The sequence below is a fragment of the Eretmochelys imbricata genome, chromosome 3 (assembly GCF_965152235.1).
Source record: "Eretmochelys imbricata isolate rEreImb1 chromosome 3, rEreImb1.hap1, whole genome shotgun sequence".
NCBI classification, from domain to species: Eukaryota; Metazoa; Chordata; order Testudines; family Cheloniidae; genus Eretmochelys; species Eretmochelys imbricata.
In genome coordinates, this window is record NC_135574.1 from 4,304,987 (window position 1) to 4,447,575 (window position 142,589).

The following is a 142,589-nucleotide window of genomic DNA, read 5'->3' on the forward strand; positions in this document are numbered from 1 at the left end:
TGTGTGTGTGTCTCCCCGCCCGGTGTGTGTGTGTGTGTATGTGTGTCTCCCCGCCCCGTGTGTGTCTGTGTGTCTCTCCCGGCTCCGTATGTGTGTCTCCCCGCCCCGTGTGTGTGTGTCTCTCCTGGCTCTGTGTGTGTGTCTCCCCGCCCCGTGTGTGTGTGTGTGTGTCTCCCCGCCCCGTGTGTGTCTGTGTGTGTGTGTGTCTCTCCCGGCTCCGTATGTGTGTCTCCCCGCCCCATGTGTGTGTGTGTGTGTGTCTCTCTCTCTCCCGGCTCCGTGTGTGTATGTGTGTGTGTCTCCCCGCCCCGTGTGTGTCTGTGTGTCTCTCTCCACTCTGTATGTGTCTCCCCTGGCTCCATGTGTGTGTGTGTCTCCCCGCCCCCTGTGTGTCTCTGTGTGTGTGTCTCTCCCCGCTCTATGTGTGTCTCCCCACCCCGTGTGTGTCCGTGTGTGTGTGTCTCTCTCCCGGCTCCGTGTGTGTCTGTGTGTCTCTCCCTGCTCTCTGTGTGTGTCTCTCCCGGCTCCATGTGTGTATGTGTCTCTCCCCACTCTGTGTGTGTCTCTCCCGGCTCTGTGTGTGTCTGTGTGTCTCCCCGCCCCGTGTGTGTCTCTGTGTGTGTGTCTCTCCCCGCTCTATGTGTGTCTCTCCTGGCTCTGTGTGTGTCTCCCCACCCCGTGTGTGTCCGTGTGTGTGTGTCTCTCTCCCGGCTCCGTGTGTGTCTGTGTGTCTCTCCCTGCTCTCTATGTGTGTCTCTCCCGGCTCCGTGTGTGTGTGTGTCTCTCCCCACTCTGTGTGTGTCTCTCCCCACTCTCTGTATGTGTCTGTGTGTCTCCCCGCCCTGTGTGTGTCTGTGTGTCTCCCCGCCCTGTGTGTGTCTGTGTGTCTCTCCCGGCTCCGTGTGTGTGTCTCCCCGCCCCCTGTGTGTCCGTGTGTGTGTGTGTCTCTCTCCCCACTCTCTGTATGTGTCTCTCCCGGCTCTGTGTGTGTGCGTGTCTCTCCCCGCCCCGTGTGTGTGTGTGTCTCCTGGCTCCGTGTGTGTGTGTCTCCCCGCCCCGTGTGTGTATCTCTCCCGGCTCCGTGTGTGTGTGTGCGCGTGTCTCTCCCCGCCCCGTGTGTGTCTCTCCCCGCCCCGTGTGTGTCTCTCCCCGCTCTCTGTGTGTGTCTCTCCCCGCCCCGTGTGTGTGTGTCTCTCCCCGCTCTCTGTGTGTGTCTGTGTGTCTCCCCGCCCTGTGTGTGTCTGTGTGTCTCCCCGCCCTGTGTGTGTCTGTGTGTCTCTCCCGGCTCCGTGTGTGTGTCTCCCCGCCCCCTGTGTGTCCGTGTGTGTGTGTGTCTCTCTCCCCACTCTCTGTATGTGTCTCTCCCGGCTCTGTGTGTGTGCGTGTCTCTCCCCGCCCCGTGTGTGTGTGTGTCTCCTGGCTCCGTGTGTGTGTGTCTCCCCGCCCCGTGTGTGTATCTCTCCCGGCTCCGTGTGTGTGTGTGCGCGTCTCTCCCCGCCCCGTGTGTGTCTCTCCCTGCCCCGTGTGTGTCTCTCCCCGCTCTCTGTGTGTGTCTCTCCCCGCCCCGTGTGTGTGTGTCTCTCCCCGCTCTCTGTGTGTGTCTCTCCCCGCCCCGTGTGTGTGTGTCTCTCCCCGCTCTCTGTGTGTGTCTCTCCCCGCCCCGTGTGTGTGTGTCTCTCCCCGCTCTCTGTGCGTGTCTCTCCCCGCCCCGTGTGTGTCTCTCCCCGCTCCGCGTGTGTGTGTGTGTGTGTGTGTGCGCGTGTCTCTCCCCGCCCCGTGTGTGTGTGTCTCTCCCCGCTCTCTGTGCGTGTCTCTCCCCGCCCCGTGTGTGTCCGTGTGTGTGAGTCTCTCCCCGCTCCGCGTGTCTCCCCGCGTGTGCCCCTGCCCTTATATGGCCGGCCGGGGCGCCGCGGCGGGGCGCGCCGGCTCTCCTGGGGGTGGTGCTGAACGAACAGCTCCCCGCGGCGCCCGCCCACCCCGCGCCAGTCGGCGGCGAGCGCAGCCCGGGCCCCAGCGCCGCTGCTCGCGGGGTGCCTCGGCGCAGCCATGACCCAGGCCAGCCCCGCTCCAGCCGCCGCCGCCGCCGCCGGACCCTCGCCCTCCGCCCGGGCGCCGCCGCCGGCCGCCCGCCGCGCCCCGGCCGCAGCATGAAGCGGCAGAACGTGCGGACCTTGGCCCTCATCATCTGCACCTTCACCTACCTGCTGGTGGGCGCCGCCGTCTTCGACGCCCTGGAGTCGGAGCAGGAGACCTCGGAGCGGCGGCGGCTGGAGGAGAAGCAGCTGGAGCTGAGGGGCAAATACAACCTGAGCAGCGACGGGTACAAGGAGCTGGAGTGGGTGGTGCTCAAGCTCAAGCCCCACAAGGCCGGCGTGCAGTGGAAGTTCGCCGGCTCCTTCTACTTCGCCATCACCGTCATCACCACCATCGGTAAGGCCGGCGCGCCCATCCCCGTGGCGTCCGGGCGGCGGGCGGCTCCCCCCTCCCCAGCGGCTTTTATGGAGGGAGCTGGGGGGGGGGAGGGGGGAGGTTATTGGCCGGAGAAAGGAGGCTGTGACTGCTTCCGCGTGGTGGGGACCCCCCCCCCTGTGACGCCCCCCCCCCCCCGCCCCACACACACACTCTCTCTCCATCCCCTTTTAATCCCCGTCCTTAAAAGCCCGGGTTAGTTCGCTTTGCACCGGGACGGGGGAGGGATAGCTCGGCGGTTTGAGCATTGGCCTGCTCAACCCAGGGCTGTGACTTCAGTCCTTGAGGGGGGCCCGTTAGGGATCTGGGGCGAAAAGTGGGGGATTGGTCCCGCTTGGAGCAGGGGGTGGGACTAGATGACCTCCTGAGGTCCCTTCCAATCCTGATCTTCTATGATTGGACCCCTTCGGAGTCAGCCCCAGTCCTGGGCTACTTCCAGTTCCCGGAGGTCTCCCCCGGCAAAGGGGCCCGGAGCAGGAGTTCGGGCCGTGGTGTAGGGAAGTCGAGTTGATTGCAGGGAAGGCGGCGCGGGGTTTGGTTGATGTGGGTAACGAAGGGGGGTGATTAGCGGGGAAGAATTGGAAAGCGCCCTGCAGCCCGTCAGTCCGCTTGTGGGGTGTGCCGAGGGCATGGGCCAGGCACAGGCGGGAGCGCCCGAGCCAAGGCGCCGGGCCTGACTTGGAGGGTTTGCAAGCTGCTGGCAAGGGACTGTTCCTCCCCGAGAAGCGGTCTGGGACCCCCTGGGAAACTCCAGGCTGTGCTTTGCTCTGGGGCTGGGTTTTCTGCACGGTGACAACACACACACACACGCACGCACTTGTTTTGCAATTTGCAAGCGTGCAAAAAGGGGAGGGGGGGCGGATTGTTTGCAAATTCGCCGCTTGTTTTGCCATTCAGCAAGGCATGAAAACAAAGGCGGGGCGGGGGCGGCTTTCCACTCCCCGGGGCTTGGCTTTTGTTGTTGCTGGGGCTGCGGAGGGTTCCTCCCTCCTGGGTATTTTTAAAAGGTGTCGTGTGGAAGCAGAAGCGATTCCCAAAGTGGGACCTCGCGCCCTCCCCCACCCGGGCATGGCTCTTCTCAGCCGGGGAAGTTAGCAGGCAAGAGCCCCAACTCAGCACTGATTTGGCCCATTTGCTGCCGGACAGGCTTGAATGGGATCTCACGCCTGTTTTAGGCTCTTGTAGCGCCTCTGGGCTCCCGTGCAGTTGCTCCTGATGTACCGCAGCGTCAGTCTGAACAGAATCCGGTGCAAGACCGCTTCTGAACCAGATGCAGATTGGTGCAGTTTGATGCAGCGAGGAAGGGCCAATTCCAGCGTCCGGATTCATTTCTGACCCCCATTTTTACACCGGTGTGACTCCGGTTGAGCCACTCCTGATTTACACCGCTGCAAAATCTGGAGTAGAATCAGGTGCCAGGCGCCTGGGGTGTTAGTGAGCAAACTGGATCCAGAGCCGGGAGCAAGTCCCTTCCGGATTCCAGATGATGTTGCTGCAACCCAGGCCGGGTCTAGTCTCGTCTACTCTAAACTGCTCTTTTTTAAAGACTCCGTTGGCAGCTCTTTGTGAGCTCCTGTGTTGAAGCAAATCTCCCTGTTGTGGGGTTGATTTAGGACATCCCTTTGGCTGAGGACGCGTTGTCTGCCCAGGCCGTCTTGGTTGCAGAACCTCATTAAGCTCCAATTGAAAATGACCTCACATTGTCTGCAATTGCCTTGTTCCACCGAGGGTTATCTCTGCAAACGGCTCCAAGGAGTTCGAAGATGATCATCCCTTAGAATAAAGCCGCCTTGGCCGTCACTCGTGCAAGGGTCTTGTTTTGCTACCAAGCCCCGTAAAAAAACAACCCACTTCTGATGTTTTCCCTCCCACTGTTGTGGTCTTCGATCTTCCTTTGGTCCGAGGAAAGGGAGGGATTCGTGGCAGACGCAGTGGCCCCGTCCGCACTAGGGAAGTTGCCTGAGTGTTCCCCCCTTTGGCTACCCCCTGCCGAACTCCACCAGCGTTAGCAGCCCCGTAAGCCCTGGTGTAGACAGGAGACTGGTGTTTCTAACCCTCTGTCATGGAATCCAGCTCAGAGCAGGATTCTTCGATGTGGTGTTAAAACCCCCGGAGGTGGCGGGTGGCTCCTAGCTCTGCTGACACCGGAGCAGGTGGGCTGGCATGCAGCCATCGTGCAGACAGCGACAGTGAGGTCAGACGTGGGGCAGGCCTCAATCAGGAGCTGGAATAGCACCTGTTCCGGCTCCAAACCAACCTGCCAGGGCACCTCAACCCTTAGCTGCAGCGCCCCCTGCTGGCCCAGTGCCGCCCCGCTGTGCCAACGCCCTGCAGTCCTGACCCGCAGCCCCCCCCCGTTCCAGTCCTGTACCCCTCCACACACATGCCCTGACGATGCCCCTTAGCCCTGCCCCAGCCTGCTGAGCGGGCAGCCAGTTGTCCCAAATCCTGCTAAGCTGTGTCGTGTTTTCCTCTGGAGCAGGAGCACACGGGGATGGACTCACCCCAATTATCAGCCCTACGTCTGGACTCCACGCTGCGGCTGCCTGAGCTCCTCCCTCCTGGCTGGCTTCGTTCTTTCCTTCTCCCACTCCCCTCTTTCCCCCTGCCAGCCCCTTCCCTGCCCTCTGCTTCCCTCTCCTCATTCACCCCGCTCCACTAACACACATGCCCTCTGGGGGGCCTTTCCAGCCTGGCTATGCGGGGGGGTGGGGCAGGTGGAGAGCCAGGCTGGCTGATTTGTGGCTCTGCAAATATACTGGCCCCCCCACACTGAAGTGCAGCAGCCATGGGGCGGCTGGTAGCTTAGGGTGCCAGAGTGGCTCTGTTCCGATCCATGGGGTGGGGACAGGATCCCTCCTGTAGCAAGCCTGGCTATTCAGGGTTGGGTCCCATGTCTACTCTAGACAGTCTTTTCCCTAGCGGTTTCCATCATTACAATATCGAACCCTGGGGCAACCCAAGCCAAGGAGTTCAATGCACAGACCCCGCAGGGCCATGACTTCCATCCAGTACCTCAGGGCTGGGTGGCTCCTTCCTTCCGGAGGGCAACAGAAGCCAGGGCGCCCAGCATCTTGCAGGAAGCAGATGGTAGCTTGCAGCATGGGGCCTCTAATTTGCATTAAACAGAGCAGGTTGCAGCTGGCCTCCTCTTGGGTACAGAGGTGCAGGCCGCAGCATGCACAGTGTTGCCTGGATCCAAGTGGCCAGGCATGTCTCGGCTCCCAGTGGAGCATTGCGTGCTGGTAACCATAGCCCTCACCGGCTGCACATCTGTGTTGTTCATCTGTGTGGTTAACACCCAGGGGCTGTGTTTAGCTGCCCGTTGGCCTCCCCCTCTCCAGCCCATCCTGGAGATCTGGGGTCCTGCCATCCTCTCCCCTCACCCTTGGGACCGTGTCTACAGAGGTTTGACAAATCTGCCCATCTTCTCCCCACGACCGTCCTCCACTGTCTCAGCTGCCTGGTTTTCCGCTTTCCTCCTTGGCCAGCTGGGAATACGCTCCGGCAGCCTTTGACTGTCAGCAGGAGTCATCTGTGCAGCTGGGCGCTGCATGCGTTCCCTCCTCCTCTAATTACCCTTTTAAATTGCTTACATTTATTACCGTTACTGATCTCGCAATCCATTTCTCCCTACCAGGGAGACTTCCCATAAACCCTCCACTGACAGTGTCTGTTCCTTCCTGTGGTAGAGTTCTTTTGCCTGACACACTTCTCTCTGGACCAGCATTTCTTGTCCCTTGGAAATCAGCTTCCTGAAAGAACTGGCAGAAACTTGTGTGGCTTTGATAGGAACCATCGGACAGGAGCAGATCCCAGGTCCCTCGGTTCCATGCCCTGTGCAGCACTCAGTGGCTCAGAGGAAGGTGCAAAGATCTCTGCAATGGGTTGTTAGGGAATAACCACTGGGAAAGTTTCTTCCTGCCACACAGTAGTGAGAGGTCTCGGCTTATGCCCTGAAGCAGGGAGGTTGATAACTAACCCTTCCAAATTCTTGGTTGTGTGTGAATTCTTCTAACTCTAGATGTTCTCAGTACCCACATAAATGCCCAATCCCTTGTTTAACTCCTGCTAAGCATTTGGCCATAGTGCTGTCCTATGGCAGTGGGTTCCACAGGCCCGCTCAGTGTTGTGCAAAAGTGTGTCCTTTGCTCTGTGTTGAACGTGACACATTTTGGTTACTTTGAGAGCCCCTTGTTTTTGTGTTATGAGCCAAGGCAACTGCCAGTACTCATTCACTTCTCCTGTCCCATTCATTACTTGCTATATATCATGTCTCCTCTTGTTCATCTCGGGTAAGATTTATGCTCACCCACCACTGAAAGGCAGCCACCTCTGGGGTGGGGCACAGCAGCTGTTCAACAGTCACCCAGCTGTGCTGCACAGAGACCACTTGCCACCACTGAAACGCAGCCACCTCTGGGGTGAGGCACAGCAGCTGTTCAACAGTCACCCAGCTGTGCTGCACAGAGATCATTTGCCACCACTGAAAGGCAGCCACCTATGGGGTGGGGCACAGCAGCTGTTCAACAGTCACCCAGCTGTGCTGCACAGAGACCATTTGCCACCACTGAAATGCAGCCACCTCTGGGGTGGGGCACAGCAGGTTTTTTAAAGGGCTAAGACCAGCATTCTTCACACACCAAGAGCTCCTGTTGAAGCCAGTGGGAGTTTTGTGTGCACCCAGAATACAGGCTAAGCTCTAAATAATGGTAGCTGCACTATCATTGAGGTTGAGTTGGTTTAAAACTGTTTGTGTGGCCCAGTGGGTCTGACACCAGACTGGGAGTCTGGAGAACCGAGCATTGTTTGTCTCTGCCACTGACTCACTGTGTGTCCTTCAGCAAGTCACTTCCCCCTTTCTGTGCCTCAGTTTCCCCACTTGTGACGTGGGGGTAATGACACTGAATAGAGGTGGTTGGAAGTCAGACGTGCTGCCATTTTGAAATGTGTTTTCTTTCCAAACTGGAAGAAAACCAAAACATTTCAAAATTTCCCACAAAATGGAATTTTCGGAAAAAGAATTCACGTCAGGACAACTGACACGCTTTGTTCTGTGAAGATCAAACAGCTTTGTTCTGATTAGGACATTTAAAAACTGTATTATAATTTATCAACTAAAATCAAGTTTTAAATAACAACCAGAGGCAACGTTCCATTCTGATCAGCTGGAAAGGGCATTGGAACATTCTGTTTCAAATTTTTTTTTATTTAATTTTCAAAATGAAACTGACCCATTCCCCTAGAAAGTTTTGGCTGCCATGAAATGGCATTTCCTGATGGAAAACCAGAAAATTTCCAGCCAGCGCCAACACTTACCCTTCTTTGAAAAACACTTTGAGATCGAGGGATGAAATCTGTGCAGATGCTAAATTCTAGCCCAGTGCCATCCACTTACAGTGTCCTCAAAGAGTTAAGTGTGGCATACTGGGACTTGTAGTCTCAAACCTTTAAGAATAATCATCGTCGCCAATGACCTTTGCAGAGGAAAATTTTCATGAAGTTTGGAAAAAGCCAGCTGGTGCTTTTGAGTTACGTCCTTTTGCAGAATGAGGAGTTTTCAGTTGTTGAGGGTTCTCATTCCCACGTGTTTTGTGCTGTGCTGATTACAGAACAAATTCTGACCTTCTTTAGTACGTGTTCTTTTGGTCCTGCAGGGAAAGAATGTTTGGCCTTGATTAAAAAAATCTAGCTTTCAAAGAACACTGTTTTTTTTTAATACCTCATATGCTGCTCATGCCTAGTCTGTGATGATTTAACATGGCTCTGTGACGCGATGCTTGTACTGGACCACATGGGGTGTCCTAGGCTTCAGGATTGGCTCTGGTTTTTGCCAGTGTAGATATCTGACTGTAACCTCTGGAGATGGATGAAAGGAGTTGAGGACACGGCCGCGTTTCAGACCTAGAGATCTGGATTTGTCTTACCACACGAGTCTAGCCCCTTTAAGGAACCAGTGCCTGTTTGAAGAGACCACTACCCAGCACCCTTTCTCTGGAAGTAATACCTCTCCTGCCTTGTCTTTTGCCTCGTAGCATTGTAAAACTGAAGATCGAGCAAAATCAAGCAGAAGAGCCATCATTCCATCCTGGGGCAGAAAGAATACCCCCTTCCTAGTCGGTTGCAATTGATGAAGCAGTGGGTAGCTAAGTAGCAGTGACTATGAAAAAGATTTGTGGGACATGGTGACTAATCAGCTGAACCTGGGCTTCCAGTGTGATGCTGTGGCCAAAAATGTTAATGTGATCAGGGGATGCCTAAGCAGGGGAGTCTCAAGTAGGAGCGGAGAGGTTATTTGACCTCTCTATTTGGCATTGGTGCGACCCCTGCTGGAATCCTGTGTCCAGTGCTGGTGCCCACAATCAACGTTCCCTCTAATTTTTGACAGGCCGTGTGTGCAAAAAATTTCTTCTGTGCAAATTTTTGTGCACACGGTGTTTTGCCAGGTGCGCGGCCTTTAGGATCTGTGTGGGCGCACACATGCACACAGCTTAGAGGGAACAGTGCCCACAATTCAAGAAGGATGTTGAGAAATTGGAGACAGTTCAGAGGGGGAGGGATAGCTCAGTGGTTTGAGCATTGGCCTGCTAACCCCAGGGTTGTGAGTTCAATCCTTGAGGGGGCCATTTAGGGATCTGGGGCAAAAATTGGGGATTGGTCCTGCTTTGAGCAGGGGGTTGGACTAGGTGACCTCCTGAGGTCCCTTCCCACCCTGATATTCTATGAAGAGCCACAAGAATGATTAAAAGATTAGCAAACATACCTTATAGTGACAGACTCAAGGAGCTCACTGTATTTAGCTTAACAAGGAGAAGGTTAAGGGGTGACCTGATCACAGTTTTTAAGTACCTACATGGAGAACAAATATTTAGTAATGAGCTCTTCGGTCTAGCAGAGAAAGGTCTAACAGGATCCAATCGCTGGAAGCTGAAGCTAGACATGTTCAGGATATAAGGCGTCCACTTTTAACAGTGAGAGCAATTAACCATTGGAACAATTCTCCAAGGGTCGTGGTGGATTCTCCGTCACTGACAACGTTGAACTCAAGACTGGCTGTTTTTCTAAAAGCTCTGCCCTGGGACTTACTGTGGGGCAGGTCTCTGGCCCACGTTATACAGCAGGTCAGACGAGATGATCACAGTGGTCCCTTCCGGCCTTGGAATCTATTAACCTATTGCAAACTACTGCTCTGGTGTCCCATGTCTCTGCTGTTTTAAAAACAACGCCATGCTGAGCCAGGTCAGCTTTTGGTTGGACGACTCCAGTGGTAAAGGAATAATTTAGGATCCGTCTTCTGTGCATCAGGCTCTGAGAGACAAAGCTGGCATCTCCTGGGGGAGGCAAGGGTCAGCTGCTCGTGTTGGACATCAAGGGCGCTCGTTCAATGAATGCTTTGTTGAGATGATGGAATTGGGATCCCCAACACGTTGACGCTTTGGGCTTTGCGGCTGGTATTTCTCTGTGCAATACTCCACTCCTACTAACGGAGGTGGCTGGGACAACACTTGTATTTTCAGTGGGTTACGGTTTGTAACTGTCTCAAACCATTGCTCTCTGGGGTGAGTTTTAGCAGTTTGGTCTACAGAGGTGCCATTTTTCTGGTGGCTTTAATTCAAGAATATGGAGGGGAGGCAAAATTTAAATTAAACACAAGGAGTTATGAAGACTTAGAACATAAAAACATAGGAACGGCCATACTGGGGCAGACCAATGGTCCATCTAACCCAGTATCCTTTCTTCCAATGGTGGCCTATGCCAGGTGCTTCAGAGGAAGTGAACAAAACAGGTCATCTTATCAAGTGATCCAACCCCTGTCCTCCATTCCCAGGTTCTGGCAATAAGAGGTTTAGGGACACCAAGAGGATGAGGTTGCATCCCTGCCCATCATGGATAATAACCATCAATGGACCCATCCTCCATGAACTGATCTAGTTTGTTTTTGAATCCAGTTACACTTTCCCAACATCCCCTGGCAACAAGTTTCACAGGCTGACCGTGCGTTGTGTGAAGAAATAATCCCTTCTGTTTGTTTTCAACCTGCTGCCTATTCATTTCCTTGTGTGACCCCTGGTTCTTGTGTTATGAGAAGGGGCAAATAACACTTCCTTATTCCCTTTCTCCACACCAGTCATGATTGTACAGACCTCTAGCATATCCCCCCTTAATCGTCTCTTTTCCAAGTTGAAAAGTCCCAGTCTTATTAATCTTTCCTCATATGGAAGCCATTCCATCCCCCTACTCATTTGTGTTGCCCTTTTATGAACCTTTTCCAGTTCCAATATCTCTTTTTAGAGACATGGCAGCAATAAGTGCAGGCAGTATTCAAGCTGTGGGCGTCCCATGGATTTACATAGAGGCAATAGGATATTTTCTGTCTTACTATCTCTCCCTTTCTTAATGATTCCCAACTTTCAGTTCGCTTTTTGGACTGCCGCAGCACATCGAGTGGATGTTTTCTGAGAACTGTCCACAATGACTCCTAGATCTCCTTCTTGAGTGATAACAGCTCATTTAGACCCCATCATTTTATATGTCTAGTTGGGATTATGTTTTCCAGTGTTCATTCCTTTGCATTTATCCACATTGAATTTCATCTGCCATTTTGTTGCCCAGTCACCCGGTTTTGTGAGATCCCTTTGTAACTCTTCGCAGTCTGCTTTGGCCCTAACTATCTTAAGTAATTTTTCCCATCTGCAAACCTCGCTTCCTCACTGTTTACCCCTTTTTCCAGATCATTTATGAATATGTTTTACAGTACCGGGCCCAGTACAGACCCCTGGGAGACTCCACTGTGAAAACTGACCATTTATTCCTACCCTTTGTTTCCTGTCTTTTAAACAGTTACTGATCCATGAGAGCACCTTCCCTCTTATCCCAGGATGTGCTGTTGAGAGGGGATCAGGTGGGTAGTATAAATGGGAAGAACCACGGTAAACCCGGATTGGGCTAGCCATTGTAAAAAAAGCTTTCACTTTGTTCTGACAATCTGCACTCTAAAGTCCCTGATCATCCTGCCATTAGCACAGCCAATCCAGGAGACAGAAAAATTGGGAAAGAAGGCTATGTGGGTTAAAAACACATCTTGGCTTAGAGAGGAAGTGAAAGCAGCTATATATATATATATTGCGATACAGCATGGCCAGAGGGCAGCAGGAGGGTGATGGAGGGGAGATATGTAAGCCCCAGGATGATGAGAGCCTTATTCCCTGTAGAGGGAAGAGAGGTTGCTATAGATTCATTAGAGCACCTGAAGCCAGGCACCTGATAAAACCCCCCTCCTTCATTCAGACAGTTGGAGAAGTTGAAGCAGGGTGGTTGGTGTTGGAGCAGAGAGCAGTCTGAAGGAGAGCAGTTTGGAGGGAAGCAGAGGAGAGTTTGGAGAAGTGCTGTGGTGGGCCAGAAGACCAAGACCCGAGGTAAAGGGAAACCCGGCTTGTGCAGAGCAGAGGGACTCCACAGACACAAGGGGTTGGGAGAAACCTGGCCCAAGCAGAGAGAGGGCAGGAAGCCCCACAAGCTGAAGGGCCGGAGAGGGAAGTAGCCCAGGGGAAGGAATCGCTAGTTCAAGTGGTTTGCCGCTGTCCCTAGGGCCCCTGGGCTGGGACCCGGAGCAGAGGGTGGGCCTGGGTCCCTCCCTCTCCACTCCCCTTCTCTGGGATACTAGTGGGACAGCTGATAGCAATTGTCATGGACTCAGAGGACTGGTGCTCTCTCCTGGCTCTGTATGGTCCCTGGGAGGAACCCCCTTCAGTGCGATTGCCCTTCTCTGGGGTTAAGCTGTTGGCCCCTCCACCTCCTGGAACCTCACCTCTCTAAGCCTTTGCAAGCCTGTCTCTCTGCGTGGGCCCCCTCAGGGAGTCCACTCACTCTGGACCCCCGGGCCTCTACACCCAGAGGGAATAATGCCCCCCTGTTCTCTAGCCCGGAGCGACTCTCAGCCAGCGTAACACAGGAGGGCTTATTGAGCGTCTGAACCCAGCACAGCCTCAGGCCTGACATCCCTCAGCACAGTACATCTAGGTCTCCCCAGCCTCCAGGTGGGTTCTGGCTGCTCTCTCCTCCCAGCTCAGAACCCCCTCCTTCCAGCTGGGCATCTGATATTACCGTCCCCCAAGTTCTGCCTCCGTCCTTTGTCTCCTGTTCCAGGTAAACAGGCTGCCTGGGCCTCCTCTCCTCTCAGCCTCTCCTCTGATCCATCCTTTGTTTCCCCTCTGGCTGGAACTGGCTGGTTAGGTCACCAGGGTCCTCTCTCCGCAGCCCATTGTTCTCCCACTGGCCAGAACCGGCTGTGACTCCCGAGCGGGGCCTCCCAGTCACCAGGTCACCAGTCGCTGGGGTACCCATTCTCCAGGCCATTCACTGGCCCTCTGTAACAGCAAACTCCCTCTCCTACCACCTCGTTAAACCAGTAACATACAGGGAAACTGAGTCCCACGCCCTCTGCATGCAAACCATTGAAAACAACAAGAAAGCCCCCTGCTTCATCACAGTAATGAATATAAATTAGAAGCTAGGAACTGCAGAAAATTGATCAGGGAAGCAAAAGGACACAATGAGAAATGAATGGCCACCAGAGTTAAGGACGACATGGAGTTTTTTTAAGTATATTAGGAATAAAAGAAATCCCAACAATGGTATTAGTCCATGACTAGAAGGAAATGGTAGAATTGTCGATAATAATGCAGAAGAGGCAGAAGTGTTCACGAAATATTTCTGTCCTATATTTGGGGAAAAAGTAGGGTAATGTATTCCTAGCATATGATGATGAAATATTTTCCATTACAACAGTAATTCAGGAAGATTCAGATTCAGTAATTCAGCTACTAAAGTTAGACCTTTTTTAATCTGCAGCTCAAGAGTTTTAAAAGAGCTGGAGATCTCTGGGCAGTTCGTGTCGATTTTCAATCCGTCTTTGAGCACCGGGGAAGTTTCCAAAGACGGGAAGAAAGCTAACGTTGTTGCCAATAGTTTAAAAGAGTATAGGGGATGACCCAGGTAATGATAGGCTTGTCGGCTTGATGTCAGTCCTGGGCAAAACACTGGTACAGGACTCAATAAAGAATTACAATCGGGTTCTATAGCTAATGCCAACCAGCATGGGTTTATAGAACATAGATCTTGTCAAACTAACTTGGTATCTTTTCTGGATGAGGTGACAGGTTTGGCTGCTAGAGGTACCAGCGCGGATATAATACGCTTAGACGTCTGTAAGGCATTTGACTCGGTACCACATGGCATTTTGATGAAGAAGCTAGAACAATACACAGTCAACACGGCACATATTAAATGGATTAAAAGGTGGCGAACCGACAGGTCTCAAAACGTAACTGTAAACGGGGAATCCTCGTCGAATGGGTGTGTTTCTAGTGAGGTCCCGCGTGGCTCGGTTCTTGGCTCTACGCTATTTAACATTTTTATCAATGACCTGGAGGAAAATCATCACTGCTAAAGTTTGCAGATGACCCAGAGGGTAGGGGGGATGGTAAATAATGAAGTGGACAGGTCACTGATACAGAGCAATCTGGTAAACTGGGGGCAAGCAAACCCCATGTGTTTGAATATGGCCAAATGTAGAGTCCTGCCTCTCAGACCAGAGCATGTGTCTGTGTTCACAGGATGGGGGACTATGCTGGGAAGCAGTGAGGGCGCTGGGGGTGGATAATCAGCTGAACATGAGCTCCCACTGCAACGCTGCAGTAAAGGAGGTTAAAACCAAAAGCACGTCTCTTCTGAGAGCACCGCCTTCCCGGCATGAGCTGGGGCATTGCCTGGTGCCTGGGGCTGCCTGCATATTGCCAGCTCCATCCCCAGTGTAACTTCAGCGGAGTTGCACCACAAGTTAACTTGGCCCCAGACGCCATCACGTCAACTGCCCCACGCATCTCAAATGCTCTTAGCTCTGAGCCCGAATGGCGAAAGACCTGTTCGAACGTCTTTGCTCTTTCACTGCTGAGCCTTTCAGCAGAAGCTTTTGGCTGCACTGGGATTGCAGCTGGAGCTGGGTAAAATATCACTGCTCCGTCCTTTCCCTGGTCCAGCCGCTGCTCCAAACTCTGCTCAGATGGGTGCTTAAGTTAACTGTATGGGGCCAGATCCCCAAGCGACTTCCCTACAGTGATGTTGATTTAGGTCAGCTGAGGATCTGGCCTGTAAAGTCCAAGAAAGTTTAACGGAGCTGAAGTGATCAAACGCCATCTGCGAAAAGCTTGCTGCTCTGCTGACTCTCTCTCTCCTGCACACACTTGGAGGTGGTATTGTCTTCGCACACTGTTTTATCTGTCTACACGACCTGGGCCTGCTGCTGCTCTCCCGCTGGTTTTAGGCAGGTGGTACTGCACTGACGTGCATTGACGCCCCCACTGAGTCCAACCCACGGGGTGTGGAGCATGGATCTGGGGTATTGTCACTTCTTCATATGCCTCTGAGCCTTTGCCCAGCACCAGTTGCATCTGTGGCCCTGCACGTCAGGGGGCTTGGTGAAGCCACGCTGCGCGAGCAGCTCTTTGTCCGACTGCGCCGTGGGGCGGGGAGGGAAGGTGAGCACAGCATCGGGTGCGTCCGCACAGCCAGGTTCTGAGTCTCTGGTGCGTTGCAGCCCCATAAAGCTTCCGTGCACTGTACAGAATGTACGGCATTCCCGGTATCCCTGCGCCTGGCATTAGCATTGCAGCTCTGCTCACTGCGGGCAATTACCCCGATCAAAGTCCTGGCTTTCCCGCAGGGCCACCCTTATCTCTGTAACCACTTCCTAATCTGCTTCTTCGGTGGCCCTGGAGATCTCTATCATAGCTTCTAATGGCCACCTTATTACCCAGCTTGCGTTCGCTCCGAGCCCTGTCTGAACTGCCAGCGAACACAGAGATGTTTCTTTTCGAAGCAGGAGGCATCGGTCCCGTGACAATGGCTCTGTCCCAAGGGGTTTGTTTCTTGTCCCACCGCCGGGCTCCTGGAAGTTCAGCCATCCGAGTTGGTGGCTTCATGCCCACGCTCAAGTGACAGGTGCTCGGATTTCCTCATTCGGATTGGTGCAGAGCGCAGACTTGCTGGGTGTTTTCCAGCCAACCAGAGGAAGGCTGTTGATCTTAAAGGCAGTGTTACCTAGTGATCAGAGCAGGGGGGCGGGGATTCAGCACTCTTAGGTTCTATTCCTACATTTCCATGCCTCGGTTTCCCTATCTATAAAACAGGGACAATAGAGGAATTATTGACGTCCCTTAGCAGGGCTGGGCGAGCAGGGCTTAGGGAGAGCAAAGGGCTCCACTTGGAAAGCTCTTTGAATGGGGAAAAGGGCTAAAAACAATGGAAGACAAGGCCCTTTGCTAAGTTTTATAAGGCCCCCAAGGGATTATTCGGACAGTCCCAATCTGCGAGTGAATAGCCTCCCAGCTCTGCCTCTCCCCACTGCGAAACCGAGGCTTTCCCACGATCACTGGACGCGCTTCCAAATGAGCGTCCCGTGAAGCTTCTCAGGTGAATCGCTCGTGGGATGAGCCGCAGCGTACCCGCCTTCGATGAATTTTAAAACTGAGATTCAACCTGGTTTCTCCCAAGTCCTGCATCGGAACACGGGTCTGCTGGAATTGCCTTGAATTTGGGCACCACTTTCTCTGCTGGCAACAAGCCCCGGGTGCAAAATGGCTTCGTTTGGGCGGTTCACAGGCAGGCTTATAATGGAAATCAAGGGCCTGAGCCGCTACTGCATCACTGCAACCGAACACCAGTGCAATGGTGCTGAAATCAGTGGAATGACACCGACTGGTCTGATGCAAGAAGGCTGACCAGACAGCTAGCGTGAAAAATCGGGATGCGGGGGGGGGGGTAATAGGAGCCTATAGAAGAAAAAGCCCCAACTATCGGGACTGTCCCTGTAAAATCGGGACATCTGGTCACCCGAGATGCAGGGATGAAGCCAGGCCCAGTTCTTGACCTTCACCCCACAGGTGGGGCTTGTGGAATCTTCGCATGATTGCCAAGCCCGGATGTTTAAAAATCGTGAGGCAGACCCTCCCCCCCGTCCCCTCCCCCCACCCCAAAAAAACCCCTGGTGAGATCAGCTTGAAAAAATCATCCTGTTAAAAATAACACATCACTGGTTCATCGTACTGCTCTTCTGGCCTGGTACAGCCCAGGAGTCAGATCCTCAGGCTTTGTTCCGCAGCCCTGGCTTCCTTACACATGGAAGCTGAGATTTTCACATCCTCCCGCGTCCCAGAGCTGAGCCTTTAAGGAAAACAGCGAAAAGCATGAGATGCGAGAACACCGAGAGAGCTGGCAGTACTGAGCCGCGTCACAACCTGGCCACCACCACCGGTGTCCGGGTAGCTGGCAATCAATAGACTGGGGAGTTTTGCTGGCAGGTTTTGGAAGAGGGAATCTCTTCCTTCAGCTGCTTATTCTTCAAGTGCTTTCGCAACCAGGCTTCTTTCTGTCCAGCTAACGGTTTGTTTTCAATGTATTTATTACACTGAACTTTGCTCCGTTATTAAGGGATGTGTGACTGGCTGCCCTTGCTCCAGCTGGGCCGGAAATCAGACCTGTGCACGGTGTATCCAGCGGAAGGGGATTTAATTCATGGGCTGGCTCATTGAAAGGCGCTTCTGAGCTGCTTGCAGTGGGTTTTCCTGGGCTCTGCAAGGACAGACTTCCAGTTGGAATGGGGAGAGGGGGGTGAATGGGCGGCAGAGTGGGGCGATGGGGCTGACATAAATTGAGTATCCCACCCCCGCTTTGCACGCGCATGGGCGCAGAGATTTGCAAGGTGCGCCTGGGCAGCATTTCGCTGCCTTTGCACCTGGTGAAAGTGGGACTGGGTTACCCGTTCAGGTGTAGTTAACATTGAACCGGATTCTGGTCTCATTTAATCTGGTGTCAGTCCAGAGCAATCTTGTGAACGTCCACAGAGCTGTGCAAGCCACTGGTGGGTGCCGCTGAGCGTCCCTGCACGGAAAAGGAAGACTGGCCAAGTGGTTAGAGCACTAGGCTGGGCGAAGGGAGACCTGGGTCCAACTCCCAGCTCGGCCTCAGACTGATCCTGGGCAAGTCACTTAGCCTCTCCATGCCTCAGTTTCCCCTTCTGTGCAATGCGGATGGCAGCCAGGATGAATATGGTAAAGCCTGCAAGGTGATCAGACACGACAGCGGTGGGGACAGGTAATGCCCTGAGATGCAGAAGGGTCCCCGAGCAGCCTTGGGAGGGAGGGCTGACCACTCTGCAACCCCTCACTCCTAAGTCTAAGATAGAATCTAGGCTAGCCCAGGCTGGTTATTCCCCCGCAACTTGCAGTGGTGGAGAAGGGCTTTGCCTGCCTAATAGCTCTGGGCGCCAGCCCTGAGAGAAGGAGAGTCTTGTCTCTGCCACTTTCCCCCTGCAACCTCCTGTGCACCCCCCCCTCGCCTCCCCAATCTTCTCTGCTGCACAGAGGCAGAATTGACGTAGGTCCCAGCACCTCCCAGCTCTGGTTCTCCACAGGGCCTAGCATGCTGCAGAGCTGGGATCCTCCCCACTGCTGGAACAGATCTGTGGGGGCCACGTCCCCTCCTCCCCTGAATGCACAGAGGCAGGGAGCCACCTGTGGGTGTCTGCCAGGTGCCGGGTGCCCCTGCGGAAGGCACGGGCTGAATCAGAGGGATGGGGCAGGGCTGAGCGCTTTGGGAAAATTGGCTTGGCAGGAGACCATCCCAAGAACCCACAAGCTGGGGGAAATCCTCACCAGCCCCTAGCCAGGAGGGACGAGGGAGACAGCTCCGCCATGTGCGGGTTATTCATGAATTACTGAGCGGCTGTAGCAGCTCGTGCCTCTGAAGCAGCTGACGCTGGTCAGTGTCCAAGACGGGCCACTGGGCTACACGGGCCCCTGGTCCCATCCCGCCTGGCAGCTCCCTGTGAGCTCAGGCTTGGGATCGCAGCGCTGCAAACCGCTCCAAGCGGCTGACAGTCTAGCTGGCGTGCTCTTCTTTGGGGCAGGTGGCGTGTGGCTCCCAGCCTGTGGCAGGAGCAGGCAGTGGATACTAAGGACAGCGTCACCATCTGTTGTGTCCTTCCCCAGCCAGTGGGTTCCTTACTGCCCTAGTCACTGCTTGCAAGGGGCCTGGGCTGCCTCGTCCAGCCACGGGGCTCGTTTTGAGCCAAGGAATTAACTCCCTGTGTTTTGCGCTGGCTTGTCGTTTGATCTGAGTTGTGGCCAAGAGAAGGGGCTTTCTGAGACCTCTGTGGGGCAGACCCCAGTGGGTAACGGCCCTGCTAGGTAGAGCGGCTGCCCCTTTGCTAATTGCAAAGCTCTGCCTCAAGCTCGCGCGTCTCCAGGAGCCGTGTCGGTCCATAGTGCGCGTGCAGGGTGCGGGTCGGCAGGCGCATGAGCGGAGGGCTTGTGGGCACTCGAGGGCACCCTCCCCCTGCGTGAGCATGCATGTGAGTTTACAGGTGCACATGCCAGGGCATCAGTGCACGCCAAGTGTGGGCAAAGCAGCACGTGCCTGGGGCATGACAGCATGGCTGGGCCCGAACCGGGCACTGGCCACATGGCCTCCAGCCGCACGTGAAGGGGGCATGCAGGTGCACCTCCAGGAGAGCGCCCCCGTTTCCTGCTGGGGGCATGCACCCGGGCCACGGCCTCCCTGCGACTGGCTTCCTGGGTGACAAGCCTGTTTTCACTCTGGCTGCGTGGGGCCGGCAGCCCCTCCTGCCGCTGCAGCCGGGGGGTGAGGGGGGAGAGCAGGGAATCAAGCCGCAGACAGAGCAACCGCGGAGCTGCTGCTAAAGGGTGCGAGATCCTCGTCTGTGGGTGGATCCCTCCCAGCCCCCGCAGCGCATATCCCGCCCCGCCCCCCGGCGGCTCCTTCGCACGGGAGATCCCTCTGCCCCTGGGCACTTCGTGTGACGTGCCCCCACCCCTGTCCATACTCTTCCCCCTCTTGCCACCCCCCCAAAAAGGCCCATCTAACCCACCCCAGCTCCCATTGTCCCCCACCCCAGGTGGCTTTCCTACCGCACCCCTACTCCTGCGTAGCTCAATCAGAGACAGGGGGGTCCCCTGGCTCCGTGCACTGTTTGGGAGCGACCAGGTCCCTGCCCCAAGGCGCTTGCAGTTGGACCCGTTGGTGCCCAGGGGGAGGTGCAGAGACTTGGGAATCGGCTGTTGTTTGGGTCGGAGCCCACCCAGGGGTGGTTCTCCACAGACATTCTGGAGCATCATTCCCTGGCCAGGAGGATGCGGGCCCCACACGAAAGGGACCGGGTGCAAATCTGGCTTGTGGGGATCTGGCCCGGAAGAGCCAGGCTGGGCTGAACTCGAGTCCCTGTGAGCTGGCTCCGCCGAATAACCTCTGTGGCGCTGCTGAAGGGGATTTGGGAGCAGCTGTCCTCTCTGCATCCCGCCAGTGTTTATCATTCCAGGCCTGCTATTTGAGCCGGGCCACATGCCTGGATCTCGCTGGTCGAGCGTCATCAGTCCTGAATATCCCTGGCCTTGGGTCATCTCCAGCAACAGCCACATGTTCCTCTTTCCTGATTGCTTCTGAGCCCGGAGAGGCCAGCAGCTCTCTGGTGTCTCCCCCGGGGTCAGACGCCCCCCTCTTCTACCTCTCGGGGCAGATCCTCAGCCGTCAGCCAGCAGAGCTACCCTGGTTTACACCCGCTGGGGATCCGGCCCATTATCCTAGGCACGGATCCGACCTGCGAAGTCTGCAGCGAGATCCTAGCGCTTTGGTGGCTGCAGAGCTGAGGTTTTGGTTCCGGCCTGTCGTTAATGGCTCGCTTGCAAAGCACACGGCACGACACCCATTGCACCTGATGGATAGCGCCCGGTTAGGGTGAGTCCTTTCAGGCCTAGATCTGGCCCCCCTGCACTGACTGAGTCTGTACGGCACGGCCCAGCCTTTGGGGCGGCAGGTCTGATGTTCTTAGACTCCTAGAGATTGGAGATGGAAAGCAGCTATGGTTCATCTCCATGCCTTTGCCCCTCCCCTGGGTATCTGGGCAGCACCATTCCCTACGCTGTATTCTCCAAGGATGTGGCCAATCTGTGGAGTTGTCAGGGAGAGGGCTCAGGTGAGGGCCGCACGGCGCAGGGAGATCGCTGGATGCCGTGTGTATGGAGTATCTTCCCCGGAGCGCGGGCTTAAGGGGGAAGGGTGTGGAGAGGTCTCCGTCTCGTGGCCAGAGCGTCTGTCACTGAGCAGATGCGACACAGTTGCCTGCCAGCTGTGTAGTGCTGGGTAAAGCCAGAGCCCCCGCGGCTCTGAGCGCCGGCTGCCCCCCAGAGGGACTTGCTGGCTCAGGGGAGCCTCCCACACGCAGCCGGCAATCCAAACGCCCCCCTCCTCTGCTTTGCCGAATTTCCCTTTGCCAGGTTTGCTCAGGGCTTGACAGGTTTGTCACTCAGGCCTTCCACCAGCCCCACAGCTCTGCCCCCCGCCAGTCTCATACCCAGCTCCAAGGGGCAAAGTAATGACACCACAAGCAAAGGCTTATCAGCCTAGTGTAATGATGGTTGGTATGCACACATTTGATAGAATCATAGAATCTCAGGGTTGGAAGGGACCTCAGGAGGTCATCTAGTCCCACCCCCTGCTCAAAGCAGGACCAACCCCCAACTAAATCATCCCAGCCAGGGGTTTGTCAAGCCTGATCTTAAAAACTTCCAAGGAAGGAGATTCCACCACCTCCCTAGGGAACCCATTCCAGTGCTTCACCACCCTCCTAGTGAAAAAGATTTTCCTAATATCCAACCTAAACCTCCCCCACTGCAACTTGAGACCATTGCTCCTCGTTCTGTCATCTGCTACCACTGAGACCAGCCGAGCTCCATCCTCTTTGGAACCCCCTTTCAGGTCGTTGAAAGCAGCTATCAAATCCCCCCTCATTCTTCTCTTCTGCAGATTAAATAAGCCCAGTTCCCTCAGCCTCTCCTCATAAATCATGTGTTCCAGTCCCCTAATCATTTTTGTTGCCCTCCACTGGACGTTTTCCAATTTTTCCACATCCTTCTTGTAGTGTGGGGCCCAAAACTGGACACAGTACTCCAGATGAGGCCTCACCAATGTCGAATAGAGGGGAACGATCACGTCCCTCGATCTGCTGGCAATGCCCCTACTTATACATCCCAAAATGCCATTGGACTTCTTGGCAACAGGGGCACCCTGCTGACTCATATCCAGCTTCTCGTCCACTGTAACCCCTAGGTCCTTTTCCGCAGAACTGCTGCCGAGCCATTCGGTCCCTAGTCTGTAGCGGCGCATGGGATTCTTCCGTCCTAAGTGCAGGACTCTGCACTTGTCCTTGTTGAACCTCATCAGATTTGCACTGCACTATTTGTGTTTGTTTCCTGCATGGCTCTGCTGTGTTTCATAGTCACTATACTGAGCAGAGCTGGTGGGGATTCTCCTTTCACCCAACTGGCAGTAGCCTGTGCTGTTTGCAACAGGAGGAGCTAAATTCCATCCCTGCTGCAGTATAAGGGCAGCTGTGAAGTCGTAGGGAGTAATATTGTTTCTGGCACTGTTTATGTGGGACCCATCACGGTGGTGCTGATCATGCTTCATACAGATCAGAGCAGTGCCAAGCAATGTGAGTTGTCACTTCATGTCCCGAAGGGGCAAAGGCCCGAAAAGGGGGGGGGGGTCTAGAGTGGTCTGGGGAAGGAGGTGTTAGCAGTGAGCACTGGGAGCTAGGTCTGCCACTGACTTGCCGTGCGGTTTTGGACAAGTCCCTTCTCTGGATACTTCTCGCACGGGGACACTGGCCGTTGCTGAACAGTAAAGCACTTAGCAAGCCTTCAGCGTGAGGAGCTAGCAGAGGGCAGTGTTTCACCGGGGCATCCAAGGGTCAGGGAATAAAAACGTGCAAAGGGAACTGGAGGTGGACCCTCAGGAGGTGTTTTCTGCCAGTGATCTGTTGCATGGGGAAGAGTCACCGAGGTGTAGGGTGGGAACCCCATCACTTGGGACTGGCCACCCCCCTGGGGAATGCAGTGTAGGCAACAGTGCTGCCCTGATACCCAGGTGAGGGGCTTGGGCAAGGAGATGAACAACAGCTCCTCTCCTGAGGTCTCTTCCAACCCTAATCTTCTACGATTCTATGAATAGCTTCAGTCCATCTCTAGGCGTCTAAGAACACCAGACCCACCTGGCTGCCCTGAGACACACCCCGACCCCCTCCCTCCAGGAGCTCCTGCTTCTTTCACCAGCCTCTCCCAGGAACAAACCTGAGCCTCTTCTCTCTCTCAGTATCCCGGGTCCCAGAGCGAGCGGGAGGATGTTGCAGGGGATAAGGCCAAGGCCTAGAGCCAGCCTCCATCAGTGTGTCTGCAGCTGACTTGCTGTATGACCTCAGGGCATGGCTGTCCCACCTGGGTGCCTCCAGACAGGCCCCTAAATTCACATTTGGACCCTTAAACAAAGGACCTGATGTCCAGAAGTGCTGCCAGCTCCCCCAGTGTGACCTCGGGTGAGTGCCCATGCCTCAGTTTCCCCATCTGGGGGAGGGAACTCACAATGCTCCCTAGGAGCCATGAGGCTGAATTCCTGACTATCTCTAACGTTGCTAATTATGGAGGGCACGGAGATCCAAGAGGGTCCAACTGGGGGCCAGGAGATGAACTGGAGCTGAGAAGTGTGAGGCTCCCGAGGGACCAGGCTAAAACCACATCGCTTGGGACAGTTCAAAGCAGCCTGGGCTAAACCCTGGAGAACAGAGTGTAGGGAACGATCCCGCGCTGGCCCCGGGGGCTGGACGAGATGGGACCCGGCAGAACTTTCTGTTTATTCTGATGCTCCCGGCAGATTGGACCGAGATTCGTGTTCAAGGCTGCATCCCACTCAGGCAGCAGAGATGCTGAGAAACCCAACACAGCCAGAGAGCCCAGCCAAACATAGGCTCCTTTAGCATCTCCTGTGCGTCTCTATCCTGATCCCTGGCTGGTTCACGCTGGGATGCCCTGACGCTCAGTAAATGAGCCTTAGGAAGCAGTCGCGACGCAGCCGAGCTGTGCATGGTGTGATAGAGCATGGCCAGAGGGCAGCAGGAGAGGGTTAGAAGGGAGCCTTATTCCCTGTAGAGGGAAGAAGTTTGCTACAGATTAATCAAAGCACCTGAAGCCAATTAGAGCCCCTGAAGCCAGTCACCTGCTAAAACCCCCCTGCTTCAATCAGACAAGGGAAGGAGTTGAAGCGGAACGGATTGGTGCTGGAGCAGAGAGCGGTTTGGAGGAGTTGAAGCGGAGCGGATTGGCGCTGGAGCAGAGAGCGGTTTGGAGGAGTTGAAGCGGAGCGGATTGGCGCTGGAGCAGAGAGCGGTTTGGAGGAGTTGAAGCGGAGCGGATTGGCGCTGGAGCAGAGAGCGGTTTGGAGGAGTTGAAGCGGAGCGGATTGGCGCTGGAGCAGAGAGCGGTTTGGAGGAGTTGAAGCGGAGCGGATTGGCGCTGGAGCAGAGAGCGGTTTGGAGGAGTTGGAGCGGAGCGGATTGGCGCTGGAGCAGAGAGCGGTTTGGAGGAGTTGAAGCGGAGCGGATTGGCGCTGGAGCAGAGAGCGGTTTGGAGGAGTTGAAGCGGAGCGGATTGGCGCTGGAGCAGAGAGCGGTTTGGAGGAGTTGGAGCGGAGCGGATTGGCGCTGGAGCAGAGAGCGGTTTGGAGGAGTTGAAGCGGAGCGGATTGGCGCTGGAGCAGAGAGCGGTTTGGAGGAGTTGGAGCGGAGCGGATTGGCGCTGGAGCAGAGAGCGGTTTGGAGGAGTTGAAGCGGAGCGGATTGGCGCTGGAGCAGAGAGCGGTTTGGAGGAGTTGAAGCGGAGCGGATTGGCGCTGGAGCAGAGAGCGGTTTGGAGGAGTTGGAGCGGAGCGGATTGGCGCTGGAGCAGAGAGCGGTTTGGAGGAGTTGAAGCGGAGCGGATTGGCGCTGGAGCAGAGAGCGGTTTGGAGGAGTTGAAGCGGAGCGGATTGGCGCCGGAGCAGAGAGCGGTTTGGAGAAGTTGAAGCGGAGCGGATTGGTGCTGGAGCAGAGAGCGGTTTGGAGGAGTTGGAGCGGAGCAGATTGGAATTGGAGCAGAGAGCAGTTTGGAGGGGTTGAAGCGGAGCGGATTGGTGCTGGACCAGAGAGCCGTTTGGAGGGAAGCAGAGGAGAGTTTGGAGAAGTGCGGCGGTGGGCTCAGAAGACCAAGACCCTAGGTAAAGGGACACCTGGTTTGTGCAGAGGGAGGGCGGGAAGCCCCACAAGCTGAAGGGCCGGAGAAGGAAGTAGCCCAGGGGAAGGAACCGCTAGTTCAAGTGGTTTGCCGCTATCCCTAGGGCCCCTGGGCTGGGACCCGGAGTAGAGGGCGGGCCTGGGTCCCTCCCTCTCCACTCCCCTCCTCTAGGACACTAGTGGGGCCGTTAATACCCCAGTTCAGGGGTGAGAAACGGTGCGCTGACCCCCCCCCCCCCCAAGAAGAGAGAGCACGAGACCCATCAAAGTAGTGCGGGCAATTTGCCACAATGGAAAGGCAGCTGTTACGGATTTGGCTTGTCTCCACCAGGCTGGGCAGGAACGGCCTTGCCTTGCGGGGTGAGAGAAGGGGCTGAACCGGCCCCTGGCCCAGCTTGGGTAACAATCCCCCGACCTCAGTGCAGGTTCTAAACCTGGAGTTGTACTTCCCAGCTGGTACCTGCCCCGCTTTGAGAGCTCCCTGAGCAGGGATCATCAGGGCCTTTGAAATCAAGCCCCCGGCATAAACAGGGGCCTTCCTCTTCGCAGCGGGGAGGGTCTGTAAGGGAGGCAGGTTGTACCCCACCCCAAGAGACAGCAATGGCAGAAACAGTGCCGTTCAGATCCGCCTTCTGCCAGCTGCGTGCATACACGCATTCTCACAAATACAGAGACATTCACACGCATCCCACGTGTGTGCACACATTCACCCCGCTGTGCACGCACCCCCATATATACCTGGGGTGCACGTGTCCTGCACCCGTCCCCTTCCCTCCATACCCATGTGCCCTGCGGCAAACGGATCCTAACTCCAGCTACTCCCCAGTGCAGCAGAGCAAGAATTCTGGGACAGACTCAGGTAATTGGAAAAGCTGGAGGGGTTTTTATTAAGTTAAATATGAAAATGAATAATACACTCGGCACAGCTCCCCTTGAGCAATTCATTTTACTCTTCAATTTCATTTATTTTACCCCTGCTCCTGCATTTTTCATCTGCCGCTGACTTTTGTATCGACAGCACAGAGCTGTAGCAGCTGTCAGGGGAGCAGGCCAGTGCGCTCTGGTAGCTTTGGTAAGGGGCAACGGGGCCAAGCAGCCTCAGATGGTGAGATAAAAGTGGAGGCTGGTCAATTCCGCTAAAATATTCAGCAGTGAAGGAGTGAACACTGGTGCCATTTAACAGGACACCATTAGGTTTCAGAGTCAACACCCTCCTGAGATGAACAGGGCCCTTCATACCTTTCTGAGCAACTGTTCCAGTCTGGCTGCAGACTCAACAATTTACATTTGGTGCGTGGCTTTTCGGAGAGTCTTCCCGTCCTCAAGGGCTGAAAACAGCCTTTATATTTGTGAAATGAAAGCCTAATTCTGTGGCCAAGGCCTCAGAAACAGACATGTGGCCTTCACGGCATCCTGGGTGGTTAGGTGTGGGAGCAGCCCTCTGAGCCTGCTATAGGCTAAGCAGGGGCTGCTGTGGGTCAGCCCTTGGATAGGAGACCTCGAGGGGGGGGCTGGTGCTTCAGGAAGTGGTAGAAATGACTCCCTAGGTTGTCCTCTCCTTGGGAAGTCAGGCCTGAACCAATGTCAGAGGAGCTGTTTTCCACTCAGCTGTGAGACCAGGGGTCTGATTTCCTGGCGTCACTGAAATCCTTTTGCATGAAGAGGGTTCAGCCCGGCCTCCTGGGTCACGTCTGACTGGTGGTAAATTGCCTTGTGCCTCCCTACAATTCCCCTTGCCAGAGGGTCCTTCACTTCCAGAACTATCAGGGGGCCGTTGCTATGCACTGTTAAGCAGCTGCCAGGCTCACCCCCGAGGTGGCTGCCTTTCAGAGGCAGGTGAGGCGACCCATACGTTTCCTTGTGTATTTTGGGCTCCTTCGCGACGGAAAAGTATCACGGTGTCCCCAGGCGATGCTCTGAAACTACTCCCTACGAAACTAGCCAGGACTCTGGGGGAGCCTCCTCTCTGTGAGCAGCCTGTCTGCAGGACACACAGCTCACACAGCTTCCACCTTCCTGGGTCTGACCTCGGGGCATTCAGCATCCTCTGCCCCTCCGTGCGCTTCCCCCCAGCGAGTGCGCTCAGGCGGGGTCCTGGGGAAGCCAGAGGGTCCTGCCCCCCAACTCCGCAGTCAGACGGGACTCTCAGCCAGCCAGTCAAACAGAAATTTATTAGACGACAGGAACATGGTCTAAAACAGAGCTTGTAGGTACAGAAAACAGAACCCCTCAGTCAGGTCCATCTTGGGGGGGCAGGGAGGCCAGAGGTCCATCTGGCCCTCCCTCCATTTCCCCAGCCAGCTCCAAACTGACTCACTCTCCAGCCCCTCCTCCTCTGGGCTTTGTCCCTTTCCCAGCCAGGAGGTCACCGGATTCCTTTGTTCTCCAACCCTTTAGCTCTCACCAGGGGGAAGGGCCCAGGCCATCAGCTGCCAGGAGACAGAGTGTCTGCCATTTATGTACACTGGCCCTTTGCTCTGCAACCATTAAACTCCCTTATCCCACCACCTAGAGACTTAAGAAATGCATAGGGGAAACTGAGGCATCCCTATTCAGAGGAAACATTAAGAACAATCCCACTTCATCACAAAATGTACGACATTATTTACACAGCAATGCCCAGTGGCCTTAGCGGCGATCGGGGCCCCATTGCGCTAGGCGCTGCCCAGATGCATTGTCCCTGCAAGCTAAAGAGACCAAGGAAGCCCCATTATGCCCATGTTACAGAGGGGGGTCTGAGGCACCGAGAGATGAGTGTTTTTCCCTGTGGTTACGCTGTGAGTCTGTGACAGGGCAGGGACTAGCGCTCAGTGCTCCTGTGGCCCGGCCCAGCCCACTATCCGCCAGGCCAGGCTCCCGGCTTGGTGCTGCTATGCTGTGAATTAAACAAGAGCTCTTTCGGCCACCGTAAGATCCCAAGCAGTGCAATGCCCCGCTGGCTAGCTCTCTGCCTGCAGCTCTGCGCACACGCACATGGATGCAGACTGGACCTTGCACACACATGTTGGAACGCACACGGATGCAGACTGGACCATGCACACACAGGCCGGAACGCACACGGATGCAGACTGGACCTTGCACACACAGGCCGGAACGCACACGGATGCAGACTGGACCATGCACGCACAGGCCGGAATGCACACGGATGCAGACTGGACCATGCACGCACAGGCCGGAACGCACACGGATGCAGACTGGACCATGCACGCACAGGCCGGAACGCACACGGATGCAGACTGGACCTTGCACGCACATGCCGGAACGCACACGGATGCAGACTGGACCATGCACGCACAGGCCGGAACGCACACGGATGCAGACTGGACCTTGCACGCACAGGCCGGAACGCACACGGATGCAGACTGGACCTTGCACGCACAAGCCGGAACGCACACGGATGCAGACTGGACCTTGCACGCACAGGCCGGAACGCACACGGATGCAGACTGGACCTTGCACGCACAGGCCGGAACGCACACGGATGCAGACTGGACCTTGCACGCACAGGCCGGAACGCACACGGATGCAGACTGGACCATGCACGCACATGCCGGAACGCACACGGATGCAGACTGGACCTTGCACGCACAGGCCGGAAAGCACACGGATGCAGACTGGACCATGCACGCACATGCCGGAACGCACACGGATGCAGACTGGACCATGCACGCACATGCCGGAACGCACACGGATGCAGACTGGACCATGCACGCACATGCCGGAACGCACACGGATGCAGACTGGACCTTGCACACACATGTTGGAACGCACACGATGCAGACTGGACCATGCACACACAGGCCGGAAAGCACACGGATACAGACTAGACCTTGCACACACAGGCCGGAACGCACACGGATGCAGACTGGACCATGCACACACAGGCCGGAACGCACATGGATGCAGACTGGACCATGCACACACAGGCCGGAACGCACACGGATGCAGACTGGACCTTGCACACACATGCCGGAACGCACACGGATGCAGACTGGACCATGCACGCACATGCCGGAACGCACACGGATGCAGACTGGACCTTGCACGCACAGGCCGGAAAGCACACGGATGCAGACTGGACCATGCACGCACATGCCGGAACGCACACGGATGCAGACTGGACCACGCACGCTCATGCCGGAACGCACACGGATGCAGACTGGACCACGCACGCACATGCCGGAACGCACACGGATGCAGACTGGACCTTGCACGCACATGTTGGAACGCACACGATGCAGACTGGACCATGCACACACAGGCCGGAAAGCACACGGATACAGACTAGACCTTGCACACACAGGCCGGAACGCACACGGATGCAGACTGGACCATGCACACACAGGCCGGAACGCACACGGATGCAGACTGGACCATGCACACACAGGCCGGAACGCACACGGATGCAGACTGGACCATGCACGCACAGGCCGGAACGCAGACGGATGCAGACTAGACCTTGCACACACAGGCCGGAACGCACACGGATGCAGACTGGACATTGCACACACAGGCCGGAACGCACACGGATGCAGACTGGACCTTGCACACACATGCCGAACGCACACGGATACAGACTGGACCTTGCACACACAGGCCGGAACGCACACGGATGCAGACTGGACCTTGCACACACAGGCCGGAACGCACACGGATGCAGACTGGACCATGCACACACAGGCCGGAACGCACACGGATGCAGACTGGACCATGCACGCACATGCCGGAACGCACACGGATGCAGACTGGACCATGCACACACAGGCCGGAACGCACACGGATGCAGACTGGACCATGCACACACAGGCCGGAACGCACACGGATGCAGACTGGACCATGCACGCACAGGCCGGAACGCAGACGGATGCAGACTAGACCTTGCACACACAGGCCGGAACGCACACGGATGCAGACTGGACATTGCACACACAGGCCGGAACGCACACGGATGCAGACTGGACCTTGCACACACATGCCGAACGCACACGGATACAGACTGGACCTTGCACACACAGGCCGGAACGCACACGGATGCAGACTGGACCTTGCACACACAGGCCGGAACGCACACGGATGCAGACTGGACCATGCACACACAGGCCGGAATGCACACGGATGCAGACTGGACCATGCACACACAGGCTGGAATGCACACGGATGCAGACTGGACCATGCACACACAGGCTGGAATGCACACGGATGCAGACTGGACCATGCACGCACATGCCGGAACGCACACGGATGCAGACTGGACCTTGCACACACAGGCCGGAACGCACACGGATGCAGACTGGACCTTGCACACACATGCCGGAATGCACACGGATGCAGACTGGACCATGCACACACAGGCCGGAAAGCACACGGATACAGACTAGACCTTGCACACACATGCCGGAACGCACACGGATGCAGACTGGACCTTGCACGCACATGCCGGAACGCACACGGATGCAGACTGGACCTTGCACACACATGCCGGAACGCATACAGATGCTCCCTCACTGCCTCTACCCCCTACTGCAGACAGCTGTCCCGCCCCCCTTAGCTATGCCAGACAGCTTCAGCTCTTAATCCCCCCAGCCCCAAGTGCTGATCTCCCCTCGTGGCAGCATCTTCTGGTGAGTACAGCACCTGGCCTTGCCCCAGCACCATTCCAGGTGCCTAGCAGTAGCCTCTGGTGAGGGGAAGACTCCTGCCCTCCCTCCGCAGGGCTGGTGGTGTGGCAGGTCCCCCTCACGTGCCATCCCCCTGGGGCACATTCCCTGGCCTGTGCCCAGTAAGGAGCTTTCCTCCTCGGGGTACAGCTAATGCACCGTCAGCGGGGCCGTCAGCCAGAACCAGGGCTGGAATCGCAGGGATCGGGTGTCTCGCTCCCCCGCTGTCCAGGCTTGGGACGTTTTCTCTTCGGGCCCTTGAGGCTTTTTTTTCTCCAGCCCGCGTCAAGCCCTTGGCGTGGGGCGTGAAGAGTGGGGGGCTCCCCAGGGCAGTAGAAAGGTGGCCCGCAAATCTGAGGATGGCCCAGGAGAGCTGCAGGGGGAGGGGTGTCATCCCTGTGATATCCCATCACAAGCCTCTTCTGTCAGCCTTTCCAGTGCTGATCGGTCCCTCGGCCAAAGCCGGGCTCTGGGAAACACTCCGAGTGCAGCTTGGCCCTGGTCCACGCCCAAGCCGGGGAGAAACTGGCCTGGCTGGGCCTGTGTTACAGGCCGCTGGAGACGGGACTTCAGGGGAGCGGGTACCAGTGGAGGCTGCAGAGGGAGCGGGCAGGGATATAGAGGAGATGGGCACAGAGGTGCAGGCCTGGATTTCAAACCCCCGAAATGTCAGGGGGGGCAGATTGGGAGCAGGGAGCTCACCTTGACAAAACTTTGCTTTGTTCGGGGCTTAGCTCCCAGCGGCAGGGCTCGCAACCCCTCTGAACGGGGGGGGGCGGGTTTCAGATCTGCCCTTGGCGTGAAGCCAGCACTCCCCTTCCCCCCTCCCGCACCGCCTCAGGCGGTGATCCTGGCTGTTGACGGCCTGCAGGCCGGGGAAGTCATTTCTGTCTCAAGGAGCCGAAGGAGAAATCCTGGCTCTGGCCAGGCTCCCTGCACCAGGCTGGGCCCTGGATCCAAGCCCCACCCCCATACAGCCAGTGTGAACGCAGCCCTGGGGTGCATGTGTGCTGGGGGGGAGAGGGAATGGGGACCGAAGACAGAAAAGGGGAGAGGCAGCAACATGAAGGGAAAGGGAGGAAGTTGGGGAGGAGGACGAAGGAAAATGCCAGAGACGGATGATGAAATCTAGAGAGACTACGGAGGAGGCTGATGGAGAGGAAAGACAGTCCAGTGGTTAGAGACTTCAGAGGCCTGTAGTCAGGTCCCTGCTCTGCTAGAGACGCCGTGTGAATAATTCACACCCGAGAGATGCCGTGAGCCCCACTGTAGACCGTGCTGGGTCTTTTTCATACCCCGGAGTGACGTGGCTGCGTCAAGTTTAGACTGCACCTCAGACAGCCCGCTCGCCCCGCTAGCCTGGTCTAGATCACAGCCCCCTTGGCGACAAGGATGTGAACAGGACCTTCCCCACACCCCAAATGTTCCACTCTTTGGTTCTGGAGCATTTCCCGGGCGAACGGTTTTGCTGGGTGTTCAGTTTTCGCTGCAACCTGCCAAACCCGGCCTGCGTTAAAAGGACCTTTCGGGTGCTGGTGTTTTGTTGCGAAGGTTTCACTAGAAACGAAGATCCTGTTTGTGCAGCCCTGCCAAATTTTACAGATTGGGTCACCAGAGTTGGGCCGGTTTGGCAAAATCAAAACGAAAGGTGCGAAACCCAGCTGGCGAGAGAGTCCCGTGTCCCTGGTCTCCTGCAGTGGGATGTGCAAAACATGGGCCAGGCCCTCCATTAGCACCGCATTGCGGATCACAGGCTGGAAATGGGAAGTGGGAAACAGGAGGCCCTGCTGGAAGCTGAAATAGGAACTGCGCCAGTTAGTGAGAGGCAGCGTGGCCTAATGACTAGAGCACTGGCGTGAGACTCAGGAGAGCTGGTGTCTATTCCTGGATCGGCCACTAACCCGGTGGGTGACTTTGGGCAAGTCAATGCTGTGTGCCTCAGTTCCCCCCCCCCCCCCCCGATTTTGTCTAAACTCTTTGGGACAGGGACTGTGTCTATCAGCACTGAGAGGCCCCCACTGAGCTCAAGGCCCTGCTGTGCAAGGTGCTGTACAAGCTCAGCCCAGCTACTGATGTAATCCAGCCTGTCCAGCCTGCCACCAAATCAGAAATAGACAGTGATGGAGAGACGGGCTGCAACAGAGACCGTTACTCTGGAGAAAGGTGCGTGAAGGCTACCCTGGGTGACACCAGTCTCCCTTGCTGTTCTTCCGAAGTTAGTGAAGCTGCATGTCTGGGGGGCGGGAGGGCACCTCTCGCCACCTCTGCCAACAGCAGTCTCTGCGGGGCAGAGGAGACCCGGAAAGTTTCTGGGGCATGATTCGGGCAGGTTTTGTTTGGCCAAGGGAGGTGTGGATCTGTGAACAGGGCCTCCCTGACCCCAGCCAGTGGGGAGGAATTACCAATGGTAAAAAACTGACAGGATTACAGCGAGCTGCCCCCTGCACTAAGCAATGGGGCCATGATCTATCCTCCAGGAGCTTACCTCATTCTTTTTTTAATCCAGTTATACTTTTTGCATTCACAACATCCCCTGGCAAGGAGTTACACAGGTTGACTGTGCACTGTGTGAAAAAATACTTCCTTATGCTTGTTTGAAACCTGCTGCCTGTTAATATCATTGGGTGAGCCCTAGTTCTTGTGTTATGAGAAGGAGTAAATAACCGTATTCACTTTCTCCACACCAGTCGTGATTTTATGGACCTTTGTCATATCTCCCCTTAGCTGTCTCTTTTCCAAGCTAAACAGTCCCCGTCTTTTTAATCTCTCCTCATACGGAAGCTGTTCCAGACCCCTCATCATTTCTGTTGCCCTTTTCTGTACCTTTGCCAATTGCTATATATCTTTTTTGAGATGGGGCAACCAGATCTGCACGCAGTACTCAAAATGAGGGCGTACCATGGATTTCAATAGAGGCAATATGATATTTTCTGACCTATTATCTATACCTTTCCTAATGGCCCCGTAATATTCTGTTCGGTTTTTCAACTGCGACTGCACATTGAGTGGATGTGTTCAAAGAACTATCCACAAGATCTCTTTCTTGAGTGAGAGCAGCTAATTTAGACCCCATCATTTAGTATGTATAGTTAGATTATGTTTTCCAGTGTGCACCACTTTGCATTTGTCACCATTGAATTTCATCTGCCGTTTCACCTTCCCTTTGTTAAACTAAAAGGATTAAGCTCCTGGCGTCTATCGCTGTAATACATGTTTTCTAATCCTTTAATCATTCTCGTGGCTCTTCTCTGAGCTCCACCTATGTTCCTGGCAGAGCAGATGCCTGCTCATGCCAGGGCCCCTAGGCTTCACTGAACTCTGACAAATGCATAGCTGGAAACCAGTCTGGCTCGCTTGTGTGTTAGCATTGTTAAAACAGCTGTTAAGTTGATCAGAATAAGTTGAGTGCTTAGACTTGCTGAAATGCTTGTATGGTGCTGCATATATTGATCTCACACTTACAGTATTGGTAGCCTGTGGTATAAAGTTACACTGAGTGTTTGGATTGGAAACCTCTGTAATTGTGTTGGAACGGAAAGAAGCAGTAATTAATGTACAGTGCTTGGCCTGCCCCAAGAAGGGCCAGTGAAAGCAAATGAGCCATTGGGAAACATCAAAGGACAAAGACTTTGTTGATTGACACCCCTTCCCCCCCCACCGCCCCAACCATGGAGAGGAGACAGGTGCAGACGCTTGACCCATAAGTTTGAAATGTGGGAGAAGGGAACAAAAATATGTGACCTGAAAGAACTGGGTCCCTGAGCTGCTTGGCTCTGGAGAGGGCAATATTTCTAAGCATAAGCTGCGGTGCAGGTTCACTCTAGAGGACATGGAAAGTTTGCACTTCCTAGCCCCGTTTGGAACCTAAGACTGTCACTCCCTGGTGTATCTCTGTTTACCTGCTTTAACCTTGGGAAGAACTCTCTTTCTTCTTGTCTCAGTGAAGAAACCTTTACTTAGTTTATTAGAGGGTTTGCCACAAGCGTGGTCTTTGGTGGGAGGTCCAAGGTACATTGGACCTGGCGTAAGTGACTGGTCCTTTGGGACTGGGAGTAACCTGAATACTGAACATAAGAACGGCCACACTGGGTCCATCCAGCCCAGTATCCTGCCTGCCGACAGTGGCCAGTGCCAGGTGCCCCAGAGGGAATGAACAGAACAGGGAATCACCAAGTGATCCATCCCGTCGCCATTTCTAGCTTCCAGCAAACAGAGGCTAGGGACACCATCTCTGCCCATCCTGGCTAATAGCCATGGATGGAGCTATCCTCCATGAACTTATCTAGTTCTTTTTTGAACCCTGTTATAGTCTTGGCCTGAGGAGTCTGGCTCGACCACCTGTGGAGCCGACCGAATTGATCTGGACCCCTGTGCTAGGGGCTGGAGCCTGGGAACAGACAAGGACAAAGGCCCTTTGGCTGGATGCAGAGACCCACCTCCAGAGGGGAGGTGTCAGGAGTGAGGACCTCCCGCTGCGCCTGGCCAGTCTCTGGGCAGCCTAGGAGCACAGCAGGGCCGCCCGAGGGACCGCACCGCCTGACTGGGTGGGATCAGCCAGCCTGAGCGGGAGCCCAACTGGCTGCTCACTGTTCACGCCCGCAGCTGGGCTCGCTCCTGGGCCTGCCCTGCTCATACCTTCCTCCAGCCCTGCTCCCCACCCTGCTCCCTACTCTGCTCCTGCCTTCCTCCAGCCCTGCTCCCTACCCTGCTCCCTTCCCTGCTCCTGCCTTTCTCTAGCCCTGCTCGCTACCCTCCCCCAGCCCTGCTCCTGCCTTCCTCCAGCCCTGCTTCCCACCCTGCCCCAGCCCTGCTCTTGCCTTCCTCCAGCCCTGCTCCCCACCCTGCTCCCGCCTTTCTCCAGCCCTGCTTACTACCCTGCTCCCCACCCGGCTCCCTACCCTTCTCCTGCCTTTCTCCAGCCCTGCTCGCTACCCTGCCCCAGCCCTGTTCCTGCCTTCCTCCAGACTGACAGACAGTGACTGTACTCTGCCCCAGTGCAGTATCTTCAGCCCAAGGATCCCAAAGAAGTTTAGAAACTCCTGAGAGGGTCAGGCTACAGATGGGGAAACTGAGGCATGGGGAACACAAAGTGACTTGCCCAAGGTCATCCACCAGGTCAGTGTCAGAGCTGGGAGGTTTTGTGATGCCTCTAACTACTAAGCCATGCTACCGCTGTATCTTTCTGAACAGATGGCTTGTAGATCTCACTGGAGAAAAGGAGGGGGGAGGGGCTACCGGCAGTCCCAAGGAGCAAAGGCAGCCTCCAAAAAACCTTCAGGTTGAAGGCAAAGCTGAGCCTCTAGCCGGGGAGGCAGAAATGCGCTCAAGCCCGGCGGCCGGGCGTGCTTTGGTGTGGGGTTCTGCAACCCATGCTAACGCCGATCAGACTTACCCTTTGGGCTGGCAGTGAGCTGCCAATGCAGCCCTTGCTGTTGCAAAGTCTGGGCACCCGGAGGCTGAGTTCTCCTCTTCCCGGCTTTGTGCCAAGGAGTGGGAGGGGGGTGTTGGCGCAGCTCATGAATAATGGAAAGAGTGTGGCTGTACGGGAGAAAGATCAGGAGCACAGTGTATGCGCGTGTGTCTGGCTCTCCCTGGGGGTCTAGATCTCTGTGTGTACGTAATCCCTCCAGGTACCTGTCTGAGTCTCCCAGTGCTTCTGTGATCCTCCGCCCTGCAATATCGGGGAGCCTGCCTCTCTCCTTCTATCAGATCCCTCTCTACTCTGTATTTCTACTGCACCTCGGGCCCACCTCCCTGGTCTCTGATCTCTCTAGTTTCTGCCTCTAAACTCCCTCTCCGTCTAATCTCTCTAACCCTTGCTGGTTTCTCGCCCTCTCCAGCCTCTCTCCTCTGTGTGGGCCTTTATCCCATTCTCCTCCCACGGTATCCTTGTCCCCTACAGAAATAGGCAGATACCCCCAGGAGCCTCATAGCAGCTGATACATGCTTTTTTGCTCCTCCAATCCTCCTCCTGCAGGTTGCATCACTCCGGGAGCTCGATGGGGGCTTCTGGTCACTTCTGCTCCCGAGGTCCCCTAAACGTCATGCCCCCCCACAGTCAGAGCCCCATCCGGCTGGTGAGCCACACCCACCCCACAGCAGATGTGTTGGGGGTTCGAAGGGTTTGGCACGGTCCCTGGTGGCGACGTCCGGCCGACACTCTGGCTGGTGACTTCCACCAGCGCCCACGCCCCCAGAAAGGATGTGTTGCTGGACCGTGATGGGTCACAGAGCTCACCCGCGGCTACTCCACTCCCTTGCTCCCTCTCAGTGCCCGGCATGCGCCTCGTTAGCGGCTCCTTCAGGGGGTCTGGGTCTGAGCAGGCCCTGGGCTCTTCGCTTTACATCGATGCTAGGGCCCTGAGTTATGCAGGAGATCAGATTAGATTATCACATCGGTCCCTTCCTCTGGAGCATCTTCGCCACATCTCGGTGCCCTCTCTAGCTCCAAACCACCCCTCGTGAGACAGCCCTGGCTGCGCCCCCCCCAGCTGGGATCCACTTTGCAGGGAAACCCTTCCCGAAACAAAAGCCTCTTGAATTTGCTTTAAAACCTGTCAGCGTTCTGGGCTTGTCCTGCCCGGTCTATAAGACTTCTCCTCTGTGTCCCAAAGAGATAACACCCATTAATGACAACAGAGACTCCAGCCTGCCCCCGCCTTGGCTTTTCAGGCCTCTGCCTCTTTAAACTTGCCAGGAAAAGGCTGACTAAGCGCGACGCATAAACAGCATGTGCCCAGGGAACAGAAACGCCAAGGGGGGGGGGGGTGATTTATTTGCTGATGTCAAATTGAAAAAACAAGGGTCACTACAGATTCAGAGGGCTCCGGCGGCCGGGGCTGGCAGTGGAAACCTACGGCGCATTCTGGCGTGGCGATCGCTCCCCGCGCCCTGATTTATGCCGCCAATTAACTATTTATCAAGCGGCTTTCATGCTGAAGTGACGGCAGCTCGCTGGATTTACAGCGGGCGCTGGCTCCTCGAATAAATCCCCACGTGCCTCATGGGGAGTTTAATGTCACAAACGGTAGATGAGAGCGTTCATTCGGTTTCCTGGGTTTGAATAAAATTTGGAGGGGAGGGGAGGAGTCTCTTGTGAAGGAGAAAAAGAAGAACACAGCCCATCGTGCTGACCAATATTGTTTCCTTGTACTCGCCCATCTGTCTGTCACTATCCGTCATCTCTTGTCTTATTCTTCAGTTCTCAGCTCTTTGGTGTCTTTTTGTGCTGTGTTTGTACAGCACCTAGCGCGACAGAGGCCTGATCCAGTGATACTAAAGCACAACAATAATGATCGACAAAGACACAATTGCCACCAAAGTATTCGTTACAACTGCTATCAGAGTGTGTTTGTGGTAGGTCAGGGGTCAGCAACCCATGGCATGCGTGCCAAAGACAGCACGTGAGCTGATTTTCAGTGGTACTCTGCTGCCAGCCTGGGGTCCCGGCCCCTGGCCCGCTCAACCCGCTGCCAGTCTGGGGTCCCAGCCGCTGGCCCTGCTCAACCCGCTGCCTCCCTGGGGACACTGGAAAACTCAGCAAGGAAAAGCAAGGGCAAGGATAAGACCAGCATTTTAATTTAATTTTAAATGAAGCTTCTTAAACATTTTCAAAACCTTGTTTACTTTACATACGACAATAGTTTAGTTATATAATATAGTCTTATAGAGCGAGACCTTCTAAAAAGGTTAAAATGTATCACTGGCATGCGAAACCTTAAATTACAGTGAATAAATGAAGACTTGGCACACCACTTCTGAAAGGTTGCCGACCCTGTGCTAGGTACTGTCCAGAAGGCAAATCCTAACAGACAGTCCCTGCCTTTGAGAACTTAGCATCTGCATAGATAGCACAAGCCCAGGGTGGGAGAAAGAAAGGGTTATTGTTCCCATTTCGGCGATGGGGAAACTGAGGCAAAGTGAGATTTTTTTTTTCTATTTTTTTTTTTTGAAAGGGGCAGTTTCACAAAGGCACCAATGGGAGTGACCCCCTTTGGAAAGCTCTCCGCTGTGTCCCTGGCCCATGGCACAGCCAAGAACTGATTCCCAGTTCTCCTGCGTCCCAGTCCACAGCCTTCCTAAAAGAGAACGACCAAGGCAGAGGTGTGAGCAGGGCTGACAATCATAGTCCTGGGAGATGGAATACCGACATTCGCTCCCTGGCTTTGCCACCAACTTGCTGTGGGACCAGAGGCAGGTCATTTCCTCTCGCTGTGCCTAAGGCTTGTCCGTGCTGGAAACAATGGAGCAGCTAGAGCAGCACTATTGTGCTTAGTGGAGACCGGTCCTCTGATTTGGGGATCGTGATAACCACCGTCTCTACGTCCCAGAAAATCTTCTCCGTTTATTCAGCAGCAGTCACTTTAACAGGTTGGCGAGAGTCACTTTCCCGGCTCTTGGGGAATAAATTAATTAATGAGGGGTGTGAAACAATTGGAAATGCTGCACATTGTTATTTGCTCTTTCCTTCTGTAACAGGAGTGATCGTTTAGACCTGGTTGACCTACGGGTATTGTACAGTGAGCGATTTATAGAGCTCAGTCTGGGGGTTGGGGGGCAATTTGATCTGGGTTTATAAGTACCCATGTGGCGGAGAGGGCTCTTCAGTCTAGCAGACAAAGGCAGAGCAAGAGCCAATGGCTGGAAAATGAAAAGCGACAATTTCAGAATGGAAATAAGGTGCCATTTTTTATCAGGTTAATTAACCGTTGGCACAGCTCAGCATGAAGCCTTTAAATCAAGACTGGCTGCCTTTCAAAAAGGTGCCCGTGAGTTCAGCCAGCTGTTATTGGGATAGATATGGGAATAAATGAAATCTCATGCCCAGTGTTATGCTGGAGGTCAACCTAGATGATTGTAAAGGTCCTTCTCTCTGGCCTTAAACCCTAGGGATAATATATGATAGGGGACGTTTGAAGTTTTTAATCTGAGAGCTGTGGCAGGGTTGTGCTCCTGGGACACAAACAGGAAATTAAAAGGTAACCAATTCAGAAATAGATAAATGAGATACATGTAGTATGTTAACCCATGGAACTCATTGCCACATGATGCAACTTAGCAATATTTTCTTAAAGGCTTGGGTCAGTTGGCTGAATGAGAGCAGACTCTCCAGAGGATCAAACTGCAAAGGCTGGAAATCCTTATTCTTCAGGGCACAAACAGGTCACTAGCTGGGGTCAGGAAGAAAATTGATCTTCTTGGTGCTGCATGGTGGGGTGTCACACTTCCCTCTGATGCAGCTGACATGGGCGACTCTTGGAGATAAGCTTTGAGACTAGTTGGACCACGGGTTTTTTCTGGAACTGGAAGGGTGATTGTCCTGTGTTCAGCTATTATTTGAGTTGCAGTGCACCCAGAACTCCCAACCAGAGCTGTGTGCATAACCCATTGTTCCATTCACTGGCAACGCCAAAAAATTGGGGGGGGGATCATTTCAGGTTGAACCAAAACCAAAATGTTCCCAAATTTTCCGTGAATTGAAAAGTAAAAAAAAAAATTAAAATGTTTTGGGTTGGACGAAACGTTTTGTTTGGCCCAAACTGAAACATTTCCTTTGGATTTTGAGCATTTTTGAGCGGTTTTTAAAAATCGAACTCACATGGAAAGTTGTTCTGCACCCAAAAATCAGAACGTTTTGACTTTTTTTGGAATCCGGGGCTGTGTTGTGGTGGTTTCCACGAACAGTCTGGTGAAATGAACACCCGTCTGCAAAATGTTTCCTCCTCACTGAATCTGCGGGGGTTTTTTTTGGAATCCGGGGCTGTGTGGTGGTTTCCACCAACAGTTTGGTGAAATGAACACCCATCTGCAAAATGTTTCCACCTCACTGAATCTGCGGGGAGTTTTTTTGCCCAAAAAAAGGTTTCAAGCTGAAAAAATTCTCCCATCTCTATGCCCTACCAAGACCAGTGGGCTGGCTGCTGTACGAACGCATCCAGCCAGCCCTGCCCAGAAAACTTACAGTCTAGCTAGACAAGATAGACACAGGGTGGAAGGGGAAACAGAGTCGCAGAGCAAAGAGATGACTTCACTGAACTCATCCATCAGAGCCAGCAATAGACCCCAGGTGTCCTTGGCGCTAGACTACACTGCCTGCCTGGAAAGTCAATGAAATAACCAGCCTGCTGATCGAGTCTGTGTCATTGTATCACCGGGGCCATGGTTTGGACAAACTGCTTGTTGTTAAATATAAAGTTGTTATGGGTGAGGATGGAATGGATGAGTCTGGTGAGATATTTGAGGTGCATTTCCGAGTGTTGTCCATCATCTTACCATGGAATCATAGAAGGGTAAGACTGGAAGGGACCGCGAGAGGTCATCTAGTCCAGTCCCCCACACTCAAGGCAGAACTACGTAATAACTAGACCATCCCCACCAGGTGTTTGTCTGACCTGTTCTTAAAAACCTGGAGATGGAGATTCCACCACCTCCCTAGGCAATTTATTCCAGTTCTTAACCACCTGGCCAGTTAGGAAGTTTTTCCTAATGTCCAACCTAAACCTCCCTTGCTGCAATTTAGGCCCATTGCTTCCTGTCCTATCCTCAGAGGTTAAAAAGAACAATTTTTGTAACAATGTTTTATGTACCTGAAAGCTGTTATCATGTCCTCGGCTCAGTCTCTCATCTCCTGACTGGAAGATATTGGAGGCAGGCAGCAAAGTTGTCATGGTGAGGGATGTTGGTGTATAGGGGAGGTGATATCCATGGCAGTGAGGATGGGGTTCTGAGGGAGGTTGTTAATGTTTTAGAGTTTCTGGAAGAAGTCAGTTGTGTCCTGGAGGAAACTGACCCTTTGTGTGGTGAGTGATTTGAGGATGGATTCTGTGAGTCCTGATATTCCTTCAGTAAGAGTGCTATAGCCTGATAGGATGGGTCTGCCTGGGTTCCCTGGCTTGTGCCTCTTGGGAGCATGTAGAAGGTCCCTGGGGTGGGTTTGTGGGGGATGAGGATGTAGAGTTTCTTGTGGAGTTTTTTGGTGCAATCCTTAAATTCCTTTGTGGATTGTGGCACAGGGTCTTCTTTGCGTTCTGTAGAATAGGTGTTGTCGGAGAGCTGTTAGTTGGCCTAATTAACATAGTCACTACAGTTGAGGACTACGATGGTTCTCCTTTGGTCTGCTGCTTTGATCACTCTCTGGGGGTTGGATTTCAGGGACTGTATGGTTGTCCTCTCGCTGGAGGAAAGATTGAATGGATGTGACATTTGTGAAGGATTTCTGAGACAATTTTTTTCCTGAAGCAATCCATGTGACGGTAAAGTGGGTGGTTCCGGCTGCTGTGGAGTGTCCAGTCAGATGGTTCTCTTTCTTATGACTGTTGGTGGGGATGGGGTAGTTGTGGGTGGTGTCATCTTCGTTGTGAACGAATTCTTTGAGAAAGAGTCGGCAAAAGAATTCTTCTAATTCTCCACCTGTTAGCACGGTACCGGGTTCTGTGGTGGGGCAGAAGCTCCGTCCCTTGGAGAGGACAGATAATTCAGTCCAGTGGGGGGTACTCTTGACAGGTTGATGACGCTGGGGGGTTGTGTAGTGTCCATGTGGTGGGTCTGGGTGCCCTGGTTTCTCCTGGAGGTGGTGCTTTGTGGCATTGTTATAGCTGGTTCCACTTTTTGTCTTTGTGTTGGATGGGTGTCATCAGCAGTGTTGATCCTTGTTTTGGGTCTCTTGCATCGTTTCCAGGTAGGGTGACCAGATAGCAAGTGTGAAAAATCAGGGCTCTTTTTGGGGGTGTTGGGGAGGGGTGGGGGGGGAAATAGTAGAGTATATAAAACAAAGCCCCTAATATCGGGATGATACCGATCGTATTGAGACATCTGGTCACCCTATCTCCAGGTTGGTTTCCTAATCCTTTTTTTCTTACAGTGGGTGGGAGCATATGATGATTTCTTGTTTTGAAGTAATTATTTAATCTAATCTATCTATCGGTCTGTCTGTGTGTCTGTCTATCTCCATACACCCCCTCCATCTATCTATCTGTCTATCTGTCTATCTATCTATCCCCATACACACACACCCCGCTCCCTCTCCCTATCTGTCTATGTCTGTGTGTCTGTCTGTCTGCCTACCCACACTCCTTAGGGAATGGGTACAGCCCTGGGTAGGCTAGAGAATTGACCCAGTCTATCAGCCCCGTATTTCAGGGTGGGATATGCAGGGGGAGCGGGGCAGGGGGCGCAGGTCTCCCGGTGGCCATGGGGAGGGAGTTCCAGCATGGAAGGAGGCGTGAAGACGAGAGCGGGAGGAGACAGGAGGAGCAGCTGCCTGCGGGCGAGGTGTTCATGACCAGGTCACAAGGTACAGCCCTGACTCCTGGCCTGCAGGGTGCCCAGTGCAGCTATGCCTGGGGGTGAGCAGAAAGCTGAGCACCCAGGGGTGAATGCAGCATACGAAAGAGCAGCTACCAGCCCTGCTCAGGCCGCACAGCTCTGCCCACGTCCCGGGCTCAGTAGCTCAGAAACAGGAGGCGATCAGACAGCGGAAGGTAGTTTGTGGGGCTGAGGAGGGTTAGGAGCTCTTGTGTCTTGGGCAGGAGTTTGGATTGCTGGTAGCGTAGCGAGAACAGGCCACACTCTGGGAAGGAGAGTGCCGTGCCTCCAGGGCTGAAATAGGGCAATTTGGGGCCCTCGGCACAACTCTCATCCCCATGCTACGCCTCGCCCCTTTTTGGGGTGGTGGCAAGTTTCAGGATCACTACAAATGGGGCCACTCACACATCTTAGAGCTCTTGTTTCAGGCTCTCTGCTGACTCAGGCAGACATTGGTTACCCTTGTGAAGTTTCCAAGCTTTTCTTTGCATCCATGAAGGCTGGAAACAGAATCTTTTTAAAAGAAAGTTAAGATTCTGACCTTGTCTTGCTCCAGGAGCTGGCACCCAAGGCATGGGGCTAAGATCCCTTTTGTTTTACTCCAGCCCCGTGGGCCACCTATTTGGATCATCTGCATCCAGATTCCAAGATCCAGAGAGCCCATCTCTGGGGTGGGGGCGTGTCTCTGAGAAGTAGGGTGAAGGTCCCTTGCAGCAGATGCTGCTGGATACTGGAAGAGATGGGAGGCAGCCCAGTGTACTGGGAGAGAGACAGAAGGAGGCCTGGGTTCTCTCCGGAGGTTAATCACTGAGCTGCTTTCTCAAGTCAGGTCCCTGCTTGTGCCTCAGTTTCCCCATCTGTAAAAGGGGGGTCATGTCTGGCTGGAAAGGGCACTCTCACTGTTGATGGGAGGCAGGCTGGGCTGACCCAGATGGACAAGCATCGCTGGAGGAGAAGGATTGCTTGGCTTCCCCGTCCCAGGGGGTGTAGAACGTGAGTGTGACACCAGCTGCCTTTCAGCCCTCCTGGAACTGGGCCGCAGAGCAAGTCTGTGTCCCCACCTCTGAACTAGCCTGGCCCGGGGATTAAAAGGGAAACGCCTGGCTCCCAGACCTCAGACACACTCTACTGCCCTGGCTCAGCGGCAAGACACCGGGAACTAACCACGCCCTTCCACGCCTTTGTCAGCGCTCCCCTGGCAGGTGGGCAAAGCCTGGTTAATTAGCAGATAATTAGGTTGCTCACCAATTGCTTGTGTAAATAAGCAGCAGGAGGTCTATGACGAATGGCAGTTTCCTCCAGTCGCTTGTGTGAGACAGCAGCACGTTGGGCCCCGGTTCTTCACTCACCTCCCCAGGGAGAACTCCCCTCCGGGCTAGGGGGAAAGCAGTTGCCAGCGACCAAACCTGGGACTCCCAGAGCTCAGAGCATGAACCACTTGTGCTAAAGGCCGGGTCCTCCTGTGCCAGACCGGGGACGTGACACACACTGAGTAGTGCCACCCGGCTCGTGGCCCAGAGTGTTTTGAATGGGGATGTTGCATGTCAGGTGACCCAGGTCAGTGTCACAAAAGCACTGGGGGCTCCCGGTCCAACGCCATCCCTGTTTCAGCGGGGTAGGCTCTTCTGCTCTCCGTCCTAAACTGTTGTGTGTGTGGGTAAACAGCTGCCTCGTTGCAGCTCAGAGGAGGCTGCATGTCAGTGAGTGGTGAGTTTACACCGGGTGTGGTTTGCTGCTCCCCTCTCGGGATGAGAGGGGCTGTGTGATGTACCGTTGGCTGACGAGGCGCTCACTGCCCCCTGCCTTGCAAAGCTGCTTTCAGTCCCTTGGGGGTTGCCTGGATTTTCCCCATCCCTGGAGCTCTTCTCCAGGGTCAGGACCAGAGACACCGCCCGGCCCCCCTGTCAAGCAGACGGGCTTGCAGAGACCCTCTTTACCGTGAGTTTAGTTGTTCAGCCAAACTCTGCTTCCCTGATCATTCCGCAAGGAATTGTCGCCAGGTGCCCACCCAAACGGCGGGGGGGGGCCGCTCTGGGGGTTTGAAGGGGTGGATAACCAAGGGGCACAGTGGGGATGATGCCAGGAGGACTGGGGTGTGGGGGAACAACTCGGAGGCGATGCAGGGAGCAGGAGAGGCAGCCCGGGGCGTTGATAATTGGGTTTCTGGGGACATGCTACCCACAAAATTTCTGGAATTCAGGGCCGGGCGGGGTGTCTCGTGGCATTATTGGGCCAGGGGCAGGGAGACAGGTCTGGCCCCAGGGTCAGGGGCCTGGAGTGAGGGGGGCCTGTTTTGGGAATTGGGGGGGGGGGTTCAGCCATAGCTGGGGATGTCTTTAAACTGGGGGGGGGCTGCAGGAGGGGCAGCAGGTTCTATCCATCAAAAGGTGGCCACCCCCAGCAGCACAGCACCCCCGCTGGCCGGGCAAGGGGAGAGTGTTCACCCACTTCTGGCAGCACCCGGGGGTGTCATTGGTGGTCTTCCACCCAAGCACTCTCCCGGCTTCGCTCCTTTATGGGTCCCTGGCACCCTCTAGCTCTGTCTCCCCTGCGTGAGCACCCCCTAGCTTTACAGGGCCTCCAGCTCTGGCCCCTTTGGCCGGGCCGTGACGTTGGCTGCTGGCCAGGCGCCCTTTCGGCCAGCGACCACAGGCCAGAGCTGTCCTCAGCCGCTGGGTCAGTCATTATCTCCAGCCGTGGCTTAGCTGAGCCACGCGGGAGATCACCCAATCCCGTCGAAATCCTCCTGGGGGGGTGGGGCAAGGCGGGGGGCAGGTTGTCATGGTTTCTATTATGTAACCCGCCGTCCCTGTCAGCTGGAGTGGGAGGGCTGGTGGCAGGTTCGGGGCAAACGGCTGAGCACCCAGACATGGGCACCCGCACCTATGCAAACGCACATACGTGCAAACATGGACGCACGTGGGGGGGCGGGAGGGCTCAACAGCCTCCAGGATCCCTTCTGAGCGGGCTTAAATTCTTAAAGATTATTTCCTGGAGGTCCCCCCCACCCAATTCAGTGCTCTGGGCTTTAGTTCTGGGGCGGGGGGAGGGGGCTTTGGGCTTTAGCCCCATCGGGGGAAGTAAGGGGGCTTGGGGCTTTAGCCCAGCGGGAGGGGGAGGGGCTTAGGGCATTAGCCCTGCAGTTTGGGGGGAAGGGGACTTGAGGCTTTAGTCCTGCAAGGGGGCTTGGGGCTTTAGTCCTGTCGGGGAGAAGGGGAAGGGGGCTTGGGGCTTTAGCCCCATGGGGAAGAGGAGGAAGGGGCTTGGGGTTTTAGCCCTGCAGGGAGGGAAGGGGGCACTGGGCTCTGAGCTTCAGCCCTGCGACGTGCTGGGACTCGGGACTGACGTCTCATAGCAAGTGCCGGGGCTGAAACCCCAAGTCCCGGCGTCTCCCGAGGGGATGAAGTCCTGAGTCCCAGTGCTTCCCTAGAATCTCATGCCTCAGGGTTTCAGCTAATTACTGGCAAGGGTCAGGAAGGATTCTCCGCCCCGCTCCCCCAGGCGTTGTGTGTGTTTGTTTTTCTCCTTCTGAAGCATCAGGGATGTCCCTGACTGGAGACGGGGACGTTGGCTGGGGTGGGCCAGGGCTGTCACTCAGGTGCTGGCTGGTTTTTGCTCACAGGCTCAGGGCCGAGCTGATCCCCGTACGTGGAGTCGGAAGGAATTTTCCCCCAGCTCAGATGGGCAGTGACCTTGGGATGTTTTCAGCTTCCTCTGCAGCGTGAAGTGCGGGTTGCTGGCTGGGATCAGCTGGCTGGATCTCACGTCATTTCCCTGCTATCATGAGGCCTCGGGCACTGCTGCACCCTCCTCTTCTCCCCCCGGGGCATGTCACGGTCGAGTCTCCGGGGGGCTGTAATAGCGTGGCCCAGTGTCGGTTGGCCTCGGGCAGCAGGGCCAGCTTGAGCACCCCATTCTCTGCCTGTGGCCCTGAAATCCCCTGAGCACTGATGTGCTTTGGTCTCACTGGCGATCTTTGGGCTCCATAGAGGGGCAATTGCCCGTGCTAGCCTGGAGGTCAGGCTTGGGGGGTCTCACAGCATCTTCTGGCCTTAAACTCTGTGGACAGATGTTCTAACCCGGAAGGGGGCGGGATCTGAGCAACTGGGAAAGAGGGAAGAATGGCAGAGCCTCTTGGGAGGCTGCCGGGGGGAGAGGAGTAAAAGCCACCACGGGCCTGGGACACAGAGAGCTGGATGTGGGGGTTCAAGGCCGCTGACTTGCTGCCCTTTTCTCATTTCGTTGGGTGTGTTTCCAATGTGCCCATTCCCATGGTCTCCCGCCGAGCCCATTATTAACCCAGAGCCCCCATGGCACTCTCAACACGGCTCCCCTTTGGGGCTGAAGTCCCCATCCTTGCACTGCCCAAGTCGCCTTCCCAGCCCCTGGCTCCTGGTGGCTGCACAGAGCAAGCTGGCTCGGGGGAGAGTCGTGGTCGCAGTGACCCCATTGCACTAACAAGAGGGGGAGGCACCCGGCGAGCGGGGTGGGGGTGTGATTCGAGGAATGTTTGCCTGGAGCTGGGGAGAAGGGCTTGGAACGAGACCCACACAGGACAGGCCTGGCCAGGCTCCAACACAAAGCGAAAAATTGCCAGTTTCTGTTGGCACAAACACTCCCCTTGGCTGCCGCTGAGATTTTCCATGACACTGGCCGCTCCCGTGTTTGCTTGGCTGGCCCCCAGCTCGTGGAGGGTTCCATCTCCCTAGCAGACGACGGATCTGAGCTGACAGCAGGCGCGGGGCTGCAGGACGGACCCTGGAGGAACAGGGCGGGCGGGAGGACAAGAGAAGAAGGAGGAGGAGGGTGGGAAGGAGCGTCTCTGTGGACATGCATGTGAGCCTGGTGCCAAGGGTGAGGCTGGGCCCGGGGAACCGATCCACCGACCCACACGTGACACAAGGCTCTGCCCGCGCACCTCCCAAGCTGCCTGGTTCGCTGTCCGCAGATCTGACCCAGACTCCCGCCCCGGGCCATCCACGCAGCTCCCAGCCCGGTCTGGCTCTTGCTCACCAGACCCCTGGCTACGCGGGAAGCAGATGATGCTGGACCCTGGCCATCAGGGGCGTTCCAAGCAATTGAAATGGAAAGTGCTAGTCATAGAATCATAGAATCATAGAATATCAGGGTTGGAAGGGACCTCAGGAGGTCATCTAGTCCAGCCCCCTGCTCAAAGCAGGACCAATCCCCAATTAAATCATCGCAGCCAGGGCTTTGTCAAGCCTGACCTTAAAAACTTCTAAGGAAGGAGATTCTACCACCTCCCTAGGTAATGCATTCCAGTGTTTCACCACCCTCCTAGTGAACAAGTTTTTCCTAATATCCAACCTAAACCTCCCCCACTGCAACTTGAGACCATTACTCCTTGTCCTGTCCTCTGCTACCACTGAGAATAGTCTAGAACCATCCTCTTTGGAACCACCTCTCAGGTAGTTGAAAGCAGCTATCAAATCCCTCCTCATTCTTCTCTTCTGCAGACTAAACAATCCCAGTTCCCTCAGCCTCTCCTCATAACTCATGTGTTCCAGACCCCTAATCATTTTTGTTGCCCTTCGCTGGACTCTCTCCAATTTATCCACATCCTTCTTGTAGTGTGGGACCCAAAACTGGACACAGTACTCCAGATGAGGCCTCACCAATGTTGAATAGAGGGGAACAATCACGTCCCTCAATCTGCTGGCAATGCCCCTACTTATACATCCCAAAATGCCATTGGCCTTCTTGGCTACAAGGGCACACTGCTGACTCATATCCAGCTTCTCATCCACTGTCACCACTAGGTCCTTTTCTGCAGAACTGCTGCCGAGCCATTCAGTCCCTAGTCTGTAGCTGTGCATTGGGTTCTTCCGTCCTAAATGCAGGACCCTGCACTTATCCTTACTGAACCTCATCAGATTTCTTTTGGCCCAATCCTCCAATTTGTCTAAGTCCCTCTGTATCCTATCCCTGCCCTCCAGCGTATCTACCACTCCTCCCAGTTTAGTATCATCCGCAAATTTGCTGAGAGTACAATCCACACCATCCTCCAGATCATTTATGAAGATATTGAACAAAACCGGCCCCAGGACCGACCCCCTGGGGCACTCCACTTGACACCGGCTGCCAACTAGACATGGAGCCATTGATCACTACCCGTTGAGCCTGACAATCTAGCCAGCTTTCTACCCACCTTATAGTGCATTCATCCAGCCCATACTTCTTTAACTTGCTGACAAGAATACTGTGGGAGACCGTGTCAAAAGTTTTTCTAAAGTCAAGAAACAATACATCCACTGCTTTCCCTTCATCCACAGAACCAGTAATCTCATCATAGAAGGCGATTAGATTAGTCAGGCATGACCTTCCCTTGGTGAATCCATGCTGACTGTTCCTCTCATGTAAGTGGACCTGCTCCATGATTTTTCCGGGGACTGAGGTGAGGCTGACTGGCCTGTAGTTCCCAGGATCCTCCTTCTTCCCTTTTTTAAAGATGGGCACTACATTAGCCTTTTTCCAGTCATCTGGGACTTCCCCGTTCGCCACGAGTTTTCAAAGATAATGGCCAATGGCTCTGCAATCACAGCCGCCAATTCCTTTAGCACTCTCGGATGCAACTCATCCGGCCCCATGGACTTGTGCACATCCAGCTTTTCTAAATAGTCCCTAACCACCTCTATCTCCACAGAGGGCTGGCCACCTACTCCCCATGTTGTGATGCCCAGCGCAGCAGTCTGGGAGCTGACCTTGTTAGTGAAGACAGAGGCAAAAAAAGCATTGAGTACATTAGCTTTTTCCACATCCTCTGTCACTAGGTTGCCTCCCTCATTCAGTAAGGGGCCCACACTTTCCTTGGCTTTCTTCTTGTTGCCAACATACCTGAAGAAACCCTTCTTGTTACTCTTGTCCACGCCTGCGTTCCCATCATCCCGTCCCAAGGCCATTGAATAACACTGAGTTCCTGTATCTAAAGAGCCTCCTTTTGTGTGGGACAGGCGGGATTTTAGGGCGTCTTCATTTCTGGGGGCTGGGATCTGGGCAGATCTAAGCGAAGCATGGTCAGGCCTAGCAATGTTTGGCTAGGAGAAACGCAGGGTGTTGCAGTGAGTGGGGAGGATCTACAGGGGGTGCTCTCCAGGGCTTAATTTGTAATAAAAGAGGTGCCATTTTTTTTTACATTCATAACTGATGTGGCAATCCCAGAGGTGCTCGGGGCTCTGAACTGCCGGGCCCAGAGGTGCCCAGGGCTCTGAACTGCCGGGCCCAGAGGTGCCCAGGGCTCTGAACTGCCGGGCCCAGAGGTGCCCAGGGCTCTGAACTGCCGGGCCCAGAGGTGCCGGGGCTCTGAACTGCCGGGCCCAGAGGTGCCGGGGCTCTGAACTGCCGGGCCCAGAGGTGCCCAGGGCTCTGAACTGCCGGGCCCAGAGGTGCCGGGGCTCTGAACTGCCGGGCCCAGAGGTGCCGGGGCTCTGAACTGCCGGGCCCAGAGATGCCCGGGGCTCTGAACTGCCGGACCCAGAGGTGCCGGGGCTCTGAACTGCCGGGCCCAGAGGTGCCAGGGCTATGAACTGCCAGGCCCAGAGGTGCCGGGGCTCTGAACTGCCGGGCCCAGAGGTGCCAGGGCTATGAACTGCCAGGCCCAGAGGTGCCGGGGCTCTGAACTGCCGGGCCCAGAGATGCCCGGGGCTCTGAACTGCCGGGCCCAGAGGTGCCAGGGCTCTGAACTGCCGGGCCCAGAGGTGCCGGGGCTCTGAACTGCCGGACCCAGAGGTGCCCGGGGCTCTGAACTGCCGGGCCCAGAGGTGCCGGGGCTCTGAACTGCCGGGCCCAGAGATGCCGGGGCTCTGAACTGCCGGGCCCAGAGGTGCCCGGGGCTCTGAGCTGCCAGGCCCAGAGGTGCCCGGGGCTCTGAGCTGCCGGGCCCAGAGGTGCCCGGGCTCTGAACTGTCGGGCCCAGAGGTGCTGGGGCTACAAACTTCCGGGCCCAGAGGTGCCGGGGCTACAAACTGCCGGGCCCAGAGATGCCGGGGCTCTGAACTGCCGGGCCCAGAGATGCCGGGGCTGTGAACTGCCGGGCCCAGAGGTGCCGGGGCTCTGAACTGCCGGGCCCAGAGGTGCCGGGGCTCTGAACTGCCGGGCCCAGAGGTGCCCGGGGCTCTGAACTGCCGGGCCCAGAGGTGCCGGGGCTCTAAACTGCCGGGCCCAGAGATGCCCGGGGCTCAGCCCTGGCAAGCTGTGGCACAAATGAAGCACTGGCAGTCTCCCCTCACAGTCAGCGCTGCCCCTAATGCAGCACAAATGGGCCCAGTGTTTCAGGGTGTACGGTGGGAGACTCGATAGCATGTGCTCCTCCAGGGGAGTCAGTGTGGACTCGGGTGCCCCGGCACCACGCTAAGGGGTGCTGTGCTGCCGATGCGTCACGCTGCAGGGGGCGCTCTCCCTTCTGAGCCTGATGCCCCCTAGGGGGCGCTGTTCTGCGGCGTGGAATCTGTCCCGCGAGGTGGAAAAATGAGGCCCTGAGCATTCGTGGCCCTCTCCTGAGAGTCAGCACGTTAGACCCCAGTGTCTCGGGCAAATGCCTACAAGGAGAATTACCTTCTGCCTGACAAGGGCTTCTGTCCTATCCCGTTGTGCTAGGTTGCCATCGTGTTCCACCCCAGAGGTGGCTGCCTTTTGTGTGGCCAGTTTGTGGAGCCCCCTGGGGTGGGAGACCTTGTCCAAATGTCAGCTCGTTGTCGTTGCGAGTGGGGCGGCTCCCGGGGTCCTGGGTGGAGGGTGCAGAGGGCAGAATGGGGAAGGGCGGGCTGCTGCTGGGTGCCTCTCCTGGGGCTAGCTGGGAATGTCTCTGCCTCCCAAGCCGCCCCCCGTGCATTATGAATGCAGCCCTCAGGCACGCGCTGAGACCAGCTGCTGGCCACGGCGTTGGCCTGTGTGAAGGAGAGCCTGGAGCACCCCCAAACCCCTCCAATTAGAGCCCTGGCGTCCTGCCGGCGCCTCGCAGGGAAATGGGGGGATTACCAGGGAATCAAGCGTTCCGGGACTGGAGGATTACGAACGTTTCCAATTCCACTCCCAGCGGCCCCAGCCGCCCGTTGGGCCTCGGCAGCCCCCGCCTTCCCTCGCTCTGGTCCAATGCCTCAGCCCCCCCCGGCCCTGCCCCCCCACGTCCCAGGCTTAGCTGCTCCAGCCCTGCGCTGTGGCTTGTGCTGGGGGAAGCTGTCTGCGATATCCTCAATCCCTCAGCCCCCAAGCTGTGTACCAGCCCCTACATCCCCCCCACTACCCTCTCGCAGGAGGGGGAGGAGTCACAGCTGGCTGCCAAACCCATAGCAAGGACCCTCACTCCTGGGCACCTCCAGGGAGCAGAGGGTGAAGTTATGGCAGGAGCGTTCATTCCCAGATGGGGGGTTCCCCATTTTCTGTGGTGGGGAGAGGGTCAGGTCTCATACCCATATGCCGTGATGTAAGGGATGTTATGCCAGGTACCCACAGAAGCTGGCACGGCATTACATTAGGTTCCCACATGCCAGGGACCAAGCAGACCCCTGCACTCCCCCCCTCCTTGCCAGCTTCCCCCCGCCCCCCCCCCCCCGGCATCTGAGCCAGCCGTGCATCCCTCACCAAGTGGTGCCACCAGCCTGGACACAGAGAGGCTGCTGAGCGCTGGTGGTCATGGGCCATGGGACCTTTGTATAAGTCGGCGTGTTAGCCCGGGCATGCCAGCTCCCCTCGCTCGCAGCCCTGGAACACCTGGTGGCTAAAGCCCATCATTATAAGAACACCAATGATACTGCCAAGAATGACCTTGAGGGGGGGTCACTGCAGACTGTGTGGCCTCTCTGAGCCCCATTCCCTCTCCACCCCAAGGCCCAGCTCAGCCAGCTGCAAAAAGCACCTGAGTCACTGGCCATGCTGCAGTGATTACCTGTCTAGTATTAGGTCTATTGCAGCAGCCTCGGCCAAGATTGAGCCTTCGTTGTGCCGGGCACTGTACAAATGCTGAGATGGCCGCTGCCCCAAGAGGCACTTCAGTCGCCTGTGTTTGGCGAAGGGATTGGCCCAAGGCCACCCAGGGAATCGGTGGCGGAGCTGAGGGCAGAACACAGCCCTCCAGGGTGGACTCTCCCTCACCAGCCCAGCACCCATGACGTGCAGTGCATCACAGTGGGCAACCAGCCCTTGCGTCCTCTCTGCCTCGAGCCCTTCCCGGCACATAGGATGCAGAGGAGACAAACTCCCTTGACTGGCGCCTTCTCTCCAGAGGGCAGATAAATCGGAGTTCGATCTTAGTTTCCGCAGATAAATGTCTGCATCTCAGTTCAGAGGGAGCGTCTCCCTTTCATCTCGGGTCCCGCCACGCCTTTCATTGCATTCAGTCTTGTAAAGGACGTTGTTTGTATGAAAGAGACAGAACCCTGGCAGGAGCCGGGCTGGTTCCTCATGAGTTCGTTCCGAAGACGTGTGCCTCGTGACGTTCAGCTCCGAGCGTCTAATCGGGGCTCTGCAGGGAGCCAGCTGGCTACATGGGGCTCAGCGCCGCTAACATAGCTCCCCCTAATCCCTCCTTTCCCCCCAGCTTAGATCCTCACCCCAGACAGACTTCACCTCCCAGCCTCACCCCAGAGCCTGCTTCCACTCCTGAGTCATTCATCTCCCCTTCCAAGCCCGGGCTAGGTCTAGCAAGAGCAGAGTCGGAAGTGGCAGACAGCTTGGTGCTGGCTAGGGTTGGCTTTAGAAATAGGCGGATGCAGGTGATTAAATTAGCTAATTGGCATTTTTAATGCGAGATAAATGATTCTCCTCCCTCCTTTCCTTACATGCCACGTCCCTGGCCAGCAGCTCAGAGCTGTGATTAAAGCGACCCTAGCAATGGCCACCCGTGCTGGATGCTGCGTGTGTCCCAGCACCCTGACTGCAGCCGTGGCTGCTGGGTCCCTCTGCATACAGGGCTGTCCCACAGGTGCGTAGTCTGTGAGGGTGGGAGGCGCTCGACCGTACCGTCCATCAGCAGCGCTCAGAAATGCCAAGCTTGGCACGGCAAACGTGCTGGCACAGAAGGAATCTCAAGGTTACTCTGCAAGGCTTGAGGTTATTTTTGCCTTTGGGTTTTTGCCGGGGCCCAGCTGCAACAGGCCTGCGCTTCACAGCTGGCTGCAGATCCAGAGGCCGTCCTTGCCTCCCCTCAGGGTGCCTCGCTGGGCCAGCACAAGGGGACTTTGTTAGCCCAGTGCACTAGGATGTTGGAGCTGAGTTGGCCCCAGATGGTGATAGCATAAGGGGTGAGATGGGACAGCAGAGTGACTGGACCAAAAGGACCATTATATGAAGTGGCTGGACATGCTCACCTGGCTACTGTGTTCGTTCTGCTTGCTCACCTTGCTTCAAACAGGAGATTGCAGAAATAGGCGTGGTTTAGAGATGGGCAACAAGATGGAGTCAAGACCTGAAGCGCCATCCATCCCATGGAGAGACTGAAAAGCCCAGGTCGGTTCGGTTCAGAGAAGAGGCGAATAACAAGGGACGTGACACACAACAATGAACGGTGGAGAGAAGGCCCAGGGGCCGCTCCTGTTTGCACTCTCATCATCACAAAGCCAGGGGTTGGCCAATGGAACACTGCAAGTGGTAAAAGGAAATGCTTTTTTACTCAGTGCAGAAGGAACCTGTGGAACTCATTGCCACAAGAGAGTGTTGGGACTAAGAGCTTAGCAGGATTCCAAAAAGGACAGGACATTGATAGAGAGAACATCCAGAGTTCTGTTAGAGGAATAGACCTGCATGCTTTTAGCTATGGTCTTTATCTGGCCCCAGCACTGAAGTAGCTTGTGAAACCCTATTGGACAGATGGGGAACTGAAGCACATCAAGTCTAAGTAACTTGCCCAAGGTCACGGAGAACTTCTGTAGCAAAGCAGGAAATTGAGCCTACATCTCCTGAGTCCAAGGCGAGTGCTGTAGCCACTGGATCATTTTGCCGCCACTCCGGGGTATTGACCAACCTCTTCCTGGTAGGGGTTAGAAGGAAAGATTCCCTTGGTGCAGGCTATGCCGTCACTGCAGGGTTTCTTTCGCTTTCCTCTGCAGCAGCCGTCAGAGGCAGGAGGCTTGGCTAGATGGCCCCCGGGCTGGCGATTCCTAGGGTTGCTATTATATTCTTTACTAAAGCAGAGCAGAGTTTGACTTGGGTCACGCTGCCGTTTCTCAAAAGACTCCCCAACCCCCAGCCATTCGTTTTTAGTATCACGCATTCTGACGAGCTGTTTTTCCTCTCTATTTAGTGTCAAGTGACACCAAAACCTGACAACTTAGAGGGGAAAAAATAGCCCATATGCTATTAATAGTCAGCCGAGGAAACGTACCATGTGCTAAAGATACAACTGAACAGAATCTGGTTATGTATTATTCAGCAGAGGCAGAATTTATAACCCAAAGTGGCATTTAATTCTACTTTGCTGGCTGAGACGTTAATGATTCTGCTGGGCTGGTTGGTTGGTTTTAATTTTTGCACTGAAAATCAATGCCGCTAAATGGGCAGCTCACTGAAATAGCCGCTGGGAGGGTCAAAATGCAGCCTGCAGGCCAGATACAGCCCACGCGGCTGGTCTCACCTTCACACAGGCACCTGCAGACACTGCAGAGCCGAGCATGCAATGCACCAGCTTGCCATAAGGAACCAACGCCCCCGCAACTCCTATTCAGAGTGAGAATTCCTGCAGCGGCCCTCACCGCACTGGGCTTTGTCCCAGGTACAGCTCCTACAGCTACCTGGATAGAGACCCCCATGGAGGACAGGACCCCATTGCGCAAGGCACTGATCATAGATGTGGCGAGAGACAGCCCCTGGCCCAACGAGCTCATAATCTAAACAGAAAAGACAGACAGACAAAAGGGGAGAGAAACGATGCAGACAGGAAGGGTAGGCAGTGACTGACTTTCTTGCAGGGGCCGTGTTTCTCTGCTTTCCCTTAGCTCCTCATTCCCAATATCTCATCCCACTCCCTGAAGTCGCTCCTCCCCGGATCTGGCGCTCCCTCTTAGTGCCGCGGGTTTGTTGTGTGTCGTGCATGTCACGTTTCACGAAGAGGCCTGCCATGCTGAAAGGAGCAGCCCATGTGAGAGCGGGGCTGGGACGGATCAGCCCCGGCACGCTGGGGTCCGTCTTTGGTGGCAGGGCTGCCATGCTGCAGCGTCCCCAGAGCCAGCAGCGGCTGCCCTTGGCAGAAGGACACCCCCGCCCATGCTGCTGATGCGGGTTGGATTAGCACCCGTTAGCGCTGCAGCTCTGTCAATTTCAGGCCGAAGGTAACTGGGACGTAATGCCATCGCCAAAGGACATGAAGCCTTTTGGCTACAAGGCTAAACCGGCTCCTAATTCCCCGCTGGCTGCCGAGCTCACTGCACGGACCGTCACTAGCCCGAATCAGCATCTCGCATCGGCCCCCTCTCGCGAAATGTGCCGTGGTAGGAGTCTGGCTGGAGCACAGGGATTTCTACTCACCCTGCCCCTGGGGCTTCTGGGAGAGAGACAGCCTGGTCTCAGCCTGGGCATGGCCTCTACCTCCTCTGGAGCACCCAGCCCACCCCCCAGCTGACCCACTGCCACTGAGAGTCTGTCTTCTCCATCCAGGGCCGGCCCACAACATTTTGGCCCCGGAGGCGGGGAGCTCAAATGCCCCCTCGCTTGGGCCAAACCTTCGAAAGGCTCTCTTCAAAACTTTGAAGGCTCACCGTGGACATTCGTGTCTATGTCTCTCAGGAGAGCTCCTTCCTGCTTAGACAGGAAAGCTTCCTTTGCTTGCTTTCTTTTTCTGAATGCTGCCCCCGAGGGGCGTTTTCTTCTTTCACTCCTGGCTGCTGTTCTGGGCCCGCGATAGTGGCTCTCAACACTCAGTTGAAGGGGACAAATAGGCAGGCTGGTAGCAGGGCCTGAGCGAGGGAAGATGTCAGCGTCTTAAGGGCCTAACTGGCTCCTACTACTTCAGCTGATGGCCTGTTCTCCTCAAGTGGGTCCAGGGAAGCAGCAGGACACAGGAAGCTCCCTGAGAAGCTGGAGTTAACAGTCCAGGCTCCTGCAGGTGCTAGCAAGGTACATAAGAGGCCTCCTCCTCTCTCTCCCTGCAGCTCCTGCTGCTTTCTGTGATTCCCTCTCCCCTTTTCTCCTGCCTGCCTGTTCTGGCTCTTGTGCCCTCCTTCCTCCAGCCCAGCACTCCCCCCTCTCTGTGCATCTCCAGCAGAGAGAATCCAGATGCACCAGCAGCAAACACAATTTTCTACACTCTGGGTCCTAGAGGCGCCGGAAGTTGAGACTGAGCATTGAGGGCCAGGTTTCAGGGCCTGCTGTTTGCAGGCTCCGCATCCGGAGCTGGGTTTGCCAAAGATCGCTCCAGCAGATTTTCAAAGGATCTGCCCCCCAGCGTGCATCCGGCGTGCAGAGCTGCCCTGCAAAGCTGGCCCCACTTGTGAGCCCGGGGGGCCTCTGGCCTTCATACCACACCTGGAGCAGCTGAGGCCTGGGGAGGGAGATGGAGAGGAAGGATGATGGAGCATAGGGGCGCAAACAGCAGCTAGACGCAGTACTTCTCAAGCTATCTGATGTGGGGGACTGGCATTTTTTTTTTTCTAATGTGCGTGCAGACCGGCTGCTGGTGGCTCGCGGACCAGCACCGGTCCACGGACCACCACTTTGAGTAGCACTGAGCTAGAGAACAGGCCGGGGGTAACGCAGGGCATGCTGGGAAGTTAGCTCAGCAGGGCTGAAGTGTAACCGGGCGAAGTAGGCAGAGCGTGGAGAAACGCGTGGGGGTCGGGGTCTCTGGGCAGCGAGCGCATTCCAGGCTCTGCACACAGAACTGGAGAGCCCTGTCGTAACAAGGAAAAATGCCGGCCAAAGAGTCTGACCTGAGGAATGCAGCCTGGCCCAGGGAGCTGTGAATCTATCAGGGGATTCAGCTATAAAGTGTGCGTCTTTTATTTTACCAGGCCGCGGATGAAGCAAAGCCGTCTGTTTGGCTTGGCAGGGGAGGCAGCTTTGTCACATTCCCAATATCTTCCCAGAAGCATGGAGGGGCCCTGCGGGATGCAGCCAGCCTCTCCATCACATCCCCAAAGCCATGTCAACTTTTTGAGAGCGGCCGGCTCTCCCCCTCCTCCAGCCCACAATAACCTCTGGGCCTTGGACGCAATCACACTGTGCCAGGCCCAATAACTCCCGCAGGACTATTCTGAGATGACACCGGACGTCACGCCGGGCCTGCTCCTGGCGCGAGCAACAGTCTCTTGTAGCACCAACACAGACCAACCCCGTGGTTCTCTCGAGCTCCCAAGCTGATTAACATGGCATGAGGGTCCAAAGGTAGAATGTAGCTGGAATCTGACCCACACTGATGCCCCCGTTGTGCAAAAAGTGCCAGGCAATGCACAAGCGGGCAGGATCCAGTAGAAAGGTGGCACCAGGCTAGGGACGACTTGGGGGAACTGCCACTTCCTGCAGGCCCCTGGATTTTCCCCTCCAGGAGCTGACCTGTCCCACCAGTGCTCTGCTCGTGCAATTACAGCAGCTGGTAGCTGTTCCCACAGCAGCACTGGATCTGGCCTGGCATTAAGGAAAGCTGTCAGCTCCCATCTCGCTGCCCAGAGGAGCCCCATGCACAGGAGAGGACAGCGCAGCCATGACGTTCTCCTGGCCAGCTGGGGCCAGGCAGGCAGACTCTGCCTTGGGGATGCGCAATGGGCCACCGAGCAGTGCACTGTTACATCGATCGTTCGCGCAGTAACAGGGGGTCAGTCCAGTTCGGTACCTCTGCACCTAGCCTGCGGGCTTTAGCCTGGTGTTCCACCCCGACCCCATCTCTCCAGGCCGTCAATCAGATAACATCAGTGCTGCTGATGCATTGTACAGTCAGTTGTTTGACCGCTCTTTGGTTCATTATGACGTACGCTCAAGAGACCAAATAGCCAGTAACACCATGGTACAGAAAACCAGTTCTGTACGATACTGTCTGCGGGAAGCCGGCCCACGCAGCGTTGTTAGGTGCAGCATACACTGCAGGTGTGCTCCCAGTGTCACACGTCAGCTAGGAGGAGTTATAGGATGATTTCACAAGCTACAAAACTCTTTGCACATCATTCACATCCGACCCATCAGTTCATCCCGGTTCCTGACCTTATTGTTCTGTGCCTTGTCTGGGGTGCGAGCATTCCAGGGACTGGTCCGGGCAGGCCCCTCTTGAGCTTGTACTAAGACACAGAACGACTGGAACTTGGTTTTGATAAGTTTTCTATCGGCTTGTGCCAGCTGCTGAGTTGTGGAATCGCAGGGTATTGTGGGACGGAGTTTAGCTGGAGTGAACAGCACTCTGGGGAAACCTAAACCAGTTCAGTTCTTATCACAGCCAGGCATTGGTATAGCGTGGTCCGTACTAGCCGAACCTAACTGTTCTCGAACAAAGAGCCCCACTTTACGTCACGTGCTTAGTATATCTCGGAGGAACAGAGCAGGCGACAAAGTCCCGGACTCCAGGGTTCTGTCTGCTCTTACATATGGCAGCGACTTGATGTGTGAGCTTGGCCGAGCCCTTCAGTCCAAGTGTTTCAAACTGAGGTGCCTAAATTTAGTATTTAGGTGCTTGAAGAATCTTATGTAGGTGACTAAATGCATTCCTTGGGGTTAAGCCCCAGAGGGAGCGCTATGCCCAGCCAGTCTGACCTCCCTTAGAGCACAGGGCAGGGACTTCACCCAAGTGATTCCTGCACCCAGTGCAGCACGGCCAGTTGAGCTAGAGTGTCTCTTTACCAAAGAGCCGCCCTACCGTGATTTAAAGCCTCCAGGTGACCGCGAAGCTGCTCCGTGCCACGGGAATCTGTTCCAGGAGTTAACTTTCCAAAAGGGTTTCGTTGCTTTTCTTTCAAGACACTTTTTGGCCTTAGCTGCTCTGCGTCTCAGTTTACCCATCTGCCCAGTGGGGATAATGTTCCTTACTCCCCAGGTGTCTTATCTGTAGAGTCCTCTTAGGTGGCAGAAGAGGTCCCTAAACGAAATGGGAGATGACCCAACAGACGGTCCTGGGGGAGAACAGACTGCAGGCAACAACCCAGCATTGGCTGACTGTCAGACTGATGCCCTAGCGGGACTTTTCCATGTGCCTAGGACCTGCAGGTGGAAGGAGCAGCGAGTCGGGCTGGCTCTAGCTCTGGCCCCAGCACAGAGCGGTGCTGGCCCTTTAATAAGCCCGGCTGAACTCAGCAGTAGTAGTTTCCTGCTCCGCACGTGCCTCTTTCCCATAAATAAGCCGGGCATGTGGGCATCGGGGGCGGGAGTTGGCTGGGGGGAGGGGATTAATTGAGACTCCTCGTCTGTAAGAAATAACTTGCTTGAGGGAGGGGGGAGCTGCTTCTTCTTCCAAGCGTCTCTGCTGGCCTCTGGCTCAGGATTTACGATGCTACGGCGCCCGGGTGCATGAGCCGAGTCTTAAGAGGCTTAAGAATTCGGGAAGGAAAGCAGGCCCTTGGCTGCAGATTAAAGGCCCCGCCGTGGTCCCAGCTGGGGGCTCGGTGCGCTCCAGTAACAGCTGTGTCCCATTCCTGGCGCGTTTTTGCTGTCAAGGTGCTGAGGAGAGCGGGCAGGGTGAGACCAGGAGGCGACTGGCCAGAGTGGCTGCGGAATACTTCAGACCCAGGGGCCTGGTTCCCCCTCTCCGCCCGGCTGCGGGGGACCCAGAGAAATCTGTGCAAACTCTAAGCCGCCGGCTCCTGGCCTGATTGCTGCACCCGGATCCTCTCTGGCCTCCCTGCATGGGGTTAGCATTAAGCCACCGGGCTAGGACTCTGGAGTTGGCTTTGCCCCATGTAACAAGCCTGTGACTTAGATCGCAGCTCCTCAAAGGTACTTAGCCTCCTAACTCCCATTGAGTTCAATGGAGGTGAGGCCCCTAATGACCGTTGAGTCTTTGTACCTCAGTTTCCCCATCTGTAAAAGGGGAGTAATGACCCTTCCTTTCTCCCAGCCATTGTCTGTCCTTCCCCAGCTCCGGCCTTGACACTTGCAAACCTACAGCCCTAGAGAGACAAATGCCCATGAATACTAATGAGCCAGATCCACAGCACTTTGGCTCAGACTTGCAGACTCGATTAGTGATTTTTGGTGCCTCCAGGGCTTTCTGCTGGCTTCAGATCAGGCTGGATGGGCAGAAGGCTGGCTCAGTGGGCAAGGCACTGAACTGGGCCTGGATTCAGGAGAGGATCAGGTGTTCATTGGCACTGTGAGAACACCCAGGATGGCATGAGCAAGGATCAAAATTCAGGAGGGAGGGGCCCCTCAGGCCGGGGCCTACCTCCAAGTGACAGGACGGGGCACTTCCAGTGTCCTCAGCAGAACCAGGACGGGGAGTGGATGATGCTCTGGTCTGACGCCCTCTGGCAATGCCCAGGTTCCTCTGCATAGGGCTGGTTGCAGCTGGGTTAGAGATTCAGGGGTGACATCTGTCCATAGATTCAGGGCTACCTTTGCCAAGAAAAAGTCTGAAAACTTAATTTTAACTGGAAGCTGAGATTTGTCTCCTTGGGGACCTAGTAACAGGAGGCTCGCATGACCCTCCTCTAGCGCCTCAGGGCTTTGGATCAGCCTATATGGATAGCAGTGTGGATTAGTGGTTAGAGCACCAGACAGCCATTTGGCAGATCTGGGCTCTATTCCCAGCTCTGGCCTACTGGGCGAGACCTTGGCAAATCACCTCATTGCTCTGTGCCTCGGTTTCCCCCCACTGTAAACTGGGGATAATGATCCCAAACTCTTTTGTAAAGTACTTTGAAGTCTAGTGATGAGAAGCATTCCTTAAGTGCTAGGTTTCAGGGATCGTGTTTTACTCCGAGCCAGAGAGAACGTCCAAAGCTCAAGTCTGAGGCTGAGTTCAGAGAAGTGCTTGAAACTCCTGAACTACTAAAACTGGCCTCCTATCCCATCAGGAAATCTCAGGAGGGCCCCCGGGTGGCCCGGCAGAGCTGGAGGAATGGGAATCTGGAAGATTTCAACAAAACCTCTTCTGAGTGACGTTCTAGGGCCGTTCTTATTTTACCCTAATTCTGAGACCACCTAAATCTCGGCCACATTAGATATGTCTAGACTGCACACTAACCCTGCGCTCCGGCTCAGGTTTGACCCCCCCAGCCCTCTTTATGTCAACACACACATTGCTCTGACTGGGGTCAGGAAGTGCTCAGGACCCAGGTCCGAAGACCCTGCTAGGGAGGTGGGTCGGAGCCTAAGTCCCGCTGTGACTCAGGTCCAAAGCCTGTCAGTTTGAAGTGTGGACACAGCTCAAGCCGCAGACTCAAGCCAAAAGGTCTACACAGTGCAATGTGGATACGTGAGCATGGCTATAAGACCCGGGGCCAGCAATTGTAAGCCCAGGTTTACAATGCAGTGTGGATGCTCAAACGTGGACTCGGACTGGCTCCCACAGACCCACATTTACAATGCAGTGTAGACGCATCCATTGAGGCTGCTGGATTTACAGAGCAATGATTATTCAAAGTAGAGAAACGAGCATTGTCCCCCGGGTGCTTCCATTGAGGAAGGAAAGCCTATGGGTTAGGATGCTACTCTAGGACTTGAGAGATCTGGGTTCAATTTGCTGCTCTGCAACAGACGTTCTGGGTGACCCTGGGCAAGTCACTTGGCCTCTCTGTGCCTCAGTTTCCCATCTGTACAAGGGGGATAATCGCCCTGCCTTGCCCCACAGGGCTGCTAGGAGGATAAACACACTGCAGATTGGGAGGTGTTCAGATACTGCAGCAAAGGAGGCCATCCAAGTACCTACGATAGACTGGCCAGATGGGAAACGGTACCTCCTCCAGGCTGGTCCCCCATGCTAGCTACTCACAGAGCCACTGGGGAGGAGGATCTGATCCCGAGTCAGAGTCAGTTCCCGGCATTCGGTAAAGACTCCAGTGCACCTCATTCAACCCAAGGCAGGCTGGGCCTTAGGGGGTAGGAAGGGCTGAGGCAGCAAGAAGCTCCCCCCCCAAGAGTGGCCCCTGGGTGGATGTAGCCAGGCAAGCAGGAGATGTGTTTGTGGGAGCCCCATGCAAGGGCTGGGCAGTCACCTCCGCAGAAAGAGGAGCAGGAAGCCCCTCGTGGCCTGCCTCAGTCGCCTGCCTCTCCCTGGGGTCGGGAGCTCGGCCGCCCCCGGGTGCTGGGGTCTGTGATACTGCCTCGATGGCCGGATGGTTCGTAGCCAGGGATTAGGGGCAGGGAGCAGCTGCCGGAGGGCTCTCGCCAGGGTGTTTTCAAAGGCTGCGCGGTTCTCAGGGGTACTCGCGGGGCCGACAGCTGGGAGGGCAGGGACAGGGCTGGTGCAACAGCAGCCAGAGCGACGGGGTGAATGGGGCGGGCACAGCAAGCACTGGGGCCCAAGACTGGGGCAGGCACAAGCCAGAAAACTTGCCCTGGGCAAGTGGAGATGATTGGAGTGGCCGAGGGGAGGTGGTACCCCTAGGTCCATGGCACTAGGCCACCTCCTTGCCTGAGGGGGTCATTCCCATGGCGCGGGACTTGCCAGGCCCCCCTTAGACTCCCAGCAGGAGGGCTGGAAATTCAGTGCCGCCTGGGGAACAATCTGTCCCCCTCCGGCACAGACTGGATGGGACCCTGTGGGAGATCTGCCCTCTCTTTCTCCCCCGAAATGGCTCCTCCCACCCCCAGAGCTGAAAGCACAGCAATCCCCCCAGCCACTGCCTGCCAGCTCAGTGCCAAGCAGCTCTCACCTGGCAGCCTGTCTCTCGTTTCATTAGAGCGAGAGGGATTAAGGGAGGAGAGAAAGTGACCCCAAGGCAGAGGAGCGGGCCGGGGGCTGAGCTGCTCCTGGGAGTGCAGCAGGGCCGCCCAGAGGGGGGCAAGTGGGGCAATTTGCCCCGGGCCCCACAGGGGCCCCCACGAGAGTTTTTGGTGGCAATTCGGCAGCAGGGGGTCCTTCCGCTCCATGTCTTCAGTGAAGTGCCCCGAAGACCTGGAGTGGAAGGACCCCCACCGCCAAAGACCCCAGGTCCCCTGAATCTTCTGGGCGGCCCTGGAGTGCAGCCCCCCGGATGGGGCGGAGGGGAGAACACCACCCTTGGATTTCTGCCTGGGGGCCGGCATGGATGGGAGGGGTGTGCCCCTAAAGCAAGTTGGCACCTCCTGCCCCTTCCCCACCCTGCGTCTCCTCCCACCCCTGGCCTTCAGCACAAAGGCCCAGCAGAGTAGGGCTCACCTCCTAGCATCTGGAGACGGGACAGGTCAGGTCCCATCTATACCAGCTCCCCAGGGCTAGTGCAGCGTGTGTCCCTCTTCTCCAGGGCTCTGGGCAGTCTGGGGAGACATGTCCCTGCATTTCCCCAGTTGAGGAGACTATTCCACAGCCTCAGGGCTCTCGCTGGCAGGCTGCTTTCTGTGACTCTGTCCCATCCCTCAACCCTGCCTGGCAGGCACCGCCTCCGGGGCAAGATTGGTCTCCAGGGACCATCCCACCCTCGGCCTGTCGACTGAGGCCGGCCCGTTAGTGCTGGTCCTGGTTTGCGGGTCACCAGGGGTTAGGTGACGTGGGCAGCAGCCCATTAGGAAATGGACAGAGCCCCCTCCGCCTCCCAACACACACACACACCACCAAACAGTGCCCAGGGCAGTAACAGCTGCTGGGTGCTACTCGCCGGGGCTAGATTTGCATGGGGCCACCACCCGATTGAATCCAGTGGAGCAAAAGGGTGTACAACAGGCAGTCATGGATTGTGTTATACAGGAGGTCAGACCAGATCTACTGGTCCCTTCTGGCCTTGGACTTGAGGAATCTACCTGTGACCTCGATAAGTCAGAGAACTTCAGGTGTCCTGTACCCCACAATTCTTACTGAAGGTAGCAATCCATGCAGTGCTGGCCCCTTTGCTGAATGTCTCAAGGGAAGGTTGGTTTTATGGCTAAAGCAAGAGACCTGTGGGTCCTATTCCTGGCCCTGCCACCAGCGCCCTGTACAACCTTAGACAAGTCACTTATGCCCAGAGTCACCATGATATTTAGGTGCCTAACCCACTGATTTTAGGCACCTTAGGTGATTAAGGTGCCTTAATCACTCCCTGCCTCGGTTTCCCCATATGCAAAATGGGGATTTCAGCTTGTTTGGGTCTGACTCTTTAACCTTTTCAAAGACCTGCAAGAGGTGCAGAGTATTGTCAAAATTGGACAGCCGGGGTTATCTTAGGTTTCCTACCATTTCTTTTATAGTGCCCGAGAGAGAGAAAGAGAGAGAGTTCAGCTCTTTCAGGGTTAAAGAAGATGAAACAATGGGTTAGGGAATATGGAAGCCGGATAGACTGCGGTGGAGGAGTTACCTGTGCAGATTGCAGTTTCAAAAAGAGAGGTTGCTAATTATCTCAGGGCCCTTGTTTGCAAATAATGATGTCACGTCGAAATGGTTTTCACACGTAGGTGAACGTGACTTCATCTTTGATTCCAACATATTTGTCGAGGTATTTAACAATTGAGCAACGCAGCACTATAAATAACGTGGCAGGAAGCGCGCCAGACTGCATTCTCCACTAACAGCTCACACAGGAATTGCCAGAGCCCTGCACAGCTCCAAGCGCTCTGGGGCGGGATGGTTCCCCCGGCCAGGCAGCGGGGGAACTGGCCGAGGTGTCAGGGGGTTGGAGAAGAAAGATGAATTCAGTATTGGGCAGGCTGGGGATTGGGGCTGGCCCGAAGTCAGATTGCTGGTTAGTAGCAGAGGTGGGAATAGAACCCAGGTTGCAGGGAAGCAAATCTGGTGTCTTAGCCACTGGACAATGCTACCCGTTAGTTGCACAGTGTATTATGTATTTTTCCTTGTAGCTCCTAGAGGGCCCAGTGGAGATCACAGTCCCATTGGTGCTAGGTGCTGTCCATACATACAATAGGCGATCGTCCCTGCCCCAAAGAATTTACACTCTAATGATCCCATTGTACAGTTTAGGCACAGAGACATTAAGGGTACATGTACACTTTCCTAGAGTCCAAGGCCAGAAGGAGCCACTGTGATCATGTAGTCTGACCTGTATAGCACAGCCCAGAGACCTGCCCCACAATCCTTCTAGAGCAGATCTTTTAGAAAAAGAGCTGGTCTTGAATTAAAGGTAGCCAGTGATGCAAGTCATGGGCAGTGATGGCACCTCTCTGCTCGGCACTGGGCCGGCCTCAGCTGGAGGACTGTGTCCAGTTTTGGTCACCGATGTAGAGAAAGGATGGAGAGGAACTGGAAAGGCTCCAGAGGCGAGTGACAAAGATGATCAGAGGATTGGAATGAAAGCCATGCGAGCAAAGGCTGAAGGAACTAGGTATGTGTAGTTTGGGAAAGAGGAGATTAAGGAGGGACATGACAGCTGGAAAGCTGCCCTAAAAAAGATGGAGAAAAGCTATTCTCTCTTGCCACAGAGGGCAGGGCGAGAGGCAGGGGGGTCAAGCTCCAGCTGAGCAGATTTAAATTAAATCTCAAGAAAAACTTCCTCACTGTAAGAACAGCAGGACATGGAGCAGACGCCTGGGGAGGTCGTGGAAGCTCCTTCCATGGAGGTTTTCGAAAGGAGGCTGGAGCCATCTGCCTTGGATGGTTTAGACACAACAAATCCTGTGTCTTGGCAGGGGTTAGACTCACGGTCCCTGCTAATCCTATGATAAATTGTTCCAATGATTAATTACCCTCCCCTGTTACAAACCTATCCCTTATTTCCCGTCTGAATTTGTCTAGCTTCAATTTATAGGATCGTGTTAGACCTGTGCTAGATTGAAGAGCCGATTATCAAATATTTGTTCCCCACGTAGGTATTTAGAGACTGATCAAGTCACCCCTTAACTTCCCTTTGTTAAGCTAAATAGATCAAGCTCCTTGAATCTATCGCTATATGGCAGGTTTTCTAATCCTTTAATCGTTCTCACAGCTCTTCTCTGGACCCTCTGCAATTTGTCAACATCCTTCTTGAAAAAGCCAAGGCAGGTTTAGGATTTGAACCCAGAACCCCCCACACCCAAAGCAAAAATCACACCCTTAGATCCTCCCCCAAATCCAGCCGCTGTGTAAGCTAGAAATCAAACCCAGGTCCGCTGGTTGGAAGGCAGCAAGGCTCACCCACTAAGCCATCACCTTTTTGAGCCAGAGGGGTAAGTTCAAACTTGAGGAGACATACCCATGCTAGTTCTGATCAAGCTAATGTGCTAAAACTAGCCCGAAGCCCCAAGCGGCTAGCCACCCCAAGTGCTCCGGACCGATCAGAAATGCCAGGTGCACACTCGGGTGGTGAGTCCCCCCCAGCCACTCGCACCACCATGGCTCCAGGTCTGGTTTTAGCACGCTAGCTCGAGGAATGCCAGTGCAGGAAGTACACCTCCAGCATAGGCCTACCCCACGTGACCTGCCCAGCGTCCCATGGGGAGCCAACAGCCGAGCTGGGAAACGGGCCCAGCTTTCATGAGTGCAGTGTCTTAGCTCTGAGACCATCCTTGTTAGACAGGCTTGTTTCTCCTCTTGAGTGTCCCTCCAACTCAACAGGACAAAGACTGAATTCCTCCTCCCAAAAGCCTCCTGTCCCTCACATTTCTCTGTCCACAGCTCCAGCCTCCTCCCCTTCAAATCCTCTCACCTCCCCACAGATTCGGTCACTAAATCCGGCCCCTCGCTCTCCGGCGCCTCCTCTAGGCCTTGACCACCTTGTGCCTCAGCTCCGGCCACTTCTTCCTTTCCAGTCTGACCTACCCTTAGCTCCCTCCTCTCCACCCAGCGCACCAGCCAGCGCATGTCAGAAAACATCTCTACTTCATCTGATGCTGCAGCCACGTCCAGTCGTGCTCAGACCACCTTTGGTGGCTTCCTACCATCTCTGGAATCACAAAGAGGCACCCGGGCACATCCCTGGCAGTGCACAAGTGAGGAATGGCTCATGGTGGCGGGAGTCCTATCATGCAAAATGTTATAGAAGCAGCATCTGTTGAACACTTGTGGTCCTGGACTGAAATGCCAACGGGAAAGGGAAGCAAGGCCTGCAAATGTCCATAGAGATCCACACTCTGGCTCTGAATTTTCCCCTGGTTAGCGGGTGCCCAGTGCTAAGATGTTGGTTTATCCCATTAGAGAGAGAGGCAAACCAAGCCACAGAGCAGTACTTCCCTGGCGCTCGGGGTGTAGAACTGGCCAATTCTGTGGCACTGGAGTCCTTGGGAGTCTTTGCATCAGCTTCAACAAACCAGGCCCCGTTTGTAGGATGCTAGCACCCAGAAGTCCGGGTCAGGCCCCATTGTGCTGGGTGCTGCACAGACACCTCAATCAAATCATCTTCAGGGCCACTCCGGGAGGGACGGGGGTTGGGGGCAAAAGGGGCAGTTGGACCCTGGCCCCCCTTTTCCAAGTGGCATTGTGACTTGGTCACAGCACCACTCAGGTTTGGCCCAGCTGCCCCTCTGTCATGACGGGGGGTGGCCAGGCCAGATTGGAGTGAGCCGTGCTGGGGCCCCATGCGCCAGAGCACAGCCCCCAGAGCGGGGAGCCAGGCCCAGCCCCGCAAGACAGGAGCCATCCCTGGAGAATGAGCATGGGCCGGGCTCGCTCTCCAAATCATCCCCCTCCCCACAGTGGACATTTTTTTGGAAGGGTGCGGGACGAAGTCTATAAATCAAGACTGGGGGTCTAATTCTAAAAGCTACACTCTGGCTCAGCCAGAACTCCTGGGCCAGGTGCAGGCAGCTCATTCTGCAGGTCAGACTAGATGGGCGTACTGGTCCCTGCTGGCCTGCAGATTTAGGCATAAAAGGCAGCCCCTCCCTCTCTGAGAGCTTCCAGTCTCCCTCGAGACACAAGTCAACTGGTGGGTGCAGAGGAGGGGACAGGGCGACAAGCGGTGCCAGGACAGGGTACCCAGGGCTGGAGAGATTAGCTTTGTGGATACGTTCCAGGCTGTTTTATTTCAGGCCACAAAGAAGTGAAGAATAAATCTTGATGGACCCATAAGGGACCACTCGTGTAGCCGAGTTTGCTGGGGAAGTTAGGAAAGAAGCGAGGCTGTGATTGCCATCTGCTGTAGCAATGGTTTGTTGGAGGTTTGGTGGTGGGGGCAGTTGGATAGATATTTAGGTCAGAAGGGATCATTATGATCATCTAGTCTGACCTCCTGCACAACGCAGGCCACAGAACTTCACCCACCACTCCTACGAAGAAAAACCTCACACCTATATCTGTGCTACTGAAGTCCTCAAATCGTAGTTTAAAGACTTCAAGGAGCAGAGAATCCTCCAGCAAGTGACCCGTGCCCCATGCTGCAGAGGAAGCTGAAAAACCCCCAGGCCTCTTCCAGTCTGCCCTGGAGGAAAATTCCTTCCCGACCACAAATATGGCGATCAGCTGAACCCTGAGCATATGGGCAAGATTCATCAGCCAGATACTACAGAAAATTCTTTCCTGGGTAACTCGGATCTCACCCCACCTAATAGCCCATCACAGGCCATTGGACCTATTTACCATGAATATTTAATTACCAAAACCATGTGATCCCATCATACCATCTGCTCCATAAACTTATCAAGTTTAATCTTAAAGCCAGATAGAGCTTTTGCCCCCACTGCTTCCCTTGGAAGGCTATTCCAAAATTTCACTCCTCTGATGGTTAAAAACCTTCATCTAATTTCTAGTCTAAATTTCCTAGTGGCCAGTTTATATCCATTTGTTCTTGTGTCCACATTGGTACTGAGCTTAAATAATTCCCTCCTCTCCAGTTGGGTCATATCCCAGCTGGGATCCTTGCCGTTCAATTTTCTCGGGGCTTTTTTTCACACAACACACAGTTTTTCACACAACGCACAGTCAACCTGTGGAACTCCTTGCCTGAGGATGTCGTGAAGGCCAAGATTATAACGGGGTTCAAAAAATAACTAGATAAGTTCATGGAGGACAGGTCCATCAATGGCTATTAGCCAGGATGGGCAGGGATGGTGTCCCTAGCCTCTGTTTGCCAGAAGCTGGGGATGGGCAACAGGGAATGGATCACTTGATGATTCCCTGTTCTGTTCATTCCCTCTGGGGCACCTGGCATTGGCCATAGTCGGAAGACCGGATAATGGGCTAGATGGACCTTTGGACTGACCCAGTCTGGCCATTCTTATGTTAAATGTCACTGAGGTGTTCCCCTAACAACTGGGGGGTCCATTGAATGGGTGTTGATCGCTGTGTGAACTCCGATGCTGTTGTATAGATGGCAGGTTACCAGCCTTATGCTCATGGGAAAGCATGGGAGGGGGCCAGGGATGGAAGTGCTGTTAACATCTGCAGGGCCCTGAAGAATTTATTTGGCATCCTATTACAGTCCTGAGGCATAAGTCTGATTTAAGATACTGTTTTGTCCTGGGCCCTGCCTCGTTGCCGCTGTATATGCCCGCTGCCTCGCTTGGTCGGCCACCAAGGAGCAGCCAACCTTGGGCAAAGATCCCGCGGGTGAAGTGTCAAGCTACTCGGGTCCCTTGTGGGGAAGTTAATGAAGGGACTGGAAGAAAACCCAGGAAACTTTGATCCTAACTGGGCTGAGACTAGAGCCGACTGGGAAATTCCCCACGGAAAGGGTTGGCTGAGGGACTAGTGCTTTTCGACAGAGTGGCCATTTTGGCCAATAAAACTCCAAATGTTTTCCTTGAATAATTGTGAGGTCGTGTCGAAAAGCCAAGCTCAAGAATTGTCAAGCTGGGGGGCTTTGGCCCAAATTTGGACAAAAGCAAAAAGACTCACAGGGAAAATCATCCTCCCCCAGCCAATTCTGTGCAGCATCTTCGCCTGCAGGGTCAGGCTGGGCTGAAGGCAGGCAACCAGGCTGCATTTTCAGCAGCTCCCTGCCCCTGAGGTTCCCCTTGCAAAGTGGGCTGCGACCATCGGGGAGTAGGATGCCAGGCAGGCGTGGGGGGCTGCAGAGACCTGACGGGCCGACATGCAAAGCTTGGCTGGTCTTTAACCAGCCGTCTCTGTCGGTGACTTACGCGTTCCCTGCTCCTCTGCAGTGAAGCAAACTGACAGAGCTCCCTGCAGACTGGGGACTCATGAGGACAAGCTGCCTGTGGGAGCGGGAGGCGAGCACTGGCATTCGCATCCCCTCCCTCCCCACAGCTTCCCCGCCTCAGCTCGCAGGGTGATGCATCAGGACATGGCAGCTGGGAAGGGGGATGGGGAGAGGGGGAGTGCTGTGTGCTTCCCAGTAGCTGCCTTTGCAGCATCTCCCTGAGCCACAGGTGTCTTTTGGGGACCCCCGGGCTGCACCGTGGGGATCCTGAGCTGAATCAGGCCTCCTGAGAGCGGTGCCGGAGGGACTGCCTGCAGAGCTCTCCCAGAGCACGCTGGGCCACGTGGCGGAGAGCTGAGATTTCTAGGGATGGGGGACATCCTTGTGTCTTACTCAGGCCACCTGTGGCCTTAGAAGCCACTGCCACGAGATGGGGGTATGCAGCGAGGAGGGCCCCACCCAGCAGCAGCGGGCCAAAGGTCTACTCGCAGAGTGCTGAGGACGGCAGATGCAACATCTGTTCCCCACCCACGCACAAGGCTCCTGCCACCTTCCCGTAGAAGGATGGGGCAGGGTTGTGGCCACCCACCCTCTGGCTGGATCCACCCCAAGGTGGCCCTCACACTCCGCCAAGAGGTGCAAGGAATAGGATTCAATCAAAGGCGATTGAGAGGTGATTTGATCAGTGTAGCAGGGCCTGCATGAGAAGACACTGCTGGTTATTAAACTATTTAGCCTAGCAGAGACAGGCAGAACAAAGGACCAAAGCTGGACATTAAAGCAAGACATTCGAATCAGAAAGAAGCCACAAATCGTTCCCAGTGCAGGCGATTAGCCATGGGAGCAAGGTACCAAGGGAAGTGGTGGATTCTCATCTCTTGATGTCTGCAGATCCAGATGGGATAGCTTTCTGCATGGGTGGCGGATACAATAGGCCAGGGCAGGCTAAGCCTCCCCTAACACAGGCCGTGGCCCCACCCTCACTCCCCTGAGGCTTGTGCCAGCTTGTGCCAGCAGCCTGGAGCTCAGGGCAGCTGGGACAGGAGGGTGGGTGCTCGGGGCGGTTCAGCCAGGGCTCCTCTGGCCATGGGATGGGGCGGGAGGGCTCGGGGCTCCAGCGGGCGAGGGGAGACAGAAGGGGCAGAGCCGCGGGGGGAAGGGGTGGGGGTCCCCGAAGTGGGGGGGTTCACGTGCCGCCCAGTCTTTTCCAGAAGCCGCTTTAGCCAAGCGCAATCTGTTGGGCTCAACGCAGGCGTGCAATTTGGTGAAATTTAATGGCCTGTGCTATGCAGGTGATCAGACTGGATGAGCGGCTGGTCCTTCCCTGCCTAAGAATCCAGGACCCAATAGACAATGGTGGGATCTGGATTTAGAGCAGACCTTTTTTCAGAGTAACTTTCTAGCTCCTTTTGGCTCTAGGGAAACTGTGTGGGGAGCCATGCAGGGCTGGGGCAGAAGCCAGATGCCAGGCTGTCGATTTCAGTCGAGGGCCAACCACTCTGAGGTTGGCTTGGGTTCCACACTGCTGCCGTGGTTGTCCTAAAGCCCTGGCATGAAGGGCTTTCAGGCAGGAGTCTTCAAGGTTCACAAAGCTCAGGAGAAGCAGCTTGTCCATTCGTGTGCCCTTGCGAGCAACGCTCGCCCATCGCGCTAGAGCCAGGCCCAAGTCTAGAACCTCCCACCTGAACGCTGGAGCTTGGGGTATAAAATCAAGCCCAGCTACAAGCAAGCCCTTGCTTTGGTTCCGCACACCCGCATCCCTGTCTGCCCAGATCCGGGGGGAAATACGTCGCCGGATGCCACATTTTGCAACGATACAGCTTTGTAGACGTTACCCAGAACCGGAGAGTCGGCTGCACCCCGCCACACCATCCCGGATCATTTATAATCCTGATCCAGAGCCGGGTTGAGCTGCCCAAGCACCTCATTCAGGGCAACAGGACCTGTGGGTGCTCAGCACCTCTCCAGATCAGGCCCCAAGAGCGACTGAGAGCCCAGCCATGACAAATCTCCTGCTGATTTCAACGACAGTAGGGTCAGAGCCCAGGAGCTGCAGAAGCAGGAGGGGGTTATTTTAGCCCCAGCCTAGAGGTGCTGTAATGGGTACACAGTTCCCTCCCCGCATGTGGTGAGTCGTGGTTCCCACCACGGCAGGACCTAGCCAGGTGGACAGGGTTAGTGCCCTGACACGGCACTGCCCGTCGTGCGTTTGGTGTGCTTCCACCCTTCCCCTCCTGGGCTGCTGCCATAGGGGTAGCCGTTGGGATTCGACGCGAGGCATTGCTGGCGGGTGTTACGAAAGGTTTCCGCACAGAGGTATTTATGGAAGCAAAAGGGAACGGCCTTTTGATCTGGTTAGCAAAGCTTCATCTGCAGTTCCCGGAGCTTCGCAATAAATAAATACAACGTTTTGAAGAGAGAAATCAGGGTCTCGCTGCAAGGCTCATTTAGGCACCAAGAGCTGGATCCTCCGCTGGCGGATCTCTGCATAGCTCTGCTGAAGCCACGGGGGTGACACCCCGGAGACGTCACCTGGGGTTACAGGCCTCAGACCAGACAAACCAGATCAGGCTATCTGGTATCCCACCCCTTGCCACACTGCCTCAGATCATTGGCCCAGCCCGTCCAGTCTTCAGGCATATCGGAGCAGATGATTGGCCCACCTGAGCTGTCACACCAGATCCGATCATGGTCCCATCTAGTCTGGTATGTGGTCTTTGGTAGGGACAGGGCTGCGTGGGAGATACCAGTAATGAGGGCAGCCCTGTCAGATGCCGGAGAAGTTTTTCCTGATCCGAGCTGGTTGCGATCTTATGCCCTGAGGCAGGTGAGCCATAACCCACCACCGTTGGGCTGTTCTGTTAATGACACTTTCAAGGCACCTACGGCCTGATTTTCAAACCGCTTGGAGTCAGGTTCAATGGGAGTTTGGGAGCTCAGCACCGCCGATAACTCGCCCCGTCGAACCTTCCATCTCAGCACCACTCAGGAGCTACATATGCAGCCAACTCTGGAAATGCAGCCAACTCTGGGGTGGGAGACAGGCGCCAGCTCACTGTAAACGAATCCACTCACCGCTAGCCACCCCCTCGTGGCCAGGCATGGCATGGCAGCTCTGTCCTTTCCGTAGGGCCGCCTGGTGGATGGGTGCTCTGGGGCTGTGAATTCTGGTGACTCAGCCCCCCCTCAGTGGGGTCACCATCTCACGTCCACCGCTTCTGGCTCACCCTCTACTCTGGGTCCCTATACTGAACAGCTAACTCCATTCCTCCATCCTTTGCAGATGACACTAAGCTGAGGGGAGAGGTAGATATGCTGGAGGGTAGGGATGAGGTCCAGAGTGACCGAGACAAATTGGAGGATGGGACCAAAAGAAATCTGATGAGGTTCAACAAGGACAAGTGCAAAGTCCTGTGCTTAGGACGGAAGAATCCCATGCACCGCTACAGACTAGGGACCGAATGGCTCGGCAGCAGTTCTGCAGAAAAGGACCTAGGGGTGACAGTGGACGAGCTGGATATGAGTCAGCAGTGTGCCCTTTTTGCCAAGAAGGGCAATGGCATATTGGGCTGCATTAGTAGGAGCATTGCCAGCAGATCGAGGGACATGATCGTTCCCCTCTGTTCGGCACTGGTGAGGCCACTTCTGGAGTATTACATCCAGTTTTGGGCCCCCCCTACAGAAAGGATGTGGACAAATTGGAGAGAGTCCAGCGGAGGGCAATGAAAATGATGAGGGAGCTGGGGCACATGACTTACAAGGAGAGGCTGAGGGAACTGGGCGTATTTCATCTGCAGAAAAGAAGAGTGAGGGGGGATTTGATAGCAGCCTTCAACTACCTGAAGGGGGGTTCCAAAGAGTATGGAGCTCAGCTGTTCTCAGTGGTGGCAGATAACAGAACAAGGAGCAATGGTCTCAAGTTGCAGTGGGGAAGGTCTAGGTTGGATATTAGGAAACACCATTTCACTAGGAGGGTGGTGAAGCACTGGAATGGGTTCCCTAGGGAGGTGCTGGAATCTCCATCCTTAGAGGTTTTTAAGGCCTGGCTTGTCAAAGCCCTGGCTGGGATGATTTAGTCGGGGATCGGTCCTGCTTTGAGCAGGGGGTGGGACTAGATGACCTCCGGAGGTCCCTTCCAACCCTGATCTTCTAGGATTCTATGATTCCTCCACCTGTTCTGCAGTTCACCCAGGTCCCTTTCTACCGAGACTCTCAGCTTCCTCTTCCTTCTCCTCCTTTCTTGGTCAGGGTCTCTCCCAGGGCACTGTGCCTAGAGACCTTATCCTCGCTTGGCTTGGAGTCCCCCCCAGCTTTCATTCTTGTGCTGAGCTTCTGCCTGGATAAGAGCCTCCCTCCTGGGCTTTCTCACCGCTTAGCCTGGCTCTCCCTCGTTAGTGCAGCCACCTGCTTCTCTTAATGGCCAAGTGCCTGATTCCCCTCAGGGTGGCGGGCTCAGGTTGGCCTAGCCCCAGGCTGTCCAGCACATGGGGCAAGCCACCTTGTGGCTCCAAGAGTTCAAACCTGCAGCTCAGACCCCTAAGTCACCCCCTCCAACCTGCCCTTGCTAGCTGTGACGTAATGAGAAAGCTGAAAGACTGACAAGGTATGATATGGGCGCAGGAAACCCCCTGTTAAATTGCAGCTCCCTCTCTGTGTGCATGGTGTCCATACAGCATTATAAACGGGGAGGAGGTGTATCATGGGCTTCTGCAGAGACCAATGGCCAGGATACTCAGTCAGGAAGGAGCAGACTGTTACCAGGTTTCTTTGATCCCTGCCAAATCTCTGAGTCAAGCACATTTCCCACAAAGGCTCTGCCGAGCCCGCAGGCTCCACTGGATACAGATAATTGGGTGGCAGTCATAAGGAATAAGGCCTTTTACCAGAATTTGGCACGTGGTTTGTACCGTGGAGAAAACAGATTAATTGAAATCTGGATGGATTCAGGGGCTTTGCGTGAACATTATATCCCCGGGGGCACTGCACAAGTGCCCCCGACTGCCCCACATTCTCACCGAGGCAGTGTCTAGGAACCCCAGCCCAGGGCAGAGCTCCCATGCATTGGAGGCTGGGTGGGCAAGTAACAAAGATGCCCGTTCCCACTCCAGAGAGCTCACCCTCAGAGGAAATGATGGGCATTTCAAGGGAGCCAGGATACAGGCAGGAGAAGGGGAGATGGAGAGAGAACATGCTGGGCTGTTGGAGTTTTTCCCCACCCTTGTCTTACCCCTTGGCTAAATTCAAGGACTCATAGGCTTTAAGGTCAGAGGGGACCATCGGGATCATCAGAAGGGACCATTGGTTGTCTCTTTGCCTTCATCAGTTTAACCTTCTCTCTGGCTTTTCTGCCTGGCCACCCACCCTGTTGGTGCCTTTCTCACCACTGCTACAACCCTGGACTCTCTTCGTCTCCAGCTCTTCGGCCTCACCTTGAAGACCATCACCCCACCCCAACCCGCGCTCTACGTCACCCATCTCATTTCCTCCTGCTCCTGCCCTTGCTCGGTCTGCACCTCTTCATCCCTTCCTCTCACACACACTTTCATGCCTTCGCTCATGCCTGGGGGAAGTCTACCTTTTCCCTTTGCACTTGCCTTCAAACTCCACCTCCTCCACTAGCCCTCCTCCCACCTCCTCAGAAACAGGCAACTCAGTGGCCCGCTCAGTTCTTGGCTTTGTTCTGCCATAACTTATGTGCGTTGTAAGAATCTGGGGGTGACAGTGGATCATAAACTGAACATGCGGCAACCATGTGATGCAGGTGTGAAAAAGGCTCCATCTTGGGTGTATTAACAGGCGTGTCGTATGTTAGATGAGGGTGGTAAGTGTCCCGCCCTATTCAGCACTGGGGAGGCCTCAGCTGGAGCACTGTGTCCAGTTCTGGGTGCCACACTTTAGGAAAGATGTGGGCAAATTGGAGAGAGTCCAGAGGAGAGCACAAAACTGATCCAAGGTTTAGCAAACCTTACTTATGAGGAAAGGTTAAAAACACTGGACCTGGTTAGTCTTGAGACAAGAGGATTGAGGGGGGACCTGATAACAGTCTTCACATCTGTTCTGGGCTGTTTTAGAGAGGATGGTGATCAATTGTTCGACATGTCCACTGAAGGTAGGACAAGAAGTACATTAGAACGGCCATACTGGGGCAGACCTATGGCCCCTCTAGCCCAGTATCCTGTCTTCTGAAAGTGGCCAATGCCAGGTGCTACAGGGGGAATGAACAGAACAGGGTAATAAGTGAGTGATCCATCCCCAGTCATCTGGATGGGCCCTTCTCCAGAATTTTGAGGGACGTTTAGATCCAGGGGTTCGGTTCAGCATTAGATAAGGGGTGAAATGTCAAGTTCAGACCCAAATTTGGATCCAATCTCCTGCTTGTCTTCACTAGATAATGAGGCCATGACCTTCAAAAGTCACATTACCTAAGAGGTTAAACATGACTTCATTGTCAGTGTAGACGGGCACTGTGATGTTTAACACTGTGTCAGCTGCTCATGGGTAAAGCCTACTAGAACCATAGAGTTAACCTGATCACCACCCACTGGCATGATGTTAAATGCCCCGGCACCCATCCACACTGAGTGCCAGTCGTGTGGGTGAAATCCTGGACTTACTGAAGTCAGTGGGAGTTCTGCCTTTGACTTCAGCCGGGCCAGTGTTTCACCCCAGGTTAGAATCATAGAACCATAGGGCTAGAAGGGACCACAAGGGCCGTCTAGTCTAACCCCCTGCCGAGATGCAAGATTTGTTGTGTCTAAAATTAGTTAACGTGATTCCTCAAGGCTGTGTTCTAAGACAACCTAGTATTCAAACAAAGGTAGGGGATGGTGAGCTTCGAGGGTTTGGTCCTGGCCCATCTCTCGGATCAGAGCAACTGATTACTAGCAAACCTTTTCCTACAAGCCAGAGGCAGCAGTACAGTCCCTAAAGGCCCGTGAATCTCTTGGAACCCAGGTCTTCTGATCCTCTGCTGGCTTTTTGATCATGCCAGGGGCTTTATATGTTCTTTCTTTTTCTTTTCCTTTTTTGTTTGTTTGTTTGTTGAGGTCATGCTATCCTCTTAGTCTGTAAAACCATCTGTAATTATTTCTTGTAACTGCAGGATGAAGATAAAGCTGATCAGCTGCAGGTTTTTATTGCTGTTGGACTCAGTCCAGAAGCAATTCCTAATCATCCCTTGAAGAAGCTGCAAGTACCGCAGCAGCAGATGTCTTAGGCACTGTGCATTTGTCTTTTCTCCCACCCTTTGTCTTGTCTGTGTAGATTGTAATCTCTCTGGGACAGGGACTGCCTCTTTCTGTGTATCTGTGCAGTGCCCAGCACAATGGGGTCCTGATCTTGGTTGAGGTCTCTAGGAGCTACCATAATAAAGATAAATAATAGTAATATCCTGCAGAAAGGATTCGTTGAGTCACAGAGTTTAAGACCAGAACGGACCGTTAGATCCTGTAGTCTGAGCTGTATATCAAAACCAGAGATTTTCACCCAGTTATGTCTTCATTGAGCCCAGTAACTTGTGTTTGTCTTACGGCATCTTCCAGAAAGGCAGCCATGAAGCCATCAAGATATGGAGAATCCACCACTTCCATTGGTAGTTTGTTCCAAAGGGGTATCCATTGGTATGGCCAATCTGGGTACCCCTAAACAATAGCTAAGGAAGGGGAAGATGGGAAGAGAGTAGGGTTTGGAGTGTACTAACCAGGCAATGTGCTTTGTATTTATGGTCCGTAGGGTACGGCCATGCAGCCCCAAGCACAGACGGTGGGAAAGTCTTCTGCATGTTCTACGCCCTGCTGGGGATCCCGCTCACACTCGTCATGTTCCAGAGCCTGGGTGAGAGGATCAACACCTTCGTCAAATACCTTCTGCACCGCATCAAGAAGTGCCTTGGCATGAGACGGACGGAGGTGTCCATGGCCAACATGGTCACTATTGGGTTCTTCTCCTGCATCAGCACCCTGTGCATTGGGGCCGCGGCATTTTCCTACTATGAGCACTGGAGCTTCTTCCATGCTTACTACTATTGCTTCATCACCCTCACCACCATCGGCTTCGGGGACTACGTGGCACTCCAGAAGGACGAGGCACTGCAGACCAAACCCCAGTATGTGGCCTTCAGCTTCGTCTACATCCTGACGGGGCTGACCGTCATCGGGGCCTTCCTCAACCTGGTGGTGCTGCGCTTCATGACCATGAACGCCGAGGACGAGAAGCGGGATGCCGAGCACCGAGCGCTGCTCACCCACAACGGGCAGGCCAGCAGCGTGCACACCACGGACACCACCTCGTCCACCACCGCGGTGGGAGGGGGCGGCGGGGGCGGGGGCGGATTCCGCAACGTCTACGCGGAGGTGCTCCACTTCCAGTCCATGTGCTCATGCCTGTGGTACAAGAGCCGGGAGAAGCTGCAGTACTCCATCCCTATGATCATCCCCAGGGACCTGTCCACCTCGGACACGTGCGTGGAGCAGAGCCACTCCTCGCCTAGCCGCTACCCCGACACCCCCTCCAACAGATGCTTCTGCAACGCCCAGCGCTCGGCCATCAGCTCCGTCTCCACGGGACTGCACAGCCTCTCGGCCTTGCAGGGACTCATGAAGCGCCGCAGCTCTGTGTAACTCCCCCGCCCCTCGCCCCCCGCCCCCACCATGCACACACAACACTGAGGACCCTTCGTTTTTAATATAGAGAGGAAACTTATGGAGACCAGCAGAACCGGGTGAAGGAAAACGGTCAGATTTTATTGAGATTCAACAGACCGATTCCAAAAGGGACAGCCCGAGAGACGGGGAGTATGTTGGCTGCACAAATGTGCGTGCAGACGAGTGTGTCTGTGCGTGAGTATATGGACGTATAGCTACAGAAGTAGACACATGTGGAAGCTGGTAAGCTGTCTCTAATGCTCCTTTCATTGAGAAACTCTTTTGCATCATTTTGCAACACCTCCATGAAATGTGAAACTTGAAGCGAATACACGGATAGCTTTTGAAACAGCCGACGGAGGGGTGCGCATCGGATCGGCTCTGGTACAGGCAGATCCCGTCTACGTTTGCATCTCTCTATTTATACCTCTCTGGACTGACAGGTGGACCTAGTGTCCTCTTAGCACATCTCCCTGCCCACGCCCTGCCCTAGATAAATACCTGGGCTACGCACCCCGCTGCACTTCTAACCTCACCCCACGCTGTCCCGGTGAGCCGGACGCGCCGGTATGTCATACACTTTGGGGGTAGCTTCGCAGCTGCACTGGAGGTTAAGAGAGAGTAGATGTGCGTGTGTGTTCGTGCACACGCCCAACTTTGTACCTGTCATGCAGGTCGGTCAGTTACACACACAAAATATTCCCAGCCAAAGAAGCAAGTAGGGGTCTTGGACAGGGGCTTTCTTCCTGTTTCCATCTCCTCCTCCCCAGGAGCTTCGCTGTGTTTCTCTAAAAGATGCACTGCCAGTTTCCCAGCATCTGCCGCATACCGGCTCACAGAGTGGCCACGCAGTCATGTCTGCCTCTTAACATCACGCCATGGCCTCGGCGCTTGGCTGCATCGTTGTTACATGGTGTGACGTCAATGGCGTTGTGACATGACTCCCAACATAATCCCTTCGGTAATCCCATGGGCTGGTCCCAAATCCCATGGGACGCAGGACTGTGCTGCGACCTGCGGGGAGGTCTGGCACCAGGGACGAGTCTCTGCTCTTAGGCCAGCTGGAAAGGATTGTATGTTTTCTACTGGGGGATCAAAGCCAGAGGTGATATAAACACTGGGATCACTGACACATTGATAAGGCAGAGTGGGTCGTAACTTACACGCCATAGGGGGAGACGTAGTTGATTCTATGTCTCCGACTAGAATGGTGCCACCCTTGCTGACACCCTTTCCACCCTATCCGCGGGTAAGTTACATCAACCACTTCTTGATGGTTCCCACCTTTGACTTTCGGATCTAAGAGCATTACTAGCCACGGCCCATCTGCTCATTCCTCCTCCAATAGTAGTTCCTGTCCCCTCGACATCATTTGCTAACATCGGTTCAGAAAAAAAGGGGGGATTCCAGGGCAGCAAAGCCTCCTGGTTAAAAGTCGTGGCTGCATCACCGAGCAAATCAGGCTAAGAGGGTCTTAGGCAGAAGCTTTGTATATTCCTATGCACGTGATCCTGCCACAACAAGCTGGGTGTCACGTAGCCGGCTCTCTGATTCCGGCAGGACTGGGATGGAAATCAGATCTGGGCCAGGAGGAGTCCTTTTTTATCTGGTTCTTATTCACCAAACCACAGGTTTGTGGCTTCTTATATATCGCAGCTGAGAGGTGGTTGAAAGCTACAACAATCCTTGAAGATGAGGAGATAGGCACCTCCTCTTGCATTTGGGCCAGCACCCCCTAAACCAAACCAGTGTATCCATCCATGTCAGGAAAGCGTAGAGACCCGCCCTAGACAGTGCAAGACGAGCCTGGGAAATAAAAGCGACCGACCCTTTCTGTTTATTATTTAATACAACCCTGTTGTGTTCTGAAGAAGGGTGTGTCTGCTCCATGGCTGATAGTGTCTAGGTCTCTTCCGTGGTGAGCAATAATGAAATGGGAGTGGGTGTTATGGACAAGTTTCTGTATCTAGCCATTTACGCATGGGTGGCTAACAAAACCATCTGTCTTCCCGAGTCTTAGCCACAAAGGGATGGGAATTGCACGTCGCTGGGCTGGGGAGACTTTCCTCCTAAGACGCTTGACGTTGAGTCCGGAGAAGCGGCTGCTGTGGCCTCCCCTTACATTTGGTTCTGCTCCGAAAAGGGACGGTCCAAAAGCGCTCACTTCAGGGCTGCCCTTCCTCGTGGGATCTGGGTTCTTTCCTTCTCCCACATCAACGACCGCAACAGTTCAAGCGTTCGGTTGATGGTGAAAGAACAAATTCCAACCCCCCTCCTCGACAGCTGTATTTGCTCTGCTGGGCTCATGGGAATAAAGCATATATTTCCCACCATCTACCACAGATAGGACTCTGGGCTACCCCGGTGGAGCAAATCTGATGGGTAAGAAGGGGCTGTTTTTACATAGCTATGCTCCTTTTCATGACCACAGCTGCATTTTCATACGAACTCTGAGCAAGGGATCTGCAGGTAAGATCTGCTGCTACTTTGTGGCTGGCGGAGAAGAGTCAGGACTCGAGTGGGTGGGGCTACCGCATTCACACAGAGGGTTGCCACGTCCCCTTTTCTCCTCCCACACCCGCACCTGGGGAGTACCTCCCCGGTGCCTTTTTCGGCACGTCGACTCTCAATATGCAACTTGTGCAGGGAAGCAGCTGCCGCGGGGGTGAGGCTGGGGCAGGCAGGGCTCTGGTAATTGTTTGTGGGCGCCTCATGGCATTGGGTGCCTTTCTTTCCCTTTCACAAGAAGAAGAGTTGATCAGAAATTCTGTACCTAGGTCATTTCTTCAGTTCAGTCGCCGATCTCCTGCTCAGCTTTTGTCCCCGTTGCTCCGACCGGCAGTGGCAACGCGAGATGTCTGGGTAGGGAGGACCGCAATGGACAAACGCAGCACAGGGCAGGTGAGGCGGGAACCATCCCAAACACGACCCCAAGAGCTGATCCCCCCCCAACAGGTGGAAGGCTCCATCCAAGTGCCAAGGAGTGCCATGGGGGGGATGGGCAGGGCGGAGAGGGAGGACTGCTTCGGTTACCGCCAGTCTCCTGTGGCTAAGGGTTAATGAAAGGCACCCTGGCTTTGGGGAGAAGCAGCCTGCCCTCCCCTCAGGCAGGTTCGCCCGCCCTTGCCTCTCCTTTCTGCACTCTGATCTCAATCCCATCATCAGCATAACCCAGGGGAGATCTTAGCCTCAGGGGTAGCCGCTGCTGGGCTGGAGAGGGCTCTGGGCAGGCAGGGGAGAGGGCTCTGGGCAGGCAGGGGAGGGAATCATAATGTCAGTCGTTCCTAGGGACAGAGTCTGGCATGGGATCAAAGGCCCCTGCCGGGACAGGAAGCTGTGAGGATGCCAGGAAGCAGCCCGCAGCCTCGCCCAGGATTTACCACCCCCCTGCACATCTCAAAGCAAGGTGGGGGCTGCGGTGACACCCCGCCCCTCCCAGTGAGCCGAGGGCTTAAAGAGGCAGCAGTAAAGACGGATGGGCCCCAAATTTGACCTGCCTTTCCCCCTTCCCCTGATTTGTTTCTCTCTTTGCACGTTTCTTCCTGCTGAGGATCTCAAAGAGCTTCACAGATGTTAATGGGCTGAGCCTGCCAGCCCCACTCCGGGGCGGGGACGGGTCATTTGCCCCGTCCGACCCAAGGGAAACGCGAGGGGGCAGAGCGAGGTTATGTGGCTTGCCCAAGGCTGAAGGGGAGGTCAAGTAATAATGTGGAAACATACCCCAGCAGGTCTGAACAGCTGGTTCCCTGCCTGACTGGGGCCCAGCACCCGTTCATGGGCCCTCGGCACACGGAGCGCCCATTAACATCTCTGTGTCAGCACTTAGGCTGGCTCAGGGACGGAGGGAAGGTGGCTCACGCTCTCCCAGTCCTGGGGCAGTCGTGGCCCCCAGTGCAAGCTGGGACAGCCCTGAGGGTGTGCTGCCCTGTGCCCCTTCCTCAGTGGCTCCTATCGGTCACAAAATACCCACGACATAAGAATCCCCAGGCCAAACCTCCACTTGCATTTGTCCGCTCCCCACCCCTGACATGCTCCTATCCTGGGGCTCCCATGGAGGTGGTGTAGAGATGGTGGAACCGGCTCTGCATCGGGCACGTGGAGACCACTTGCATGGGGGAATTCCCTGGGAGGCAGTTCACCCCTGGCCTCCAGCCCCTTTGTGCCAAGCCAGCTGTTGGGCAGGTGTGACACCAGCCTCCAGGGTGCTGAGAACATGCAGGTCCCATGGCTCCTTTTGCCAGATCCGGGGAATTCCTTCTTCCATTTCCGTTGCTCAGCTTTTTCCGAACGAAAACTGTGAAATAGACGCGTCAAATGAGAGAATGCCTTGGCTCCAGACAGGCCATTTTTGATACGTCGCACAAATGAGAAACTTCATTTTCCTCAATAAAAAAATGATAAGATTCCGCAATACAAACGATCCACAACCCCTCCCCCCGCCCGAGTTAGGGGAGAGAGATTGCCCACGAGATTCATTTCAAAACGCAGCCAAATAATAAGTCCCCAAAAGTTCCAGGGTGAAATCCTGGCCCTCCCTGACATCAGTGGGCTTTTTGCCGTTGCTTTCAATGGTGCCAGCATTTTACCCCACATTGGGCCAGTCTTCATATCTTCTTCTTTCGACACAGATGCTTCCACTGAGGTTTCATCCCAGAGTGTGTCTGTTTGTCCCACGTACTGCAGCACAGAAGGCCAAAAACAAAACCAATTCCCCAAGTCATAATCAAGGGGAGCAAGGCAACGAGAAATCTGTCTCAGTCCTCTGCCAGGCACTGCCCAAATGCACTGCTGCATCACAGAGACCTCTCTGTCCAGGACATGCATTAAAGAGCTAGCAAGCCACGCTTCAGTGCATTTGCTAAACTAAAATTGACAACAAGCAGTCAAGTCCTATCAACCCTACATCGGCAAACAAGTGTGCACAGCCCAGCACTCCTGTGCAACTCCAGTCTAAACAAGCGTGTATGGCCCAGTGCTCAGGAGCAACCCTGCAATAACAATCCATAAGGAGAGGGAAACGACCCTGAAAGGAAACAAGCTTCTGTTTCGTGTTCCCTGTGCCAATGCATTATCCATGCATCTTGCTGCAGAGAAAAGGCGGGGGGGAGATACCAAGTCCACAGCTGGACCAGAAGTGCCCAGAGTTGAGGGTGGATTTAGACCTGAGGGGCTGGTTCAGCCCATTCTAAACTTAGAGTTCAAGCACAAAGTTCAGACCCAGATCTCAGGGCTATTAGGATCCCAGGTTTTGGTCCAGCAATGGGGGTGGCCTTTCGGGGTATGTCTATACTGCAATGTAAGCCCATGCTTGAGCCCTGGCTCCAGGCTAACCCCCTTTGGGTCTATACTGCAACCGTGCTAACCCAGGGCTCGGACCCAGGGCATGGCAGCTCCCAACAAATGCAGATCAGGTCAGCTTGTAGGTAAGAATGTATGGGCTGGCCCTAGGGTAGACAGAGATCGTCTATCAGAGGGGTCGCCGTGTTAGTCTGGATCTGTAAAAGCGGCAAAGAGTCCTGTGGCACCTTATAGACTAACAGACGTATTGGAGCGTGCGCTTTCATGGGTGAATACCCACTTCGTCGGATGCCTGCAGTGGAAATTTCCAGAGGCAGGTATAAATATGCAGGCAAGAATCAGGCTCGGGATAACGAGGTTAGTTCAATCAGGGAGGATGAGGCCCTCTTCTAGCAGTGGAGGTGTGAACACCAAGGGAGGAGAAACAGCTTGTGTAGTTGGCGAGCCAGTCACAGTCTTTGTTTAATCCTGAGCTGATGGGGTCAAATTTGCAAATGAACTGAAGCTCAGCAGTTTCTCTTTGAAGTCTGGTCCTGAAGTCTTTTTGCTGTAGGATGGCGCCCTTTACATCTTCTAGTGTGGGTCCAGCGAGGTTGAAGTGTTCTCCTACAGGTTTTTGTATATTGCCGTTCCTAATATCTGCTTTGGGTCCATTTATCCTTTTACGTAGGGTGATTTATCAAGTGATCCATCCCCTGTCGTCCGCTCCCAGGTTCTGGCAGTCAGAGGTTTAGGGAAACCCAGAGCATAGGGTTGTGTCCCTGACAATCTTAGCTACAGATTTTCTTATAGACAATAGCTATAGACAATCTTAGCTGTAGCCACTGATGCACTGATCCTCCATGAACTTATCTTGTGTCACTGGAATCTGGTATGCAGCTTGCCCTTAAAAGTAAGATGCAGTCAAACAGGCTGATGTACTGCATAAACCTTGACTATAAGGGTGCGGTCGGAGGGGGGACAGCAGGCAGAGGTGGAAACCCTCATCGGTAAAGGTGCATATTTATGGAAAAGGTAAAGGAGGGGGAGGGAGATCAGTGGCACTTGGCTTCCTGGGGGAAATTGGTTTTTGCCTAAAAAATGGAAGCTACTGCTTTACACACACACACACACGGATGGGGAGAGCACACACAAAGCTCAAACTATGGAGGGGAAAAGGGAAACATTTTGGACACAATTTTTTAACAACAACAAAAAAGAAAAGAAATCTAGACTGGTTTTCACCAAACCACCTGAAAAACTGTCACTGGGGGAGCCCAGGCTCTGCCCGGATAAGAAGCTCCATGGGCAATGAGATAAGGCAGAAGTAGTTTGTGCCCAGGGCTCCAACCCCCAGCTCGGTGCAAGGCAGCTGCAGAGCATTTGGGCGTTCTACGTGGGTGCACGTAGAGAGCCGTCTGGTTTCATTTTCCTGCCAAGTGTTTTGCAAAGCAAAAGCAAAATCTCTCGTCCCTCTCACCTTCCCTGACCCCTTCTTCCCAATCGGTAGTCTCCCGAGTTCCATCCCTCCACAGACACCAAAGCCATGAGCGGAGATCATATTCGGGACCTTCTGCACCCAAAGCACAGCGCTCTGTCTCCTTGGGCAAAAGGCGCCCCTCTGCTAGCTGCGAGTCCATAGCAGGCTCTTATAACTGTTGGCACCTCCAGGGCGGGACACGGTAACACGCACTAAGCAGCGGATTCCCCACACTGGTGATTTTATAACTTGATGTAGCTGGGTTAGCGGTGACAAACAATGTAACACAACTGTTCCCAGAGCAGCATTTTCAAAGCACGAGCCAAACCCATGTCTCACCTTTTAATGAATGAAAAATGTGTTTCTAATACTTGATGACATGTACATACTGTTAGATATGAGAAGATATTTATTATAGATGAAGGTATATTCATCATATCTCTATAAATATATAAATATCGATCGTAAAGGAGCATTTGGGGGGAATTTGGAACAGGGTTTTGATGACTCTGGGACGTTTTCTCTTAGCATCTTTCTCATCTTTAGACATGGAGAGAGTTAAACACCGTCAGACAAAGGTTATCTGTTTCTCATGCCAAAGCATATTTGTACTGCTGTTTTACTTTCATTATAGAGAGAAATAAAGTCTGATTCAAAGCTCAGCGTTGCTTCTGCCTTTTCTTCTCAAGGGACAATCTGGATTATATTCAGATTACTTAGTCTTTGCACTACTGTTGCAGCCCTAATTGAGATCACAGCCTCATTGTGCTAGGTCAGGGTGTGCAAACTTTTTGGCCAAAGGGCCACATCCGGGTATGGAAATTGTATGGCGGGACATGAATGCTCACAGGATGGGGAGGTGGGGAGGGCTCTGGCTGGGGGTGCGGTCTCAGGAGTGGGGCCGGAAATGAGGAGTTCACTATGTGGGAGGGGGCTCCAGGTTGGGGCAGGGGTTGCGGGGGGAGGAGAGGGGAGGGCTCCAGCTGGGGATGTGGGCTCTGGGGTGGGCCTGGGGATGAGGGGTTGGGGGTGCAGGGGGTTGTGCTGGGCTGGGACAGAGGGGTTCAGAGGGCAGAAGGGGGTCAGGGCTTGGGCAGGGGGTTGGAGTGCAGGAGGGGTGCAGGCTCCAGGCGGTGCTTACCTCAAGCAGCTCCCAGAACCAACGGCATGTCCCTCCCCCAGCTCCTATGTGGAAGCACAGTCAGGTGACTCTGCACTCTGCCCTGTCTGCAGGCGCTGCCCCTGCAGCTCCCATTGGCCTCAGTTCCCAGCCAATGGGCGCTTTGGGGGCAGCGCTTGGGGCGGGGGCAGCATGTGGAGCCCCCTGGCTGCCCCTATGTGTAGGAGCCGAAGGCAGGACATGCCACTGCTTCCGGGAGCTACATGGAGCGGGGCAAGCCCCCAACCCCACTCCCCGGCTGGAGCACCGGAGAAGGGCAAGCCCCAGACCCTGCTCACTGCCGGGAGCTTGAGGGCCAGATTAAAATGTCTGGAGGGCTGGATGCAGCCCCTGGGCTGGAGTTTGCCCACCCCTGTGCGAGGTCCTGTAAATGCCCATAGCAAGAGATAACCCTTACCCCAAAGAGCTAAATAGACAAGGAAGAATCATAGAATCATAGAATATCAGGGTTGGAAGGGACCTCAGGAGGTCATCTAGTCCAACCCCTTGCTCAAAGCAGGACCAATCCCCAATTAAATCATCGCAGCCAGGGCTTTGTCAAGCCTGACCTTAAAAACTTCTAGGGAAGGAGATTCCACCACCTCCCTACATAACGCATTCCAGTGTTTCACCACCCTCCTAGTGAACAAGTTTTTCCTAATATCCAACCTAAACCTCCCCCACTGCAACTTGAGACCATTATTCCTTGTTCTGTCATCTGCTACCACTGAGAATAGTCTAGAACCATCCTCTCTGGAACCACCTCTCAGGTAGTTGAAAGCAGCTATCAAATCCCCCCTCATTCTTCTCTTCTGAGACTAAACAATCCCAGTTCCCGCAGCCTCTCCTCATAACTCATGTGTTCCAGACCCCTAATCATTTTTGTTGCCCTTCGCTGGACTCTCTCCAATTTATCCACATCCTTCTTGTAGTGTGGGGCCCCAAACTGGACACAGTACTCCAGATGAGGCCTCACCAATGTCGAATAGAGTGGGACGATCACGTCCCTCGATCTGCTCGCTATGCCCCTACTTATACATCCCAAAATGCCATTGGCCTTCTTGGCAACAAGGGCACACTGCTGACTCATATCCAGCTTCTCGTCCACCGTCACCCCTAGGTCCTTTTCCGCAGAGCTGCTGCCTAGCCATTCAGTCCCTAGTCTGTAGCTGTGCATTGGTTTCTTCCGTCCTAAGTGCAGGACCCTGCACTTATCCTTATTGAACCTCATCAGATTTCTTTTGGCCCAATCCTCCAATTTGTCTAGGTCCTTCTGTATCCTATCCCTGCCCTCCAGCGTATCTACCATTCCTCCCAGTTTAGTATCATCCGCAAATTTGCTGAGAGTGCAATCCACACCATCCTCCAGATCATTTATGAAGATATTGAACAAAACCGGCCCCAGGACCGACCCCTGGGGCACTCCACTTGACACCAGCTGCCAACTAGACATGGAGCCATTGATCACTACTCGTTGAGTCCGACAATCTAGCCAACTTTCTACCCACCTTATAGTGCATTCATCCAGCCCATACTTCTTTAACTTGCTGACAAGAATACTGTGGGAGACCGTGTCAAAAGCTTTGCTAAAGTCAAAAAATAACACATCCACTGCTTTCCCTTCATCCACAGAACCAGTAATCTCATCATACTGAGGGGAAGGGACTTGCCCTAGGTCACTGGCAGACATGGGACTAGAAACTAGGAGTCCTGAGGCCCATGCCCTGCCTACTGGACTACACTGCTTCTCAGGATCAAACTGGAGCTGAATTTTATCTTCACAGTCAGCAGATAAGTTTATGAGAACTATCTGCTACAGGCAACCAAGCTGCAAGATGCTGGCCTGGTCCCTTACCTGAACTCCCCCTTCCAATACCTTCTGCAGTACTGCACCCAGATTTTTAATTAGCTGTTTCCTTCCTGAAATTGTTTCCTTCCCTGGCTTGTTGTTGCAGAGCTGCCTGCAAGGACTGGGCTGCACACGCTGCACGGGAGAAGGAACAAGGACCAGGAGAGATGGGAATTCAGGGAGAGACTAGGAACAGCTGGATAGAGAAACTGGGGTGTCACTCCGCGAGCTGCGAGTCCATAGCGGAGGGGGAGCCAGCAGAGCAAGGGGCCCCTCAGCAGTTAGAGAGAAGTCTGGGAACAGAGAAAGAACCCGAGAAGAGATGGAGAACAAAGGGGATGGGAGCAGAGGGGACTAAGGGTATGGGAACAAAGCAAGCAAGGAGTGTGGGGGCCTGGGAACCTAGATCTCGGAGTCCAGGGATCTAATCCTAAACCAGCTGTCTGCCAGTGGGGTCCAGGCATCTGCCATTTCTTTGCACTTGTATTTATTTTTGCATCTCTGAAATGTGAAGGTTTCTTAATTAGAAGAGCCTGTTCTCCTGCCTCCTGACATTTCCCATGGAAAAAGCTGCAGCCTTGTGTTTTTCCAGGACTTCTGCCTCGTTTGATCAGCCCCTGGATCTTCTCAGAAAGTCCTGGGGCTGCTTGTGAAAGCAGAAGCCTTCAGAGTTATTGCCGTCGGAGCCTGTCACCACAGTAACACTGTGACACAAGGGGACACGTGACGGCAGGGGCAGCGTAGGCCACATCATGCAGGCCTCAGTCCGATCACCTCCCTCTGAGGAGCTGAGATCTAGCTAGCTAACGTCTTCTACTGCTGTCCATCAGTGGAGCAGGTCAGCACTTATGATCTGATGGGAAATACCAGAATTTGCCAGATAAATTTGATTTCATCTTTCCTCCCCACCTCTGCTTTGTTTGCAACAGCACTTTTTTCTTCTTATTATTATTATTTGTCTTACCATAGTGCCTTGGAGTCATGAACCAGGACTCCATTGTGCCAGGTGCTGTACAAACACAGAACAATAAGGCAATCTGGACCGGCTCTTATTCTGTGTTAATAGCACACCCTAGCTATCTATCTTCAGTACCTACACAGCACCTATTATCCTAGTTTCTGAGCACCTCACAGTCTTTATTGTGTTTATCCTGATAACTCTGCTGTGGAGTGGAGCAGTGCTATACTCCCATGGTGAAGATGGGAAACTGAGGCACGGGGTGGATAACTGACTTGCCCAGGGTCATGCAGGAGGCAGAACAGGAAACTGAGCCATCACTCAGCCATCCTTTTCCTCCACCCTGTTCCTGACTCGGGGTTCTGCGTCTGACTGTAACATGGTTATTAATAAAGCACAACAGTATCTGAGGGGCTGATCCAAAGCCCACTGAAGTCAATGGAAAGATACCAAGGACCAGCTAAGTTCTCACTCCTGCTTCCTGGCCAGGGTGCTGCAAGGTGCAATGCTCGTGTCCCTGGACCTTCCAGTGACTGAGCTCCAGCTCAGATCCCGTCATCCCCAAATCTACCAGAGAAAGCTAAAGACGGGCTGGAGCCCACCAAACAGGCGGGCGGATCAACGAAGCTCAGGGCAGTGGCAGGCGTCACTGAGGCAGGGAGAGCCTCTCTTGATGACGTGGTTGGCAAAATGGGTCCAAGTGCCTTTTGGGGAGGAGGGGGAATACCTGGGGACTGGCTGTCCTACAGCACTCCATGTGCTCCTCCACCAGGGCCCCTGTGGGGAGGGTACGGGGGACTCTCCGACAAGCCACCGGGTGAGGAATCCCTGCTCCAGCCCCTTGCAAAACATTTCCTCTTCTGGGCCGTGCGGGGTCCCAGGCATTCTGAGTCAACTTAGAGAGGAAAGCAGGTGTCCCGTTGCAGAGCAAGGCTCTAAGAACTTCCTACCCAGCTTCTTCCTGCGGCCACCCTTCTAACGCAGCTGAGCTGCCCGGTTGTCACCCCACCCTCCATGTCCGATCAATCCAAACAAACTGATGCAGTAAATCCATAACTTCCACAGATCCTTTGATAAAACAGCTTTCCACTCACAGTTCCTCAGCCACCCCCCAACTGCCACGATACCGTCAGAGCCCCAACTTTCCACTGACAGCCCCTCAGCCACCCCCCAACTGCCACGATACCGTCAGATCCCCAACTTTCCACTGACAGCCCCTCAGCCACCCCCCAACGGCCACGATACCGTCAGAGCCCCAACTTTCCACTGACAGCCCCTCAGCCACCTCCCCACTGCCACGATACCGTCAGAGCCCCAACTTTCCACTGACAGCCCCTCAGCCACCCCCCAACTGCTACGATACCGTCAGAGCCCCAACTTTCCACTGACAGCCCCTCAGCCACCCCCCAACTGCCACGATACCGTCAGATCCCCAACTTTCCACTGACAGCCCCTCAGCCACCCCCCAACGGCCACGATACCGTCAGAGCCCCAACTTTCCACTGACAGCCCCTCAGCCACCTCCCCACTGCCACGATACCGTCAGAGCCCCAACTTTCCACTGACAGCCCCTCAGCCACCCCCCAACTGCTACGATACCGTCAGAGCCCCAACTTTCCACTGACAGCCCCTCAGCCACCCCCCAACGGCCACAAAACCTTCAGAGCCCCAACTTTCCACTGACAGCCCCTCAGCCACCCCCCAACGGCCACGATACCGTCAGAGCCCCAACTTTCCACTGACAGCCCCTCAGCCACCCCCCAACGGCCACGATACCATCAGAGCCCCAACTTTCCACTGACAGCCCCTCAGCCACCTCCCCACTGCCACGATACCGTCAGAGCCCCAACTTTCCACTGACAGCCCCTCAGCCACCTCCCCACTGCCACGATACCGTCAGAGCCCCAACTTTCCACTGACAGCCCCTCAGCCACCCCCCAACGGCCACGATACCGTCAGATCCCCTACTTTCCACTGACAGCCCCTCAGCCACCCCCCAACTGCTACGATACCGTCAGAGCCCCAACTTTCCACTGACAGCCCCTCAGCCACCCCCCAACGGCCACGATACCGTCAGAGCCCCAACTTTCCACTGACAGCCCCTCAGCCACCCCCCAATGGCCACGATACCGTCAGAGCCCCAACTTTCCACTGACAGCCCCTCAGCCACCTCCCCACTGCCACGATACCGTCAGAGCCCCAACTTTCCACTGACAGCCCCTCAGCCACCCCCCAACTGCTACGATACCGTCAGATCCCCAACTTTCCACTGACAGCCCCTCAGCCACCCCCCAACGGCCACAAAACCTTCAGAGTCCCAATGTTCCACCCAACGGTCCTAGGCCCCCAACTCTCATGGGTCCTTTGGGGCCCGAGCCTTCCACCAGACAGACCCACAAATAACCTCAGCTGCCAAGAACTTTGTGGGAAGGTCAGGGGACCCCAGGGCCTGTTCAGGGGGCGAGGACATGTGCCCCTGCCCATGCTGTACCTCTTCTGTGGCTGAAGCAGACTGATCTTCTTTCCGAGAAGATTGTGCACAGGCCCTCACCAGGTCCACGCGGGGAGACGTAAGCTCCTTGCTCCGTGCCCTAGTAGGCCCAGCGGCTCGGTTTTTTGAGCCCACTCACCGGAATTCGTTTTCCAACATTAAGTAACATTAGGAGATATTAGGATATTTTTGCTTCAGTTCCCAATCCCTGCTTAGCAGGCACCCAGCTGTCAATTGGGAACGTATGGAGGTTCCACCCTGTTTCCGGCGTGGAGAGGGAGACACACTGGGGCAAGAAATCAAACACATCCTGGCAGTGGGGGTGATTTTAATCTCTGTATTCCAAAGGAGGGGAGGGGAAGGAAAGGAAGGGAATTGCCTGCGATGGGATTTGGCCAAGACCTGGAGGCTAGCACGTCTTCTTGGAGAGCAAACAGCACAAGCTCTGTAATGACCGTGTGTGGTCAGGAGCTCAGTTTTACGTCTCATCCAAACGACAGCACCTCCCGCAGGCCCAGCACAGCACCCTCTGGGTCATGTGCCCTATTGATTGAGCAGCAGCCGCACTTCCCACCGCATCCTGGGAGGTCTCCCACTCCAATACTGACCAAATCCCATCCTGTTTAACTAGTGAGACATGGCGGGTTCCCAGTCCATGGCGCTTGTCCCCTGGCTTGTCCCCTGGCTCCTTGCCTGGGCCAGGTTTCAGAGCCCGCTGAGCCACATACCAACACACCTGGCGATAATCTTTCAAATAATGCCCTTTTCTGCCAGTTTCGCAACCGCTTTTCTTTTTACGTGGATAATACGTGCTCAGTTCACACCAAGTCGATAGCAGCCCTGAGACGCCCTCTAATCTAATAACATTAAGCCCTGAAAGGAAGAAATCTGCCCTGGCTTACCGCGAGAGCTGCTTATCTCATGAGCTGCTCCATCCCCAGTGCACACAGGGTTCAGGCCCGACCAGGCTCGGTTACCAGACGCTCCCTGAAAGGTATATGCCAGCAAAGGATTTTTCTCCCCGGTTGCTCCCCTTGTACCTCTCTGAATTGTAGCAACCCACCATCCACTCTGCCATAAGAGCCTCCCCCAACACATTCAGAGTGGGACGCTCGAGGGCAACATTAGCTATTGACTTCAAGGCAGCAGCTGCTCCTTTTGCCCACCGCAGTAGCTCCCAAAGCAACAGAACATTGGATCCCAAGGTCCCAGCTCACCTCTGAGCTGCCATAGACATAGCACCCCTGTGACGCTGGCAGGCCGGGTGCCAGCTCATGCCCAGGTCCCCAGGTCTTCGTGGGACACTGACAGATACCCAGCTAGACTCACCCCTGTGTGTTAGCCCTGCTGAAATGGGTACCAGAGTGATCAAAAGGTGTTTAGTGTTCAGACTTTGTTGAATACTTTGTGAGTTGCTGCATGTCACTTACTGGCATCCCACCTTGTAAGGTCAGATCTGAACAGTTGTATTGTGAGCCCAGACAGGAGAGAGAGGTAACTAGCAGGAAGAGTGATCTTCGGCAGTAGATGTTACGCCCTTCCCAAACGGAAAGGTCCGTTGATACCAGAGGAGCTACTGTGGGACGTGGCAACTGGAATTGCTTTACCTATCATCAACAAGAGGACAACAGACGTTTTTGTTGTTATTCTGCCTCCTCCCATGATGATGAGTCACGCAGGGAACTGCTCCCATCAGCCAGAAGAGACTAAAACCCCTAAGAAGAAGGAATTGCTGAGCCCGCTGCTGCTTGGACTCTATGGGGCAAAGTTTTCTAGGTATAAATAAGAGATCCCAGCTGCTTAGCCTGGGTTAGCCCTAAAGGACATCTAGAGCTTGCTGATTATAGAAGCGTCTATTACCTTTTAAAACTTAAGAGTATAACTCATTGGTGTATCTATTTTTACCTGCTTTAACCTTGTCAATAACTCTCTGGTTTTCTTTTCAATCAACCTTTATATAGTTTATTATAGGATTGGCTACAAGCATTGTCTTTGGTGTGAGACCAAAGGTGCAATTGACCTGGGATAAGTGACTGGTTCTTTGAGACTGGGAGTAACCTGAATACAGCTAAAAGAACAGGAAGACTTGTGGCACCTTAGAGACTAACAAATTCATTTGAGCATAAGCTTTCGTGAGCTACCGCTCACTATTTGTTAGTCTCTAAGGTGCCACGAGTCCTCCTTTTCTTTTTGTGGATACAGACTAACACGGCTGCTACTCTGAAACCTGAATATAGCTGTGATTCTTGGTATCAGGGACCCTCTATCACAAAGGCAGGCTCACCTGGGTGGCGAGACAGGTCAGTGTACCCAAGGGGACTGTCTGGGACTCCATGTGAGGGCTGTTACAGTGCCTGGGGACTTTACACTTGACCACTGGTTGGTGAGATCTAAGTATAGAACTCACAGCCAATGTGGGGTTTGTGCCCTGGTTCCTACCGGTCTGACCTGAGATAGGCACCCATGCTTTTGAGTCACTGCAGGCAGTGTTACCGGTGTCTCTCTTCTATCTCTGCAGCACCTTTCCATCCTAGATCACTTTATAAACTCAGTACAGGGACCATATCACTCGCTGCTGAAATGTAGCCACAGAGATCAAGTACAGCAGGAGTTTGACAGCACCCAGCAACCTCCTGCCCTGCTTTCCTGTCCAGGGCCTTACGAGACTCTAAGGGTATGTCCACATTGCAATTAAACGTCCATGGCTGGCCCAGGTCAACTGACTCAGACGTGTGACACTCAGGCTGTGGGGCTGTTTGTGATGGAGGTGTTTGGGCTTAGGCTGGGGCCTGGGCTGTAGGGGGGAGGCTCCAGCCCAAGTCCGAACATCTACAATTAAACAGCCCCGTAGCCCAAATCAGTTGACACAGGCCAGCCACCAGGGTTTAACTGCAGTGCAGACGTACCCTAAGACACTGCTGTGGTGAACACAGGTCTCGCCCCTCTCCTGCGCATTTTCTACCAGCTAGCTTAGCTACCAGCTACTACCAGCCCCTCAGCCACCCCCCAACCAGCTAGCTACCAACTCCCCGCTCAGCTTGCTGGCTTCTGTGACGCCCTTTCTCAGGGCCTGTCTGCACTTGGAAAGCTACAGCCGTAGACACTACCTATGCCAACAGGAGGGGTTCTCCCGTAGGCAATCCACCTCCCCAAGACGCGGTAGCTAGGTCGACGGAAGAATTCTTCCACCAACCTAGCCCTGTCTACAGGGGAGGCTAGGTTGGCTTCGCTACACTGCTCAGGGAGGTAAAGTTTTTATATCCCTGAGTGACGTAGCTTTTGAAGGTAGACCAGGCCTCCGGCACCGAGCTCTTCCACACAACGCATGGGGAGCCAAGGCTGAGGATTCTCAGCCAGCCCAGTCCTGGTTTCCGGAGCGAGAGCATTGGCTTCTGATCACCGCAGGAAATCCAGCACAAGTTCTAGGCACCCACTAAGTCCTATTTTAGCCCTGTGGGCTGAAGTGGGACTTTAATGCTGCCTACGCATCACATTCAGTCCCCTGGACAGGGATGAATTTCACCCCGTGAGCGCTCCCATTTCTTTGTACATCCCTGTACAAATATTTACAATCCACTGTAACTATTTAAAATTCTTCCCTGTGATTAGGGAGCACGGCGGCCTTCCTGCAACGCATTAGCTGCCTTGTAGGAGAATTAGTGGTTATTTATGCCACTGGCTTAATTTGGGAACAAGATGCAAATGATCCCAGGAAAATAAGAAAGGAGAAGTCTTGCCATCCCCTCTCCTGCTGGGGTATCTGTCTGGTTCTCGTCACCAGCTCGCGGTGCAAATGAAAATGCTCCTGAGAAACCTGTGCTGCAACGAATCTCATGGTGACTTGCTAACCAGAGACGCACAGGGGCAAGGGACGGGGTGGGAAATATGTGTCCCCTGCAGTGTGGGTCTGTCTACATGAATTGTAACCTAGGCTCCGACTCAGGTTTGAGCCCAGCATCCCCTACCGTCCCCACACAAATCTGCCTGACTCAAGCCAGGAAGCACTAAGACCCAGCCCAAGTCCTGTGGTGAGCCAGAAGTGTGCCGTGGCGTTCTGCAGTGTGGATGCAGCTCAAGACACAGACCCGAGTCAGAAGGGGAGTGCCGTACGGACGTGTTAGCAAGGCTGTGAGGCCCGTGTCCAGCAATTTGTAAACCCAGGCTTACAATGCAGTGTGGACAATCACATGCAAGCCCACGAGCCCATTCAAGTCTCTAAGCCTGGGTCCCACAGACCCAGGTTTACAATGCAACGTAGACATACCCTGTATCGCTAATCTAGTCTAGCTATGGGATTTCCCAAATATTTGCCACTTGGGAATCTAAGCACTGGCCCTCCATTGAGAGAGAAATGGTTGTCTAGTGACTACTGCACTGAACAGGGACACAGGAGATCTGTTTTCGGTTCCTGATTTAGCCACAGGCTCCTTGTCTGCCCTTCGGCCACTCACTTCATTGCGCCCCTGTCTGAAAAGGAGAGAACAACCTAACGATCGCGAGCTTTACAGGTAGAGACCATCTCCCACTATCTCTCCGTTTGTGCAGCGTCCGGGCATTCTGCAGCTTCTGCCTTCGGGCATGGGCTTTAGGCAATGGAACTAGACTGGGTCACTTCCCCCTTTCAGTTTTAGTGGAGCTGCTCAAAAAACGCCAAATAAGGTTTGTGGGAGACTTGGGGGCAGGGGAGGGGGTATTTGTTTGGTTTTTTAATTTTCCAGGGGGGAAAAAGCAGGTTTTTTTAAATGAGAAAACAAAAGTGAAAACCAAACATTCCGGTTTTTCAAAGCAATTTCCAGAATGTTTTGTTTTCACTTTTGTGAAAGGGTTTGGGTTTTAAAAAAAGGCTTTTCATTGAAAATTTTGACCAAAACACTTTTGTTGAAAAGCCACGTTTTTGTTGAAAAAAATGATTGGATGAAAACGTTTCTCCCAGCTCTGGTCAGTTCCATTTTCAGCTTCTCATGCATTGTTACAGTGTGGCGGAAATTCTGATTTCTTAAGACCTACTTTTGTTGGGGGAGTTTTTAAAACCCCTGGAAATCATGGAATCATAGAAATGTCTGGCTGGAGGGGACCTTAAGAGACCATGTAGTCTGACCCTCTGCGCTGAGAGGACCAAGCAAACCTAGACCGTCCCTGACAAGTGTGTTTTTCCAGCCTGCTCTTGAAAAGCTCCAGTGAGGGGGATTCCACAACCTCCCTTCGAAGCCCATTCCAGAGCTGAACTCCCCTCAGAGTTAACAAGCTTTTCCTAATATCTAATCTAACTCTCCATTGCTGCAGAGTAAGCCCATTACTTCTCCTCCTACCTTCAGCGGAGAGGGAGAACAACTGATCCCCATTCTCTTTATGACAGCCCCTGACACATCTGGAGACTGTTATCAGGTCCCTCAGGTGTTTTTTGTCTTTAAACTAAACATGCCCAATGTTTCTCCTGGTCCTGAGGTGTGTGAAAACAAGGTCAAATTGCAACTACCTCAGCAACAAGATTTGAACTTGGAAACTTCGCCACTACACAACAGACTGCTACTAGCTGGGCTAAGGAAGAAGCTGTAACAAGCTGTTGTGTGTTGGCCCCTTAAAGGGCCAACACACAACCCTGCCAAAACCAGTGTCTCTTTCATTAAAACTGTCGAAAATTTGCTTGATTGTGGCATTGTTCCTTTAAGAAACATACCAGAGGTACAGCTAGACATGTTCTGATCTTGTTCCCTAGGCTGTCTTGTAGGTTCATATTTGGTCAGGAAGATAATTAAAATACTCAAATACCTTTAATTAAGGGAGTTAATTGACTCTAAATCCTTCCACATGGCTGCAGAGAAGCCATCCCAGGAGGGGTAATTGATCAAGTTTGTTTTTAACAGGATGTGTCCATAAGGCTTAGCTAATACAGAGAGGGTGACGTGAGGCCTGTGTGTTTTGGATGCCGCAGTCTCTCTGCCTGCAAACATTAATCTTTCATGGAGCCTTTGCTTTGCTGCGCTCGGCACGGCTGCTTATACGTTGTGACATGTCTCGAAGCACGGCTCCGGTGGTGCACTTCCACGGCCTCTGTATAACAGAAATTCCTTTCAGAGCGCCAATTCCTTCACGCTCCTGATCAGCCCTTGTCCACGCTCCCCCCCCCCCCCCCCCACACACACACTGTCTAGGTCGCAGCTGGTGCTTTCAGTACGTTTTCATATTGGTGCACAAACAAGCATGGGATTTTTGCAACTTTAAAAATGGCTGACTATTTAGGGTGCCGTGTACCACAGGAATCCAGAGGCCAAATGAATTTAAATGTTCCTAATAATGTCTACCCTGGACCCTGACCTGACCTCTCACTTTTCAGGATGATCAGACTTTGGGAGCAGAATTTAGAGAGGGTGGAAAATTCAGCTTTCCGCAGCTTCAGATCCATCTCTCGAGAAGGTACCATGTCTCCATAATAAAAGCAATACAGCTCTTAAGATGAGAACCTACTCTCAGAGCTGAGGAATGACGTGATCTGTTCCCATCTCCCTGTCTCTCTTCCTTCAGTCTGTTTATGGCCCTAATTCAGGTCATTTTCCCTTTAGATTATAAACTCTGTATGTCTTGTACTTGTTAGCAATATAGGACTTATGACACACAGTACGGAGGTTCTGATTCCAACCACTAGAGGGCAGTGGTACATAAGAACATAAGAATGGCCATACTGGATCAGACCAAAGGTCCATCCAGCCCAGTATCCCGTCTGCCGACAGTGGCCAATACCAGGTGCCCCAGAGGGAGTAAACCTAACAGGTAATAATCAAGTGATCTTTCTCCTGCCATCCTTCTCCACCCTCTGACAAACAGAGGCTAGGGACTCCATTCCTTATCCATCCTGGCTAATAACCATGAATGGACTTAACCTCCATGAATTTATCTAGTTCTCTTTTAAATCCTGTTATAGTCCTAGCCTTCAAGTCTCCCCCTCCCCCCATGCACACACACACACCAGTTCATTACAATCCCTTGCACTTCTGTAGTGCCTTCCATCCCAGGATCTCAAAGCACTTTACAAGGCCAATTAAATTAGCTTTGCAATAAGCCTGTGCACTAGGGATCATTAGCATCAGTTTATAGATGAGCAAAGCAAGAGGCTAAGTGATTTCCCCAAAGTCAGACAAGATATCAGCTGCAGAGATGGGAAACGAAACCCCATTTCCTGATACCCTCTCCTGCGTCTTAACCACAAAGGCCATAATTTTGCCTGCCTGCTTTTTCTCCTCCGGATGAAGGCTTCAGAGACTGCAGTTTAACAGTTTGTGCCAGTGCAAAGTAATCTAGATGTTAGCATCTGAAGTAGCAGCCTCCCAGTCCCCATTTCCAAGCTGCAGATCTCCCACCTCCTTTTGAAGAGCCCCGAGAGCTGTTTGCAAAGCTCTCTGCATGCAGCCAACCCGCGGTGCATCATGCCAGAAGCATCAGCTACAGAGATGTCACGGTGATGTGGTCTAATTGCTAATTGTGCTCAGGAAACAGCAGCCTGCCTCCATCCACGTTGTCACCCATCCCAGAGAGCATCTATGTCATCGTCCTAGGAGAGAGCCAAGCTCGGACGTCAGACGCGGGGATCTGCGTGCCGTATGGCACCGTTTAAGCAGCAGTGATCCTCTGCCAGGCAGATCGGCCTGGGGACTGAATGCGTTTGCACAAGCTGAGTAGACAAGGTAGCTTAGCTTTCCCAGATATAGAAACCGGAGGGTGGGAGCAGTCAGCAGGTGAGAAGCCAGCTTGGAATGTGACACGGCAGCTAATAAGAAAAGCGAATGCTCCCGACTCATCCATTGAAGTCAATGGAGATGAATTGGGCCCAGTGCGTTTTGGGCTACATAGAGCAGGGGACGTGATAGTCTCTCTAACGCCATCCAGTGGCTGGAGGCTGAAGCTAGACACATTCAGCCTAGAAGCCAGGCATGGGTTTTTTTACCCCAAGGGTAATTAATCATTGGCACAATTTACTTAGGGACAGGATGGATTTTCCATCACTTGGAGTCTTTAAATCAAGACTGGGTGTGTCTTTCTAATCCACCTGCTCTAGGCAAGCACAAGTTCTGGGTTTGATGCAGGAATCACAGGGTGACACCCGCTGGCCTAAGCTCAGCTGGAGATCAGGGGAGGGTAAACACAGGTGTAGTGGGGATGGCTGTCCCACTCCTGCAGAACAGGGGATAAAGGCAGCCCTGGAGAGGGCTGCAGCTGGGAAAAGCAAGGCTGACTGGGGGCCACAGCCGCAGCTACGCCCCAGTCAGGCCACAGCTGGCCCTATGAAAGGGCTGTGAACTCTGGAGGGAGAGGGCCTAGCTGCTGGGGAACATACGGTACCTGAAACTGGAGCAGTGCTGGGGATTAGGGCAAGAGGAGCTGGGGAGCTCCAGCCTGGTAAACCCCCAGGCTGCAGGCCTTGGTGAAGGCCTACAGAGGTATTGGGGCTGCAGAGGGGCAGCCCGGGGATAGGCGAAGGCAGCAGGTCCTACCCCCTTGCTGGTGATGGGTGGCCATTACCCATCTGCCCCAGTGAGCGGGGGCTAGATGAGGACTGGCAGTAGCCACTGAGGCAAGGTGAGTTTAGAGGGGAGACCCAGAGCGTGGGGTTACTGCTGGGGCAGAACCCCGAGGTAAAGGGCATCGGGGTCCGGGAGGGACACAGGGCCAGAGGCATGCGAGACACCAGCCTGCAGAGGGCGCGCCATAGGCTGGAAAAGAGCTAATTCCCAGACGACCAGCAGGAGATGCCGTGCCAGCGAGTCTTCGCTTTGCTACAACGGGTAAACAGTTTACTCATTTGGGGAATATGGCACTTTACCCACCTCTCCTTCACGGAATAAAGCATTTACTCATTCCCACTCTGCTGTGACAAGCAAATCCGAGCTGCACAACCCCCACAGCTGACGTGCGTGTTACGTACTGGCTGGTTACACTCAGCCAGAAATATATTTTAATGGCACGTCTGGTTTTTGCCCCGCTGTCATCCTAGCCTAAACCCAATTCAGCATAAAGGCATTGCTGCACAGCTTTCCTGCCTATCGTGGCACTGCCTAAGGTTAGTTTGCCCTCTTCTTTGTTTACCGCTACGGCCCTGCCCAGCCTGGGTGGGCATGACCGTCCCTTCTGGCCTGAACATCTATGGCTCTGCTGAAGGCTCCAGTCAAACCAGCTCCGCAGTCGTACCTGTGTGGTAGGGGCAGAAACACACGCGGGAGGGAAATCAGAGACGAGCAACAAAAAGGAGGAAGGAGGCGGCAGATAGTTCAGCGAGACATTCATTGGGCAAAGAAGTCACATGGGTTTTTTTTTTCTGTTCACTGATTGGGTAAGCAAAGTATGGTTCCAGGTAATGGTTCTCAGGGTACTCCAGACCATGTTACCCCCGGCCTCACCTTGTTACTCCCGGCCTCCCCCAGGAGAGAATCTGGTTTGGGTTTAGCTAGCTGTCCGCTTCCTAACACCCCCAGCCTGTCAGCCACCCAAGCACTCTCCTCTGGGCTCTGTCAGTCCTTACTCTGCCTTGCAGGTTAAGAATAGGTGCACCCCAAGCCCGAGTACCTTTGAAGTGTTCGATATCCAGCCCCTGACATTGGCTACTCACAAAACTACCAGGTCTGCTTTTCCCACAGGAACAGGACACGTCAGCTTGTAAGAGTCAGGTCAGGACCAGCACTTTGCTGAACACCAGAGCACTGAGGTATATTGATAGTGACATTTGATAGAGTTTAAAACATATTTCCAGTATATATACATAATGTGAAGGACCAGTGAGCCACTGCCTTTCATTTGAGCCCCCATATGACATTCTTTCGTGAACTAGAATGTACATACCAGAATCAGGCTATTCCTGTAACCCCCTGGCCAATTGGCATTAAGAGGTTCTTGGGTCTCATCAAGGTTTGGTGATAGAACCCATGACCTCTCAAGTTAAGAGCATGAGCCTTTCTAGGTTGAGCTAAAAGACAAAATCTCCTAGCTGGGTCCTGTAGCTGACTTGCATCCTCTGTGGAGGAAACAGAGAGAGGGGTATGTGAGAGGGCGCTTGGAAGGCCAGGTGGCCTAGCAATTAGTGCATCTGTCCTCCAGCCCCTTGGCTCTCTGTCAGGGGAAGTAGAGGTGCCTGGTTCCTGCCCCTGGATGGAAGTATTTTGGCCCCAACCTGCATCTGGACCTTTGCTCTTGGGTAGGGTGTAGTAGAGGGACCCAGACCCTCCCTCTTCATCAAGTCCCACTGGTAGAGTCCTTCCTGCTAGGGTGACCAGATGTCCCAATTTTATAGGGACAGTCCCGATATTTGGGGCTTTTTCTTATATAGGCACCCATTACCCCCCAGCCCCTTCTCGATTTTTCACACTTACTATCCAGTCACCCTACTTCCTGCAGAAAGTCTAAGTCTGCTACCCTGGGCTACTTCTTACTTATGTGATCCTTCAGATAAGGTCTAAAACAGCCAACTGTTCTTTTCTTTTCTTTTCTTTTCTTTTCTTTTCTTTTCTTTTCTTTTCTTTTCTTTTCTTTTTTGCTTAAAACTAAGGAGCAGGGCGCTGCAGGACCTGCTGGTTCTCAAAGCAGGTGCTGGTTGGAGAAGGCTCAGCCTGTGGACCTCACCCATTCTGTGTTCCCCTCTTCAAGCTCAACCATCTGTCTGGCTTTCCAAAGGAGTCCTCTCTCCTGCAGCCTGTCCAGCACCTTTACCTGGGCTTCTGAGCTCCCTTTAACCCGCTTCTCCAGCTGGAGCATGAGCATCAGGACCAGAGGGACGGGGCTACCTGAGCCCATTTAACCCCCTTCAGGCCCAGTTCAGGGTCTGTATACCTCTTAACTCAGACTATTAACACTTTGAGGCAGGGACTGTCTTTTTGTTCTTAATTTGTACAGCACCTAGAACAATGTGCCCTGCTCCATGACTGGGGCTCCTAGGTGCAAAGACAACAATATTATAATAATACAAACTGGGCAGATACATATACCTCTCACAATCCGTGTCCCCAGTACAAAGGCAAATTTGAATTTCACTTCCCATGAATATTCCCCACTCTTCGTTCAAAACCCACCGTTTTCCCTGGCTCTCTTGACAACAAACTCATTCAGCAGAAGGTTTATGGGCAATGAACACAAAGGGGGCAGGGACACAGGCAAAGCAAACTCATTTACAAATTCAAACCAAAGTCTGCAAACCACTTTTTTTCTCCAACTGAGCTGGACTCACACTGCAGAGATGGACTGGGTCAAAATGCTAATCTCAATGAGCACACATCAGTCAATGCTATTACCCCATTTCACAGGTGGGGAAACTGAGGCAAAGGGAGAGGAAGTGAATTGTGCAAGGTAGCACAGCATATTAATGACAGATCTTGAAATAAACCCCAGGGCTCCTAACCTCTGGGCCCCTGTTCTCTGGACCACACTGTCTCGGATAACACCCCCCACTAGGAAAGGAGTTCATGAAGTAGCATCTTTATTCCCAGGGTGACCAATACGCTAGACCCCAGCCCTGATTCTGATCTCACATCAATTTTATCTACCAATCAAGGTTCTTATGTGGCTCTGATCGCTGTTAGCACCTCACAAAACACTCCTTTGTGGTAGGGAGGTATTATCAGCCCCATTTCAGTGTAATACGTTGGTCTAATTTTGATTGTTGGGTTCCCTGTGCGGGTGTTGGGTGGTGTTGGTGGCCTTTGATCTACAGGAGGTCAGAGGAGATGTCCTGATGGTTCCTTCTGGCCTTAAACTCTATGACACACAGATGGGGACTATGGGACCCAGGACGATTAAATAACTTGCTTAAGGCCACACAAGAAGTGTGTAGCAGAGCTGGGAATTGCCACCAGCTTTCCCAGTCCCCCTTCAGTCCCATAAGATCAATCCCATCCTCTGCCAATGGAACCATTCTAATTTCAGTGGAGTTAATCCTGAGGCATGTGAGCAGAAAATCAAACCCTGGTGCTTTTATGGTCACCTCCCAGAGTCCTTGCTCTCAGAACCTCCCTCCTGGAGACCTGCAGGGTTGTCCTGCTTGGAGGGGCTCTGTGGGAATGTCCTATTTCGGAGGCAGCTGTGAGAATGGAGGGACCTTGCGATGGACAGGGCAATTTCTTGCAATATCCTTGAAACAACCTTATCAAATTATGTCTAAGTGTGGCCGGAGTCCACTGTATTCAATGCAATGGTCATGTATGATGGTGGGCCTGGATGGTGAAAGGACTGTATTGACCAATGTGGTGGACAAGAACAGTCTTATGGGATAATGTGTGTGAAGTTGATTTCTTGGGAAACATCTAGTGGGAGGTGAATGCAAATCCCACTCCCACCCCCAGTGATTCAAAACCCCAACCTTTTGAAGCTATGCCCTATGGGGGCACCATGGTCTGCTGATTACCTGTTCCTGGACTCTGAAGATCAAAAGCCCAGGCTGTATAAAGGAAACACTGAGTTATTCAAGGGGGCCCTGAGCTAAGGTTGTTATGGGCTTGTGTAAGCAGTGTCAGGATGAGCTCCACCCTGACATCTGGTGGTGAGGTGTGGCAAGTTGTGGAAAAGAACTTCAGGGGCCGATGTCATTTGCATAGGCACACCCACCACGCCTAGAATGAGACCATAGCTGCTCAAATGGTCACTTTGGCTGCTGTGGGATCCCCAGCGTCTCTGTTATTGGGGCAGGAAGAATAAATTGTTATTACCCTGATTATGGGAACTGTGCTTGGAACTGTACGTGGCCTTTTGTTATGATGGAGGGATTCACCATCAACTAAGTAGCACTCGCTAGCCAAGGGTCATGGTTTCCAAAACTGTGTGAATAGAGAAAGGCTGGGGACAAGTATTAATACTTGGTGGCATGGGCCCCTTGGTGAGGGCCTTACATGCTAATTGCACTTCTTCCTCTCTCCACTGTGGAATATCAGAGCTAATTTTGATTCCATTAGAAGTCTAGTTATAGGCTGCTGAGCTCGCTTTGGGCTGACAGTGCACCAGCACTGGGGCTCCCCTACTACAAGCTGAAATCACCTAAGAGCTGAAATCACTGAGTGTTGTGTTAAGTAGTGGGAGCCTGAAGATATATTGTGGAGCAGTTTGCGGGACGGCTGGTGAAGCAATTCGACGCGGAGCAGTGTGTGGATGGCAGGAGCTGCTTGTGGGTCGTGGAGCTGAGCGAAGGAGTTCGTGGGGCGGCTGGCAGAGCGGAGCGCAGCTGAGCGAAGGAGTTCGTGGGGCGGCTGGCGGAGCGGAGCGCGGCTGAGCGAAGGAGTTCGTGGGGCGGCTGGCGGAGCGGAGCGCGGCTGAGCGAAGGAGTTCGTGGGGCGGCTGGCGGAGCGGAGCGCAGCGGAGCGAAGGAGTTCGTGGGGCGGCTGGCGGAGCGCAGCGGAGCGAAGGAGTTCGTGGGGCGGCTGGCGGAGCGGAGCGCAGCTGAGCGAAGGAGTTTGTGGGGCGGCTGGCGGAGCGGAGCGCCGCTATGGAGCTATGGGGCGGTCAGCTTCAGATCATGTAAGGTTCCTCTTACCCCCGTCCCATTTCCACCCAGGTTGGGAGGTAAAGCTCCGCAGATAAACTTTCGAACTCTGGGGCTGCCCTGACCAGGGACAGAGACTTTTGGGGCATTGGACTTTTGGGACTTTGGGTGATTTGGGGTTGCTGGACTCAAGAACCAAAGGGAAAAGGGCATGCCCCAATTTGCCTGGGGTGGGTTTTTTTTATTCATGGGTTGTGTTATGAATCCTGTTGGTGGTGTTTCCCCAGCATAATGCCACATTGTTTCTCTCTGTTATTAAAAGGCTTTTGCTACACTCGGACTATGTGCTTGCGAGAGGGGAAGTATTGCCTCTTGGAGGCGCCCAGCGGGGGTGGTATATATTTGTCCCAGGTCACTGGGTGGGGGCTCGAGCCGGTTTGCATTGTGTTATTGGAATGGATCCCCTAGATATTGAACCCGGCCCTTGTTGCTGCCAACTCTGACGGGCAGAAGGGTTACATTTTTGGGGGCTCGTCCGGGATAGCCTGGGTCAGTACCCCTCGCAAGCACCTGTTGAGTGATCCACTACATTGGGAAACAATTTATATTTTTTTTTGTTTTGTTTGTGCTTATATTTTGAGGAAATTACTGTTTGTATAATGGCTAATATGTCAGGTTTGTTGGGCCCTGGCTCAGCAGCTTCTAGCTCAGGGACTGCAGCCTCGGCTGATGATTGGACAAAAGCTCTGGGGCAAATATTGGAAAAGGTTGTGCTGCCCCATACTGAGTCAGACTCTTGTCGTAAGTTAAGATTATTTGCTGGGGAGGAGGAGTTTGAACCCTGGTTAGAGCATACCACTGAAATGCTGCAAGAGTGGGCCGTACCAGATGCAGAAAAGCGAAGATGCCTTATAGAGAGCCTTGGCGGCCCAGCATTAGATGTGATTCACACCCTGAAGCTCATTGACCCTGGGGTCAGTGTGAAGGACTGCCTAGAGGCCCTTGAACACAACTTTGGGAGCGTAGAGGGCCCTGAAGACAGCTACTGTAAGTTCCTTAATTCCCGACAACAAAAGGGCGAGAAGGCTTCAGCCTACATACAGAGACTGGAGAGACTGCTTCAGAGAGCTGTCATGAGGGGAGCAGTGACTGCTGAGCAGATGGATCAGACCAGACTGGCTCAAGTTGTAAGAGGAACTCAGTATCAGAACCCGATTCTACTTCATCTCCAGCTAAGAGAACGACGGGAACATCCCCCAAGTTACTCCCAGCTGATAAAAGAGGTCCGAGAGGAGGAAGAAAGGCAGGCTGCCAGTGAGTTTTGGGAAGCCCAAACATCGGAGCCAGGCAGCACAACACCACTGCAAACGGCCAGTGTACTGATGGTGAGCACCAGAGAGGAACTTGCCCAACAAATGCAGGTCCTGACGGAACGGATAGCTGAGCTGCAAAGTACCGTTGACCGAGTTAAGACTTCCAGGGAAGCCTCTCCATCCGTCACTCAAGAGGATGTTCCCCCTACCTCGGCAACAGAGATTCTCAATAGACGAGACAGGGTGATAAGACCAGTGAAACGGTTAACTTATGATGCACCTGGGGTGACTAGTGAGGAGCCAATACATTTAGCACACAGGCTTGTGGAAGCTAAAGTGGGCTTCCTGAGGCCCTTTGGAGGAAACCAATGAGTTGGTATAAAGGGAGTGTGATTTGTCGGGACGACAAAGTCTCGGCTGGGGGGAGGATGTAAGCAGTGTCAGGATGAGCTCCACCCTGACATCTGGTGGTGAGGTGTGGCAAGTTGTGGAAAAGAACTTCAGGGGCCGATGTCATTTGCATAGGCACACCCACCACGCCTAGAATGAGACCATAGCTGCTCAAATGGTCACTTTGGCTGCTGTGGGATCCCCAGCGTCTCTGTTATTGGGGCAGGAAGAATAAATTGTTATTACCCTGATTATGGGAACTGTGCTTGGAACTGTACGTGGCCTTTTGTTATGATGGAGGGATTCACCATCAACTAAGTAGCACTCGCTAGCCAAGGGTCATGGTTTCCAAAACTGTGTGAATAGAGAAAGGCTGGGGACAAGTATTAATACTTGGTGGCATGGGCCCCTTGGTGAGGGCCTTACATGCTAATTGCACTTCCTCCTCTCTCCACTGTGGAATATCAGAGCTAATTTTGATTCCATTAGAAGTCTAGTTATAGGCTGCTGAGCTCACTTTGGGCTGACAGTGCACCAGCACTGGGGCTCCCCTACTACAAGCTGAAATCACCTAAGAGCTGAAATCACTGAGTGTTGTGTTAAGTAGTGGGAGCCTGAAGATATATTGTGGAGCAGTTTGCGGGACGGCTGGTGAAGCAATTCGACGCGGAGCAGTGTGTGGATGGCAGGAGCTGCTTGTGGGTCGTGGAGCTGAGCGAAGGAGTTCGTGGGGCGGCTGGCAGAGCGGAGCGCAGCTGAGCGAAGGAGTTCGTGGGGCGGCTGGCGGAGCGGAGCGCAGCGGAGCGAAGGAGTTCGTGGGGCGGCTGGCGGAGCGCAGCGGAGCGAAGGAGTTCGTGGGGCGGCTGGCGGAGCGGAGCGCAGCTGAGCGAAGGAGTTTGTGGGGCGGCTGGCGGAGCGGAGCGCCGCTATGGAGCTATGGGGCGGTCAGCTTCAGATCATGTAAGGTTCCTCTTACCCCCGTCCCATTTCCACCCAGGTTGGGAGGTAAAGCTCCGCAGATAAACTTTCGAACTCTGGGGCTGCCCTGACCAGGGACAGAGACTTTTGGGGCATTGGACTTTTGGGACTTTGGGTGATTTGGGGTTGCTGGACTCAAGAACCAAAGGGAAAAGGGCATGCCCCAATTTGCCTGGGGTGGGTTTTTTTTATTCATGGGTTGTGTTATGAATCCTGTTGGTGGTGTTTCCCCAGCATAATGCCACATTGTTTCTCTCTGTTATTAAAAGGCTTTTGCTACACTCGGACTATGTGCTTGCGAGAGGGGAAGTATTGCCTCTTGGAGGCGCCCAGCGGGGGTGGTATATATTTGTCCCAGGTCACTGGGTGGGGGCTCGAGCCGGTTTGCATTGTGTTATTGGAATGGATCCCCTAGATATTGAACCCGGCCCTTGTTGCTGCCAACTCTGACGGGCAGAAGGGTTACACTTGTAATGACAGGAAAAGCCCCTTGGTGGGATTGGAAGGACCAACTCCTCCTAGAGCCCTTGTTGGAGCTGGGGTGCCATCTGGTTAGCCTGTTAGCAGGCAGTGTCGGTTCTTTTATTGTTTTTAAGATGTTTTCTCTTTCATGCTTTCACCTTAAGAATAAATGTGCTTGCTTAGAAAGGGCTGGGTGGTAACTGACAACTGCTGGCAAGTGCAGCTGTTCACAGCCTTTGGAGAGAGAGCAAAGCACGGACGCTGGCCTGTTTAGGCAGTCTGGCTTGCTGGGGATATCGCAGTGTCAGCCAGGAAGTGGGAAGCCTGGGAAAGCCCCAGTGAGGAAGGAGAGAGATGTGAGTCTCTACCCAAGAGAGGTGGTGGCAGAGGAGCCTGGGGTTTAGGAATCCTGGGCAGATCATGAAGGAGAAATACAGGTGCCATGTAGGGTCTCTGGGATTGCTCAGCCCTGAGGTACCTACAACATGACCGCTGGGACTTGTGTGGATCTTCTGCTCCAAAGGACTCTGTAGGAGTGTTCTGCCTCCGGATGAGCCACTGGAAACTGCAAAAGATGAAGGCCAATACGCATCAGGGAATGTGCCGCATAAGGGACCCCTTGGCCCCACAGGTAGGCTGTGAATTGAGGGGGCCTGGGGCATTACTCCCCACAGAAGGAACCACTGGGAACTGGTGGGATGTTCTGCTGTGAAGGACCCATGGGAACGAAGGAAAGCTCCATACAAGGGCCCCGTAGGAATTGCAAGAACACACTGAAGTGGGAGGTCCCTAGAAACCGCCCAGCACCACGGGAACCTGCAGGAAAGCTTTGCAAGTTTACAGCTGTCTCTGGAGGATAATCAGACAATTTTAAGCAACTGGAATCGAGCCAATTTTGACATCTGCGGAAAAACCTCCCTTGATCTCCTGCCTCGTTTCTCCTCTCGGGCAGGGTGACAGGATGGATTTGAGTCCATTTGTCAGACGAGGATTCTGGCTTGTCTGGAGAGATAAATGTCTGGTTTGACCCACACACTGCATACATGGGGAGGAGCCTGGACTGGACAGGGCCCTGTTATTGCTAAGGCAGCTATCTAACATCTCCAAGTAACAGCTGGAATCTGAGCCCGGTCTCTGTATGGCAAAAAGATCGCTAGGAACTGGCACTATAAAACTCCGGGTGCAAGTAATCCCCATGCAGAGGGCTGGCAGTGCGGCTTAATCAGTGCCTGGGGTGAATTTCACCCCCGAGACCCACTGGAATAACAACACATGCTTCCTCAAATCCAACCGCAAATCTAGTGGGCTTCACGGCTAACACCTTCAAGGCACCTGCATCCGCTCATGTGCTGCCCTCGCCCTCAGCCACCCTTGGGCAATGATTAGCAATTAGGACAAACTGGGCCAGGCCGCACAAAACATGTTGTGTGTGCTGGTTTGTTATTGTAGGATTGCTCATGAGCACTGGGCTAAGCACACCGGTTAGTGATTATAAGGTTGTTCACTTGAGGTGGGTTGCGTACGTTGGTTTGTTATTGTAGGGTTGCTCAGCTGGGACAACCTGCATGCAGGGGATTGTTATTGTAGGGCTGTTCAGTTAAGAAGATCTAAATGGATTTGTTATAGGTTTGCTTATTTAGAGTGGGCTGATTTCTCCAATTTGTTATTATAGGGTTGTTCAATTAAGGTGGGTTGTGTACATTGCTTTGTTATTGTAGGGTTGCTCAGTTGGGGAGACTACATACGTTGGTTTGCTATTGTAGGGCTGCCTGTGAACTCTGGCCTGCATGCACATGAGTTCTGTTGGTTTGCTTTCTTTTTTTTTTCTTTTTTAAGAAATAAGCATTGATGCATTAAAGGAATGGGAATCAAAGAAACTGCACAGACTTTGCAAAATATGGAGGTGATATTCTGAGCCTTCCAACCCTGACTAAGGTCCTGGATCGTTACTTTACTACTTGTTTTGCTGCTTCAGACAAGAACCAGAAAATGCTGGCTTCGTGTCTCTCTGGTTCCCCATCACCCAGCACAAATATCAACTTCCAATTCACGCCCAGTGTCTTGGGGTGAGCCTGTGCAGAGCTGCAAGCTAAGGAAAAGATCCAGCATGCAAATGATCATGGAAACACCAGATTCTGTACCCCACCTCCTCCCTTGTGGGTAGCAATAACAAAACTGCCGTTCATACAATGCCCATTTACAGACAAACAGTTGCACATGCAGCCACCTCTGGGGTGGAACACAGCAGTGTAGCGCAGCATGTAGAACGAGTCTCTCTCCAGTGGACAATGTGAAGGGAATTGTAGATAGGCAGCATTATTACCCAAATGTGACTCTGGCCAGGACACCAGAGTTAACACCCCTCCTCAGGAGATCAGGCGGAGTCAGGACTTTGGTTTTAGTTGCCCTCTGGGCATCGCTCATGAGCACCATCCTAGCATTTGAGTTCATTGCTGACCCAGATTGGTTCATGGCTCAGTCCCTGCAGCAGTCTGCTGCATTACCCGTAGCAGTCTCTTACCCACACACTAATCCAACCTGACCCTGCTTCGCTTGCAGGGTCTAAACCGATCCTCATGACAGACAAGGGCGCTGTCCCCTGATGTGGTCAGAGGCAGACCATTGCACCCCGGTGACCCTGCGGAGGTTAGACCGGCAGCTTCCAGACTCTGCTGCTGCCCCATGCCCCGGCTCAGAGCTGCCCTTCCAGGCGTGAAACCAACATTCCGCTTTCTGGCGGATCAGGTCCAGGGAAGAGCGGCTGTTGGCGTCCTCGAAAGAGATGCTGATAGGCCAACAACCGAAGAGGGCACCTAATGCATTTATGAACAGCATTCTGTGCCTGCAATAGCAGGAGACTGGGTTTGATGACCTAGGAGGTGCTGTCCGGTGCTGTGCTCATGGTCCCTGGCTGATCCCCTTCCCCTTCACAAAGCTGACATGCGTTCCAAGCTGGGAGCTGGATTTTTCAGCCCCATCAATGTATGGGTTTAGATGTTTGTAGGTTGGAGTCTGCCCTGCTGTGACCATGCAGCTCTGCCCCCTTGGCCTGTGTCCATCTCCGGGTCAAATCAGCTGACCCCACGGACCAAAACAAGAGCTCGCTGCCTTCTAGGACTGCTGGCCCTGCACAGCACCGGATTTCACTCTGGCCCTGGCATCAGCAACAGATTCCCAAGCCGAACTGCAAATGCAGAGCCAGATGGTACCCTCGGTTACACGGGAGTGATTGAAACCAAGGGGATTGCCCGGGTATCGTGGAAACCAATGGCTTCCCAGGGCAGCACTGGACCTGAAAAATCTCTGTGACTAGGGTGAGGCCTGAGAAGGAAAAAACCCAGCTTGACTCTTAGCCAGATCCTCAGCTGGGGCTGCAGCGTCTTCATCTCCTCCCCATCCTTTTGCTGGTAAACCGAGCGAACTGGCTGTGGAGTCGCTGACAGAAACCAAACAGCGCTCTTTCTGAGGCCAGAGAGCCGCCCGCCATGGGCTGGGACTGGCTAATCCAGGAGGAAAAGGAAGCTACGTAACCCAGTTCAGTCCTCCTCGTTAAGATAACTGGCGCACTCCACTTAGGAATAAGGCCAAATGGGAGGGGATTCAACCCCCAGCTCTGGCTGGGGATTTGGCCCGTCTCTGGTCGGAAGGAGCACGGTGATCCTTGTGCCTCATCTAGTGTGGCCCTTTCCAAAGCCAATAAGGACCTGTCCAAGAAAGGCAGCTCCTGAAGGCCAGGGCAGCGCAGTGCTGCTCAGCGGAGAAGTGGAGGGGGTTGGGGAAGGGTGGCGGGGTGCCCTGCTTAGCCCACCTTGCCCGTGCAGCCATGGTGGCCCCTCGGCAGAACTAGGGGCGACTGGGAGTCCACGTTGCGGCTGAGTCCATTGAAGAGGACTGCTCTTCTCTGCCAGAGCTCAGCCCCCTCGCACGGTGCTGCCACTCATCGCCAGAGAGGGCCTGAGTCTGAGGAAGGGAAGGGCTCCTGTTATCTGGGGCTCCCGTCCACTGCCCATGCCCCTAGCCCCCAGAACACCCATGGCCAGCATCACACCTTGGCCTGCTGGATGGGCCTCATCTTTGGAGGCCTCTCCTACAGGAGGCTGGGGCTCCCGCCCACTGTCCTGCTTCCGAGCCTCTGCCCCCTTCTTGGGCCCATTTGTCTCCTCTTGGGATCACAGGGTATCTCCATCAGCTGACCAGCTCTTCAGCTCCAAACCTACAGGCAGGGCTTAATTTGTGCCAGGACTTGCCAGGGCTGAGCCCCGGCCCCTCTGGGCCTGGCGGTTCATAGCCCCGGCCCCTCTGGGCCTGGTGGTTCGTAGCCTCGGCACCTCTGGATTTGCCGCATGTAGCCCATAGGATTACTTTGCTAGCTATTATATCCGACTAATCCAGCCAGGTGTATCAAATAATATATTTCTCTTTCTGAATTAATCCATTTCGTATATGATTCTTATATTTTATTAGTATTAATTCCTATGAAATTAGGATGTGTTGAGGCATACAATATGTGTTTCCTAATAATTATACATAGAATAAATTTTGCTGAAATGCAAGAAGCCTCCCGGCCTGTATCCAGTAAAATCAGCTAAATAGCTAAAAGTATGATCAGTTAAGAGTAAGTCAGCATAAAGGCTGGCAACCTTTGACACAGATAAAAATGGTCCCTGAACACAACACTGAATAGGTTTATCCGACATCTGCAACCGGTTGGTAACTGCAGGGTACATCACAAACCTGGAAGTCACCAAGAGAGCCTAGGCTGGCAGTTTTTGGAGTGAGACAATCCTTAATATGTAGAGAGTAAAGTTCAGAATCCACTAACCGTAGGATACGGAAATAAGATTTGGGTATAGTAGATTGGGCCTGAATTACATAGTGTCAGGACCCTATATAATACCATGTAAGGATATCTTAGGGAGCTTTTTCTTCTCTTTGTTCTCCTATATTCTATAGACTTTTTATCGACCCGTCATTCTATCTTCCATCACGCTATCCGCTCAGCTTGGGCAGTACAGTATAACTACTCAACATTCCTAACTACTGGGGAAGCCAGCACCATCGTGTTATCGGGCATGCCAGGGATAAGGCTGGTCCTTCACCGCCTATTACCGGGCCCTCAAGGAAGGGTGTGAGTATTTTCGGTTAAAGTACTTATAATAGGAATGTTACCACTAGGAGTTTTGCAATTCTTTTACTGTTTTGCAGTCATAAGTTTCACAGCATTTATTATTCTTTTGTTAATCTCAATAAAGCTTTTGTCAATTTGGTATTGTCCTCAGTGTAAGTGTTTTTGCCAAGCACCCCAAGAGTCCTCTCCCCATATAGAACTCTCTGAGTTCTTTGTCCTGCATTGGACAAAAACCTATAAATCTTCTGGTTGGATGTGATCAGTAGTGAGCCATAACAACTAACGCATAAAATTCAGGTCAACACACTCAGTTATGAAATTAAATAAAAGTGCTTGGCCCCCAGCAGCTCTTCCATGACAAATCATGGGAAAGGGGGAGCAGGCTCTCAGCAAGGTACTGGCAGCTGCGGTACACCAAGAGGGGGATTTGGGGCAGGTAGAGACAGTTCCCGCTCCTCAGTGCCTTACAAGAGGTGAGGCTGGACCCTGGAAATCAGCAGAGCTGCGGCTTCGAGGAATATGTGATCAAGGTGCCGGAGATCCAGTAGCGGGCACTCTCCCTTCTGAGTCAACACCCCGGCATCATGCTCTCTTTTGAATGAGATGTGAAACAGAAGCCCTGCTCACTTGTGCTGGATGAAGAGTCCACAGTGCTTTACAGGTGAGTAGAGGGGTTACCCTGGGTACTCAAAGCGAAATTTCAACTCTAGCACATCCATTCTGCATCCCTACATGGCCCCTGAAGTGTCAGTGTGACATCTTCTTCTTCCCTTCCTGCCCTGAACTCTTGTGCGGTGTTGCTGTGAGCTGTTAAACGGGTGCTGCATCTCACCCCTGAGGTGGCTGAATTTCAGCCATGGCAAAGTGTTTCCTCTACAGGTGTGGTTTCCAGTCTGCGGAGCCTGGATCACACTAGGGATCTGCAGAAGTGGGGTCCACGGAGAGCTGGCTGGTCACATGGGGCTGGTGCCTGCTTGTATCCAGCTGCCCAATTACATGCAAAGAAGCAGAAAACACTAGCATCACTTTTACCATGGCCAGCAGCCACTGTGGTAACCCCAGGATGTCATGGAATCAGGAACTGATGGGGAAGGTGGGTCCAGGAAAGAATCTCTCCATGGACAGGTCAGCCCTAGGCAAAGGTTTGGGAAGCTCTGCTCTGAAGAGTAGCTTACAACAACATGGAAATACAACAGCATTTCTGAAGTGTTTTTCATCCCTAGATCTCAGAGCGTGTTAGAAAGGGAGAAACAGGATAATTATTCCTTATTCACAGATGGGGAAACTGAGGCACAAGACCGTTATGACCCAAATTTCCAAAAGTGGCCACTGATTTTGGGGTGCCTAACATGAGACACAGCCCATATTTCTACCTACGCACCCCAGAACAGGGGATCACCGGGGCTGATGTGCTGAGCTTCTCTGACTCCAACGGCAGCAGCAGATATGTGGCTTTCTGCAGATCAGACCCTACCAGAGAGAACAGGAGGAGAAAGGCTGGAGAATTGCACCAACACCAAGAATAGGCAGGCCTATGCGACTGAGACCTCCATACTAAGAAGAACAGACGGGCCTGATCCGGAGAACAGAAGGGTGTCCTGTCTGACAGGAGCTAAGATACAGGATGTGGACCTGAGGCTGAAGAGGATCCTAACAGGGAAGGGAAGACTCCACTGATTGTCCTTCATGTGGAAACAAATGATACTGCTAGATTCTCGCTGGAACACATCAAGGGAGACTGTACCAGGCTGGGGAAGATGCTTAAGGAAATGGAGGCTCAGGTGATTGTCAGTGGGATTCTACCTGTCCCTGGAGGGGAAGAATGAAGGCGAGACAATGATGAACAGGAGAACTTTGGGATGTTTGACCACTGGGAGGCATTCACGGACAGAGAACTATTCCCTTGGGATGGACTCCACCTGAGTAGGGAGGGAAATCGACTTCTGGGAGGTTGGCGCAACTGATTAAAAGAGCTTTAAAACGAGGAACTCGGGGGAGATGGCTGGGAGATGCTCACGTAATCTCCACGCCTGATTCTAATAGAGAGCCGGAGGCAAATCAAGTAAGAGAGGGCACAGCAATGGAGAAAGGACCAGCGGAGGGTAGGAGAATGGACAAGAGGAAAGGTAGCGGTGATACCAGTGACACTAACAGTCTGGTGGGTGATACTGGCAGTAGAATGACTGGACCCGATCGGGAGGAGTCTGGGCAAAGCCGAGCAGAAACAACGAAGACGTCTGCGCACCAATGTAAGGAGCCCGGGTAGCAACATGGGGGAGCTCGAATTCCTGGTGCAGGAAGTGAACCCAGATATTTTAGGGATAACAGAAACAAGGTGGAACTGTAGTCACGACTGGCGTGCAGGGATTGAAGGGTACGTGCTGTTCAGGAAAGACAGAACTCCAGGTAAAGATGGCGGAGCAGCAGTGTATATTAATGATGCGGCAGACTGCAAAGAAATGGGACGTGATGGAATGGGTAAAACAGAATCCGTTTGGGTCCGAATCACTTGGGGAAGAAAGCCACCGGAGGCTGCACTGGGACACTGCTGGCAGAATCCAATCTGGGTGTGGATAGAGACCTCTTTAATGTCTCCAATTAAATAAATACTACTGGGAATTGTGTGATTATGGGAGACTTCAATTTCTCAGCTATAGATTGGAGGACAAGTGCTACTAACAGTGATAGGATCCAGATTTTCCTAGATGTGATGGCTCACAGATTTCTTCACCAAATAGTCAGTGAATCAACAAGAGGTGAGGCCATTTTAGATTTGGTATTGGTGTGTATTGAGGCCCTCACAGAAGAACTGGTGGTAGAGGACAGCCTTGGTTCGAGTGATCATGAGCTAATTCAGTTTAAACTAAATGCAGGAAAAGCCAGTAATAGGTTTGTCACTAGGGTTCTTGATTTCAAAGGTGCAAATTTTAAAAAATTCAAGGAATTAATTAGTGAAGTGGATTGGACTGAAGAACTCAAGGATCTGAACATGGAGGAGGCTTGGAATTATTTGAAGTCAAAGTTGCAGAAGCTAGCTGAAGCCTGCATCCCAGCAAGGGGAATAAATTCATAGGGAAGGGTTGCAGACCAGGCTAGATGATCAAGCATCTCAAGCCGGTTATTAAAAGGAAGCAGAAAGCCTACAAGGAATGGAAGAAGGGATGAATCGATGTAATGAGGCAGGCTGGCCTCATTCTGGCACAGAGGGGCAGGGATTTCCCTACACACACACCCTATAGGGGGTGTATACCTCCCTGAATTTCCCCAACAACCCCCCACCCCCCGTTTTGGGAACTAGTTACATGCAGTGTTGCCAATGTAGGGATTGTTTGGATGTTTGAATTGAAATTGAAACATTAATACACACTTAAAAGCATATACAGTATATGATAAAATACATGTATCTGAAAAAGTATCATAGATTTGAAAAGTATGAACATAGACTAGCTTCCTTATACCGCTCTTGTTTTTTATGACAGTGTCAGTGCATTCATTTTGGTGATGTTGGCCAACCTAATAATTTCAAATGATGATTTGTAAGCAAAGTCTAAATGAGCTCTCCCTGACAACCAGTGATGAGCTGGCGGCTGCGGGGAAAGGCTTCAGGACCAGATTGTATTTACATTCCCACCTAATCTACCTAGGTATCCAGCAAACAGAGCTGTGTTGCCTAAGTGATAGAGTTTGGCTGGGGTTGGGTTACAAATCACTTGAATGCAGGGGGGAGGGGGTAATGAAATGTTGTTTATATTGTAGGAGTAAAGGGCAGTAGAAAGGTACTTAGCCTCCACTGAGTGAGGGCATCAAGAGAGGGTGGGGACAGGTGCTTTGCTTGGTGGTCTGCCGGAGGCGCAAGTACGATTTGACCTGCCCCTCTCCACTGTTTAAAGACAGAGCTGATTAGGCTCCATAGATCCTCTCTTGTTTTGTTAAGTGACCACTACAGCTGAAATCACTGATAATCAGGTCTCCGTGCTTAGACCTGCTGGGGGACAGTGCTTCTGTGGAAGAGACGACCCAGGCTGCTCTAGCAGCGAGGTTCCCCCACTGAGAGCTCCGCTGAAATCACGGAGAGCGGGTGGAACCTCCAGAGACCCACTCGCAGAGGTCACAGTGGCAGGTGGCAGCTGAAGGTGACGGTGCAAGGCCATTGGGAACGGAGCGATGGCGTGAACGGTGGAACAACGAACAACAGTGGCCAGAGTGAACAGTGAGCAGCTGGAGGAACGAGCAAGGTGCCTTCTTGCCCCCCACCTGGGAGGTGAACTCATGTGAAAGCACCTCTGAACTCCGAGTCTCCACTGACCAAGGACAACACCGGTGGGAGTTAATGAGGCTGTTACACAACACAGTTCATGCGAACCAACATGGCTGTGGCATCCTACTTTCTATTTAAGCAAGAGATACCACACACTGCAAACTGGAGGCCAATGTTAAGTGCATTGTCACTTGTTCATCCTGAAGCTGAACACTGGTTCCGAACAAGACCAGCAAATGCTCACTGTCTTTCTGCAAGAAACTCAACTGACTGGCTAGCAGTGTGCGGTGCAACAGTGAAAGACTCAACAGTTGAAAAAGTGAAGAACTCTCTCATCACATTCAAAAAAATTGCATACATGGCTGATGAATGCACCGATGCAAATGGTCATCAAGTATTAAGTTATTGTGTATGTTATCTTGATGTCAGTGGTAGGCCAGTAGATACATTTCTAGATGTTCAAGTTATAGAAGACACATGGGCTGCATCTGTGACAACCCACACCTTAGAAGAGTTAAATGCTTGTCAGTTAGACCCAAACAGATGGCTGCTTGTGCATTTGATGAAGCTGCAAACTTCTCTGGAAGACATGGTGGAGTACAAGCTTTGCTCAGAGAAAAGTGTAACCCTAGTCTCTCCTATACACACTGCAGAGGCCATCTACTCCAACTAACGCTAGTACGAGCTGCAGACTCTTCAAAAGACATTAAAAAAGCTATAAATTTAATGTCTTCATTATGTTCTTTTTTCAGCAAGAGTGAAAAAAGACTGAATATCTTAGAAAATATAGAAGATACACTGGGACTGAAGTTCAAATGAGTCCAACCTGGGAAAACCCTCTGGCTTTCTCATGAGCGATCCTTGGCTGTTGTCTTAAAATTACTCCAGCTGTTAGTACTGGCTTTAGAAAGTATCTACCAAGATGTGATGGATCTAAGTAGTGAAGCTGGTGGATTACTTTTCTACTAAGTTCATAGAAGACTATCGCCATTCTCTCTCTTGTAAGTCTACTGTTGAAACCACTTGGGTCATTAACCAATGCCATTCAGGCATCTGCTACAACAGTGGTAGATCTTTGTCCAGCAATGGAAGCTACACTTGGATCAATCAGAGAGCTATCCATTAAAAAAGTACTGGAAGAAACAAAGACTTCAGTCCAGAAGCTGACTAATGAAGGCATTTATATTGAATCCTTAAGTGAATAGGATAAGAGGTGTTTGTAAAGACAACTGAAAAAGTACACAGACTTGATTCTTAAAAATCTACAACAGTGACTTCTAGATTCTACTCAACCTCTATGTAGCTTTTACAGATCCCTGTCCTATAAAACACCGACAACTGAGCGGAGTGAGGCTCTACCAGCAACGGGGCTGCCATGTGCTCAGGACAGAATAGAGAATTTGAACACGCAGTGGAATATCGTATGACGAATGAATGAAGATGTGACTTCAACTTCTTTTTTATCATCACTAGTGGCTCAATCTGATCCTTGTGCTCTGTTTCCTGGGATGAAAGAAGTAGGAATTCATCTCTTGCTACTCCCAGTCACAATAGCTACAGCTGAGCCTTCTTTTTCATCATTGAATAGAATTTTATGTTCTGAAAGAAGTCGCCTTCTGCCTGATCATGAACTAATGAGCAAATCAATTGAAGGAATGGAAGTCCTGGACACACGAGAAGCCACCAGAGATGAACACATTGCATTCAAGAAGTTCATTAACCGAGTTGTACAAATTTATAACAAGAAACCAAGAAGGATGTAGACGTAGTGCTTCATAGAAGGCTTGAGTAGCCAACTTTAATTTGTGTGATGATTTTAAAACATGAGTTAAATCTAATAAAATGGTCATGAAACATTTTTCAGTTTTTACTATGGTGCCATACAGCCCACCTTCACCCTCACAGTCTCACCCCTCATCGGCCCTGACCCCACCCCTGTAAATTTGAACACCCCTCTAATTTCAATTCCTGGGGAAAACACTGCTCTCAGAGGGGGCTAAGTCACTCTCTTGGGCTCAGCTAACTCTGTCCCGTCCCCCTGGCAGGAAGTGTGGGGGCAGGGCCCTGCAGTGCAGTTGGAGCCAGATCAGGGAAGGATCCAGATGTCCTTCCAGGGAGCCGAGCCACCGGCAGAGCCCATGACCAGCTGGGGCAGGTGATGTCTCTCCTGAGCCGGCCTGGAGAGAAGGCCAGACGCTGCCCTGGGAGACTGAACAACCTGACAAGGGAGTGGAGAATGAGCCTCCCGGCAAGGAGACTAGGAACCAGGCCCCAGTGCCACTAGACGCTGGTAGGAAGAAGCCCAGGGAAATGAGACATTGGTCTGGTTCCATTGCCAGGTGGCGAGGCCGTGACCTCACATTTTCCCGCCAACCCCATGACGGGGTCACCTGTTCCATCGAGGGCCCTGGGCTGGGAGCTGGTAAAGCAGGGTGGACCCAGATCCCCCTACCCCTGGTCTTGCACTGTTACGTCTTCAGCTGCCTAGCCGCAGGCCAGAATGCCCAATAGATTAATCCAGGTGAGTACTGACTCTCCGACGCCACTGAAGCAGGGAGATCCCTGGCCTTGAGACGCAGGAACATTACAATCAGCAAGGAAAGCTGCCTATTGGAGGTCAGAACGTGTAGGGGAAAAGTGAGAACTGCTCAAAGCCAAGCGGAGCTGGACCTTGAAAAGGAAATTAAAACCAATAGTAAAAGGTTCTGTAGTCATGCAAATAAAAAGAAAACAAGAGAAGAAGGGGTACCGCTCAACACTGAGGATGGGGTGGAGATTAAAGATAATCTAGGCATGGCCCAACACCTAAACAAATATTTTTCTCCATTTTTTAATAAGGCTAATGAAGAGCTTAGAGGTAGTGGCAGGGTAGCTTATGGGAGTGGATATGGAGGTCGAAATTACCACATCCGAGGTGGAAGTCAAACTCAAACAGCTTAACGGGAGCAAACTGGGGGCCCGGATAATCTCCATCCAAGAATATTAAAGGAACTGGCACATGACACTGTAAGACCAATAGCAAGAATTTGTAATGGATCTGTAAACTCGAGGGTTGTTCCCTAGGGCTGGAGAATTGCTCATATTGTAGTACCCATTCTTGATTTTAAAAAGTGATCCGGGAAATTATAGACCCGCTAGTTTGATCTCAACTGTACGCAAGGTCTTGGAACAAACTTTGAAAGAGAAAGTAGCTAAGGACATGGACGTGAATGGGAATGGGGATAAAATACAACAGGGCTTTACAGCGGGTAGATCATGGAAGACCAACCTGATCTTTCTGTGAGAAGATCACTGACTTCTTTAGACAAAGGAAATACAGTAGATCCAATCTTTTTGGATTTCAGTAAAGCGTCTGATACAGTCCCACACGGGAAATCATTCATTAAATTGGAGAAGATGGGGATTAATAAGAGAATTGAAAGGGGGGTAAGGAACTGGTAAAAGGGGAGATGAAAGGTGAACTGTCAGGCTGGAGGGAAGTTACCAATGGAGTTCCTCAGGGACTGATTTTGGGACCAGTCTTATTTAACGTTTTTATTACTGATCTTGGCACCAAAAGTGGGAGTGTGCTAATAACATTTGCAGATGACACAACGTTGGGCAGTATTACCAACGCTGAGGGGTACTAGAAATGGGATGACATTTAACAGTGCAAAGTGCAAGGGACTAACAACAAGATTTTTTGCTGTAAGCTGAGAATGGAAGCAACAGAGGAGGAGAAAGACCTGGGCGTACTGGTCCATCACAGGACTACTATGAGTCCCCAACGTGATGCAGCCATGAAAAGGGCTAATGCTGTCCTAGGATGCATCAGGCGAGGTATTTCCAGTAGAGACAGGGAAGTGTTAGCACTGTTATACAAGGCACTGGTGAGACCTCATCACTGTGTGCAACTCTGGTCTCCTATGTTTAAGAAAGATGAATTCAAACTGGCACAGATGCAGAGAAGGGCTACTAGGATGATCTGAGGAATGGAGAACCTACCTTACAAGAGGAGATTTAAGGAGCTTGGCTAACCAAACGAAGGCTGAGGGGGGATATGATTGGTTGCTATAAATACATCAGAGGGATAAACACGAGGGAGGGAAAGGAGTTATTTCAGTTAAGGGCCAGTGTGGACACAAGAACAAGTTTAGTCTTGAAACTAGATGAAGGTTTCTAACCCTCAGTGGAGTGAAGCTTTGGAACAGCTTCCCAAGGGGATCAGTGGGGGCAAAACACTGAACTGGCTTCAAGACTGAGCTTGATAAGTTTCTGGAGGGGATGGTATGGTGAGATTACTTATAATGGCATATGGCCCATCTGTAACTGCTAATAGCAAATATACCGAATGGCCGGTGACGGGACACTACATGGGGAGGGCTCTGAGTCACCACAGAGAATTCTTTCCCAGGTGTCTGGCTGGTGGGTCTTGCCCACATGCTCAGGGTCTAACTGATCGCTGTATTTGGGGTTGGGAAGGAATGTTCCCCCCGGATCAGATTAGCAGAGACCCTGGAGAGATTCCTTCCTCTGTGGCATGGGGCACAGGTCGCTTGCTGGCTTGAAGTAGAGTAAATGGTGGAGTCTCTGTAACTTGAAGTCTTTGAGTTGTGATTTGAGGACATTAATGACTCAACCAGAGGTGATGGGCCTAAAACAGGAGTGGGTGGATGACCTCCTGTGCTATACAGGAGGTCAGACTACCGTCACAGTGATCTTTTCTGGCATTAAAGTCTACGGGTCTATGTTCTATTTCAGCTCAGCAGGGCGACTGGGGCTTTAAGGAATAAAAATGGAGCTGTTCTCCCTGTAGGGAAGGAAGGGCCATAAAAACTACCAAGGAGGTGTCATGGAAAATCTCCAGCTCTCAGCTCCTCTCCCCAGCTGTGTGAGCCACTCCGAGCTGGCAAATCAGATTAGTTAGCCGACCTGTTTCCTGGAGCAGGAGAGGTAGAGAGATAAAAAGAATTGAATGTTCTATTAATGAAGAGCACAGGACACATGTCCTGATTAATTATGACAGAGCAGAGAGTGCCTCTCGGTACGATAAACAGCCTTGACATCAAGGCTGTGCTGATGCTTTTAACTGTAATTCCCCTTTGTGCTCAAGTACAAGCAGGTGTGTCATAAGACAGCCCGTTGTTAGTGCCTGGAAATTTGGCGGGTGGAAAAATCGCTCCTTCTGAAGACAACAGAACAGAAGAAGAACATGCATGGAAAGTCTGGTGCCAGGAAATAACAGGCTAAAGGAGCCACGATTCAAGCAGCCTCCAGCACTGGTAGCTTTGTTTGTTCTCTCAGCAATTGGGGGTCGGAGGTTGGCAGGCTGAAAATCGGTAAATCAAACTTTTAGCCATTGGAGCCAAAGTCCTACTCACTCTCCAGCAAGGGCAACAATGGGTCCACCATGGGTCTGCCAGCAGGGCGAGAGTGCAGGGACCTTCAGTGCCAAAGCACTGTTCTCTACCACTGGAGCTAAAGGAGTAACTCCATTATTTGGTAGCAATAGAAAGCTGTTACCTTCTATACAGCTCAGCCACCAGAGTGGGACAAGACACACATCTACTCCTGTTTAACAGGGAAAACTTATCCAGAGCATGTGAGAACCACAGGAAATTGTTTCACCTTAGAGACTAACAAATGTATTTGAGCATAAGCTTTCGTCAACCTCCTCTCCTTCCTGCAAGCTGTGAGATCGGGGCTGGGGTCTCCCCGGCTGGAGCTGAGGCACCTGCGTAAGGCCTGATGGCCTCTGATGTACGCGACTGTTGCAGGGAAAATAAGCAGAGCTTTTATCCGGTTCACGACATCTCAAAAGCCTTTAAGAAACCCGGCAGCTGCATGCCACAGCTTTGACCCAGGGGGGAAGTAATGCATTAGAAACTCCTTCCCTTTCATTCACGAGGCTGGTGGTGCCTTTCTTTTCTGTGCTGTGCCTTTAAATGGCTCTCCCTGCATGCGGAGTCCATTCGGGGCTCTGAGTTGCTGCAGGCTGTTACAGGGGCGACACATACACTGTGCTCTCTCCCAGAGAGTTGACTTTTAGCTCTTTTGTGCTTTCCCTTTATCTAAACCAACTGCCATTTTAGATAGAAAGTGCACACTTTGCTCTCTGTGCATGGACCATTTGGTCTAAGTGCTTTGGCATAACACACACCAGCCTCAATTAACTTGATTAGGATCTGGAGTGGCTTCCCTAGGAGGAGAGACCAAAAAGACAGCTAAGGGGTGATATGATAGAGGTCTATGAAATCATGAATGGTGTGGAAAAACCGTCTAGTGAAGTGTTGCTTACCCTTTCTCGCACTACAAAAACCAGGGGTCACCAGTGAAATTAATAGGCAGCAGATTTAATACAAACAAGAGGAAATATTTTTTCACAGATCTCACAGTTAACCTGTGGAACTCATTGTCTGGGGATGTGGTGATGGCCAACAGTAAAGATGGGTTCAAAAAAAGAACTAGATAAGTTCATGGAGGATAGGTCTGTCAATGGCTGTTAGCCTGGATGGGCAGGGACGCCCCATGCTCTGGGTGACCCTAAACGTCTGACAGCCAGAAGCCATTCCACCGTCCCTGCCCTCCCCTCCCCTCGTTGGCCTCCTGTGTCCAGCAGGAGGTGACCGGTGTGACATGCGTTGGGCGTGGGTGCTAAAGCTGGAGATCCTTTGCCCTGTGCAGTTCTCATGGTGTTGGTTCAGTCACATGGTGCCGTTGCTGTTCCCCAACTGGATCGCTTTCATGACTAGCCACTAAGTCGTCCAATCAGAGTGCAGACGCAATGCCATGTGACTTATGGCACTCCCCACCGCTGTGTGTATTTCAGTGCACGTCCCCGCTTGGGACAGGCACGTCCCCGCTTTTGAGCAGGGGGTGGGACTATTTGACCTCCTGAGGTCCCTTCCAACCCTGATCTTCTATGATTCTATTCTATGATTCTAGGACGTGAACTCGCAGGTCGTGCCCACGGAGGGGTGATCACCTGTGTTCTTAGCTGTCAGTGCACATGGAATGACCCCCCTCGGGGTGGCCAGCGGGGTTCAAACCCCAGACTTTCAGCACCCGTCTCTCCCGCTGGAACTAAAGGAGTATCTCCGGTCACTGTTGGCCGGAGCGGGCTGTTATCCTCGAGGGGACCAGCCCCTAGATGCGTCTGAGGCACACTTGGCCAGGCTGTTGCACACACTTTTGTACAGCTGCCTGCACCGGTGCGCACTGGACGTGCATGAAGAGCACAGGGCTGTGCGCTAATGCGTCCGCGTACACGCCACGCACCTCCTCATGCCCAGGTCCACGCCTGCACACACGCACACCGGGGCCAAAACTGCCCGCCCAGCTGGGGGACCTGTGCTGGGGGCAAACTCCAGTTCGGAGCCGGTGATCCCCGGGAATGTGGAAATGAGACACTGCAGAGCCGAAGCAGCCCCTCCTCTAACTTCCCTGAGCCTCCAGGGTCACCGGGATTAACTCCGACCGCTCGACTCAGGGGAGGGGAGCTAAATCCTGCCCTGCAGCGCCGGTGTGCAATCCGCACATGGACACGCTCTGCAGGACAGACACTGCCGGGGCGGGCTGCTCCCTGCTGGTGTCTGTGTAGCCCTACCATGGCTGCTCCTGGGAGCGCTACCTGCCCCGTCAGGCTCAGCAGAGCTTTGATTCAAGGGGGGGGCTGTGCGCTCTAGCGGAGCTAGAGAGCTCAGCTGAGCTCAGGGCCCCATTGTGCCTAGGTGCTACACAAACACAGCCCCAAACTGCTTACGGTCGAAACAGACAAGCCAGACGAAGGATGAGAAGGGAAACAGACGTGCCCCCAGGTCGCACAGCTGGTGAGTAGCGGTGCTGGGATTAGAACCAGATGTGTGACCTGGGAAGACGTGTTACATCCCTCACGGCCGGGCGGGGGGGGTTACACCCCTGAGTGACATAACTTGCGTCCACTTAAGCGGGCGTATAGAGCTGCTCTGAGGTCTGCTTCCTGGGCCCAGGAGTGGGGGCTGTGAAGTGAGGGGGAGGGCAGATGGGGTGCACTTGGGGCTCCATGGCAGGATGGAGGGAAGAAGGTTGGTTACCCCCTCCTCGCTGTGTGACATGGAGACATGGTCCCTCTTGCTTGACATGAGGGATGGCCCAGGATACGCCGGGGGTGTTGAGGTGGGGGTCAGACTTGCTTCCTGAGGAAGCAGCAATGGTTGAGTGGGCAGAGGAAATGTCTAGGACTTTAGGAAAGCCAGGTCCTAGCCCCAGCTCTGCTGCGTGCCCTTAGGCAAGTCGCGGCTCTGCCTCGGTTTTCCCAGCTGGGGATCACGATGCTGAGCCAGGAGGGAGCCAAGGAGGACAGCAGAGCAGCAGAAGGGGACCTGTATTCTCCACTGGTCCCCGTCCCTGGCCAGTGCAGGAGTACTCCCTTCTGGGCTTGCCCCAGTCCACTTTCAAATGACCCAAGCAATGGGGCTCCCTGGGGAAACTGTCCCCCCCACACTCTAGTAGATTTCACCCTCATGAACCCTCAACCTCTGGTCAGTGTCATCCCATCCGCCCTACCTGGGAGCTGCCTGACATACCAGCCCTCCAGTGCATGGCTCCATCGGCCCAAAGGGAGCACAGAGGAGAGAGAGCTTTGCCTTGTGTGAATCGGCGAATCACAGCGATTGTCCAAGAGAGGCCATCAGGATAACACGCGGCTGCCCACCCCACGAGCCTGCAAATCAGCAGCCTGGAGAGACGTTTCAACTGGGATAAGTCACTCAAGCAGCTCTGGGAGTCGCCTGGGGGAGCTGAAGTGTGAGGCAGCGGGGGACCCCCAGATCCATCCTTCCCTCCCACAGGGGCATTTTCCACCTGATTTGCTTTGCTCCCGTCTCCCCCGTCCGCTCAGACCGTTTTCCCAGGGGACTGTCCGAGCACCAAACCGGCAGGTCCCAACGCTCCTCAGGCCCCATACACACCTGGCGGCGCTGCTCACACTGCAGCCAAGCCACGTGTGTGTGCAGAGACATGTTCGTCGGCAACGCTGCCCACGTGGCATTGTGGGCGGGACGTTCAGCTCCTTGAGCTGGTAGCAATAGGAGGCCTTTTATCCGCCCTGTGGTCCCAGCCACTAGACGGCGACCTGGTCACTTGCTGAGCTAGTACATGACTACACTCCTCCTGCCGGGACAGACCCCACCAGGCTAATGCCCTGGGGAACGTCTCAGGCAGCCCCACGTGATGCCAGTTGCTGGGGGCAGTGTGTCTGAGTCCTCCTTCCCAATGCCCCCGCCCCAGATGGCCATGCCCCCAGAGGCCCCCCAATAAAGTCCCATTCCCCTTCCACGTGTCGGATTTTCTAGCCAACAGGGAAGATCCCTGTGCTGGGGAATGAGCTGCAGGCTATTTTAGGGGAACCCACAAAATGGCAGTGGTCATGGGAGGAGAACTGTGGGGAAGGAGTTACTGGGCACCTCTGCTTTTCTCCCTTTATACTGCCCTTCTCCTGTACCTCCAAGCTCCTAGCCTGCTGGTGCTGCTCACTCCGGCGGCAGGGGCAGTGGACTGGGGCCCAGGAGATCTGGCTTCTCTCCCCACCTCTGCTGCTGGCCTGCTGGGTGACCTCGGGCAAGTCACTTCCTCCTCTCTGTGCCTCGGTTTACCCATCTGCAAACAGGGCTAATAAGCCTGACCTCTTCTGTGAAGTGCTTTGAGATCTGCAGATGAAATGTGCTAGACAAGAGCCAGGGATTCTTTATTACTCTTTGGTGGTGCCGCTCCAAGCATCAGCCAGACGAGGGTGCCAAAGAGCGATTGGACCTGCTCCCATCTCCATCAGGCGCCTGGCAAAGCTGACTTCAATCTGAAGGAACACAGTGCCCCCCTGTGGCAGCACCGAGCACAGCCATTGCCGTAAACCTTCTGGGCTGGGCCCAGGGAATAGCTGATCAATGCTTTGTGCTTTGCTAGCCCCTCCCCTACGGGGCTAGTATTGGGGAACGGAGACAAGTAAAATGCTGTCTACAGTATTGAGGGTACCAGTGACGAATCCTCATGCTGTAGGGCATGAGCATCCAGGATCAGGAACGATTCATAGATTCACAGATATTAAGGTCAGAAGGGACCATTATGATCATCTAGTCTGACCTCATGCACAATGCAGGCCACAGAATCTCACCCAGCCACTCCTGCGATAAATCTCTCAACTATGTCTATGCTATTGAAGTCCTCAAATCGTGGTTTAAAGACTTCAAGGAGCAGAGAATCCTCCAGCAAGTGACCTGTGCCCCATGCTACAGAGGAAGGCAAAAAACCCCCAGGGCCTCTTCCAATCTGCCCTGGAGGAAAATTTCTTCCCGACCCCAACTATGGCGATCAGCTGAACCCTGACCATATGGGCAAGATTCACCAGCCAGATACCCAGGAAAGAATTCTCTGTAGTAACTCAGATCCCACCCCATCTAACACCCCATCACAGGCCATTGGGCTTATTTACCATGAATATTTGAAGATCAATTAATTGCCAAAATCATTTTATCCCATCATACCATCTCCTCCATAAACTTATTGAGTTTAATCTTGAAGCCAGATAGGTCTTTTGTCCCCACTGCTTCCCTTGGAAGGCTATTCCAAAACTACACTCCTCTGATGGTTAGAAACCTTCGTCTAATTTCAAGTCTAAACTTCCTGATGGCCAGTTTATATCCATTTGTTCTTGTGTACACATTGGTACTGAGCTTAAATAATTCCTCTCCCTCTCCGGTATTTATCCCTCTGATATATTTACAGAGAGCATATCTCCCCTCAGCCTTCTTTTGGTTAGGCTAAACAAGCCAAGCTCCTTGAGTCTCCTTTCATAAGACAAATTTTCCATTCCTCAGATCATCTTAGTAGCCCTTCTCTGTACCTGTTCCAGTTTGAATTCATCCTTCTTAAACATGGGAGACCAGAACTGCACGCCGTATTCCAGATGAGGTCTCACCAGTGCCTTGTATAATGGTACTAACACCTCCTTATCTCTACTGGAAATACCTCGCCTGATACATCTCAAGACCCCATTAGCTTTTTTCACGGCCATATCTCATTGGTGGCTCATTGTCATCCTATGATCAACCAATACTCCAAGGTCCTTCTCCTCCTCCGTTACTTCTAATTGATCCGTCCACAACTTATAACCAAAATTCTTGTTATTAATCCCTAAATGCATGACCTCACACTTTTCACTATTAAATTTCATCCTATTACTATTACTCCAGTTGACAAGGTCATTCAGATCCTCCCATATGATCTCCTGGTCCTTCTCTGAATTGGCAATACCTCCCAGCTTTGTGTCATCTGCAAACTTTATTAGCACACTCCCACTTTTTGTGCCAAGGTCAGTAATAAAAAGATTAACTAAGATGGGTCCCAAAACCGATCCCTGAGGAACTCCACTGGTAACCTCCCTCCAGCCTGACAGTTCACCTTTCAGTAGGACCCGTTGTAGTCTCCCTTTTAACCAATTCCTTATCCACCTTTCAATTTTCATATTGATCCCCATCTTTTCCAATTTAACTAATAATTTTCCATGTGGCACCGTATCAAACGCCTTACTGAAATCTAGGTAAATTAGATCCACTGTGTTTCCTTTGTCTAAAAATCTGTTACTTTCTCAAAGAAGGAGATCAGGTTGGTTTGGCACAATCTACCTTTTGTAAAACCATGTTGTATTTTGTCCCATTTACCATTGACCTTGATGTCCTCAACTACTTTCTCCTTCAAAATTTTTTCCAACACCTTGCATACTACAGATGTCAAACTAACAGGCCTGTAGTTACCCGGATCACTTTTTTTCCTTTCTTAAAAATAGGAACTATGTTAGCAATTCTCCAGTCATACGGTACAACCCCTGAGTTTACAGATTCATTAACAATTCTTGCTAATGGGCTTGCAATTTCGTGTGCCAATTCCTTTAATATTCTTGGATGAAGATTATCTGGGCCCCCCGATTTAGTCCCATTAAGCTGTTCGAGTTTTGCTTCTACCTCAGATATGGTAATATTTACTTCCATATCCTCATTCCCATTTGTCATGCTACCATTATCCCTAAGATCCTCATTCGTCTTATTAAAGACTGAGGCAAAGTCTTTGTTTAGATATTGGGCCATGCCTAGATTATCCTTGACCTCCACTCCATCGTCAGTGTTTAGCGGTCCCACGTCTTCTTTCTTTGTTTTCTTCTTATTTATATGGCTACAGAACCTTTTACTATTGGTTTTAATTCCCTTTGCAAGGTCCAACTCTACTTGACTTTTAGCCTGTCTCACTTTTTCCCTACATGTTCTGACCTCAATAAGGTAGCTTTCCTTGCTGATCCCTCCCATCTTCCACTCCCTGTAGGCTTTCTGCTTTTTCTTCACCACCTCTCTGAGATGCTTGCTCATCCACCTTGGTCTACAACTCCTCCCTATGAATTTTTTCCCCTTTCTTGGGATGCAGGCTTCCGATAGCTTCTGCAGCTTTGACTTAAAGTAATCCTAGGCCTGCTCTGCCTTTAGACCCATAAATTCTTCAGTCCAATTCACTTCCCTAACTAATTTCCTTAATTTTTGAAAGTCAGCCCTTTTGAAATCAAAAAGCCGAGTCGCAGATTGATTTTTGTTTATCCTTCCCCACATGCTCCCAGTGACCGGGGCCACCAGCGGCACTGAGATAACCGGGAGTAGGCAATGGGGCAGCTTCCTTTGCAATATCCTGCACTGGCCCCCGCTGGAGGCCGGGCCCCCAGAGAGACAGCTGGCCTGTGCCGACCCAGTGATAACTATGTCCCTGGCTGAAGCTCCAGCCCGTGGCCCCCATAACCCTGCCTCTGGCACCGTCGGGGGCAGCGGCTGGGGTACATGCGCCGTCCGGGATGGCATTTTTTTTTTTAATCAACAAATATCTAAATCCCTGGATAATCCGGAGCATGAGCAAGCTGCAGCCGCTGGCTCACAGCAGCGGGGCTGATGGCTGACGCACTGAGAACTCACTTGTGGCCTTCATCATCCACCCCCTCCCTCTGCCCCTTCCTCTCACACCGCCCCCAGCACCCCATCCCGCTCCTTCTCCTGGCCCCAGGTGCCTGCCCAAGCTGTGTGCAGGTGACGTCCATGCCCCAGTCAGGGGTGGCAGGTTTGTATAATTTTTGGTGGTGTCCAGAATGGGTCCAAGTCCTGCCCGCCCGTGGGGTGGGGCTGGGGATGAGGGGTTTGGGATGTGGGGAGGGGGCTCAGGGCTAGGACAGAGGGTTGGGATGTGGGGGGATGAGGGCTCTGGGTTGGGGTGGGGCTGGGGATGAGGGGTTTGGGGTGTGGGGAGGGGGCTCAGGGCTAGGACAGAGGGTTGGGGTGCGGGTGGGTACGGGCTCTGGGTTGGGGCGGGGCTGGGGATGAGGAGTTTGGGGTGCCGGCAGGCTGCCCCGGAGCTGGGGCCAGAGAGGAGGACTCCACAGTCCCCCAAGCCCTCTCCCCTCCGGCAGCACACTCATCCAGCACCATCACTGCACGTGTTCCTGGGGTCCGGACCCCTTTCAGGTCCAGGAAGCCCCCTGGGGGGGGAGGGGGCTGCCATCACATGGGGCCTCCTCCCCTGCTGCAGCCTGCTGCCCCTCACCGTAGCCTCGCGGGGGATGGGGCTGCCCCTTGCCCAGCGTGGGGCAGGAGTGGTGGCTGCGGGCGCAGCCGGGGGGGGGGGGGGCAGATCACACGGTCGGACACTAACCCAAGCCCCAGCAGCTGCTCAGGTGAGGTCCAGACTCCGTCCCCCGGAAACCCCTTCGGCGTTGCCTCCCGGTGGGTGCCGGGGGCGGGGAGGGCTGCCGGCGAGGGAGTGCCGCGCCGAGCAGCCGGGCAGCCACCCGCCGGAGGCCGGGGTGCTCCGGGGCCAGGGGGAGGCGCCCGGGGACAGCAGGCGGGGCCGGGGCAGAGACCCAGCTCCGAACGTTGGTGGAGCCGGGCCCCCAGCCCTGACTCTTCCCGGAGCCCGGGTGCCACGGGCCCATACACCTGGCCACCCCGAGCCCTGGTCTGTCTGAGCAGGGCCGGCCGGTGCAGACTGTGGCCGCCCGGGGCAGGTCACAACAGGGCTCCAAGTGAAGCCCCGGCCGCTGCTTCGCCTCCGGGGACAGGCGAGGGGCCGGCCGCCGGCCGGGAAACCCTCCTTTGTCCAGGCTGGCACTGACAACGGTCCCAGCCCCGCTGCCGGAACGGGCCGAGTGGAGCTAGGGTCACGGGCTCTTCTCTGGTCCCAAGTCCCGGGACGGGTCAGGAGCAACAAATTCCCACCAGCTCCCGTCCCCTCCAGGGTCCCCAGCAATCTGCCCGGGCCAGGCTCCGGAGCACAGGGCAAGACGTGTCTCCCCACCCAGGCCTGCCAATGTCTGCAGCCTCCGGCCACAGCCCCTGGGCCAGGTTCCCCTCTTCCCTGCCCCGTAGCTACCGCCTGCTCCCCTCCCCGTCTGCTGGCCTGGCGCTCCTGGGGCAGGACCCTTTCGCCCCACACGCCAGCCCTCTCACCCTACACACGGCCCCTCTCGCCCCACACGCCAGCCCTGTAACCCCACACACAGCCCCTCTCATCCCACACGCTAACCAAACACACGGCCCCTCTCGCCCCACACGCCAGCCCGATAACCCCGCACACGGCCCCTCTCGCCCCACACGCCAGCCCTGTAACCCCACACACAGCCCCTCTCATCCCACACGCTAACCAAACACACGGCCCCTCTCGCCCCACACGCCAGCCCGATAACCCCGCACACGGCCCCTCTCGCCCCACACGCCAGCCCTGTAACCCCACACACAGCCCCTCTCATCCCACACGCTAACCAAACACACGACCCCTCTCGCCCCACACGCCAGCCCGATAACCCCACACACGGCCCCTCTCGCCCCACACGCCAGCCCTGTAACCCCACACACAGCCCCTCTCATCCCACACGCTAACAAAACACATGGCCCCTCTCGCCCCACACAGCAGCCCTATAATCCCACACATGGCCCCTCTCGCCCCCACACGCCAGCCCGATAACCCCACCCACGGCCCCATCCACCCTATATACCAGCCCTATAGCCCCACACACGGCCCCTCTTGCCCCACATACCAACCCTATAATCCCACACACGGCCCCTCTCGCCCCACACGCCAGCCCTGTAACCCCACACACGGCCCCTCTCGCCCCACACACCAGCCCTCTCACCCCACACGCCAGCCCTATAATCCCACACACAGCCCCATTCACCCTACACACTAGCCCTATAGCCCCACCCATGGACACCTGTTCGTTCCTGCTTGGACACAAGCAGGGTGAGTGTGAGGGAATGAAAGGACATGGGGATGCCCTCAGGGACACGCCTCTCACCCCACAGGGAGGTGGGGCAAAGTAAAGGCCCCCCTGAGATCTGGCATGTCTCAGGCCCATTCTGGCTGGACTGGTGCCCACAGCGCAGGAAATACCAGCAGAATGGGCAGCGATGGGGGTTGTTGCCCCCCCTCAGCGTAGAACGGGCCCCCAGAGGGTGGCAATGCCAGCAGGGGCTGTGGGGCAGTTTGCCGCTGCCCATCCGCCCTGTGGAGAGAATGCATCTGGGTCCAGGGCCATTCATTGATGAAATCACCTCTGTGCCCATCAGGAACTAAGGCACTGTCTGGGCTGTACAGCAATTGTGCTGGGGAAGCTAGTTACACTTCAGTGTGGTCTTGGTGTGTAGACGGGGCCCACCCACCTCCCAGTGCCACGCCACAGACTGGGACCTCTCAGGAGCTAATCTGGGAGCGTGGTTAGTGCAGGGCTCATTCCTGCCTAAGTGCGCCACATGGGGGATAACAGCCTACTGCTGCTGCCAGCTACAGGAGTCACCTCCTTTAGCTCAGAGATCTGTGCTGTAAGGCCTGAAAGTCAGACTTCGTCTCCCAGGATGCAGCACAGCCAGGGACTTCCGTGACACACGGCCTCCGCTCTCCAAGAGGGGAGACCATGGTGCATCATGGGAGATGTGGTGCAACTAGGGAACCCCACCTATAGAGGAGAATGGGAGCACAAGGCACCTGCACTACAAGTCCCATGAGCCACTGCAGTTCTTTTTCCAAATCGAAATATTTCGGTTTTCGGCTGAAATTTTGCAGGATTCAAATTTTTGCCGAAAAATCAGAACTGTTGTGGGTAGAAGGAAGAAAATCCCGTCCTGCTGTAGCTGGGGCCAGGCCGCCCCAGCTGCCTTGCTGTGCCAGGGCCAAGGTGGGCTTTGGCCAGGAGAACTGCTGGTCTCTCTGGCATGGGATGGGCACCGGCTCACACATCGCAGGGGTTGCAACAGCCCAAGGTCCCGAGGAGAGTTCCCATCTGTCTGTCCAGCTCCAGGCACGGCCCCAGGCAGTTCCAACCACCAGGGTTTGCTCTCACCCCTGCACGTTGCTCCCCAGGCTTTGGGGTGCTCCCTTTGGATAGATTTTATATGAGAAAAAAAATCCATGGCCACTTATGTCTGTGTCTGCACCTTGATCTCCTTCAAATCTGCCACCAGCTGCCACCACGTGCGAAGTGCCGACTGGGAGCTCTGATTCCCACCTCACTTCGCCCGGGTGTGAGCAGAGACAGACGACAGGGGGTTGCCCGGGGGCCGGTCTGACACGGGTGTGTCTACACTGCAACAGGGGCTGGAATACTGTGCTGCCCTTAATCTAACTAGCGTGGCCAGAGAGAGCAGTGAAGGGGCGGTGGCATGGACCCTGGGGCGTGCTGGCATCTTCCCTGCTGGTCTGAGCTGCGTTAGAGAAATTAAAGCTAGTACGGTGATGCCAGCCCAGGCACTGTGGACAGACCCTCTGATGCCCACGGTTACTGCGGGAATGCTACCTGCAGGGACTCGAGAGCAGGGCACAAACCCCAAACTGGCTGTGAGTTCTGGACTCCGATTCCACCCACCGAGTGTAAACACCCCAGGCATTATAACAGCCCTACCATGGCGTCCCAGACAGTCCCCTTGGGCACTCGGATCTGACTGGACACCCAGGTGAGCCTGCCTTTGTGATAGAGGGTCCCTTATGCCAAGGATCACAGCTATATTCAGGTTACTCCCAGTCCCAAAGGAACAGTCACTGACCCCAGGTCAATTGCACCTTAGATCTCAGACGAAAGACAACGCTTGTAGCCAATTTTGTAATAAACTATATACAGATGTATTAAGTAGGAAAGAGAAACCAGGGAGTTATTTACAAGGCCTAAGCAGGTAAACAGATACACCAATGAGTTATAATCTTAAATTTTAAAAAGTAATAGAAGCTTCTATAATCAGCAAGCCTTATACGACCTTTAGAGCTTTAGACCCAGGCTAAGCAGCTGGGGATTTCTTGCTGATGCCTAGTAAACCTGGCCCTCCAGAGTCCAAGCAGTTTAGCAATCCAGGTCCCTCTTGTTAGGAGTTTTTGTCCCCCTCCTCCCTTGTGCTCTGAGCTGAAAATTCAGCTGACAGGAGGAATCCACTGGCATGACTCCTCTTAATGGGGGGAGAGGGCAGAACAACCAGTGCCTTTTGTCCTCTTTAACACCCCACTCTAGTCCATTTGGTGTCGATGGATCTTTCCAGTGGGGCAGGACATTATGCCTTCTGTTAGAGATCAGCACTTCACACTAGTTTATGTCTCTCTCTCTTGTTTGGTGATTTACACAGTCAGAGAGGCTTATAATACAACTCCTCAGATATTATCTTGCAATATTACTCCTGCGGGCATTCTGCGCCAAAAAATTAAAAAATCTGCCCCCCCAAAATTAAAAATTCTGCTCACAATATTTTAAAATTCTGCAAAAATCTGAAAATTTTATTTGTCAAACAAATGTGGAGGCTCCAGCATGGCATTGGGGAGCTGGGAGCACAGGTCACCGGCTGCACAGAGGTGGGAGATCACTGTGCAGCTCATGCCCAGGACACGGACTCAGCGATGAGGCTGCACCCAACCCTGACACAGCGCAAGGACTGGGCCTGCCCCAGAAACACCCCAGTGCCTTGTCCCTCCATGGCAGGTGCACCAGGTGTGGGCAGGCAGGATCCAAGTGTGGAGGGGCTTAGTGTGGGGGGATCCAGGTGTGGGTTAAGAGGATTCTGTGTAGGGCAATCTGGGTGGCAAGCGGCTCAGTGCGGGATCTGGGTACAGGAGGGATCTGGATGCCCAGGGGCTTGTTGGGGGGTTCTGGGTGCAACGGTAATGGGACTCTGAAGGGGGCTCCAGGTGAAGGTGGTTGGGGTTGTCAGGGGGGATAGATGTTGGCAGGGGAGTCTGGGTGTGGGGGCTCAGTGTGGGGTCCAGATACTGGGGAAGTGGGACTCAGTGGGGTTGGGGCTTGGTGGGGTGGGTATCTGGATGCGGGTGACTTGTCGGGGTGGTCCAGGTGCAGGGGGAGTGGGGCTCATCGGGGGGGATTCTGAGTGTGGGGGGAGAGGTGAGGCTTGGCAGGAGGGTCTGGGTATAAGGGGGTCTGGATGCACGGGGGTTGGGCCGATGCGGGAGCAGCTCCCTGTACAGGGATCCCTCCCCCTGCAGCTGAGGAGCAATTGGTGCAGGAAGCAGGGTGGGGGTGGGGAGTTTGCAGAGCTTCCTGCAGCCCAGGGAAAAATCTGGGGGTGGGTCTGACCCAGCCCCAGATGCCATGCAGGGAAAGAGGAAGTACCGTCCTCCCCAGTCCAGCTGGGACTAGCAGCTAAGCCCAGTGCAGGGAGGAGCCACCAGCTGGGTCTTCCCCTGTCCTGCCCCGTGCCCCACAGTAATTTATCTCTCTGCCGGCTGCCCTGGGCACCCGAAACATACTGCTGGGGAGGGCTGCATTATCGCTCTTGTGACTTCTCTTCACCTCCTCATCAGAAAGTCATTTTTCTGTGGGGAAGCAAAGAAATCTATGGGGGACATAAATTCTGCGCATTCGCAGTGGCACAGAATTCCCCCAGGAGTACAATATGGGGTACAGATGTTGTAAGTGAGGGGACTGCAGGCAGCCACCGACAATCACTCAATAAAGGCTAAACACTAAAAACGTTCTTATAATTCTACCACCTGTTTTAACACAAGCGAGCCAGACTGACTCCAGCTAGGTATCTGTCAGTGCTCCACTGAGCTTGGGGCATGAGCTGGCACCTGGTCTGCCAGCATCACAGCTACCAAAAGTCAGAGATGTTAAGGTAAGTGACAGTGTTAACAAGGCCTAAGACTCAGTTGTCACTTTTTTGTCCCCTACTGTTGCCCCTTTGAACTTTCAGGCATCACCAGGGACCAGATTTTGCATCCTCCCACCCCCAAAGCACATAGTTTAGCTCAAGGGAATCACTGTTAGCAGTATAGGGCATATGACACAGAGCTGAGCAGTGCAGATTCTCTGTAGTAGAAGGAAGTGGTAACATCCATACAGGTGCCAGTCCATCAGGGTATTTTTAGCAGCTGCTTTTCCTCACAGATGGCTGCTCTGTATTTTTATAGCTCGCACAAGACAAACAGTGGAAGCTATAAATAAACACCAGCAGCTGGGGTTACTGGAAAGCTGCTAACCATGTGGCCCAACTGCACACACATTCCTGAAGCTAGCCAGACCACCGGCCTCTCTGCCTCTCTGATTCCGGTCCGGCCCACTGGCTTCTTGCAAGCCACCATCCCCATGGGAGCTCTGAGCTGACTGAGGCAGGAATCTGGACAGGTGCCACAGTATGGGGCTAGGATACTAAAACCCAGGATGGACGGATACCTAAGGTCTCCTACCTGGCACTGCCAATGAGTGCCTCAGTGCCTGTGATCACGTCAACCCCTAGTGGCTAGGGCCAAAGATTTACATCTCCTAGCACAGTGCATCTAGGCATTGCGTCCCGGTTCCCCACCCAGCCACTGTCCCCCCGCCGAGCTTTAGAAGACGCAAAGCTGAGCGCACCAGGGGACACAGCACCCCGCTCAGCCCTAGCACGGCAGCTCCTGGGTTCCTATATCATCCTCTGTTTATACGTTTTCTAAACAGAGCCACGCTGCCACTTCTGGGCTATAAAAACCAGCGCTTACACAGCGCTTTCCACATTCAAAGCGCCCTGCAAACGCCAGCATGACCTGCCTCTCCTCCCAGAGCAGGTTGTAATTAATTAACGCACGAATGTTTTCATATGTGGTGAAAGTTCACCCCAACCTAAGAAAATCCATCTCCTGTTAAAGTGAATGCCCTTGGCTGTGTAGTCTCTAGCCATACTGTGTGCAGGACCTGGAATAAACTGAGGCAAGTGTGTGTTACTACTGGAATAAATTAAATCTGCCCAGCTGTGTTTCATATGCCCTGTACTGCTGATCCCAAGTCAGACCCTGAAGAAGGCGCCAGACTTGGAGACTGGGATTCAGCTCTTGGCTTTGCCACTATCTGTGTGTGTGGGATGTAGGGTAAGGCCAGGCCTGGGTTTTCCCTCTGCAAACCAGGGATGCGAGCACCGACCTCCCTCAGCGGGGTGCTCTGCAGCTCAGTCCGTTAACGTTTGTGAGGAACTCAGATGCTGCGGTGACAGAGAGATGGATGCCCAAGTGACAGCAGGGTCTGTGCTTCTGGAACAGGGGGGCCCGATCTCTCGCCACGAAGTTCTGCATGCAGCAACATGACAGCGGCGAAACCCCAGCTGGCCACCGCGTTGGGATTTCCCCTGCCTTTCCCAGCGAAGATGAACCGGGGGCCCTGAGCCAGGCGGCTCGTGCCCCTTTGGACGTCGATCGGTTCCATCATCAGCTCTGCCCCACCTGCATGAAATCCCACCCCTCTAACTGTCTGAGAAGCAGGTTTTAATCAAGTCTGAGCTAACAAAATCTCTGTGCAAACACGTCGCTGGCTTCACCTGGCACAGAGCAAACACCCACGCTTTGCCTACCAGACCTCCCCTCTTCCTGAGCGCTTCGTCCGTGCCTGGCTTCCTCCCCCTTCCCCCTCCAATGGATAGCAGAGGGACCAGGGCTGATCTTATCATCTTGTTATTTTCCACTGGTTATAAATCTCTAAACCCGCTCGTCTGTGTGTTTGTCTCTCTGTCTCGAGTGAGGGATTATGAAAAATGAGCGTGCACTCGGTGTCACCAAAGAAGGAGAAATCAATGAGGCTACAGGGCCAGGGAGAGGCTGCAAGCTGGAGAGGGGGGAGGACACCATGCATTTAGATTGGTTTTTATTTCATTTTCACTTTCCACGCGCCGGGATGTGGCTGGCTCTGGGGGCAACTGTCATAGCCCCTTGCCTTGAGGGAAGCGCAGGGTCAGCAGCTGGGCCTCGGAGCACCCCAGGGGCCTTGTAGTTGGGATAGGGAGGTGAGAAAGGAGCAGAGAACGAGAGAGCCCAGTTCAGTAGGAGAAAGGGGAACAGGTTCTCGGGGTTTGCCTAGAACACCCCCGCCCTGTTAGCAAACGGTTTGGCCCAGTGGGAAAGGGTTAAATGGGTTCTGTTGACTCCCTGAGGCAAGTGGCCTGGCGCTAAGGGAGGGGGAAGGGGGTCTCTGAGGGAGAGAGGATCTAGAGTGTGGGCTGAGCCAGCTCGGGTGAGGAGCAGTGCAGCCCGGGGAGACAGTTTCAGCTGAACTTTATGTGATCGTTACTTTCTTGGTTAATAAAACCAAACCTCAAGACCTGAGCGTGAAGCTGGGCCCTACCTAGCACCTGGCTGCAGAGCAAACTGGGAAAAAAGGGCATCGCTCAAACCAAAGAGCCAGGCCACTCCCGTGTGATTTCATGGAGCCAGCCCAGCAGAGCTCCACGACTTCCCCCGCAGCACTGGTGCTGGCCCATAAGAAATACAAGCACAGCGGCTCTTTGCTGCTCGCGCAGCTCCCTGGTTTTGTACCATGACACCTGCTGGGACTCCTGTTTCGGGAGGCGCCTCTGCTTGGCGTGAGAGCAGGAGCTCCTGGCATATTGGAAGAGGCAGGCAGGGCATTTAAGTAGGGCTGTGCAGTAGGGCCATTTAGCCTGCGAGTTCCAGGAGGCGTCGTTTCCTGTGAGTTTTGTACAGCGCTGAGCACCCTGCAATAAGTGGTGACCGGATGGCCATGTGGGAATGTGTTGGTTCCGCATAGCGCACGCAGGATCATGGGGTTAAGCCACGTCCGGGAGGCAGCAGTACTGTGCCACTAGGGGCTGGTGTCACTGCAAACCCTGGAAGTGGAGAGAGAGACTTCCAATGAAAACCCAGGTGCTGCATTAGAGAGCCAGTAGGGGCCGCTCTTCACTCTGAACCAATGCCCCATCCTAATGGTAGGGGGCGCTGTGGTGTTGGAGATGAGACATGAAACCAAAGCCATGACTGCTTTGTTGTTAAAGGATAATCGTAATATTTAACATTTGGATTTTTTAACGTATTTAACATTTAATCTGCAGTTGTTAAAGAATAATCGTAATATTTAACATTTGGATTGCAGTGCCACCTACAGGACCACAGCCAGGCTGGGTCCCGTTGTGCTAGGTGCAATACAATGAAACCTGGGGTTTTTATCAGGGCATTAGCCCTGCGTCCTGGCTCAAGTCTGGTGTGGCCATTGCATGCTGCCTACCAAGCCTTTGCTTTCAGGTTCACCTGTAAACAGTATCCTTTCTCACTTCCTGTCTTAGCCTCTTAGCCAGCATTACTGTATGCCGGTCAACAGCTGCCGTGCCCCACCCTAGAGGCGGCTGCATTTCAGTGGCAGACAAAGCGATCAGTGTAAGTGAGCCAAGCCCTTTGGGTGATTACATTCCGCCTCCCTAAAATCCCCCCTTCACTTCCTGTCCTGCACGGTCGCTCTGAGACAGCTGCGGTGCCGGATCCCGGTGGCCGAAGCACGGCAGGCAGAGGGAGAACGCTGTGTCTCACTTGTGGGCCCGAACACGCCTGCTGCAGCGGGGAGCCTCGCTCGGAACCTGCCGCACTGCCCCACCAATCGCTCCTTTCGCCGCTGATGGAAGCCAGGGAATGAAAATAACCTTGGCAAAGACCTTTTCAGCATTTTTCCATGATTTTCCCCCCTGGCCTCCTGCAGGTCACGGCCCCGGGAGGCTGACGTCGGATGGAAAAACAATTTGTCTCTGGGCTGGTGTAAGACAGCAGCGCACTTCCAGAGGGTTAGCTGCTTGGCTGGAAAAATCCACACCAGGTGTAAACTCAGCCTTCCCAGGCCCCTGGCTCGTGAAATACCCTGGATCCCAGCGGGTGGGAGGGTGGGGGGGGCCCTAGCTGGGAGCCAGGGGATGAGATTGAGCAGAGGAGAAATCTACACAGACTCGGAGCAAATGTTTCCTGGCAGGGAAATCTGGTAGGGGGCAGGATGCTGTCCCAGGGCAAGGGGTCAGAGCCCCAGTGCACGGGTCCTATAGAACCACACGGGGGGAGGATGAGCGGAGGGGCTGATCCTGGCCCTCTGAGGGGGAACTTGGCTGTAAAGGGTGATCCTGCCCCCCACAGGAGAATAAGCTGGGGGAGGGGTGATCCTGTCCCCCCAGGGGAATAGGCTGGAGGGGCTGATCCTGCCCCCACCCCAGTGGAATAGGCTGGAGGGGGCCATTCCCCATGCTGGCACGGATGGCAGGAGGCCGGGCTGTCCTCTGTGGCCATAAATTCTCATGCAGCCACTTTGGTAGCTTGAGGCGTACAGGTGGGCTCGCCCGGGGTGAGATCCCAGCTTGTGGGTGCCAGACCGGGCAGGGTGGGTCAGTGTTCAGATGGGAGACCAAGGGCAGAGATGCTGGTGATGCCATGGGGAGGGGCGTTCCTGGCCACTCTGAATCAGCGTGGAATTGACACCCGGCGTGGTGCCAGGTTGCAGAGATGTGTCCCGAAGGGGCCAACCTCAGAGCTTGCATTGGAGCTCTCCCTCTGGAAAACTTCCCCGCCCACCAAAACAGCATGCTCTTTGGCATCTGTGGAGCCCAGCAGGGCATGATGCAGCCGTGCTGTTTTATCGCAAGCCTCCTGCTAGCCAGTGCGTTTCTTAAACTCCCAGCTCCTGGAGGCCTGGGATTACGGTAGAATCACAGCTTTCATTTTAAAGCAAACACAAATTCCTAACCCTGCTTGTTGCAGAGGAAAGCCCCCAAACACCCCCCACCTCCACCTCCCTGCCAAAGGCAGAAACCAAAAAGCAAAGAAATAGAACCGATGGTTATTATTTTAAAAATAGCTCTCATGATTTTTAAGCCAATCTCATGCTATTTTGGCAGACGTGGGGGG

General features: G+C 53.7%; 1 protein-coding gene across 1 annotated transcript; it reads left to right on the forward strand.

Annotated features, from left to right (window-relative positions):
• The first annotated feature begins 2,147 nt into the window (after positions 1–2,147).
• On the forward strand, positions 2,148–79,219 carry KCNK3 (potassium two pore domain channel subfamily K member 3). The gene is made up of 2 exons (XM_077811487.1): positions 2,148–2,430; positions 78,333–79,219. The coding sequence occupies exons 1-2, from the start codon at positions 2,148–2,150 to the stop codon at positions 79,217–79,219; spliced, it is 1,170 nt and encodes a 389-aa protein (XP_077667613.1).
• The last annotated feature ends 63,370 nt before the right edge of the window (positions 79,220–142,589 follow it).

Excerpts from the sequence above, each read along its gene's own strand:
- KCNK3 (XM_077811487.1), top strand. The coding sequence starts at position 2,148 with ATGAAGCGGCAGAACGTGCGGACCTTGGCCCTCATCATCTGCACCTTC. Across the intron at positions 2,431-78,332 it reads CACCGTCATCACCACCATCG|GGTACGGCCATGCAGCCCCA; the intron begins GTAAGGCCGGCG and ends TATGGTCCGTAG.